Consider the following 142,745-nt stretch of genomic DNA (forward strand, 5'->3'; position numbering starts at 1 on the left):
TCTAGCAGATATGAATGATAATGACAAAACAAAGTTAGGGGCTAAATTGGAGCTTTTTAAACAGAATGTCATGATGACAGCATTGGAAAGATCGAGTACTATATCCAGAGAAGAAAGGGCCAAAGAAAGGTCCCTTCGCGTGAATCTACAACGTCTAATCGATACGGAAAGCAAAAACCCCAGTTTGTTCATAGACGACATCCGAGCCCTTAAGGGCAAGGGCAAGCTTGAACTACTTGACGCTGACCGATATCGCGGTGCCCTTGTCAGAGCTAGAGCCGAACGGCTGATAAGGCGGGAAGGTCCGACAAAAAGAGCGTTAGGCACAGAAAAGTGGCATGCTCGAAGGAATCAGACAGACGAAATTGAATACCAAGGGACCATTACCAATGAAAAGAAGGAAACCGAGCAAGCTTTCTTCGAGCATTGTCGTCAGCAGTTCGTGCGGTGTTCAGTAGATATCTAGAGTTTCAAGAGCATTTATTTGCCTTTATTACCACAGCTGGACGACTGGACGAAAAGACGACACGTGTGCTAGAGACCCCCATTACGGTGGATGAAGTGATATGCGCAATAGGGAACTTGAACCCCGGCAAATCGACTGGGCCAGATGGACTGAGCGCCGCATTTTATAAAGCTTTTCAGGATTTTCTCTCGCCGGTACTGGAAAAAGTGTACAATGAAGCATATGAGCTAAATGTGCTGCCGCCATCATTTGCATCTTCTCATACAGTGCTAATTCCCAAAACGGAGGACCGAGGTCAATTGCGCAGTAATACCTGTTACCGGCCGATTAGTTTAACCTATGTCGACTATAAACTTTTATTGAAAATACTGGCTAAAAGACTGCAAACAATTATTAAAGATATTGTTGGAGAGCACAAAACATGCGGTATTAAAGACAGGTCCATTTTTACGAACATTCACATCGCGAGGGCCATTCTTGAATGTTGCTGTGCTGATTGACTTGAAGTAGCAGTGCTCCAAATAGATCTCGAAAAGGCTTTTGATAGTGTGCCCCATTACTTGCTTTTGTGTATATTAGATTATGTCAAGGTCGGATGCGTCATCAGCGAAGGAGTGGCTATGGCTTACAGTGTTTGTACAACTATAGGCTGATTGTGAACAAATCTGTTTAAAACAGTATTGAAGTTCAACGCTCAGTTCGCCAAGGTTGCCCCCTTTTCACCTCTTCTCTTTTGCATCTATCTAGAACCTTTATGTTTAAGCATTATCAAGCACGAGAAAATGCGGGGTTTCAAGCTGCATCAAGCAGAAGTGAAGTTTTTGGCTTATGCCGATGATGTAGCGGTGTTTTGTGTAGATTACGAAAGCATTGTAGAAAATGTAAAAACTAAAAGATTTTTGCTCTGTAAGCGGCAGTGCTTTTAACTGGAGTAATTTTTTCTGGGTTTCTGGCACGGTGACTGGCCAGCGACCCCAGGCATTTTCGCTAACATGAAATTTGTTACCAACCCTGTCAGCTACCTTGGTGCCCCTCTTGAATCGTATCGGGACAGTGATCCATACTGGAAAAACCAAGTCGGTAAATTGAAAGATAGAATGGACAAATGGAATGGAAAGCAGTGGTCGATGTTTGCTAAGGTCCAGATTTGTAATTTGTTTTTAGTAACAAAAGTTTGGTATGTGCCTCAAGTATTATATTGTGCAAGAGCAAATATACAAAAGATGCATCATATCTTTGCCGTTTTTGTGTGGAGGTCTCCGTGAGAACGGACGAGTCGGACAAATCTCTTCCGACGGGTGAACGACGGCAGGCTTGGTCTGGCACATTTGTTTTTGCGCCAGTTAGTCAACCATTTCATGTTCTTGAGGAATGTGAAAAATCCATTTCTTCGTACTGTCTGTCAGTTATGTCTGGGGTAAGCTCTCCCGGAATTGTAGTTTCTTCTAACGCATGCCAGGAGGTGTCCACGGGTATCTAAGGGAAGTGGTCTTGGCGTACAGGTTCTTGATGGTGCGTTTTTCTTTAGACTATATGTGGAATGTAAACAGAAAACAAAAACTGTACAAAGACTTGTGCGAAGTGGTGCTTCCAGAACCGTTGTACAGATCTGTGTACTCGTCCACACTGGGCAAAAATTTTCTCAAAAGGGTGAAGAGGATGATGCGGCCGGCAGGGGTGAAAACGTTCTTTCTTAAGTTGCACACTGGAACATTAGAGGTAAAGAAGTTGAAGCATCAGAAAGGGCTTTTTCTACCCTGGGGTGTCCAATGCATAATATGCAGGAAAGAGGAAACGATTGAATACGTGTTTCTCGAATGCTGGGATGCCGTACTTTTCTGGAACGTGCTCCAGAGGACGTTTAAAAAAGAACGACCCCAGAGCCCACATGGTAATGATCCACCGTTGGATCTTTTGTTGCTACTGGCCCTCTCCAGCATATGGAAAAACAGAATGGCTGTAGAGCACGCTGACGTCGGTGCACGTTCAGCGAAACAGCTCTTTAGAGAGAGCATACGGGCATATGTGGACGAACAGAAAGCTTTAAAACTAGGGCCAGAATGGCTGGTTAGTTTTGAAGGGTTGTCACATATGAGAGATATTTAATCCGACAACTTCAGCTAAGAAAGGCTGAATCGTTTATTCAATGCTTGATCTTTTATAGTGCATGATCTTTTATAGTGCAGTGCATAGCTCAGTGGTAGAGCATTCGACTGCAGATCGAGAGGTCCCCCGTTCAAGCCCGTGTGCCCCCTTCGCCCGAATACTTTTTTTCTGCTGGCGTGTTTTATGATGCATATCGGAGCGTTTGGCGCGGTTGCTCTCTGTCTCGGGGGTATAGCACAGTGGTAGAACATTCGACTGCAGCTCGAGAGGTGCCCGGTTCAAACCCGGGTGCCCCCTTCCCCCGATTACTCTTTTATTTCTGCTGGCATGTTTTATGTTGCATATAGGAGCGTTTGTCGCGTTTGCAGTCTGTCTCGGTGGTATAGCTCAATAGTTGAGCAGTTCGGAGGCTACTAAGCGCCTCCTTGCAGTCAAGGAACTTGAAGTGAAATCGCGGCGCTGTCTCATTGTCGACCCGGAAGACCAACAGGTGAGACTAATTAACGTTGCATTGAATGATGCGCTGCGTGGCGGACGAGGATGTCAAGACTGCCTTCGCCGCTTACGGGAAGCTGACCGAGGTCTCCCGCGAGAGCTGGCGCGTTCAAGGAGTACAAGAAAAGGGGTCGACGACAAGGTCAGTGTTGTTGAAGTTAAAAATGGGAGTGAAAGTTGAGGATTTGCCGCACCAGATACGCGTTGCGGGAGAGCTGGTCCTCGTCGTGGTTCCTGGAAGGCCAATGCAGTGTCTTCGCTGCCGAGGCACGGGCCACGTCCGCAGGGAGTGCAAGGTCCCGCGGTATTCTCTTTGCAGACGGTTCGCTCATAGTGATGCCGAGTGCGTGCGAACCTACGCTGCGGCAACTGCACCAGTAGTGAGGGAAGAGCCGGTGTATTTGCGGATGGATGCAGCAGAGGCTGAAGACGCTGCTATGAGTACAGTTAGTGATGAAGCGAAAGCAGAGAAGGAATTTTAAGCGGTGCCTGCAAGGCAAGACGCTAAGGTGACGGACAGCGAGACGGTACCTGTGACAGCTAGGATGATGCCAGAGAATGCTGTGAAGCCGTCCAAGGAAGGCGGAAGCCCACCTGGAGACAAATCTCCCGAACTAAAGGACAGCAGTGGTGTCATGCGAAAGGACGACAGTGTAACCAGTGCTTGCGGTCCGGCAAAACGCACTCCTGCTGAGACCGGCAACGAGGGAGACAACGCGACCGTTAGTAACGCCGAGGAACCGCCCGCTAAAGCACTGCAGGGGCGACTACCGTCCTTCAAGCCGCGGCCTAATGCCGCGACGGAAAGGAGGCTCGCCGACAAGCCCCCAAGTGCAGCAGCGAGACATTGGGCCCTACAATGACCCAGGCGCAAATGGTGGCGTCTAGCGGATCGCTAGGCGCGAAAGGTAAGCACCATGCTTCCGGTCACTTCCTACCTACTTAAAATGAATCCGGAGCCAGCCCTCAAATTTGCCACGAATAATGTGAGGGGCTTAGGTGGGAAGAAAAAGCAGAGCCAGTTGTTTCGCATGCTAACGGAGAAAGACATCGACCTTCTTGCTATTCAAGAAACCAAGGTCGAAGGTGAGGAGGAGACCGGAGGTATGGTGCAACGTTTCACGCCACGGTATTATGCTGTTGTCATTCATGCGATTGGCACATCAGCTGGGTGCGTTCTCTTGGTTAAAACGTTGCCTGGACTCGATATACAGTGGTATTGTTCTTGTCAGTCGGGTCGGTTTGTAATTTGCCATTATAGTTTCTGCAATATTCAGTGGCGCGCAATATGTATTTATCCGCCGAACTCGGTAGATGATAAGAGGCCCTTTTTTAACAGCCTGCAGCAATATCTTAATTCTGATAAGCAGATAGTGCTCATGGGAAACCTTAAGTGTGTTTTGAGTGTCCGTGACAAGACCAGCAGTAGAGCATTCAGAGATACAGGTACGGATGTGTTGTCTCGTCTAATAGACCAATATGCCCTGGAAGACGTGGCTGAGTGTTTGGAGGGTGAACGAGGTCTTCAGTACACGCACTTTCATTGTACGAGTAACGCCCGCCTCGATCGAATCTATATGGCGTTGGAGTTGCTACCAAAATGTCAAAAATATAGTGTTATGCTTGTGTCGTTCTCTGATCATTGCGTTGTTGAATGTGCTTTAGGGGCAAGGAAGCAAAGTAAAAGCTTTTCGTGGGACTTGTGGAAATTAAATACAAACTTGCTAAGCGACGAAACCTTCAGCGAGGGTGTAGTACGAATTATTAACAACATAAAGAGCGAAGGCCGGAACAGTGAAATTGGGCTGCAGTGGGATCTGGCTCAGCAAGAAAATAAAATGAAGGGTATTGAACGGTCCACTTGTTTGCGACGCCAGGAAAGAGTACAAGAAAGACAGCGGAGGGATGTGCTAGAAAAATTAACTGCGCAATAATGCACAATGCCTGGCACATGCATCGAAAACGTCCTTAAAACAAAGCAAAAGTTGGAGCTTATTGAAGAAAAGCGATATCGAGGCGCGCTTGTGTGGGCGAGAGCGGAAAGACTGAGTACAGGGGACGCACCCACTAAGCGGGCGCTAGGTTTCGAAAAAGCGCGCGCTCGACGCAATCAGATCAAAGAGATAGCATGGGCTGGTACTGTAGCAACAGACAACGATAACATCCAGCCAGTCTTTTTCGAACACTATCAGGCACTCTTTGCCCATCATGTGGTGGACTTGAATGGATTTTAAGACATTGCAAGCTATGCCACGGCTAAATGACGAGCGGAAAGAAAGAGGGGGCGATTACCCAAACAGAAGTGGAACTGTCTATCGAAAACTTAAACAATGGGAAATCCCCAGGCCCAGATGGCTTAAGCGCTGCATTTTACAAAATATTTAAGAGAGAAATAAATCCTATGCTGACGTCTTTATTTAATGAAGCCTACGACCGTAAGGCGTTGCCTCCATCTTACGGGTTGTCCCACACTGTACTAATCCCTAAAACGGACGATGTACAAAAACTCAAACAGGTTACGGCATATAGGCCCATATCACTGACCGACGTCGATTACAAATTTTTTATGAAAGTGCTAGCTGCAAGGCTTCAGATGGTAAATAAATTGTTGGACCTCACCAAACCTGTGGGATTAAGGGGCGGTCAATAGCCTCTAAAATTCACAAGGCAAGGTGTGTGTTGGAGTGCTGTGACGCCATTGGTGCTTGTGTGGCTGTTCAGTTAGACTTCGAGAAAGCCTTTGACAGTGTGGCGCATGACATTTTATTTTGTATTCTTCATCATTTTAATGTTGGTGAAGTGATCCCTGAGGGCGTGGCTTTGGCGTACAGGAATTGTACAACGAGGTTAATAGTTCATAAATCGTTGGGTGCCCCCATCAACGTACAACGTTCTGTGCGCCAGGGTTGCCCCCTCAGTCCGCTCCTCTTTTGCATTTACATAGAAACCCTGTGTATGCACATAATACGGAATGATGCTGTTAGAGGGTTTAAGTTACATGCGGTGGAGGTAAAGGTTCTCGCATTTGCTGACGACGTGGCGGTGTTTGGTGATAGTCAGGACAGCATACGTAGGGCTGTTGAGGGGGTAAAACAATTCAGTAAGACAACGGACAGTAGAGTAAATTGGGCAAAGTGTGCGGGGTTCTGGCATGGAGAGTGGCCACCGACGCCAGACATTTTCGCAAATGTCACCTGGTACACGACCCGGTGAAATACCTGGGGGTCTCATTAGAATGGCACCGAGACAGTGAACCGTATTGGATACAGCAAACGCAAAAAATCAGGGCAAAGGCGGAAAAATGGAAAGGGTCACACCTATCCATATTTGCGCGAGCCACCGTGTGCAATTTGTCTTTCATTAGTAAACTTTGGTACGTGATGCAAGTGCTGCATTGCTCTCGCCTTAATGTTCAAAACTTACATCGTAGTTTTGCCGTTTTTGTGTGGGCCTCTAATTGGGAGAGGTGTACGCGTACCAATTTGTTCAGGAGAGTCAAGGATGGGGGACTGGGACTGGGGCATTTATTTGTAAAGCAGCTGGTCAGTAGATTTTTGTTTTATCGGGACGTGCAAGATCCTTTTTTTGCGCACAGTGTGCCACGCAAAGCTTGGGCGGACTCTGCCAGATTTTGTGATTGCTACTGAATTCATTGCCGGTCCCACTTTCGGTTTCTTTAAGGAGATAGTCTCCAGCGTTAAATTCTTAAACGCCCGGTTTTCAAAAGAATATTTGAGTGCAGTGACCAGAAAGACATTATATAAGACTGTGTGTGATGTTGTTTCCCCTATTCCCTTGTACAGAGCTTTGTACTGTGGAGGCCCGGGTGGCAACGTATTGAAAAGGGTAAAGCAAATGAAGCTGTCACCGGGTATCAAGAACTTCTTCTTTGAACTACATACCGGGATTTTACGAGTGAAAACCTTTCTGAAGGCAAAACAGATGTTTCTGCCATGGGTTCACAGTGTCTTATATGCAAGCAACCGGAAACAATCGACCATGTATTTCTGCACTGCTGGGAAGGGGTCTATTTTTGGGATGCGCTACAGAGGACGATCAAAAAAGAACTTCCGTTAGACTGATATGGAATAAGGTTCTTGCTAACAGAAAATGAGAATGATTTCGCGTTTGACGTAGTCATGCTGGTGGGCCTCCACAGTATTTGGCGCTCTCGTATGGCTATGTATCATGGTGATCCGGACGCACGCCCAGCGCGAATATATTTTCGGGAAAATATGCATAATTATGTAGAAATACAAAAGTTGTAGGTCTGTGTTCCTGAGTGGCTACCAAGGCTAGAAGCCTTGGTGACACTTAGAGAATTTTAACGTGACAAAGTCAGACCCGCTAGCGTGGGTTCGGCTGCATTTGTAAAAGTGATGTACCGTCTTTGCCAAAAGTAACCAGGCTGCTCCGAAGGCTAGCGGAGCAAGCGCGCGGCCGTGTGGCGGCGTTGCGCTCGCTGTGGCTTATCGGTGCTCGTCAGCTCTGAGAGTACAACAGCTGACGTAACTTCCCACCCTCAATCTCGCCCATTGGGTGATAAAAACTAGGCGCGTATGATATGCGGGCTGCGGTTTCAAGCGTGCGAAGCCTGGTTGTGCCCAGCGAGGGCGCTCAATATATAGCGACGGGGCTATTCACTCTTCTCGACAACTGCCCTGAAGCCGATATATAAGTCGCGTTTCTCGCTATATAGTTATACGTGCTTGTGTTCTGTAATCCGCTGCTGAAACGCACCAGCACAATTGCGATTTCCTGCGTGTTTGATGCGCCTGTACAACAAAAAATAATAACGCACCTCGAAATTTCAATATGCTTTCTGCGAGGTGCCTTGCGTACTGCCACTTTAGGACCGTAACTCCGGTACAAAGATATGGGAAAGCTTGTGAACCCTCTAAAAGCCGTCTTATCTCTGTTTTAGGCTCGCAAAATTCTGTTAGCCCCTTGGGGAGGCGGTGTATAACTAAGTGCAATGATTGATTTTTACAAACTCTTGCATTCGCTTTTAGGTAAGTTTCGGTTTAAGTAATGAACTATAATGAAACCTTACTCACGCTTATCCATTAGATGCACATGATTACTTTTTCGTCCGCGAAACCCTCATTTCAGGGCAACACTGACTGGCCAACCTAGCACATATTCGTTCTATAAACGAACAACAAAATCTCAGCGTATCTACTATCATCTACTGTTCTGTTTTCCGCAGTTGCCGAGGGGAGCGAATAGCCCCGTCGCTATACTGAGCGCCGTCGCTGGACACAACCAGGCTTCGCACGCGTGAAACCGCAGCCCGCGCATCATACGCGCTATAGTTTTTATCATCCAACGGGTGAGGGTGCGAAGTTACGTCATCTGTTGTACCCTCGGAGCTGACAAGCACCGATAAGCCCCAGCGAGCGCAACGCCGCCACACGGCCGCGCGCTTGCTCCGGCAGCCTTCGGAGCAGCCTGGTTACGTTTGGCAAAGACGGTACATAGCCTTCATGTTTTATTTTACTGTGTCGAAGACCGGCGATAAAGAAAAAAAAAAGGTTGTATAGCTCAGTGGTAGAGCATTCGACTGCAGATCAAGAGGTCCCCGTTTTAAACCCGGGTGCCCTCTTCGCCCGATTACTCTTTTATTTCTGCTGGTGTGTTTTATGATGCATATAGGAGCGTTTGGCGAGGTTGCTCCCTGTCTCGGGGGTATATCTCAAGGATTCTGCCTCCGGCCACGCCAGTGAACGGACGCAGGATGCAGGGCTCCTCAGGAGCGGCTTCAGCGGCCATGTCAGGCCGCGGTAACAGGTGTTTTGCACCGGAAAATGAGTACGAGGTGATCCTGCCCAGCCTGCCAACGGGTCGTATTGTTTTTAATACTGTTTTTCTTCACGCCGACGTCCGTGCCCGACCATATCGTGTCGAAGATTTTCGCGACGCATTGGCCGATCTTAAGCTGCTCCCCGATGTAACCGCCTTGGGGGCGTATCGGATGAGCCACGTTTGGGCTGTGACCTTTGACAATGCGGAAGCTGTCAAGAAGATCCTCAGCGTTGGTGAACTGAAAGTGAAGGAGGGTCGTTGTTTGATTATTGACCCTGCAAACTAAGACGTCAGAATGAAGCTGCACTGGTTGTTTCCAGGTGTGCCTGACGAAGATGTGCGAAAGGCTTTTTCCTCGTATGGGAAAGTGACTGACATTAAGGCCGAGCATTGGCGTGTCTATGGAATGACCGACAAAGGTCCGACAACGCGCCTGGTGTCCCTGACATTGAAGCCAGGTGTCAATGTAGAAGACTTGCCGCATCAAGTTAGCGTCGCTGGTGAACTGGCTCTCGTCGTGGTACAAGGCAGGGCTCCCCTCTGCTGGCGCTGCCGTGGCAAGGGCCACATCCGACGCGAATGCCGGGTACCGAAGTGTGGGGCGTGCCACCGTTTTGGGCATGCGGAGAGCCAGTGTACGCGGACATTCGCCAGCGTCACCGGCAACGCTTCAGCCGAAGAAACATCCGAGCTGCTAATGGATGAGGTTGACGCAGAAGATGCAGCGAGAGAAAAGGGTGACAGCAGCATGGTGAAGCTAGTGTCTCGCCCAAAGTGTGATGAAGAGCTGAGCGGGAAGTTTGAGCCTGCTGATATCCCTCAGGAAAGTGCACCCAAAGAGAAGGCGAACAAGGCGGAAGACGCCAACAACCCTTTTGACGAAGCATCGAAGGGTGACGAAATCCGCCAGGAGGAGGCTATGGTCGTTGTAGCCGCCAGCAGCAGCCAGGCTGGAAAGCGACCGCGAGAAAAGAAAGCTGACGACGAGCAGACTCCGGAAGAAAGTGCCGATGAACCACCGACGAAAGCTCCTGGTGTTAGACGTGCGTCTTTCAAGCCGCGGCCGAACATTCCACCCGACCCGCGGCAGGCGGCCAAGCCACCGCCCCCGTAGTGCTTGCTACCTGGGAAATCTTGGAGGCTCCGTTTTTAAGCGGAGCGACAACGAACTGCTGGCAGACATCATTTTCAAGTTGCCCAGTCAACGCACCTGTAAACTGCTGTGAGTTGTGTGGAGTTTTTTGTAACTAGCCTTACTGTTTACAAAGGTAAACAATATGCGTGATCTTTTTCTCAATGAAAATGAATGCATTACAAAAAGTAGCGTTACGTATATCAACGTTGAACGTGAGAGGTCTAGCTTCAAAGCGCCGGCAATACCAATTTAGTCGTCATCTTCTTGAAAACGATATCGATATCGCAGCTATACAAGAAACCAAAGTTGAATCTCAAGAGCAAAGTGAGCGCATGTTGCAGCCTCTTCGATCGCGTTATAATATATGCGTGAGTCATGCAGTAGGTACATCTGGGGATGTTTTACTTTTAATTCGAAATTCTATTAACATTGAAGAAGAGTGTTTAAAGACAGACGCAAATGGTCGTCCGATATTATGTGATTTTTTGTGTTGCCAGATGAAATGGAGAATAATCTGTGTGTATGCCCCTAACAAGCCGCAAGAGCGTCGAGGTTTCTTTGAGGAACTTGTTCCTCATGTTAATTCTGTGGTCAACAAAGAAATCAGCGATCGTATCGAAATTCTATCTTCTGTGAGGCAAGGCTGCCCCTTGTCGCCCTTGCTGTTTGCTATATACCTTGAACCCATTTGCTTGAAAGTGCCTTACAATGAAAACATAAGAGGTTTCCGGCTAATGACATCCGAAGTGAAAGTGCTTGCATATGCTAATGATATTGCTATCATTTGTGAAAATAAAGAAAGTGTCAAGGAGGCTCTTGATGATGCCACTTCATACTGTCGATGCACTGGCAGTGTTATAAACTGGAACAAGTGCTTAGGTTTCTGGCATGGCATATAGGAAAGCACTCCGGCCTTATTTCACAATGTTCAATGGGAAGATATGCCTACAAAGTACCTTGGCGTGCCACTTCAGCACTACAGGGACACGACGCAGTATTTGCAAGCTGAAATCGAGCAAGTACGCTCGAAAACAACAAAATGGGGTGGCAGAGACTTTTCTATTTTTGCTCGCTAAACAGTGTGCAATATTTTCCTTGTCGCAAAAATATGGTATGTGCTCCAGGCGCTGTTCATGACTAGAATGTGTGTTCAGACGCTGCACAGAGTGTTAGCTGTGTTTGTGTGGGGTTCAACGTGCGAACGCACGAGCCACACGAACTTGTTTCGCTCAGTGTGCAGTGGGGGTTTGAGCCCTGTACATTTGTTGTTAAGGCAAATTGTGTCGAGGTTTACCTTTTTGCGAGACCAAAGGGATTGCTTTCTTCGTACTATGATCCACGTTCGGCTCAAAATATTCTACCCGAATTCGTGGTTTCTTCCTATCTGACACATGAAAGTAGTGTTCAGGGATATCTGCGCGAGGTCGTTGGAGCATTTCAGATATTGAAAGTACGATTTTCTATGCAATACCTGAGTAATATGAAACGGAGGAAGTTGTATGCGAACCTTATCGATATCATGTTACCAGTGCCCATTTACCGATCACTCTACGATGAGGGCCAGGGTGGTGACGTCCTTAAGGGGGCGAAAAAGATGGCCGTGCGGCCTTCGGTAAAAACTTTCTTTTTTCGCTTACATTGTGGCACACTGCCAGTTAAACCCTGGTTAGTGGAATAAAAGCTTTTTGTCCTGTGGACCACGGACTGCTTTGAAATCAGAAATCAGTGAAATCAGAAATACAGTGCATAAAACGCGTAAGCCAGGCTTCGGCAAACACGGATTAAAATTCTCTCAGCGACCCCAAAACATCAAGCAAGGTAATCCATTCTGGTGGATCAGGGAGTGCTCGGTAACACTCTCTTAGTGAAACGACACTTTCAACAAAATGCTCGCGAACAGGACGCACGACAAGATCAGCATGTTCAAATTGCATCCTCGTTTTCCATATTGAGTGCAGGCCCAGAAGCATAATCAAATCATATAGTATATCCTGTGATTTTTCTATCGACAAGAACCTTATTCAATATGGATCGAGTGGTAATTGTTTCTTAAGCGTGGCTGTAAAACATCCCAGTTAAATATTGGGTCCCAGCAGTCAAGAAAAACATGCTCTATTGTTTCAGGTTTTTTGCATAAAGAACAATTGGTAGTCCAAGGTACGAAGGTGCCTTTGCTATGAAGCCATGTCTTAACGGGTAGCGTGTTAGTGGGCAATTTAAAGAAAAACGTTTTGACTGAAGATATTACCGGCATTCTTTTAACTCTTTTAAGGACGTCTTGTCCGGGGCCTCCACGATATGGCAAACGGTACAATTTCTGCGGAAGCATGATGTCAGTGAGGTCTCTATAGAGTTTCTTCTTGCTGACATGTCAAAGTCGGCAATAAAGGAAAAAAAAAAGGGTATAGCTCAGTGGTAGAGCATTCGACAGCAGATCGAGAGGTCCCCGGTTCAAGCCCGGGTGCCCCCTTCGCCCGATTGCACTTTTGTTTTCTGCTCGCGTGTTCTATGATGCATATAGGAGCGTTTGGAGTGGTGGCGGTCTGTCTCGGGGGTATAGCTTGTTCTTCACTGCGACATCAATGGAAGGCCTTACAGGATAGAAGATTTCTGCCAACCGATGAAAGATGCCGGTGTCATCGAACAGGTAGGGGGTATCGGCGCATACCATGTGTCTCATATCTGGTTAGTCAACTTTCGAACAGAAGAGGCAAAGAAAAAGTTACTTGGCTTAGGGCACATCCTTGTTAAAGGAAAAACGTGCGTGCTTTTTGACCCCGAAAGGCAAGAAGTAAAACTTAAAGTGCACTGGTGCGCGTTCAACGTCAGCAACGATAAGTTGAAACGCACCTTTGCTGTATACGGCGAAGTGAAAGAACTGTCTGGCGACAAATGGAAGACCGGCGGTTTTCAAAACGCTGACTCGACCACCCGAGTTGTTCGGCTGATACTTCGTGAAGGTGAGAGCCTGGATCGCATAACACATCAGATGCGTATCGGGAACGCCACCGTTTTAGTCGTCGTCCCAGGGCGGCCGCCGATATGCCTGCGCTGCCACAAGACTGGCCACATCCGGCGTGACTGCAGTGTTCCCAAATGCAATTAGTGTCATGCTTTTGGGCACGAAGAGGCGGAATGCATGAGATCGTATGCGCGAGCTGCTGGAAAAGGAGCGTTCGGCGATAACAGTGATCTGCACATGGATGAGGATGAAGCGGAAAAGGCAGCCTCGAACGCAGCGGTTGATAAACAAACGGACGCAGTGCAGAGCAATGGAGAGGGATGCGCTGAAGATACTCCTGCATCAAAGCTTAGTCCACCAGAGTCGGATACCACGAGCAGTACTACCGGTTCGCCGCAAGTTGCCCTGAGCTCTACTGGCAAAGGCAGTATGACAGCTATGGACTTTGATTTGGCGACGGCTAAACGGCGTCATCATGAAGTGACTAGAGAGAGCCAGGAGCAGCGACTGCGGCGTCTCGAACGTCAGTGGTGCGTCGCCGATGTGAAGAAGCAGCGCCTCACGAGAGGGACACGATCGTCGTCGCTTTCTCGCGGCGACAACCCGGAATCTTAAATAATGGCGGGACGGCACTACATGGCGCGGCGCTGTGCGCGCAAAGGTAAGCGCCATACTGGCGTCTTGGTCTTGCTAAGCGATGGCGTCGTTTGAAAGGAGCATTCTAGTAGTAACGCTCAATACCAGGGGTCTGTCCCCCAGAAGGAGGCAAAACCAACTGTTGCGACTAGTTACAGAGCAGGAACTAGATATCGTAGCGGTGCAGGAGACCAAAATTGAGAGTCAAGACCAGACCGACAGTATGGTGCGCCCTTTCAGCAGTCGATATGATGTTTGCGTGTGTCATGCGGTAGGGACTTCGGTAGGTTGTACGCTTTTGATTCGCCAATCGTTGGGTGCGGTTGTGGAAAGCGTTGTGACCACTGATGGCGGTCGTTGGATTATCTGTGACATCACATTAGCTGGTTGGAAGTGGCGCATTATCTGTATTTACGTGCACACTAATTCAGATGAGAGGCGAAAACGTTTTGAGAATATCGGCTATTACTGTGACACAGAACGTATGGTCGTTTTAATTGGTGATTTCAACTTCGTATGCGCGGCCCGAGACAAGACTAGTACTACGCCTTTCCGAGATGCGAGTACTGCCTGTCTGAGTGACATAATTGAGCAATGCCATCTTGATGATGTGGGCGATTGCATCAGAAACGCTACTGGAGCGCTTTTCACTCATTTCCAGGGAAGAAGCCACGCACGCTTGGATAGGGCATACGTATCTCTCGAACTAATGCCATATATACTGCTGTGAATACCACGTACAGCCAGTGCCGTTTAGTGACCACTGTCTTGTTGTCTTTGGGATCGGAAAAAGAAATGGAAAACGAAACAAATTTGTATGGGAAAATTGGAAACTTAATGAGAGGCTTCTGAAAGACGATAGTTTTGTGGGACAAGTAGTGTAAGCTTTAAATGAGATGCAAATCGCCAGCAATGAATCTCAAGGGCAAAAATGGGAAAGATTTAAACAAGAAATAAAGATGAATGCGATTGAACGATCGTGTAGTATAAAACAGAAAGAAAAGGTAAAAAAAAAAGGCGCTTAGAAACGACCTCACGTTTCTACTGACGCATGAGTGCAAGCAGCCGGGCTCGTGCATGGAAGAAATCCGCTCCGTCAAGCAGAAATTGGAGGCAATAGATATGAAGAGGTATCAAGGTGCGATGGTGGGGGCGAAGGCAGAGCGCCTGTTAGCGGGCGAAATGCCCACTAAACGTGCTCTTGGATTAGAAAAGCAGCACGCCAGCAAGAATCACATATCAAAAATAGAATGGAAAGGTGTACTCTATTCAGATAAATCGAATATAGAGCGGGCCTTTTATGAATACTGCACAGGACATTTTAGTCACACAGAAGGTAAAGTCGAACAGTTCAAGTCTAGTTTGCTTTCGCTTATGCCTAGACTGGATGACGAAACAAAAAAAAAAGTTCAGAGCTGCCAATCTCCGAAGGAGAAGTAAATAAAGCAATAGAAGACTTCAACCCTGGAAAATCTCCAGGACCAGATGGGCTTGCAGCCGCCCTTTAAAAAAGAATTCAAAGATGATTTCGCCCCAGTTTTGACTACATTATTTAATGAGGTCTATGACAAAGATATGCTTCCCCCGTCTTTTCTAACAGCCCATACAATTTTAATACCAAAAAACGTTGACGAAGCCAAGCTTCAACAAGTTATCGCTTAAAGACCAATATCCCTTACGAACGCAGATTATAAGATCTTCATGAAAATTCTTGCTAAAAGGATTCAAACTGTAATGGAAGAATTAGTAGGACCGCATCAGACCTGCGGCATTAAAGGCCGAACCATATATGCTAATATCCACAAGGCACGGTCTGTGCTGGAGTGTTGCGACGCCTTGCATGAGAGTGTTGCCATGCTCCAGCTTTACCTAGAGAAAGCTTTCGACAAGGTGCCGCATGTCTTGTTATCAATTTTAGAACATGCAAATGTGGGCTCAGTTATTTGCAAAGGAGTCGCAATGGCGTACAGTGAGTGCACGACGCGCCTGATAGTAAATAAGAAGGTGGGTGAGGGCATCAAAGTGCAACGCTCTGTGCGTCAAGGCTGCCCCCTGTCGCCATTGCTTTGCTGCTTGTATATTGAACCATTTTAACGCGGTAGCGTTAAGGAGCTCGTGTCGCAGAAAAGCCGGTGTCGTCGGCGTCCAGTGAGCGACAAATCCCGGCATGCACTTCATAAATAAACATGCACTTCATAAATAAAAAGCAAGTTCCAAGATGGGCTTGGTGGGAATCGAACCAGGGTCTCCAGAGTGTGAGACAGAGACGCTACCACTCAGAAGTGGAGCACGCTATCGACAGTTTAAATGCCGGTAAATCGCCGGGACCGGATGGGTTCAGCGCAGGTTTTTACAAAGAATTTAAGTACGAAATCACACCTATTTTGAACGCAATTTATAACGATCCCTACACATCAAATGCCCTGCCTCCGTCATATGGGTCATCCCACACCGTACTCATTCCTAAAACTGATGAAATAGACAAATTACGCCTGGTAACATCTTACAGACCCATAGCACTTACAAACGTTGAATATAAAATTTTTATGAAGGTTTTGGCCCGAAGGTTGCAAACGGTTATTAAGGATATAGTAGGACCACACCAAACGTGTGGGATAAAAGGGAAGTCAATAGTGACCAACATTCAAAAGGCGCGAAGTGTCCTTGAGTGTTGTGATGACTGGGATGGTCGGGTCGCCATGCTTCAGATCGACCTCGAAAAAGCATTCGACTGCGTCGATCACGAAATTTTGTTTTCCCTTTTAGAACATGTGAATGTTGGTTCAGTTATATGTAAGGGTGTGGCCCTGGCGTACCGTAACTGCACGACGAGAGTGATTATTAATAAGAGTCTGGGAGCCCCCATTCGACTGCAGCGTTCGGTGCGACAGGGCTGTCCCCTCAGTCCTCTTTTGTTTTGCATTTATATTGAAACATTGTGCATGAAACTTATGAATAATGTCAACATTAGTGCGTTTAGGTTACAAGCAGCCGAAGTGAAGCTGCTCGCGTATGCAGACGACATCGTTATTTTTACGGTTGACCAGGAGAGTATCACCGAGGCTGTCAAATGTATCCGTGAGTTCTCTCAAGTTACCGGTAGCGGGGTGAACTGGGCCAAGTGCCTTGGGCTCTGGCATGGACAGTGGCCGTCGAAACCAGATCGCTTTGCCAATGTTACGTGGACAGACATACCGACCAAGTACTTGGGCGTCGAGCTGGGTGCCTACCGCGAAAGCGAGCATTATTGGAAAGGGCAAATGACCGAACTACGGGAGAGAGCCGAGAAGTGGAAAGGCGCAAACATGTCGATTTTTGCCAGAGCTACTGTATGCAATCTTTTTTTTATCAGCAAACTTTGGTACGCAATGCAAGTTTTGAGTTGTTCGCGCGTAAACGTACAGAAGTTACACAGGATTTTCGCCCTTTTTGTTTGGGCAGGTAAATGGGAACGCTGCAGCAGGACGAATTTGTTCCGTCGGGTAAAAGACGGCGGTTTGGGTCTCGGCCATCTGTTTTTACGGCAGGTGGTCAACCGGTTTTTGTTTTTTCGGGATGCTTCGGACCCTTTCTTACGCACCATCTGCCAAGTTAGGCTACGGCGCCTACTGCCGGAGTTTGTTGTCTCCACCGAAGAAGCTACGGGTAGGATTTTTGGTTATTACAGGGAGGTCGTCGCTAGTGTAAGACTTCTTTCAGTGCGTTTTTCTAATGAATATTTGTCCACTGTAAAACGAAAAAAGCTGTATCGCGATTTATGTGACATTGTTTTGCCACAACCCTTGTACAGAACCTTATACAGTGGAGGTCCGGGCAGAGATGTCTTGAAGAGAGTAAAGAAAATGCAGGTGTCGCCAGGAGCTAAGACATTTTTCTTTAAATTACACACCGGAACATTATCAGTAAAGAAGTTTTTGGAGGAAAGGGATTTTTTTTTACCGTGGGGGGCGCACTGTTTAATCTGCAAGCAGCCGGAAACAATAGACCATGTTTTTTTGCATTGTTGGGAAGGGGTTTATTTCTGGGATGTTTTGCAACGTACGATAAAGAAAGAATTTCCACTAGACTCCCACGGCATCCGGTATTTAAGCATTGATAATGAAGATGGCGTTCCGTATGATTTAATCATGCTCATGGGCCTCCACTCTATATGGCGCTCCAGAATGGCGGGTTATCACTGCGACAGGGATGCTCGACCCGCTAGAATATACTTTCGGGAAAGTGTGAATTGGTTTATTGCCATACAAAAAGTGGCTGCTGAACCTCCCGAATGGCTCTCAAGGGTAGAGCCTTTGCTGTCGTTGCGGGAGTTTTAATGTACTGAGACGAAGCCAGCCTGACATTGGCTGATGATGACCTTCCAATATGTACTTTGTTTTGTGTTATTCGTGTTGTGTTCTTGTGAAATGGTATGATCCAAAGCCAGGAAATAAAGAAAAAAAACTCAGCCACGAGTTCGATGCTTGAAAGCGGTACAAAAGCGCTTCTAGTGAATGCGGTGTTGCCTTAGAAACATGCCGTAGAACATTATACTGCAGTGTATATCGGTAATTATGAGCATGTTACTTACAGAAGTCGCAGTTACACGAGTAGCGAAGTACGTTTCCGCTACATTTCTTCTGCGCTCTGCGCACATGCAGAGCCATCTTGCGGCAAACACAGAAGAACCCCTCCTCGCAATGTGCGGCGCTGCCCCCCGACACGTGGCGCGCCACTCACCCCTGACGTTTCACCGTGCACCCTCACAGGTTGTAGAATCAAGCGTCTTTCCTTTCTTTAGATCACTATCTTCGCTCACCCGCTTCTCCCCTTCGGGCCGCGCGGGTACCGGTGCGAGGATGCCCCAATACCCTTGCGTTTAGTAAGTTTTCTCGACGAGGTGCAATAACGCTATCGAGTTCCAGTCTTGAAGGCGAAGCTTAAGCGTCCTCCAAATTTTTTTGTCTGAGCATCATAGAGAGCAGCAGTATCCGAGGGTTTCGTTTGCATGCAGCAGAGGTCCGCATACTTGCGTATGCCGATGACATTGCCGTCTTCTGTACAGACTACGAAAACATTCGCAGTGTTGTCAAATTGGTGAAGGACTTTTGTTCTTTTAGTGGTAGTGCGGTGAACTGGAATAAGTGTCTGGGTTTCTGGCATGGAGAGTGGCACACAACCCCTGCGAATTTCGTGAACATGCCTTGGGTAACAACCCCAGTGAAGTATTTAGGAGCGCCACTGGAAAACTACCGATACAGTGAGTCATATTGGAACCAGCAGGTTTTAGAAGTACGTGAGAAGGCCGGACAACTCAGGACAACCTTAGACTGCAATCAAGCAAAGGATCATGCAGGGTTTCGGAAACGGTACTCTACAATCGATCATATCCATACCATCAATCAGGTGATAGAAAAATGCTCGGAATATAACCAGCCCTTATACATAGCATTCATTGATTACGAAAAAACATTTGACTCAGTTGAAACCTCGGCTGTGATGCAGGCATTGCGAAATCAGGGGGTAGACGAGCCGTATGTGAAAGTGCTGGAAGATATATATAGTGGCTGCACAGCAACCATAGTTCTGCATAAAGAAAGTAACAAAATTTCCATAAAGAAAGGTGTTAGGCAAGGAGACACAATCTCCCCAGTACTATTCACAGCTTGTTTAGAGGAAGTATTCAGAGACTTGGAATGGGAGCAGTTAGGGATAAGGGTAGATGGAGAATACCTCAGTAATCTGCGATTTGCTGATGACATTGCCTTGCTAAGCAACTCGGGGGATGAAATGCAAATAATGATTGATGACCTAGACAGAAAAAGTAGAAAGGTAGGCTTGAAAATCAATATGCAGAAGACTAAGGTAATGTTCAACAGCCTCGGGAAGGAACAGCTGTTTACATTAGGTAGCGAAATACTGGAAATAGTAGGCAAATATGTCTACTTTTGACAGGTAGTAACCGCAGATCCGGACCATGAAAAGGAAATAACAAGAAGAATAAGATTGGGATGGAGCGCATTTGGCAAGCACTCGCAGATTATGACTAGTAGCTTACCGGTATCGCTCAAGAGGAAAGTGTACAACAGTTGCATCTTGCCTGTACTCACCTATGTGCTGAAACGTGGAGGCTAACCAAAAGAGTTCTACTTAAGTTGAGGACAACCCAGAGGGCTATGGAACGAAAAATGGTAGGGGTAACATTAAGAGATAGAAAGCGTGCAGAAAGGGTCAGAGAAATAACTCAAGTTACCGACATTCTAGTGGAAATTAAGAAGACGAAATGGACATGGGCAGGACATGTAGTGCGAAGAGAGGATAACCGATGGTCGCTGAGGGTAACAAACTGGATTCCAAGGGAAGGGAAGCGTAGCAGGGGGCGGCAGAAAGTTAGGTGGGCGGATGAGATTAAGAAGTTCGCAGGGGACAAGTGGATGCAGCTAGCACAGAGCCGGGTTAAGTGGAGAAATATGGGAGAGGCCTTCGCCCTGCAGTGGTTATAATCAGGCTGCTGCTGCTGCTGCTGCTGCTGATGATGATGAGAAGGCCGACAGACTAAAAGGATTCGGTTGGTCTATGTTTGCACGTGCTACGATTTGTAATTTATTTCTTGTTGCCAAGATATGGTACGTGTTAAAAGTACTGCATTGTTCTCGTGCGAATGTGCAGAGATTTCACCATGTGTTCGCCATGTTTGTGTGGGGAAGTACTTGGGAGCGTACCCGCCGAACCAGCTTGTTTCATCGCGTCCGCTCGGGAGGAGTTGGTTTGGCGCATTTGTATTTGCGCCAAGTGGTTAACCGTTTTATGTTCTTTCGTGATACAAAGGACCCATTTTTACGAACTGTGTGTCAGATTAGATTGAACAGAGTGCTACCAAATTTTGTTGCAAGTTCGGCGAGCATGCAAGGGAGGATTTTCGGAATCCTTAAAGAAGTGTACATGCCATGCCGTGTATTGCAAGCCCGTTTTTCGTTTGAATATTTATCAACTGTGACCAGAAAGAAACTTTATAAGGACTTGTGCGATGTCTTTCTCCCGATCGCATTGTACAGATCGTTGTACTGTGCAGGTCCATGGAAGTCAGTCCTTAAACGAGTAAAAAATATGGCTGTACCAGGGGGAACAAAAACTTTCTTTTTCAAACTCCATAGCAATACACTAGAAGTTAAGACTTATTAGGAAATTAAAGGTTTTTTTGTACCTTGGGGAAATCACTGCTTCATAGGCCGCAAACCGGAAACTATCGAACACGTTTTCTTAAACTGTTGGGAAGCCTTTTTCTTCTGGGACATTCTACAACGAACAATTAAAAAAGACCTACCCATGGATGCTTTCGGAATTCGAGTTTTACCTATTGAAGATGGGCTACCGCTGGACATGATCATGTTATTGGGCCTGCACAGTATCTGGCGATCCAGAATGGCTTTCAGGCATGCAGACGTTGATGCGACGAAAATACGGCCGTATTTTCTCTAAACTGTTGCGAGTGTTATTGAAGTTTTTAAGACACAAGACGAAGTGGCTGTGTGGCTTCCGTGAATGGAAGTGTTGCTGCAAATGACTGATTTGTAATGGATCACGCAGCCCAAATCGCGTGGTTTTAACCCATGTATTGTACTTGTCGCGTAATATTCACCTCTCTCTGTGTGTGTATGTTTGTGATGTTCTATATGTGTAAAATCTGATAATGAATTTGGCAATAAAGAAAAAAAAAAGGGGGTATAGTTCAGTGGTAGAGCATTCGACTGCAGATCGAGAGGTCCCCGATTCAAACCCGGGTGCCCCCTTCGCCCGATTGCACTTTTTTCTGCCCGCGTGTTTTATGACGCATATAGGAGCGTTTGGAGTGGTTGAGATCTGTCTCGGGGGTATGGCTCAGTGGTAGAGCATTCGACTGCAGATCGAGAGGTCCCCGGTTCAAACCCGGGTGCCCCCTTCGCCCGATTGCACTTTTTTTCTGCTCGCGTGTTTTATGATGCATATAGGAGGAGCGCTTGGAGTGGTTGCGGTCTCTCTCCTTCTTCTGTTTTCTCCTGTCAACTGCTTGTAACCTGTTTCTTGTAGCAAAAATTTATTATGTTCTGCAAGTCACGTGTGCTTCGAGAGGGAGCATATATGCTGCACTCGAACACTCTACAAGTCAAAACCTGGCTTCCGAAAAAGGAATCTATGTCCCTTGGACGACAAACTGCCAGCTTTGCAAGAAGCCAGAGACAATAGAACACATATTCTTAGACTGCTGGGATGCAGTATTTCATTGGGACGTGCTACAAAGAACAATTAAAAAAGAGCTGCCACTAAACCCTTATGGCATCCGGTTTTACCGGTGGAGAACGAAGACGTACCCTATGATTTAATAATGCTTCTAGGCCTCCACAGCTTGTGCAAAACACGAATGCAAGTAAGGCATGAAGATATTAACATTCGCAGTGTACGTGAAAATTTTGTTGAAAATGCTGTTTATCTACCGGAATGTATCTGCGCGCTCCCTAACCCACCACAGTGGGCAGAAGATCTGGATGACCTGGTAAAATTGAAGAAATTTTAACCTCACACGCGTTAGCTCAAGGACAGCTGAAGTGTTTTATTCAGTGTGACCATTTGTTGTTCATGTATACTTCGGAAATAAATAAAAACAAAGCTACATAGGGTGTTCGCAGTATTTATATGGAGGTCGACATGGGAGCGCACAAGCCGCACGAACCTTTTCGTACAGTAAAAGGGGGCGGACTGGGTTTAGCTCACTTGTTCTTGAAACAAGTGGTTTCGGGGTTTCTGTTCGTGCGAGACCAAGAGGATGCTTTTTTAAGGAGTGTGATTCAAACTCGATTGTGTGATCATGTGCCATCTTTTGTTGTGTCTTCAACTCGAGTTAAGGGATCAAGTGTGCGCGGATTTCTTCGAGAGGTTATTGGGTCCTTTCAATTTCTCCAAGCACGAGTTCCAGTAAAATACCTGGGTGACGTAACCCGAAGGCAATTGTACAAGGATGTTGTTGATGTATGCATGCCACAGCCAGTGTATCGCTTGATGTATTCAAAAGGTAAAGGAAAAGATGTATTGAAGAGAGTAAAGCGGATGCCAGTTCGACCTTCGGTAAGAAGCTTCTTTTTTCAAGTACACACTGCACTTCTACCAGTGAAACCGTGGCTCGAGCAGAAACGTATTTTTGTTCCGTGGACAGTAAACCGTTTCCATTGTAGAAGACCAGAGACAATTGATCATATTTTTCTTGAGTGTTCTGATGGCATCCGCTTTCTCCCTACATCAAACGATGAAGGGTGCCGCATGATATGATAATGGTACTATGCATGCCCGGCATATTGGCACTCGGATGGCGGTACATCACGCAGATTGCAACCCCAGTCCCACCAGAGAGTACTTTATGGAAAGTGTACTGTACATTCGTGAAGTATGTAAATCGAGCACAGACCCACCAGAATGGTTGCCGGTGTTAGATGACCTTGTTAACTTGAAGCGTTTTTAAACACATGTGCTAGCCAAAGGTTGGCAAGCGCTTTTAATTACGATTGTGTGTATATGTAAACATGTATTGTATTGGCCGCAGATCAGGCAATAAAGAAAAAAAAAAGTATAGCTCAGTGGTCGAGCATTGGACTGCAGATCGAGAGGTCCCCGATTCAATCCCGGGTGCCCCCTTCGCCCGATTGCACTTTTTTCTGCTCGCGTGTTTTATGATGCATATAGGAGCGCTTGGAGTGGTTGCGGTCTGTCTCGGGGGTATAGCTCAGCGGATTCTGCTTCCGGCCACGCCAGTGAACGGACGCAGGATGCAGGGCTCCTCAGGAGCGGCTTCAGCGGCCATGTCAGGCCGCGGTAACAGGACTGCTAAACAGGAAACTACTTACCAGGTTGTTTTGCCTGCACTGCCAACAGGTCGGTTTGTTTCGAATACCGTTTTTTTGCACGCCGATATCAGGGCCGCCCGTACCGGGTGGAAGATTTCCGGGATGCTTTAGCACAACACTCGCTAATCCCCGATGTTATCGCAATGGGGGCGTATCGGATGAGCCACGTCTGGGCCGTCACTCTCAAGGATAGAGAAGTGGTGACTAAGATTGTTAGTGTAGGGGAGCTTACTGTGAAGAACGGCCGCTGCTTTGTGATTGATCCGACGAACCAGGACGTGCGACTCAAACTTCACTGGCTGCTGCACAACGTGCCAGACGAGGATGTTCGTGCTGCCTTTGCGCCGTACGGAAAGGTGTCGGAAGTTACCCGGGAGCGCTGGCGTGTTAAAGGTACGTTTGAAAAGGGCTCTACTACTAGGCTCGTCACGCTGAAGCTGAAAGCTGGCATGAAGCTGGATGACCTGCCGCATCAGTTGAATGTTAGCGGTGAGCTGGCGCTCGTCATTGTGCCAGGCAGACCCCCGTTGTGCCTACGCTGCCGGAGTACGGGCCACATCCGCAAAGAGTGCCCTGTTCCTCGCTGCGGAACCTGTCGACGATTCGGGCATGAAGACAGCCAGTGTGCTCGTACCTACGCTAGCATCGCCGGACCTGGGACCAGCAAAGACTCTTCCGAGTTAATTATGGACGAGGCGGATGCAGAGGAGGCCTCTGACATTAGAGGTCAGTCAACAAAACAGGACGCGCCTTCCATGACGGTTTTAACAAAGAATAAGGTGAATGTCTCAAGAGAAAAGAAAAGAATGGAACTAGGCATGTCTTGAACGTTCCATCCCAGGACCATGAAAACGCGTCAAAGGAAGCTTCTGAAGACGTAATGAAGTTTTCTGACGCTGAGGAGGATCTCAGTACTGAGCCTCCCTGTACTGATGCCATGGAAGTTGGGCCGGAGACAGCAGCCCTAATTGCCGCGAAACGTCCGCACGAGGAAAGCGTCGAGGAGACTCAGCTGCCAGGCGGTGTTCGTGGTGAGCCGCCGCCGAAATCTGCGGGCATCCGGAGAGCAACTTTGAGACCGAAGCCGAACTTCTCGGCTGAAACGCGGCAGGCGGGGAAACCGCCTCCGTAGTTTTGTGGTGTCCTGAACGTTTTGTGGGTCGGCTGCCTACCGACCAGCGTCAGGAACCTTCTGCAACCAAGCGGTGCTTGTTTTAGAAAAAAAAACGAAAGACGGTGCTTGGACTTCGTTTGAATGCAGCCCGACGTTCTGCTGGGAGGACATTACATACACACATACGCCGCTGTTCTTCAGAAGCGGAGGCCACGCTACCATGAAGGTAGGCACCATGCTGGTACGAGCATCTCTTTCTAATACATGACTCTTAAGCTTAATTCGCCGTTACACGTAGCTACTTTGAATGTCAGAGGACTGGGAGCGAGAAGGCGACAATGCCAGCTCAGTCGCCTCCTTTTGGATAATGATATAGATATAGCAACTCTGCAAGAGTCAAAGATTGAGAGCCAATATAGCACTGACCCTATGGTGGCTTCTGTTTAAGCAAACTTTTATGTGTGTGTATGCCATTCTGTTGGTCTATCGGGTGGATGCCTTTTATTTATACGTAACACACTGGGAGTAAGCGTAGAGTCCGTTTTTGCCTGTCCAAGCGGTCGGCTTTTGGTTACCGATTTTACCTACTCTAATTTATGCTCGCGTGTTGTGTGTGTGCATGCTCCCAATTCAGGATGTGAGCGTGAATTGTTTTTTGAGTCTATTGAGTTGTGGTTGATGGTCGACAAAATATTGCTTGTACTTGGTGACTACAACTATGTGTGCGCAGCTGTGGACCGAGCGGCCAAGTGTAAACCTCGAAGAGACAGAAGCTCCGAGCTGTTGAATGCACTTGTGCATGAGTATAGCCTTGAGGATGTTGGTAGTGTGTTCTCCACTGGAAACCAGCCAGAGTTCACGCACTTTCAGCGAGATAGCCATGCTAGATTGGACAGGGTGTATGCCTCGGTAGATCTTGTCTCCCTAAGTACTGCATATGAGGTCAAACCTCTGTCTTTCAGCGATCATTTTCTCGTGAGTGCAGTGTTCGGTAGGGCAGGAAAGATATCGCGCTTTAACTGGTACTTATGGAAACTGAATGCCAAACTTCTTGCCGATGAAGAGTTCCTTACTGAAGTTAAGACCGAGTTTGAAAATCGTCTTGCTATGCGACCAGTAAGTTTTGCAGCGGAATGGGACAGCTTCAAAGAGTGGGTCAAATTGAAAGCCACAGAAAAGAGTAATAAGGTGCGGTACAAAGAGAAAGAAAAAGAAAAAGAACTGAATGAACAACTTGATTTTTTTTAGCATGGAGAGTACTGTGCCAGGGAATTTCGCCAGTAAAATACGAGAGCTTAAAAGTGAGCTGGAAACAATCCACAGCGAAAGATACACAGCGGCTGTCATACGTTCAAGGGCTGAAAAACTTTGGGCTGGAGAAGTGCCGACAAAACGAGCCCTAGCAGACGAGAAAAGATACGCCTGCCAGAAAGAAATTAGGAGTATAAGGTATGGCGGCCATATCACAGAAGATGCTAAAGATATTCAGCATGCGGTAGCAGAGCACTTCGAAGAACTGCTTAGCGCTAAGCTTGAGACTGTAGGCGGCTTTCAAACAGACTTTCTAAGACTGATGCCTGCACTGGATGACGAAAGTAAAGCGCGCCTAGAAACACCGATAACGTTACAGGAGATAGAATCTGCAATAGATGACCTGACACCTGGGAAAGCCCCTGGGCCCGATGGTCTAAGCGCTGTCTTCTGTAAAACGTTTCAGCACTATGCGGCTCAGTTTATGCTCGATGTAATCACTGAAGCTTATGAACGTAATACTGTTCCATTGTCTTTTTCTACATCTCACATTCTGCTAATACCCAAGGCAGATGATCCGGAGAAACGACTGTTGGTGGGGTCATATCGACCGATTAGCCTCATCAATGTTGACTACAAGGTGTACATGAAGGTTTTAGCAAAAAGACTGCAAAGCGTAATAAAAAAACTGGTTGGGTCTCTTCAAACGTGCGGCATCAAGGGTCGATCCATTGCCACGAATATACATGTCGCAAGAACCGTACTAGAATGTCTTGATGCACTCGGGGGTCAGATAGCCATGATGCAATTAGATTTGGCGAAAGCCTTTGACCGTGTTTCTCACGAAATTCTTTTTTCCATTTTGGAGCATTCTAACCTTGGTGAAGTCATAGTGGAGGGTGTTAAAATGACTTATGCAAACTGCACGACCCGTATTATAGTGAATGGTGAACTGACTGACAGCATTGCAGTACGGTCATCAGTAAGGCAGGGCTGCCCGCTCACACCCCTGCTTTTTGCACTGTATTTAGAGCCACTTTGCTTGGCTATCATCGATAGCGATCGCATTTTAGGATTCAAGCTGCAATCAGCACACGTGAAAATGCTAGCATACGCTGATGACATTGCAGTCTTTTGTGCAGCGAGAAAGAGCATCTGTGAAGTCACGGGTGTCGTTCAAACATTTTGTGATCAAACCGGATGTCAGATCAATTGGGAGAAAAGCTCTGGGTTTTGGCACGGGGATTGGGACGTGGCACCTGATTTCTTTTGTAAGCTGCGATGGTCTGCTCTCCCAACGCCTTATCTAGGAGTGCCTTTAGATTGTTATCGAGATCCCAACGTTCGGTGGATGGAAGAAACATCCAGAGCGAAAGAAAAAGCGGATGCGTGGCAAGGAAGGCAACTCTCAATGTTTTAGCGCGCTTCTATTTGCAATGTTTTTCTTATTTCGAGGCTGTGGTACCTCATAAATGTGATGTGTGTCTCACTAACCTCAATTCAGAAAATGCACCGCGCTTTTTGATTTTTTTGGGGGGCATCCACATGGGAAAAAACCGCCCGGACGAATTTGTTTATTTCTGTTAAAAGGGCGGGCTCGGCCTTGTACATTTGTTCTTGCGTCAGGTGGTTTCGCGATTTATATTCATGCGTGATCAAAAAGATACCGGTCTAAGAACTGTGATGCAAGTGCGATTGCAGAGGCTACTCCCTGAATGGATTGTGTCATGTGACTGGCTACTTGCGCGAGGTTGTTTTTTGTGCAAGTTGCTGGAAGTGCGGTTTTCTTTTGATTACCTTTAGAATGTTCCCCCAAAAGTACTGTATAAAGACCTCATTGACATGATGCTGCCGGTGCCTTTTTACCGGACATTAGACTGTGGAGGCCCAGGGCAGGATGTTTTGAAAAGAGTTAAGAAGATGCCCGTGAGGCCATCTGCTAAAACGTTCCTCTTTAAACTTCACTCTAATACGCTCCGTGTTAAAACCTGGCTGAATGATAAAGGTATCTTCGTCCCATGGACAACAAATTGCCTGTAGTGCAAAAAACCGGAAACAATTGAACTCGTTTTCTTACAGTGTTGGGATGCTGTCTTTCTACGGGATGTCCTCCAAAGGACAATTGAAAAGGAACTTCCATTAACTCCTTACGCTATATGATTCCTACCAGTGCAGAACGATGATGCACCTTATGATTTATTTATGCTTCTTGGCATCCATAGTTTGTGAAAAACACGAATGCAGGTGCGTCATGCAGATATGGACACACGATCTGCGCGTGAAAACTTCATTGAAAGTGCGGTGTATATACGCGAAACGTTCAGGATGCAGCAGGATCCACCACAATGGCATTGCCTGTTTGATGATCTGGTGCACTTGAAAAGACTTTAGCCACGTACGCGTTAGCTCGAGTGCAGTTGACGTGTTTTATCATGTGTATTTTTGTTTTGTGTTTTACGGCAATAAAGAAAAAAAAAGAAACGTATAGCTCAGTGCGCGTGTCCTGTGTCTTCTTCTCTTGTATGTGTCTTCCCGTGCGCTTTATCTTCAGTCAAGTTACAATGCACCATCTAGCCCAAGTTTTGTTATAGCTCAGTGGTAGAGCATTCGACTGCAGATCGAGAGGTCCCCGATTCAAACCCGGGTGCCCCCTTCGTCCGATTGCAGTTTTGTTTTTTGCTCGCGTGTTTTATGATACATATAGGAGCGCTTGGAGTAGTTGCGGCCTGTCTCGGGGGTATAGCTCAGTGGGTCCACTTCCGGCCACCGAGCGTGACGGACGTGCTATCATGTGCTCCGCCGGAGCGGTGTTAGCGGCTCAGCCAAGCCGCGGAAACAGGATTGATGTTCATGATAACGAGGAATACGAAGTGATGCTGCCCCACCTACCTACGAGTTGTATCGTTTTGAACACAGTATTTTTGCACGGCGACGTTCGGGCGCGGCCGTATAGGGTCGAGGACTACAGGGATGCCCTTGCCCGTTTGGATTTGCTCTCTGAGGTTGTAGCCCTGGGAGCATTCCAAATGAATCACGTATGGGCGGTTACGTTTAGGAGTTTAGAGGCCACACAGAAAGTGCTCGCGGCGGAAAGCATTACCGTCAAGGAACGTCGGTGCATCGTTATCGACCCCAACAAGCAGGAAGTCTGAGTCAAGGTGCACTGGGTTCTCCAGAATATGACTGACGAAGATGTGCGGGTGGCCTTCCGACCATATGGTGAAGTGACGGAAACGTCGAAAGAGAGGTGGCGTGTTCAAGGCGTCACCGAAAAGGGGTCCACAACTAGAACGTTGAGCCTAAAACTGAAAACAGGTGTCACAGCAGAAGACATTCCCCACCAAATTCGTATCGCAGGTGAGCCAGCTCTTTTAGTAGTCACAGGGAGGCCCCCCCTTTGCCTGCGATGTCAAGGGAAAGGCCACATTCGTCGCGACTGTCGAGTGCCTAGGTGCTCGCTTTGTCGGAGATTTGGGCATGATGAGAGCCAGTGTGTTCCTACGTACGCCAGCATGACGGACCCGGCTAGGAACAGTGAGCTGGCGGAACATGTCATGGATGAGGTGGAGGCTGAGGAAGCGTCAAAGGAAGCAGGGGTTTTGCCATCTGCTGAGGCAAAAGACCTGCAACCTTCAAGCGGTGAGCACACAGTGGCGACGACGGCCTCGCAGCATGAACTGCCTCAACTCGAACAGGAGCAGAAGAAAAATCAGGAGAAGACGCCTACTGTCGAAATGGAGGATACCTCAAGGAACGAACCAAGCACCCTACAAAATGTCAAAGATGCAACTATGGAAGACACCGCTGTTTCGGCCACAAAACGCTCTCATCTTCAAGCGGTACAAGGCGACCAGCTAAGTGACGGTGCAGCAGTGGAGGAGCCACCCACCAAAGCGACACCGACGAGGCGAGCGCCATTTAAACCAAGGCCAACTATTCCGCCTGATAGAAGAACAGCAGAAGCGACGCCAAAATAGCGCGGCTTCTGTGGTAACTTTGTCCTTTTCGGATGCCGGAGCAACGTGCGCGACACACTTGACTACGCATGGAGGACGATCCAGAAGAAGCGCATCGATCCTCGAGTAAAGGCTGGCACAGCGTGGACACAAGTGTTAATCCGCTGAGCACGGAAACCGCTGCCGCGACATGGTGCCCTGAGGTGAGCACTGCACGATTTGTGTGTTCCTCCAGAGATAAGGGAATATTATTTCATATGCCATTGCGCATAGCGACGTTGAATGTCAGGGGGCTGGCAGCGATCAAGCGTCAGTGTCAAGTCAGCCGAATTTTCCTAGAAAACGATTTGAACATTATCGCTTTGCAAGAAACCAAAATAGAGAGTGAGGAACATACAGATCGAATGGTTGCCAATTTTCGGTCGCGATACAATGTGTGTATATGTCATGCTGTTGGAAGGTCGGGAATTTTGAGAAACAGTCTGGGCATTGTGGAGGAAAATGTCGTAGCATCCGAAGAAGGCCGGTTACTGGTTGTTGACTTTGTACTGTCTGGTAGTGCTTGGCGTGTTATATGTGTGTACGCACCTAACAATCAGACTGAGCGTGTTGCTTTTTTTTAGAAGGTTGAAGTGTTCCTAAACTGCGCGAAAAGTGTTATTCTTATGGGTGACTTCAACTGTGTCTGCTTAACAGAAGATCGAGTACTCAAGTCCCCGATTCGCGATCAGAGCGCTCGGTTGCTGAACTCACTAATTCAAGGCTATAACATGGAAGATCTTGGCAGTGTACTGTCCCAAGGCTCACATCCCGGTTTTACGCATTTCCAACGCGGCAGTAATGCGAGACTAGACAGAGTGTGCGCCAGCTTGCAACTTGTCACAGCATGTGAAAAATACGATCTAAAGCACCTCTCGTTCAGCGATCATAGTCTTGCGATGGTTAGGTTTGGTAACAAGCCCAAAAAGTCACGGTTTAGTTGGGACCTCTGGAAGCCTAACGTAAAACTTCTAGAGGATGAAGAATTCATTGAGCGAATTAAAGAAGAGATAGCTAAAATGCCCTCGACTAGCTCATGGAGCTACGCAGCAAAGTGGGAGACATTTAAGAACGACGTCAAGGTGATCGCGATAGAACGAGGAACAATAGTTCATCAAAGATGTCGAAAAATGGAGAGAGAATTGAAGTGCAATTTGGATTTCATGATGTGTGTGGAAACAGCAGCGCCTGGCATGTACCGTGGTTTTCAAAAATACACGGCCCACGGCTTCAGTCCGCGGAGCGGCTGCCGGGCCGCACCGCGGCGCTGCTATCTCTACCCGGCGCTCTGTACGAGGGTGCCCTATGTGACGACAGCTTTATCCCTTCCTCTCGTGCTGTATAGTAACACGCCTTCTGAATTCTATGTGCGGCGTTCGTCCGTTTCGCCTTTCTTCCTCCATGGTTTCGCCGCTGCCGCTCGCTACGAAAGAGAGCGTCTGGACTCTGTATATTCGCATCACCGGACTCGGCGCGCGTTTGCAAATACTGGCGCCCTGCAACCTTCTTCCAACATACGTTCATCGCCGTACGTGCATAGAGAGGAGAAAAACGAGTGTCGTGCCCATGGAGGAAGGAAAGGTCATGTCTCTCTCTCACCGCGCTGCTATCGGACCTATGTCCACGGAGCGTTGAGATGCCGCGCTCTGCAGTGGCGGGACCTTGCTACTCAGTCCGCTTCCCTTGTGCAATTGTGGCGAAACTCAGTATGACTTTTTTTAGAAAAGTCTGCTCTCCTCAATGCAAACTCTTCGAAAGAAGAAATACCAAGTTTAATGGGAACAAGTGTTCTACCATTGGTCATTTTGTCTAGTATATAGTTGCACTTGACAAATCGGAGACCTTAAACGTCTACTGTGAATTATGTCAGTGGGAATAAATTTGAACATTATGCTACATTTAATGATATATCACTGGATAGATTGTCAAGCATGATAACACTGTACTAATTATGGGTATTAATGAGTTGTCACTCATTTGTAATTTGCGACTAAATATTTCGCTATACCTTCAAGTCATAAATTTTTGGATAGCGATGCAGAGTATAATTGCGCTAGACTAGCTAATTGTACTTTTCAAGTAATCATCGCTCTTTTGTTAATTGCAACTAAGTATGAAACATGCTACACCATGAAGTCATGCATGGTTGGAAAACTTGTATTAAGTATTATAGCAAATAATGATTGGTAGGCGCTAAATATTATCGCTAATTTGTTAATTGCGATTAAAAATATATGTTGCACTACTACCTCAAATTACGTATCATTAATTAGTTTGTATCGAGTATTATTGCACAGAACTGATAATGGGTGTTACTTAATTATCGCTAAATTGTTCATTGCAATTAAACATTGAGTGCCATGCTAAATGATCAAGTTATATATCTTTGAATAGATTATGTTGTGTGTAATTGTACCCCACTATCAAGAAAGATCAGTATGGATTACAGTATCTTACTCTGAAATTAGGCTAAATCTGGTGTATTGTGGCGAACTGCGTCTATGGCGATAACAAATTATCGATAATTAATTAACCCATATTATTAGCTCTGTGCAATAATACTCGACATAAGCTATCCAATGATACGTAACAATTGAGGTTGTAGTGTAATATATATATATATATATATATTGTGAGCCTTCCGCGGATCTTCTTTCATTTGTACATACCATAATCTTCTTCTTTCTTTTGTACATACCATCGTCATCGTCCCGCGGCGCCGGCTCCAGCACGCGCCTGGGTTCTCCATCAGATTAAAAACGCTGACACGGCGTACCTTGCCTTGCCGTCACGACTTGGCGTCTCGACCTGGCCTTCTTTCACACGTGGTGGAGGTGAAATTTGATCCCCTTACTGCCTTGTGCCCTGCCTTTCGCTGGAGCTACGTTCCGGTCGCCGTTTGGCAACAACCACCATCGTTATGTCAACCGAGAGCAGTCCCGACCCGGCCGGACCCTCTACCTCGGCTACACCGCCGCCTCCCACTGTGCCCACACGACAACGCGACCCGCCGCTGTTCGCCGGTCGTCGCGACGAGGACGTGGATGACTGGCTTGACACTTATGAACGCTGCAGTGCCTACAATCGGTGGGATGACGCTTTAAAATTCCTCAACGTTTCCTTCTACCTGATTGAGGTCGCCAGGAATTGGTTTATCAACTGCGAGCCCCACACAACTAACTGGCCCACCTTCAAACAGCAATTCCGCCAATACTTCGCCGACCCCGCAGTTCGGACTGAGATCGCGAGGAACAAGCTCGCTTCCCGTCGTCAAGGTCCCGATGAGTCGTATGCCTCTTACATAGAGGCCATACTTGCACTTTGCCGGCGTATTAGCCCCACCATGTCTGAACCTGAACGCGTGCACCATGTCATGAAAGGAATCAATTCTGTGGCTTATAACACCCTACTTGCCCAGAATCCATCAAGTGTTGATTCCATTATCACGACCTGTCAACGACTCGAACAGCTGCAGTCCTCCCGATTGCAGCCCGACTTCTCTACTGGCCCCCCCTCTACTCACTTTGATCTACGAACCCTAATTCGAGCGATAATCCGCGAAGAGCTCCAAGCCTTGAGCCCTTTCTGCCGGCACGGGTGTGATCACTCTTCTTCTAATGACGCCAGCCTCCGCACCATCATTAAAGAAGAATTGGCAACTATCACCCACCCTGTCGCACCTGACCCTCCTGCTGCACCTCGTACAGCGCCGACTTATGCTCACGTTGCTGCATCCCCTCCTCCTTTTGTCCCCCCCCCCCCCCCCACAACAAGCACCGCCCTACAACCACATCAACGCCGTGACGACGGCTCAGCCGACGCCGCCCTATTACGCACCTTGGCGCCCCTCTCGCCCAGTGTGCTACTACTGTGGAATCAGAGGACATATTTCCCGCTTCTGTCGTCGACGCATTCAGAACGAGCGGCGTGGTTACGACGCCTTCGAAAGTGACGTACCCGCATATTATCAGCGACGATCTGTTCACAGCCCACCTCGTCGATCCTCTCCACCACCGGTATCCTCGTCTGAACCAAGTGGCGCCCATGTTTCCCGACGCCGGTCCCTTTCCCCATACCGCCGCTCTGTTTCTCCACTTCGACCAACAACAACTGTTCCTGTCCGTCATTTGGAAAACTAAGCGATGCAATTTCCGGAGGTGAAACTGCACTCTGCGAACTTACCAAAAGTCCTCCTCATCTCCCGTACAATATGATTTCCGTTTTAGCTGAAGGATTACCGGTCGAAGCTTTGATTGACACAGGGGCTGCAATTTCTGTTATTCGCGCTGATTTATGCCACCGTATGCGGAAAGTAACGACACCATATGATGGACCTGAACTTCGTGGAGCAAATGACGTCCCTCTACATCCTTCAGCAAAGTGTACAGTTCGAATTGTTATAGACGGCGTCCGCCACCATGTGCAGTTTGCTGTGCTTTCACCGTGTGCGCATCAGATGATTTTTGGTTGGGATTTTTTGTCGACCGCGTCAGCGTTAATTTCTTGTGGCGACCGTGTCATTCATATGACACAGTGATTTTTCATCTGACATGTCTGAAGGACGTCATTCCCTCATTGCCGCAGTTGACACTGTATTGCCTCCACAGTGCGAAAAGCTTGTTACCGTTGTTTCGGAACACATCACTGACGGGGATGTACTTATCGCACCATCTCATCGTCATCTTGCACGTGGAATCGCCTTCCCATCAAGTCTTGTACGATTCCGCAGCGGCTCAGCGATAGTAGCTGCCACGAACACATCCCGTGAATCCATCGTCCTGACTGAAGGAACTTCCCTGCCATGCATAGTGGATGCTCACCCTAAGTCCATTATGGTGCTCACCGCCCCGCTACCTCAGCAACGTGATTCATCGCACGTCTCTCTTCCGATGCTGTCGAAGACAATCAGTCCGGACCTCACGCCGCACCAACGCAAAGAATTGCTGAAATTGCTTCAAGCCCATCAAGCCATTTTTGATGCCACTTCCCCTCCACTGGGACGGACTAGTGTTGCACACCACCGCATCATTACTGAAGGTAACTCGATCGTACGCCGACGACCTTATCGGGTTTCTCTCTCGGAACGAAACGTAATCGAAGAAAATGTGAATGACATGCTCCGTCGCGATATTATTCGTCCATCAACAAGCTCATGGTCTTCCCCAGTAGTATTAGTTAAAAAAAAGGACGGATCGGTACGATTTTGTGTTGATTATCGCGCACTAAGCAAAATTACCCGTAAAGATGTCTACCCGATGCCGCGAATAGATGACGCCCTTGACTCTCTCCAAGGCGCCGAATATTTCTCGACCTTTGATCTCCGCTCAGGTTATTGGCAAATACCAATGCATGAGGGCGACAAAGAGAAAACCGCTTTCGCAACTCCCGATGGACTTTACGAGTTTAATGTTATGCCCTTTGGCCTGTGTAACGCACCAGCGACATTTGAAAGAATGATTGATACGGTACTTCGTGGCCTAAAATGGAGAACCTGTTTATGTTACTTGGACGACATTGTTATCTTTTCGGCAACTTTTAACGACCATCTCACGCGCCTGGATGAAGTCCTGACGTGTCTTTCTTCAGCGGGCCTTCAGCTCAACACCAATAAGTGCCACTTTGCACAAATGGAAATTAAAATATTGGGACATCTGGTTAGCAGTGACGGCATTCGTCCAGACCCAGATAAAATCAGCGCGGTCTTGAACTTTCCTCGTCCGCAACGGACTGCAGATTTGCGCAGTTTCCTCGGCCTGGCGTCATATTTCCGGCGTTTCATAAGGCATTTTGCAACTATTGCTGCGCCACTTCATGAACTACTTAAAGCGCGCAGCTCTTTCGTGTGGACTGAACAGTGCAACACTGCTTTTACCGACCTAAAGCTCGCCCTCACATCAGATCCCGTTCTTGGCCACTTCAGCGACAGCGCTCCTACCATCCTGCACACTGATGCCAGTGGTCACGGTCTTGGCGCTGTCCTTCTGCAGCGCGATGCAACTTCGCGTGAGAAAGTCATTGCCTTCGCCAGTCGGACCTTGACTCCAGCTGAGAAAAACTACACCATTACCGAGCAGGAATGTCTTGCCGTCGTCTGGGCTGTTCAAAAGTTTCGCCCCTACCTCTATGGTCGGCACTTCACAGTTGTGACCGATCACCATGCTCTTTGCTGGTTGTCTTCACTGAAAAATTTAACAGGCCGACTTGGCCGCTGGATTCTACGCCTGCAAGAATATAATTTCGACGTCGTTTATAAATTGGGTCGCCAACACCAAGACGCCGACGCTCTTTCTCGCTGCCCACTTACGGAATCAGCCTGCTGTTTTTCTTCGCAACGAATTTCCACCTCTGACCTCAGCCGAACATCTCTTCCCTCGACGCATATCACAAGTTTCTTTTGACGATTCTGAGCACAAACACGCACTCCGCTCGCAGCAATTAGCTGATGCCTACTGTCGGCCCATCATCGACCGCCTTAACGGCGCTTCGAACCCGCCCAATGCTAGGCTTCGCCGACAGCTTCGCAATTTCAAACTCGAAGATGGCATACTACGCCGCTACGTGTATTGCCCTGATGGAACTCGTTGGCTCCCTGTCGTGCCGCGTGCGCTTCGCCCACGTCTACTGGCGGCTTTCCACGATGACGCTACTGCAGGTCACCTTGGTTTTGACAAAACATATGACCGCGTGAAAAGACGATTCTTTTGGCCGGGCCTATCTTCTACCGTAGCTAAATACGTCGCTTCCTGCCATCTGTGCCAACGCCGCAAGCGGCCGACTTCTTCGCCTGCTGGCCTCCTACAGCCTCTTCCATGTTCCGCCACGCCATTCGACGTAGTCGGCATCGACTTATATGGTCCCCTACCTCTCTCCGATGGGGGTAACCATTGGATTATAACAGCCGTTGACCACCTTACACGCTACGCTGAAACAGCCCCTGTACCGACTGGTTCTGCCGAAGAGGTAGCTAATTTTTTTTTTGCGATCAATTGTCCTGCGTCATGGCGCTCCTCGGGTGCTTCTAAGTGACCGCGGGACGGCCTTCTTATCGAGTCGTTGCCGAAGTTCTTCATGCGTCAACCACTCTTCATAAGACAACCTCAAGCTACCATCCCCAGACTAACGGTCTTACTGAGCGATTTCATCGCACTCTATCCGATATGATATCCATGTACATCACACCGGATCACCGAAATTGGGACACTATTCTACCATTCGTCACATTCGCCTACAATACAGCACTACAGCGGACTACCGGTTACTCTCCGTTTTTCCTTGTTTTTGGCCGTCCTCCCACTACAATGCTCGACACTTTCTTCTTCTCTACGCCCGACTTCTCCTCATCAGTACCAGCCCAGTTCTTATCCCGTGTGGCCAGATGCCGTCATCTTGCCCGTCTCAACACAGAAGCGCGCCAGGAAGACCGCAAGAGTCGCTACGATTCTACGCATCGTGCAGTCTCTTTTCGTCCCGGTGACGAAGTCCTGCTTTACACACCACTGCCCGCCCCGGGCCTTAGTGATAAATTTCAGCGTCGCTATCTTGGTCCCTACAAGATCATAAACCAAACTTCCCCCGTGAACTACCAAGTCACACCTGTTGATCCCCCAGCCGATCGACGCCACCGTGGAACTGAAATTGTTCATGTCTCCCGCTTGAAGCCGTTTGTGCGCCGCGGTGCATCGGTTGGTTAAGAGCGGCCAGGCTGGCCGCTTCCGACCCCCCGGGATGATTGTGTGAGCCTTCCGCGGATCTTCTTTCATTTGTACATACCATAATCTTCTTCTTTCTTTTGTACATACCATCGTCATCGTCCCGCGGCGCCGGCTCCAGCACGCGCCTGGGTTCTCCATCAGATTAAAAACGCTGACACGGCGTACCTTGCCTTGCCGTCACGACTTTGGCGTCTCGACCTGGCCTTCTTTCACAATATATATATATATATATATATATATATATATATATTGTTACGGGGTAGTTAAGCTTGTAGCAGAGGGCGGACACCGAAGACAAGGCTTTCCAACGGACGTTCTCTGTAGACACCAGCCGACGCTGTTGAACGTCGTCTTCTCTCCAAAACTCACGAGAGTCTTCTTCTTCTTTCCTTATGCGTATGCGTTCTTCTTTCCTTATGCGTTGCACCGCCTAATGTGACGCTACCCCGGCGGCTGAAAAGCACCGTCCCGGTGCGTACTAGCGTCCAAACCAGGGTCCATGTAGTAATATATATATATATATATTTATTTATTTATTCGCAATTAACAAATTAGTAATAATTAATTACGTCTTCCATTATTTACCTGATATAATACTTTATAGAAGTTTTCCAACCATACATATTGCATATTTAGTTACAATTAAAAAGAGGGCGATAATTATTTGAAAAGTACTATTAGCTAGTCCAGCGCAATTACTATCCAACAATTTATGACATTTATTTGTGTCATCTGGAGGCCCCAAATGCAATAATTGCGGGGTGAAGGCAGACCTGCACCACATGGTGTGGACCTACCCACACAATCATCCAGATGACCCGAACATCTTAAGAACATCCAGTGTCCAGACGCCCTCTTTCGTAGCGAGCGGCAGCGGCGAAACAAACGGATAAACGCCGCACGTATAGTGTTCAGAAGGCGTGTTACTTGACAGCGCGAGAGGGAGGGAGATAGCTATCGTCACATAGGGCACCCTCGTACCGAGCGCCGGGCAAAGATAGCAGCGCCGTGGTGCGGTCCGGCAGCCGCTTCGCGTACCGAAGCCATGGGCCGTGTATTTTTGAAAACCACTGTACATAAACAAAATCCGAGAATTAAAGAACCAGCTAGAAGCTCGGGAGACAGACAAGTACAGAGCGGCAGTGATAAGAGCGCGGGCCGAAAAGTTGTGGGCAGGTGAAGCACCGAACAAGCGTGCGTTGTGCGATGAAAGGCGGTATGCAACGTAGAAAGAAATCCGGCAGATTCGGTACCACAATGAGATTACCAGCGACAAGAATGAAATTGAGCAGGCCTTTGTGGAATACTATACAGAACTGGTAGGGAACAAAAGAATGAGGTGCGAACTCCATGATGAATTTTTATCGCTAGTGCCCAGATTAGATGAGCACACTGTTGCTCGCCTAGAACAACCTATCAGCATTGGTGAAGTTGAAAGCGCAATTGACGAGCTAGTCCTTGGGAAGACGGCAGGGCCCGACGGCCTCGGGGCCGCTTTTTTATAAGACTATTCGAGACGAAATTAGCCCAGCTTTACATGCGGTGATCACGGAAGCGTACAAAGAAAAACAAATGCCGTTGTCTTTTCGTACTGGTCACGTAGTGCTAATCCCCAAAACGGATGACCAAAGGAAATTGCAGTCTGTAGGGTCTTATCGCCAGATTACGCTGACCAATACCGACTACAAGATATTCATGAAGGTTCTGGCCAAGCGCCTGCAAAGTGTGATCATGCAACTCGTTGGACCGCACCAAACGTGCGGAGTAAAAGGGCGCAGTATATGCACAAATGTTCATGTTGCGCGTAGTATTCGGGAATGTTGTGATGACTTTGCTGGTCGAGTAGCAATGATCCAACTGTACCTGGCAAAGGCATTCGATCAGGTATCGCATGAAGTTCTGTACAGCGTGCTTGTACATGCAAATGCAGGATGCGTTATTCTTGATGGTCTAAAAGTGGTTTATGACAATTGCACCTTTCGAATCATTGTTAACAAAAGCTTAAGCGAAACTGTCCCCGTGCGGTCTTCAGTAAGACAAGGTTGCCCACTCTCTCCTTTACTTTTCGCTCTGTACCTGGAACCATTTTGTCTTAAACTGATCAACTCCGAACTAATTAACGGTTTTCGTATTTAGTCGTCCCAGCTGAAAGTTCTTGCCTATGCGGATGATATTGCGGTGTTTTGTAGCGACCGAAAAAGTGTTCAAGAAGCAATTTTCGTTGCCAAAAAATTTTGTGAACAGACAGGCGCTGAGATTAACTGGGACAAAAGTGTCGGCTTCTGGCACGGAAATTGGGGAAATTGCGCCGAGGTCTTTTGCGAACCTCCAGTGGACAACCGTTTCATCGAAGTACTTGGGAGTGCCACTGCAATATTATAAGAGGAGCGCCGATTACTGGAATGACGTGATGCTCGAAGGGAAGGAGAAGACAGGGGCATTTCAAGGTAGAGAATTATCCATGTTTGCGAGGGCATCCGTATGCAATATTTTTCTAATCTCCAAATTGTGGTATGTTTTGCAGTTTCTTTCTATGTCACGCGTATATGTGCAAAAAATGCACAGAGTGTTTGCTGTACTCATTTGGGCGTCCAACTGGGAAAGGACAAAACGAACCAATTTATTTCGATCAGTTCGAGATGGTGGTGTCGGTCTCTCACATTTGTTTGTTCGGCAACTCGTCTCCCGTTTTGTTTTTGAGGGATCAAAGTGAGCCCTTCTTACGCTCAATGATGCAAGTGCGCCCTTCCAGATCTTATTGTGTCTACTGCAGGGAGGCCAATATGCGGGTTGAAGGGATATTTAAAGGAGATTGTTGACTCTGCCTATATACTGAAGGTTAGATTCTCGACAGAATATCTAAGTCTGGTGAACAAGAAAAAATTGTATAGTGACTTAATAGATGTCATGATGCCAGTTCCCTTGTGCCGAATGATAAACAATGGAGGCCGAGGGCAAGATGTTTTACAAAGAGTTAAAAAGATGCCGATCAAAGCAAGTACGAAGTCGTTCTTTATTTCTACGACAGATTGTCAGCCGATTTCTTTTTGTTCGCGATGTAAGAGATCCATTTTTGCGTACTGTGTGCCAATTAAGGCTCGGAAATGCACTGCCGGACTTTGGTGTCTCGACCGAAAGTGTATCGGGACGCATTTTTGGTTATTTTAGAGAAGTTGTCGCTAGTGCGCGATTCCTGTCTGTTCGATTTTCTTATGAATATTTATCTTGTGTTAGCAGGAGGAAGCTGTATAAGGATTTGTGTGACGTAGTCACACAAATGTACAGGGCCTTATACAGTGGAGGACCAGGACGCGACGTACTTAAGCGGGTGAAGGCGATGCAGGTGCCGTCAAATGCAAAAACTTTTTTCTTTAAGTTACACACGGAAACACTGCCAGTAAAGAAGTTCTTGGAAGGGAAGAATTTATTTTTACCTTGGGGTTCGCATTGCTTAATTTGTAAACAGCCAGAAACTATAGACCGCGTTTTCCTACATAGTTGGGAAGGGATATTTTAAAAAGGACTTTAAAAAAGGAATTTCCATTAGTCTCGCATGGTATTAGGTACTTGCCAGCAGTAGAGAATGAGAATGGGGTGCCATTTGACCTTATTATGCTAATGGCCCTCCACTGTATTTGGCGCTCGAGAATGGCAGGATACCGTTGCTATCCTGACGCACGGAGAGCACGGATCTATTTTCGGGAAGGCATGAATAGATATATTGAAATTCAGAAACTTACTCCTGAAGCTTCCGGGTGGCTCGGAAGATTGGAGCCATTAGTGACCCTAAGAGAATTTTAGCATGACGACGCCACAACCCACCTGGCTGTACCCTGTAAGTGGTTTTGTGTATTGAGCCGAAGTCAGGCAATAAAGAAAAAAAAAAAAGGGGGTATAGCTCAGGGATAGAGCATTCGACTGCAGATCGAGAGGTCCCCGGTTAAAACCCGGGTGCCCCCTTCGCCCGATAGCACTTTTGTTTTCTGCTCGCCTGTTTTATGATGCATATAGGAGCGTTTGGCGTGGTTGAGGTCTGTCTCGGGAGTATATAGCTCAGTGGTCCCTTACAAAAATGAGTTTTGAAACTCTATTGTTGGACTATTGACCGCCTTTTGAATTTATTGAATTTCGATAGACATTCAACCCCAGCTGAATGCAATCTTTACAGGGCCAACAGAATTTTCATTGTGTTCTACCCAATAGACTTTTTGTGCAATTTTTTCTATGTGCTTTTTGTTGTCAGTTTGCAACGTTCACGAACAATTAGCGTGTACTGTTCATGCTGACCCATGTTTTTAAGTAGTTTTAGGCACAAATGATAAGAGCATGATGTAACAATTTCGTTATGAATTTTTGGTCTCACTTGTAATCAACTATTGGCCACATTCTGCAAAGGGAAATATAAGAGCAGCATGCAGTTGCGCGCTCGTTCATGTTATATAAAAGTACATATTAACGGTGCACACTTGGCTCAAGCTTCGCAACACAGTGAAAATATGCCCTAAAAACTTCATGATGGCAAAGCCTCCACTAATAATGCAAATACATCGTTGAATGTCAATCAGAATCCGTAATGGATCAGCTTCTGTATGTCGCAGAAGGTAACTTTAGTGGTAGGACATATTTTATATTTATCATAAAACAAGTTCAGTGAGTCATCATACTAACAAACAGGATCCTAGATTGAACCTACCATGTAGGGCAGGACAGAGCTTTTTTAAACCAGTTCCAAAGTTCACTATATATATGCTTCAGGGTCTGACATTCTGCCCAAGCATAGGTATTTTTGCCCGTAGCTTTTTGCCGCAAAATGAGGTGCAGTCTGTATTGGAATCCTCCACCGCTGTATGTCTTTGGAGAATTTTACTGTTATTTTTTCTTTTCCTTCCTTTCTTAGTGGACACCATGCTAAAATGAAGTCGCTTTAAACATTGAGGGGTTCTAATAATCACGGATTGATCCCACGCATACTATAGAGTTAACACGCATAGCAAAAACATTCGCGTATGAAAAAAAAAGAAAAAAAAACAAGATTGCATGCGTCTTCTAACGGCGACTCTTCTTTTCAAAGAAGCATTCGGCCGCCGCCTTGCCCCTGTCCGCATCCCACTTCCCCCGTGCCCCGCGAAAGGCGCCAGCATGTCCGGAGAGGTCGAGGGTCGCTTCCTGTCGGCTGGGGGGAAAAAAGGGGGAGGGAGGAGGGGTTGCTCCCGCTTGGTCTCCGCTCTCTGCCTTCACCGTGGTTTGTTTTCACGGAGATGACCTTGGCTTCAGCAGTCGCGCAGCGGGGGTGGCGGCTTTTCACCGAAGCTGTTCTTCTGCGCCCCGTTTTCTTTGCACGCAGACGCGGGTACGCTGAGTGCGGCGATGTGCCAGTTCAGTTGGCGTTTTCCCCGCCACCGTGGTCGCATCTTGCACTGTGAACGAAGCACCGTATGTAGGTTTTTCGCTGGTGATTATCACGAAGATCGTTTTGTTCAAAGTGGAGCGCGAACGTACGAATTTAAGTCTTCGGAGGACTACGCTCTTGGGCGGCAGCTTCTGCGCAAGGAGGACGTGTTTAAGAAGTTCAACAGTCCCAGGCGTTTTGGATTCTAGGCGAAAAGCCGGCGCGGGCGGAGGGAGCGTCTGCACTTTGGTGAGTGTTTTACTTTTTCCTATTCGTGTTTGTGCCAGTCTTGTACTGTGTGTGCTACAAGGTGAAGCCCGCATGTAAATATTTCTAGCAGACAAACCAGCCTCGTCGGAAAAAAAAGGAGGGGGAGAGAGAGAGAGAGAACGAGGCTTGTCTCTACGCGGACGCTGGGGCCGATGGAACGCCAGCTGGAATGGCGACATTTTCTTTCTTTTTTTTAACCGGTGACCGTTTTTGACGGATTGTTCGGCACAGTGCTGTACTCTTTCGATACGCTACTCGCGCTGAGACGGACACATTATCGAGATCATAATATGCCTCTGTCACACATTGTGGATTATTGAATCTGTGCAGCTCCGCCATTTTTGCAGTGTTTGTTTTTGTTTCCACTCATTTTAGTGCCTATAGTTGGTAATTTTGCTTCAAGTTTTCTGGGTAGTAATGCTTGTGACCTGCGCTTTGCTATTTATATTCACAATGGGATCTTTGACGGCAGCATATATTGTTTATTAGGGAGAAATGAACGATGTGGTAGTGCTGCCGAGCTGTGGAGGCGGCGGTCGATGCCGTCTAAGCAGTGAAAGACAGTGACAACTCATTTTAGACAAGAAATTTCTTGAGCTATGACGTGGAGCAGCGCACAAATGCCTTTGCTCTATTTTTAGGTTAGTATATACCGCAACTTAATTATGATTTATATTGTTTATTTCAGCATCACATGCGAGGAGTTCCCGGACGTATCAGCGTTTTACGCAAAGAACAGCCTGGCGTCATACCTTGCACATGAATTGAAATAAAGCAAATAAACAACCCAGCTCATGTTATGGGTTCACCAAAGATGCATATTTTTTCTTTCTCATTAACGCGCATTTTTTATTCTGTGTTCCCTTTCCGCTGCGGATTAACAGAAAATGCTGCGGGATCAACGGTTAGCCAGGAGCAGGCACGAGGTGGTTTACATTAATGCAAAAGTAGCACAGCACACATCCTTGCTGCGGTCAGTCAACACATTCTATGTTCTGCTCGACCAATCAACAATTTAGTCAGTTTAGTGTAGGTTAATGAGTGAGTAAGTATAATGGGGCTTAAAAGATCAAGATCTGTTTTGTTCTTTTATGCCTCACTATGCTTATCATTAACCAGCACTGATCAGACAGGATTGTTGATTGGTCGGGCAGAACATAGAATGTGGTGACTTATCGCAGCTAGGAGATGTACTGTACTACTTTTGCATTAATGAAAATCACCCCGTGTCTGCTCCTGGCAAACCGATGGTCGTGTACTATTTTCTGTTGTTCAGGAGTGGAAAGGTAGCAGAAAATCAAAAAGCGTCACTTGCAGAGTTTCTGAAGCATTTGAGCCTGAAATCAACAGAATTTCAGTTGCGCGAATTCCAAAAGCGCTCTTAAGAAACACATGGGCCACTATTTCATAAGCGCTCAACAAGAGGTCAACACTGCATCATCCAAAATGTTGTTGATTATCGACAGACTTTCAACAGCGTGTATTGACACAACGCTTTCGAATTTCTATAGAAACCCTACATGCATTTTTGTAAGGGGTAGAGCATTCGACTGCAGATAGAGAGGTCCCCGGTTCAAACCCGGATGCCCCCTTCGCCCGATTGCACTTTTGTTTTCTGCTCGCGTGTTTTATGATGCATATAGGAGCGTTTGGCGTGGTTGAGGTCTGTCTCGGGAGTATATAGCTCAGTGGTAGAGCATTCGACTGCAGATAGAGAGGTCCCCGGTTCAAACCCGGGTGCCCCCTTCGCCTGATTGCACTTTTGGCTTCTGCTCGCGTGTTTTATGATGCATATAGGAGCGTTTGGCGTGGTTGAGGTCTGTCTCGGGGGTATAGCTCAGTGGTAGAGCATTCGACTGCAGATCGAGAGGTCCCCGGTTCAAACCCGGGTGCCCCCTTCGCCCGATTGCACTTCTGTTTTCTGCTCGCGTGTTTTATGATGCATATAAGAGCGTTTGGCGTGGTTGAGGTCTGTCTCGGGGGTATAGCTCAGTGGTAGAGCATTCGACTGCAGATCGAGAGGTCCCCGGTTCAAACCCGGGTGCCCCCTTCGCCCGATTGCACTTTGTTTTCTGCTCGCGTGTTTTATGATGCATATACGAGCGTTTGGCGTGGTTGAAGTCTGTCTCGGGGGTATAGCTCAGACCATTCTACTTCCAGCCACCGTAGTGAACGGTCGCAGAATCATGTGCTCCAGCGGAGCGGCGATAGCGGCCCTTTCCAGCCGCGGAAACAGGCTCGACGACATGGATGACAGCGAGTTTCAGATTATTCTGCCAACTTTGCCCACCGGACGCGTTGTTTTTAACACGCTTTTTTTGCACGGCGATGTGCGAGTCAGGCCATACAGGGTCCAGGATTTCCGCGACGCCCTTGCCAACGCTGGTGCGCTCCCCGACGTTGTGGCGTTGGGGGCGTATCAGATCAACCATGTTTGGGCGGTCACGTTAAGCAGCACAGAAGCAACGAAGAAATTTGCGGCTTTCAAGGAACTCGAGGTTAAGGGACGCCGTTGCCTCATTATCGATCCCGAAGACCAACAGGTGAAGCTGCGACTTCACTGGATGTTGCATGGTGTGGCAGACGACGACATCCGGACGGCTTTTGCTGCTTTTGGGAACGTGACCGAGGTGACCCGGGAGAGGTGGAGAGTTCAAGGCGTCAAGGAGAAGGGGTCCACCACGAGGACTGTGCTGCTGCAATTGAAACCCGGCATTAAGGTCGACGACTTACCTCACCAGCTGCGAGTTGCCGGAGAGCTAGCCCTTGTCGTGGTGCCTGGGCGAGCGATGCAGTGCCTGCGCTGCCGCGGTACCGGTCACGTTCGACGAGAATGTAAGGTACCGCGTTGTCCAAAGTGTAGACGCTACGGACATGACGAGGCTGCCTGTGTGCTTACGTACGCTTCGGCCGCGGGACATGGAACTACAGAACGGTCGGCGGAGCTCACCATGGACGTAGTCGAGGCGGAGGAGGCGGCGAAAGGTGCCGGAGAAGTGCGAACGCAGACACGGGAGACAGATTCGTCGGTGGACTCGGCAGAAAACAGCAATGCTGCGAGAGATGTGGGGAGAGCGGACTCTACACCTGAGCTCCCTAGCAATGAGGAAGGCACGTCACTTGAGCCGGCAAACGGTATGGAACAGGATAATGGGGAGGAGCACTCGGACAGCAGCGGTGTTCGTAAGCCAGGCGTCCCAGCCCCAGCCAAGCGATCCCACACACAGTCCGAACCCGAAGGTAACCAGGCGTCAGCCCCCAGCGTCGACGAGCCACCAGCAAAAACGGGGCAATCCCGGCGGTCCACGCTACGTCTGCGGCCAAACATTTCATCAGAGAGACGGGCAGCGGATAAAGTGCCCCCGCTGCCGGGTCAGCCGCTCGCACCGGACGGGGATGGATCCAAAGGCGGCGTCTAGCAACGCGCTAGACGGGAAAGGTAAGCACAATGCTTTCGGTCTCTTCACCCTTGATGAAAATGGCGCCTGAAACCACCTTAAGAGTAGCCACGTTAAATGTCAGGGGATTGGCAGGCAAAAAGAAGCAGAGCCCGGTGCACCGGCTCTTAACTGACCACGATATTGACGTGCTTGCCGTGCAAGAAACTAAGGTTGATGGGGAGGAAGAGACCGGGAGCATGGTGCGACGTTTCACGGCTAGATTTTACGCCATTGTTAGCCACGCAGTTGGGACATCAGCCGGGTGTGTATTGTTCGTCAAAACGCTGCCTGGTCTGGTTGTAAAGGGCTACTCCTCATGCTCTTCTGGACGGTGTGTAGTGGCTGATTGTGTATACGGCGGTGTTGAGTGGCGCATTATTTGTGTGTACGCTCCTAACTGTGTGGAGGAAAGAACAGTGTTTTTCGAGAATGTTATGCAGCAGTTAAGTACGGAAAGGCAGGTAGTATTGCTGGGCGATTTTAACTGTGTACTGAATGCTCGAGACAAAACCAGCACACGCGGATTCAGAGACAAGAGCACTGAAATGTTATGCCAGTTAATAAGCGAATGGAACATGGAGGATGTGGCTGATTGCTTGGAAGGACCGCGTGCCGTTCAGTATACGCACTTTCAAGGTTCTAGCCACGCGCGTCTGGACAGAATTTACGCGTCGCTGGATTTGATTCATTCATGCAATGAATACCGAGTTGTGCATATGACATTCACGGATCACTGTTTGGTGCAATGCTTATTCGGCACCAAAAACGAAGCAATGCATTTAGCTGGGAGTTATGGAAATTGAACAATAAATTGCTTAAGGATGATGCCTTTAGACGCGTGGTATTGAAGGAATTGAATAAAGTGAGGCCAGGGACTTTGCTCGAAATCTGGAAACAGTGGGAGTTGTGCAAGGAACAGATTAAAATTAAAGCCATTGACAGATCCAGTTGCCTGCTGTACGAGAAGAAAATTACAGAAACCCAGCTGAAGGCTTTGCTCGCAAAACTACACGAACAGGAATGTAAGGCACCCGGCAGATGGATAGAGGATATTCGAAAAATAAAAGAACAGATTAACCTGATCGAAGAAGACAGATACCGAGGAGCGTTAGTCCGTGCAAGAGCGGAAAATTGGGCCATGGGCGAGACGCCATCGAAAAGGGCACTCGGAATTGAAAAGGCTCATGCCGAGAAAAACCGCATTGATAAGATCGAATGGGGTGGCGTGGTATCGTCGGAAGACCATCATATCAGGCATGGTTTCTTCCAGTATTATCAGGAACTGTTCAGCAAAAATGTGGTCGACATGAAAGCTTTCAAACAAAAGTTTCTTGCAGCTATGCCGCGACTAGACGAGGATAAGAAGGAAAGATTGGAGATGCCAATCACAGAAATCGAGGTAGAAAAAGCGATCGATGGTTGAAATATGGGAAAGTCGCCTGGGCCAGACGGCCTAAGTGCGGCTTTTTATAAAGAATTTAAGAACGAAGTAGTTCCAATATTGACAGCGCTCTTCCATGAAGCCTATGCAATAAATAGATTGCCGCAATCTTTCGGATTATATCATACTATTATTATTCCCAAGACAAATGACGAGTAAAAGCTGAAGCAAGTCACAACATATAGGCCAATTGCTTTGACAAACGTAGATTACAAAATATTGATGAAAGTGTTAGCTAGAAGATTGCAGTCAGTGATTACAAATATTGTTGGTCCTCACCAAACGTGTGGTATAAAGGGGAGGGCAATTATGTCAAATATACACACGGCAAGATCGGTGCTCGAGTGTAGTGAACTAATGGATAAATCTGTAGCCATCCTCCAACTGGACCTCGAAAAGGCTTTCGACTGTGTAGCCCACGAAATATTGCTGTGTATTCTGGATCACGTGAACCTAGGTTCAGTAATCAGAGAGGGCGTGGCCATGGCGTACCGGGGATGCACTACTAGATTAATCATTAACAAGAGTCTGGGGGCCCCCATTCAGGTGCAACGCTCGGTACGCCAGGGCTGCCCCCTCAGCCCACTTTTGTTTGCCATCTACATAGAGACACTATGTGTGAACATTATCCAAAACGAGGCAGTTAAAGGTTTTAAGTTGACGGCAGCTGAAGTCAAGTTGCTCGCATACGCGGATGACCTAGCGGTCTGTGCTGTGGATCAGCATAGTATACGCGAGGCAGTGCTGTGTGTCGACAGTTTCAGGAAGGCAACCGGAAGCAAAGTGAACTGGTCAAAGTGTCAGGGATTTTGGCATGGCAATTGGCCATCGACCCCAGAGCTTTTTGCAAATGTGCCCTGGGTAACAACCACCACAAAATACTTAGGAGTTCCATTAAACAGCTACAGGGACAGTGATGCATACTGGAAAGGACAACTGAACGAAATACAGAAAAAATCAGATAGATGGAAGGGGGCATATTTATCAATTTTTGCAAGAGCGACGGTGTGCAATGTGTTCTTTTTAAGCAAACTCTGGTATGTCATGCAAGTGTTGCACTGTTCCCGGGTAAATGTACAGAAGATACATCGTATTCTAGCTGTGTTTGTTTGGTCATCGAGCTGGGGACGGTGCAAGCGGACGAACTTGTTTCGAAGTGTGAAAGACGGTGGTCTCGGGCTGGGACATCTATTTCTCCGCCAGCTTGTCAACAGGTTTTTCTTCTTCCGAGATGTTAGTGACCCTTTCTTAAGAACTGTGTGCCAACTAAGATTGAACCGTGCTTTGCCTGATTTTGTTGTGGGTACCAAGAGTTTACCAGGGAGAACCTTCGGTTATTTTAGAGAAGTGGCTGACAGCGTGAAATTTCTTACAGCGCGTTTTTCGACAGAATTCTTAAGTGAAGTGAAGCGGAAAAAGCTATACAGTGATCTGTGTGATGTTGTTCCAGTGCCAGTGTACAGAGCCATGTACAATGGAGACAACGGTGGGGACGTTTTGAAAAGAGTTAAAAGAATGCAAGTGCAGCCAGGAATAAAAACTTTCTTCTTCAAATTACATACAGAAACAATACCAGTTAAAACGTTCTTAGAGGGGAAAGGTTTATTTTTACCATGGGGTACGCATTGCCTAATATGCAAAGTGCCCGAAACAATTGATCATGTATTTATTCACTGTTGGGAGGGGGTGTATCTTTGGAATGTTTTACAAAGAACCATTAAAAAAGAGTTTCCGCTTCATCCGTACGGCATCAGATTTTTGGCCATTCAAAATGAGGATGGTTTCCCGTTGGACCGAGTAATGCTCTGGGGCCTCCATAGTATATGGCGCTCCAGGATGGCGGGTTATTACTGCGACCCAGACGCGCGACCGGCCCGCATGTACTTTAAGGAGAATGTGCACAGATTCGTGCAAGTGGTGAGATCACAATCATGTAACCCCGATTGGCTACCCAGGATGGAAAGTTTGAGCCTGCTCAAAGAATTTTAAACAAGACAAGGCCTGTCAAGCAGCTCTGGCAGGTTGCTGGTGTCAAGATTGAATGTAATTTTTTGTGTGTGTGCAGTGCTTGTAAAAGTATGGCAATAAAAAAAAAAGGGGGGGGGGGGTATAGCTCAGTGGTCGAGCATTCGACTGCAGATCGAGAAGTCCCCGGTTCAAACCCGGGTGCCCCCTTCACCCGATTGCACTTCTGTTTTCTGCTCGCGTGTTTTATGATGCATTTAGGAGCGTTTGGCGTGGTTGAGGTCTGTCTCGGAGGTATAGCTCAGTGGTAGAGCATTCAACTGCAGATCGAGAGGTCCCAGGTTCAAACCCGGGTGCCCCCTTCGCCCGATTGCAGTTTTGTTTTCTGCCCGCGTGTTTTATGATGCATTTAGGAGCGTTTGGCGTGGTTGCGGTTTGTCTCGGGGGTATAGCTCAGTGGTAGAGCATTCGACTGCAGATCGAAAGGTCCCCGGTTCAAACCCGGGTGCCCCTTTCGCCCGATTGCAGTTTTGTTTTCTGCTCGCGTGTTTTATGATGCATTTAGGAGCGTTTGGCGTTGTTGAGGTCTGTCTCGGGGGTTGTTGGTTTTCTCAAGGAGGTCGTGGCGGCCTGTAATTTCTTAAGTGCGCGATTCTCACGCGATTATTTAGCTGTAGTAAAGCGCAAAAAGTTGTACAAGGACCTTGCAGACGTAGTTTTTCCTGTACCACTGTATCACACCATGTACAGTGTCAATCCCGGTAGCGACGTTTTAAAGCCCGTAAAGAGAATGCATGTGGCTCCAGGCGCAAAGTCCTTTTTCTTTAGGCTCCACACCGGAACCTTAGAGGTAAAAACCTGGATGGAGGAAAAGGGACTGTACGTTCCCTGGAATGTGCGTTGTTTTTTATGCAGAAAGCCCGAAACCGTCGAGCACGTCTTCTTGGAGTGTTTGGGTGGCGTGTTCTTTTGGGACATACTGCAAAGAACACTGAAAAAAGACCCCCGAGGAATTCGTTTCCTAGCTGTGGAAAATGATGAAGGCGTCCCTTTCGACGCAGTAATGCTGATGCACTGTATATGGAAAGCCTGCATGGCAGCGCGACACGCCGACATTGATGCAAGGCCAGTACTTCTGCGAATCCGTTGCGGCGTTCGTAGCAACCCACAAGAATGTGTACCCGGTGCCCGAATGGGTATCGAGAATTGAGCCCCTTATGCACATGAAGAGGTTTTAGCCCCTTTACGTCAGTCAAGGTTTGGCTGGAAGTTTTAGCCCATACCGACGCTATGTACATTCTTCTCAAGTGTTCTTTCACTTTAGTTGTGTAGCGATGTATGTCTAAGCAAGCAATAAAAAAAGTATAGCTCATTGGTAGAGCATTCTACTGCAGATCGAGCGGTCCCCGGTTCAAACCCGGGTGCCCCCTTGGCCCGATTGCACTTTTGTTTTCTGCTCGCGTGTTTTATGATGCATTTAGGAGCGTTTGGCGTGGTTGCAGTGTGTCTCGGGGGTATAGCTCAGTTGCCTTGTTGAATCTAAGTATCGTTCGATGTTTTTAAAGAAAATGAGCCTGATAATTATGGGTGACTTCAACTGTGTTTTAAGCGCCCGAGACGAAACCTCTAACCGCCCCTTTAAAGATGCAAGCACCGATTGTTTGTTGCAGATGATTGCAGAGTTTTCATTAGAGGATGTTGCTGAGTGCTTGGAGGTGGCACGCAGCGTGCAATACACCCATTTTCAGAGTTCTAGTCATGCTCGACTTGACCGAATTTATTTATCGTTGGATGTGATACCGAAGTGTAAAAATTATTCTGTTATCCCAATGTCCTTCTCCGATCATTGTCTGGTAAAATGCACTATAGGAGCTAGAAGCCCAAGCAAAAGTTTTGTGTGGGACCTTTGGAAGCTGAATTCCAAACTTTGAGAAGACGATAACTTAATCGAAATTATTGTACAGAAGCTAAATGAAATGAATAAACGACCTAACAGCAGCATTGGGGAGCAATGGGAACTGTGCAAGCAAGAAATTAAAATGAAAGCGATAGAAAGAGCCAGCTGTATTCGCCATAACGAAAAGCGAGAAGAAGCAGGCCTAAGATCAACTTTAAAAAAAGTTAATAGCGCAGGAGAGTAAGGAGCCGAGGGTTTACAAAGAGGACATCAGAAAGACAAAATAGAAAATAGAATTATTAGACGAGGACCGATATCGAGGAGCGCTCGTTCGCGCCAGGGCCGAAAGATGGATCGCCAGCGAGACGCCCACTAAGCGCGCTCTGGGTCTTGAAAAAGCGCAGGCTCATCGAAATGACATAACCGAAGTAGAATGGAACGGAAGCCTCGTGACAGATAAGAACGACATTACACGTGCGTTCTTCGACTATTATCAGGAGCTGTTTGCTTTTCGGGACATGAAGTTGGAGACGTTTAAGCGGGTGTTTCTTTCCTCCTTGCCACGACTGGATGCCACCACAAAAGAAAAGTTAGAGCAGCCGATTTCCGAGGACGAGGTTGAACGCGCCATTGACAATCTGAACCCAGGAAAGTCGCCTGGGCCGGATGGTTTGAGCGCAGCCTTTTATAAAGCATTCAAGCTAGATCTGTCCCCATTGTTAGCTGCAGTATTTAACGAAGGCTATGAACTTGGTGCACTCCCTCCTTCGTTCGCATCCTCACACACAGTGTTAATTCCTAAGTCAAACCAAAGAGAGAAACTAAAATTTGTGACGTCATACAGGCCTATTTCTTTAACAAATGTGGATTACAAAATACTGACGAAAGTTCTGGCAGCCAGGCTACAGACAGTGATAAAACATATCGTTGGCTCCCACCAGACGTGTGGTATAAAGGGCCGATCCATTACAACAAATATTCATAAGACGAGGTGCGTGCTGGAATGTTGTGACGTTGCTTGCGCGAAGGTCGCGCTTCTTCAGCTCGACCTAGAAAAGGCGTTTGACTGTGTTCCGCACGATGCATTGTTTGCAATATTGGATTATATCAATGTCGGTTCTATTATCAGAGAGGGCGTAGCCCTGGCGTACCGAAACTGCACAACGCGATTGATTGATAATAAAGTATTAGGGGAACCCATAAATGTGCGGCGTTCGGTATGTCAGGGTTGTCCCCTCAGCCCTCTTCTATTCGGCATTTATATCGAAACTTTATGCCTGTCTATTATGCAAAATCCATCTGTTCAGGGCTTTCAACTGTACATATCTGAGGTCAAACTTTTGGCGTACGCTGATGATGTGGCAGTGTTTTGTGCGAACAAAGAAAGTATTTGCGCCGCAGTTGAAGTTGTGAAAGATTTTAGTGCGACCACAGGAAGTCCAGTAAACTGGGGAAAGTGTCTTGGCTTCTGGCACGGGGCATGGACATCAACGCCTGACTTTTTTGCCAACGTTACATGGGTTACAATACCTGTGAAGTATTTGGGCGTACCTCTAGAATTCTATGAAGACAGCAAGCCATTTTGGCGCGCCCAAGTTAGGAAATACGGGAGAAGGCTGACAAGTGGAAAGGAGTGCCGCTGTCTATTTTTGCCCGAGCCACTGTGTGTAATCTATTTTTTGTTGCCAAGGTGTGGTACGTCATGCAAGCACTTCATTGTTCTAGGTTGAGTGTTCAAAAGCTACACCGAATCTTTGCTGTGTTTGTATGGGCATCAAGCTGGGAAAGATGTAGTCGGGATAACCTGTTCCGGCCAATTAAAGACGGAGGTCTCGGGCTTGCTCACTTATTTGTGCGCCAGCTTGTAAACAGATTTATTTTCTTTCGCGACGTTACCGACCCCTTTTTGCGCACTGTGTGCCAAGTGAGGCTCGAGCGGGCGTTGCCCAATTTCGTTGTTGCTACGGAAAGCGTGCCAGGGCGTCTTTCTAGTTTTTTCAAAGAGGTTGTCAGCAGTGTTCGAATTCTGTCAGCTCGCTTCTCGACAGAATACTTAAGTTCAGTGAAAAAGAAGAACCTATATAAAGCTGTTTGTGACGACTTCTTCTTTGTTCCTGTGTACAGAGCCTTGTATAGCGGCCGTCTAGGTCAAGACGTACTGAAGCGTGTCAAAAGAATGCCAGTTTCTCCTGCGGTAAAGACGTTTTTCTTTAAGTTACATACAGGAACATTTTCGGTACGAACGTTTTTTGAAAGCAAGGGCTTTTATCTGCCATGGGGTTCACTTTGCTTAATATGTAAACAGCCAGAGACAATAGACCATGTATTTCTGCACTGTTGGGAGGGCGTCTATTTTTGGGATGTGCTGCAACGAACTGTTAAAAAAGAATTACCATTAGACTCATACGGGATTAGATTCCTGCCAACTAAAAATAATGATGGGATTCCACTTGATACGGTTATGCTAATAGGCCTGCACAGTCTATGGCGGTCCAGAATGGCGGGTTTTCACTGTGACCCTGAAACCCGCCCTGCAAGGCTCTACTTTCGCGAGAGTATACACGCACTGGTTGAAATGCACAAATTGAAGACCACTGTGCCAGACTGGATTTCAAGAGTCGAACCACTATGCGAGCTGAAGGAATTTTAACTAGACAAAGGCAACTCGTATGAGCCTGTCAACTTCTGTATTAAGTGTCATGCTTATGGTAACCGCTCTGCTGTGAGCATTCTGTTTGTAGCGCGTTTTTGTTGGTTTTGTTTTGTGTTGGCGATGACCGGCAATAAAGAAAAAAAAAAAGGGGGGGGGGGGGGGTATAGCTCAGTGGTAGAGCATTCGACTGCAGATTGAGAGGTCCCCGGTTCAAACCCGGGTGCCCCCTTGGCCCGATTGCACTTTTGTTTTCTGCTCGCGTGTTTTATGATCCATATAGGAGCGTTTGGCGTGGCTGAGGTCTGTCTCGGAGGCATAGCTCAGTGGTAGAGCATTCGACTGCAGATCGAGAGGTCCCCGGTTCAAACCCGGGTGCCCCCTTCTCCCGATTGCACTTTTGTTTTCTGCTCGCGTGTTTTATGATCCATATAGGAGCGTTTGGCGTGGCTGAGGTCTGTCTCGGGGGCATAGCTCAGTGGTAGAGCATTCGACTGCAGATCGAGAGGTCCCCGGTTCAAACCCGGGTGCCCCCTTCTCCCGATTGCACTTTTGTTTTCTGCTCGCGTGTTTTATGATCCATATAGGAGCGTTTGGCGTGGCTGAGGTCTGTCTCGGGGGCATAGCTCAGTGGTAGAGCATTCGACTGCAGATCGAGAGGTCCACGGTTCAAACTCGGGTGCCCCCTTGGCCCGATTGATCTTTTGTTTTCTGCTCGCGTGTTTTATGATGCATTTAGGAGCGTATGGCGTGGTTGCAGTCTTTCTCGGGGGTATTGCTCAATATATTATAAAAGATATTGTTGGACCTCATCAAACATGTGGAATAAAGACCAGAAGCATATTTAATAATATTCATGTAGCGCGTAGTGTGTTCGAGTGCTGCGATTCTCTAAACAGGAGAATGGCCATGGTTCAAGTTGCATTTGATCGTGTCTCATGAAATATTGTACTGTTTGTTGGAACATATTGGTGTTGGTGCCGTTGTATTGAAAGGAGTTAAAATGGCTTATGCATGTTGTTCTACACGCCTTATGATTAACAAAGTGTTATCTGAAAGAATTGATGTAAGAGCATCTGTGCGGCAGGGATGTCCACTGTCTCCTCTCCTCTTTGCTATATATTTGGCACCATTGTGTAGAATGGTAACTGCTAACGAATACATCCGTGGTTTAAAGCTGGAAGTATGTGAAGTGAAAATATTGGCATACGCTGATGATGTGGCGCTTTTTTGTGAAGACCGCGAAAGCGTTTCGGAAGCTTTGAAAGTAACACAAAGGTATTGCAGGCAGACTGGCAGTGCTGTTAATTTAAAGAAAAGTCTCGGAGTCTGGCACGGGGAATGGGAAGAGGACCCGGAACTTTTCTGTGGAGTAAGATGGGCTACATAGCCCAGAGTTTATTTGGGAGTCCCATTCGACAAATACGGGGAAAATACGAATTACTGGAATGAAAAAGCGGAAGTCCGGGAAAGGACGAAAGGATGGATGGGACGTAACCTCTCTATTTTCGCCCGTGCAACTGTATGCAATACCTTTTTGGTGGCAAGAATAATGTATTTACTTCAAGTATTGTATTGTGCTCGAATCAATATACAAAGGTTCCATCGTGTATTTGCGGTCTTCATTTGGTCGTCCAACTGGGAACGAATTAGCAGAGATAATCTCTTTCGGTGAGTTAAAGACGGAGGATTGTCTCTAATGCATCTATATGTGCGGCAGATGGTTTTAAGGTTTTGTTTCCTACGTGAACAAAAAGATGCATTCCTAAGAACCTTCATGCAAATCATGCTATCCAGTGCAATTCCAGAGTTTATAGTCTCTTCATGCTCTGCTCGGGGATACACTGTGTCACGCTTCCTGCGAGAAGTGGAGTGGTCGTTCAGGTTTTTGCGCGTGCGGTACTCTGTAGAGTATTTAGCGACGGTACCACCTAAGCGGCTGCACAAGGATCTTATTTCACAATTGTTCCCAGCTCCATTGTACAGAACCTTATACTGTAAATGCCCAGGGAAAGACGTGCTCAAGCGAGTTAAAAACATGACTGTTGCACCGGGCGTAAAAACATTCTTTTTTAAATTGCATACAGGAACCCTCCCAGTCAAAACATGGATGGAAGAAAAGGGCCTTTTTGTACCTTAGGGCTCAAACTGTCTACTATGTAGGAAACCTGAAACAGTTGAGCACGTGTTCGTGGATTGTTGGGATGCGGTATTTTACTGGGATGTGTTACAAAGGACACTTAAAAAAGACCTGCCATTGACGCCACCTGGAATTCGGTACTTGGCAACTGTTAATGATGATTTTCAGTATAACCTCATCACGCTATTGGGCCTGCACAGTATTTGGAGGAGTAGGATGGCTTATAGACACTGTGATGTCGATGCATGATCTGTATGTGATTATTTTGTTGAACAAGTGTATAAACTAAAAGAAATTTTGACGCAGCAAGACGCTGCGGGGGAGGTCTTGAGTCTGATGGGCGAACTTGTGGTAATGAAAGTCCATTAGACACGGTTGTCAGCCAAGGGGCATGGCAACCACGATCTTTTACTGATGTATTTGTACCAATTCATGCAATAAAGAAAAAGGGATCGGGGGTATAGCTCAGGAGGATTCCACTTCCGGCCACCACTGTGAACGGACGTGTTGTCATGTGCTCCTTCGGAGCGGTGTTAGCGGCTCAGCCGAGCCGCGGAAACAGGTTTACTGCTGAAGATAACGACACAGGCTACGAAGTTATGCCCCACCTCCCAACAGGTCGTATTGTTCTTAATACCGTATTTTTGCACGGCGACGTTCGAGCGCGGCCGTATAGGGTCGAGGACTACAGGGATGCCCTGGCCCGTTTGGAATTTCTTCCCGAGGTTGTGGCCTTGGGAGCATTTCAAATGAATCATGTGTGGGCAGTCACGTTTAAGAACACGGAAGCCGTTAAGAAAGTGCTTGCTGTCGGGAGCATGACGGTGAAGGAGCACCGTTGTCTTGTGATTGACCCCAACAAGCAAGAGGTTCGCGTTAAAGTGCACTGGGTCCTTCACAACGTGACTGATGAAGAAGTGCGTGTGGCCTTCCTTCCGTACGGTGAGGTAACCGAGTTGTCGAAGGAGCGCTGGCGTGTGCACGGCGTCACAGAAAAAGGGTCAACGACCCGCGTACTAAGCCTGAAGCTCAAATCCAAAGTGACAGTTGACATACCTCACCAACTGCGAATAGCCGGTGAACCTGCACTTTTGGTTGTAGCTGGGAGGCCCCCGCTCTGCCTCCGCTGCCAAGGGAAAGGCCACATTCGCCGCGACTGTCGGGTACCTCGGTGCTCGCGTTCTCGCCGGTTTGGTCACGACGAAAGCGAGTGTGTACCTACGTACGCCAGCAAGACCGGGCCTGGAAGGAACATTGATATGACTGAGCACGTCATGGACGAGGTGGAGGCTGAGGAAGCATCAAGGGCAGCTGGAGGAAAGCAGCAACCGTCGAGAAGAGCACGCAGCCTTCAAGTGTTGGGCCTAGCGGCACAAGTCCGGCCGAGGCACCTCCAGTACCGCAACACGTCTCCGAGGAAAAGACGAGCCAAGAAAAGCAGCCGCCTACTCTCAGAGCCCCTGCTAGAACACTTGACGAACCTCACGTCGAACACCCCCATAATGATGTCTCATTGGAAGAAGCTGTTGTCACAACCACAAAACGCGCTTACCTCGTAACTGTGAAAGATGACCGACAAACTGATGGAGCACCCGCGGAGGAGCCGCCCACCAAGGCGGTAATGACGCGACGGTCGCGCTACAGGCCAAGACCAAATATTCCACCAGACATACGACCTGCGGTAGAGGCGCCTGAATAGCGCTTCTACAGCTGTAATGCGCTGCCGTCGGTTTCCGGATCAGCGTGCCATGGTGGAGACGACATACCATGGAAGGGAACTGTGAGCTTGACCGTCAAACTTTGGCCACGGACTGTGAAAGTGCGTGTGATCGTTGCGAGGCGGTGCGCTTTGTGGAGCTCCAACACCCGGAACCCCCTTCAGCGCCACGGTTCTCTGAGGTGAGCACTGCGCGAGCAGTGGGTGCCTTTAAAAATGAACAAAAGATTCAACTGCCACTACGCGTAGCCACGCTGAACGTGCGTGGACTGGCGGCGAGGAAGCGCCAGTGTCAGGTCAACCGCCTCTTTTTAGAAAATGAATTGGATATAATCGCATTACAAGAAACTAAGATTGAGAGCGAGGAACACACAGATCGCATGGTTGAAATTTTTCGGTCCCGATACAATGTCTGCGTACGTCACGCGGTTGAAAAGTCCGGAGGTTGCGCGTTATTTTTGAGAAATAATCTTGGAATTGGGAATGAAACCATTGTCACATCCGAAGAGGGTCGGTTACTGTTTGTCGATTTCACCCTTTCTGGATGCTTTTGGAGAGTGATTTGTGTGTATGCCCCTAACAATTACAAGTAACGTGTTAGTTTTTTTGAAAAGGTCAAAGTGTTTTTGAACTGCGAGAGAAACGTCGTTTTGATGGGGGATTTTAAGTGTGTTTGCATGCCAGAGGATCGAGTGCCGATCACCCCTGTGCGTGATCAGAGTGCGCAGTATCTCGATGCAATAATTCAAGAACACGACATGGAAGATCTGGGCTGGGTGTTGCTTCTAGGCTCGCAGCCATGTTTCACGCACTTCCAATGCGGTAGCAATGCAAGACTAGATAGAGTATACGCAAGCATAGCATTTGTGACAATGTGTTCCAACCATGAAGTGAAACATGTTTCTTTCAGCGATCACAGCCTTGTTATTGTAAGCTTTGGGAATAAACATAGTAGGACTCGTTTCAACTGGAAACTTTGGAAATTTAATGTTAAATTGCTGGAGGATGAAACCTTCGTTAAACAAATTATAGACTTAACCAAAATGCCTTGCGTCAAATCAGCAAATTGCGCAGATATGTGGGAAAATTTTAAGAACACAGTCAAGATGAAAGCGATAGAACGAGGAACTATCCTTCATCAAAGCGAGAAGAAACGAATGAAAGAATTGGAGTGCAAATTAGACTTTTTGACAAGTATGGAAACAGTAGTGCCCGGTTTGTACATAAAAGAAATCCGAGAAGTCAAAAGCCAGCTAGAAGCACTGGAGGCAGATAAATACCGAGCTGCTGTGATAAGGCCGCGCGCCGAAAAGTTGTGGGCTTGTGAAGTGCCGAATAAGCGTGCATTGTGTGATGAAAGAAGATATGCAGCCCAAAATGAAATTCAACAGATCCGCTACCGCAACAGAATAACGACCGACCGCGAAGAAATCGAGCGAGCGTTTGTTGAGCATTACAAAGGACTGATAGGGAATGACAGAAGCGCAAAGGGCAGTCTGTGGGACGAATCTTTCCACCTCATGCCTCGATTAGACGAAGAGAAACGTGCGCGCTTAGAACAGCCTATTAGCTTAGAGGAAGTTCAGAAGGCTATTGAGGACCTGCCACTTGGGAAAACACCAGGACCTGATGGGTTAGGCGCTGCTTTCTATAAAACATTCAGAGAAGAAGTCAGCCCGCTGCTATACGATATGATTGCAGAAGCATGCAATGTAAAACAAAGGGCACCTTCCTTTTCTACTGTCCACATTGTGCTTATCCCCAAAACATGTGACCGAGAAAAAATGCTGTCTGTGGGGGCTTATCGCCCGATAACCCTCACAAATGTCGACTATGAGATCTATATGAAGATTCTTGGCAAACGTTTACAGAGTGTCATCACGGACCTAGTTGGACCGCACCAAACGTGCGGAGTGAAAGGGCGTACCATCTGCACAAATGTGCACATCGCTCGAAGTATACTTGAGTGCTGTGATGTGTTCGGTGGCCGAGTTGCAATGGTACAGCTAGACCTGTCGAAGGCGTTTGATCGCGTGGCGCACGATGTCCTGTACTCAGTTTTGGAACATGTAAATGTGGGTAGCATAATACAAGACGGGCTTAAAATGGTTTACAGCAGCTGTACAGTTCAAATAATTGTCAATAAGAACCTGTGTGAACCCATCCCTCTGCGGTCCTCCGTACGGCAGGGATGCCCGCTTTCCCCATTGCTTTTTGCACTTTACCTTGAGCCCTTCTGTTTAAGTCTTATTAACAACGACCGAATAAATAAATGGCTTCAGGTTTTAGTCATCTGATGTTAAAATTCTTGCGTATGCGGACGACATTGTTGTATTCTGCAGTGACCGCGAGAGTGTACAAGAAAGTGTTGACGTCGCCAATCGGTTTTGCCAGCAAACTGGGGCTGAGATCAATTGGGAAAAGAGTGTGGGCTTTTGGCACGGAAGCTGGGGAATTACACCACCGTTGTTCGCGAATCTGCAGTGGACAAACATGCCGTCGAACTACTTGGGTGTGCCTCTCGAGCACTATAACAAGAGCGCAGATTACTGGAACGAGGCGACGTCAAAAGTGAGCGAGAAAGCAAGGGCATGGCAAGGACGAGACTTGTCGATTTTTGCGAGAGCAACAGTATGCAACATTTTTTTAATTGTCAAAGTGTGGTATGTTTTGCAGTTTCTGTCTATGTCGCGTGTAAATGTGCAAAAACTGCATAGGGTATTTGGTGTGTTTATCTGGAATTCAAGTTGGGAGAGGGTCAGAAGAACCAATTTGTTTCGAACAGTTCAAGATGGTGGTCTGGGTCTCGCGCATTTGTTTGTTCGCCAGGTTGTGTCCCGTTTTATGTTTATGAGGGATCAGAAAGACCCCTTCCTGCGCTCAATGGTGCAGGTGCGTCTGAGCAGGGCTCTTCCTGATTTTATAGTGTCCACTGTGAGATCATCAACTTGTGGCGCTAGAAGTTATTTGAAAGAAGTTGTTGACTCGGTGCAATTTCTCAGGGTTCGGTTTTCACAAGAGTATCTCAGCACTGTAAAGAGGAAAAAACTGTACAAAGATCTTATAGATCTAATCATGCCAGTGCCTCTGTATCGTATAATAAACTCTGGAGGCCTAGGACAAGATGTTCTTAAAAGAATTAAAAGGATGCCAGTTAAAGCAAGTACAAAAACATTCTTTTTCAAACTGCACACAGGTACCTTGCCGGTTAAGACATGGCTATCTGACAAAGGCATTTTTGTACCATGGACAACTAACTGCTTGCTGTGCAAAAAGCCAGAAACCGTTGAACATGTGTTCATCGAATGCTGGGACGCGATCTTCTATCGGGATGTCCTGCAACGTACACTAAAAAAGGAACTACCAACACCGATCGGAATCCGCTATTTACCAACAGACACAGATGACACAGGTGTCCCTTACGACATGATTATGCTCCTCGGCCTCCATAGTTTATTGAAAACTCGAATGGCGGTACGCAATGCAGATGTAAACGTCCGAACTACAAAGGAAAACTTTGTGGAAAGTGTATGTTATATACGCGATGTGTACCGAGCGCAGAAAGACCCACCCGCGTGGATGAGTGTGCTTGATGATTTAGTTCAAATCAAGTCATTTTAACTTGTGACCGGCTGAAGCAGCCGGGGTGCTTTTAACAATGTATCGTGCGTGTCTCAATAAAAAGGTATTAAAAAATCGGGGGTATAGCTCAGTGGTAGAGCATTCGACTGCAGATCGAGAGGTCTCCGGTTCAAACCCAGGTGCCCCCTTCACCCAATTACTCTTTTATTTCTGCTGGCGTGCTTTATGATGCATATAGGAGCGTTTTGCGCGGTTGCAGTCAGTCTCGAGGGTATAGCTCAGTGGTAGAGCATTCGACTGCAGATCGAGAGGTCCCGGATCAAAGCCGGTTGCCCCCTTGGCCCGATTGGACTTTTGTTTTCTGCTCGCGTGTTTTATGATGCATTTAGGAGCGTTTGGCGTGGTTGCAGTCTGTCTCGGGGAGTTTTCTTAGACTGTTGGGAAGTTTTCTTCTGGGACATTCTACAACGAACAATTAAAAAAGACCTACCCGTGGATGCTTTCGGAATTCGATTTTTACCTATTGAAGATGATGATGGGCTACCACTGGACATGATCATACTATTGGGCTTGCACAGTATCTGGCGATACAGAATGGCTTTCAGGCATGCAGACGTTGATGCGAGGAAAATACAGCTGTATTTTCTCGAAGCCGTTGCGAGTGTTATTGAAGTTCTCAAGACACAAGACGAAGTGCCTGAGTGGCTTCCGAGAATGGGAGTGTTGCTGCAAATGACTGATTTGTAATGGATCACGCAGCCCAAATCGCGTGGTTTTAACCCATGTAGTGTATTTGTCGCATAATATTCACTCTCTGTGGGTTTGTATGTTTGTGATGTTCTATATTGTCACGTACAAGGTGATTGAGGATATCAAGAATAGCAAAGGGTTAGCTCCGACACAACAGTAGCGAGCAGCACTGACGCAAACCCGCAAGCGACGTCGTCCTTTTTAACTTCGTCCTCCTTCATTCAGTCATACGCCACGTGGCAACGCTAGGTGGCATTAGCCCCCCTTCCGAAAAAAAAATGGAAAAAAAAGTGAAGACGGCCGGTAAGAACGGTGTGCAAAGTAAGAGGGTGGTCACAGGAGGTGGCCGTGCGTTATCGTTGGTAGTACGGCTTCAGCCGCACAATGTGCACAATATCCAGGCTGGGCTTTCGACGTTTTGATAGTGCGGCGCCGTCTGGAATAACTTCATAACTGAGGTCACTCACACGACGCAACACTTTGTACTGCCCGAAGTAGCGGGAAAGGAGTTTCTCTGACAAGCCTGGACGGCGAACTGGTGTCCACACCCAGACCTGGTCCCCAGGTTTGTAGTGAACCTGGCGGGGCCGGAGGTTGTAGCGGTGCGCGTCAGAGGTCTGCTACCGCTCGATGTGCACACGGGCGAGCTGGTGGGCTTCCTCAGCGCGAATGGCATACTGCTGGGCATCTGGGGGAAGCTGGTCATCATCTGGGCACGGGAGCATGGAATCGAGCATGCTCTGAACTTCACGCCCGTACACAAGTCGAAATGGTGTGAAACGCGTTGTTTCTTGTTGACGCTGTATTATACGCAAATGTGACGTACGGCAGCACCTCGTCCCAGGTCTTGTGCTGCACATCGATGTACATTGACAACATGTCCGCAATCGTCTTATTTAACCTTTCGGTAAGGCCATTGCTCTGCGGGTGTTACGCTGTGGTCTTGCGATGGGTCGTGTAACTCAACTCAAATATGTGGTCGATGAGCTGCAAAGTGAAAGCTGCCCTCTGTCGGCAATGACATACGAAGGGGCGCCATGCCGCAAGACTATGTTATGCATAAAAAACTCGGCTACTTCGGAAGCTGTAGCATGAGGGATTGCCTTTGTCTCAGCGTATCGGGTCAGGTAGTCAGTAGCGACTACTATCCATTTGTTTCCCGCCTGCGACAAAGGGAAAGGGCCAAGAAGATCCATGCCGATTTGGTCAAATGGAATACGTGGTGCTCTAACGGACTTGAGAAATCCGGCAGGCTTCGGGGGCGGTGTTTTACGGCGCTGGCATTCGCGACAGCTTCTTACATAGCGTTTCACAGTTGCGGAGAGTCCTGGCCAGTAATACATGTTGCGGACTCGAGCAAGCGTCCGTGAGTAGCCCAAATGACTAGACGTCGGTTCGTCGTGGCAAGCAAGGTGAATATCCGCACGGAGCTCGCATGGTACTACCAGAAGGTAATCTCTTTCTTGGCCTTGGGAGTTTCTTTTATACAAGACGCCTTGCTGCATACAGAATGAACCAATGTGCCGAGATAGGCGTCGAGGGAGCGTCGTATCACGCCCTTCCAGATAATCGATGAATGGAAGGATGTCTGGATCAGCTCTTTGTCGATCCCTGAGCTCAGATGCACTGAGAGCTCCTAGAAAGCCGTTGTCGTCATCGGCTGCAGCATCGTCAGTGACAACGGGGGCTCGTGACAGCGTGTCAGCGTCTTCGTGTTTGCGGCCTGACTTATAAACAATAGTTATGTCAAATTCCTGAAGCCGTAAACTCCAGCGTGCAAGTCATCCCGATGGGTCTCGCAGATTTGCCAACCAGCAAATATGTGTAAAATTTGATAATAAATTAGGCAATAAAAAAGGGGGGTATAGCTCAATGGGATTCCACTTCCGGCTTCGCTAGCGAGCGGACGTGTTTTCATGGGCTCCCAAGGAGCGGTGTCAGCGGCCCAGCAGGGCCGCGGTAGCAGGTTCTTGTCCTCTGACAGTGAGTACCACGTTGTTTTTCCCAGTCTGCCCACAGGTCGGTTCGTTTTAAATGCCGTATTTTTGCACGCTGACATAACTGCCCGGCCATATAGGGTTGAGGACTTTAGAGACGCCCTCGCTCAGCTTTCGGTGCTCCCCGAAGTTATCGCTTTGGGGGTGTATCGAATGAGACATGTCTGGGCCGTTACACTCAAGGATGCCGAAGCAGTCAAGAAGGTGGTCAGCATTGGCGAACTACAAGTGAAGAAGAAGCGATGCCTCGTCATTGACCCGGCTAACAGGGATATACGCATGAAGATGCACTGGCTCCTGCACAGTGTACCAGACGAGGACGTGTGTCTCGCCTTCGCTCCTTTCAGCAAGGTCAGTGACATCTCGCGGGAGCGGTGGCGAGTTCAAGGAGTGACAGACAAAGGCTCTACGACAAGAAATGTGACCTTGAAGCTGAACGTCGGTGTGAAGGTTGACGATCTACCTCATCAACAGAGCGTGTCCGATGAGCTAGCTCTTGTTGTGCCGGGCAGGCTTCACTCTGCCTTCGCTGCCGAGCCACAGGTCATATTCGCCATGAGTGCCGTATCCCGCGGTGCGGTGTCAGTCGTCGCTTCGGCCACGACGAGAGCCAATGTTCGCGGACCTATGCCAGCGTAACCGGACCCGTGGGCAGTGAGGATGTATCTGACCTGGTCATAGACGAGGCAGACGTTGAGGAAGCATCAGCTGCAGCAAGTGCGCGAGCCACTGTGGCGACGTCGAATAAACCTATACCGCAAGCGGGGGACAACACTGTACAAGAAGCCGTGGTTGAAGAACCGCAACAAGTGCCTTCACGAGACGTCGCGGAGACGCCGAAGGGCACGGACGAGAAGCCTGCAGACACTGTCGTGGCCGTCAGCCATGCAAGCAGACGCCGACAGCATGGACACTGCGTTCGGAGCGGCTAACTTCCCAGCCGGGAAACGGCCGAATGATGATACCGACAGCAAGCAATTGCATCAGGAAGGAACAGGTGGAGACGAACCACCAGCGAAAACGCCACGACCAGGGATGCGGAGATCATCCTTCAAGCCTCGACCGAGCATTCCCGTCGATGCTCGGCAGGCGGGTAAACCGCCTCCGTAAATTTGTGCTGTCAGGGTCGTAAAAGGGTTGGGGGGGATATTGACGAAAACAATGGCTAAGATACTGTGTAAATTATAGTATTTGAACGGATGCAGGATAAAGGCAGCGATGGCGTAGCGGTAGAACATCCGCCTCGCATGCAAGAGGACCGGGGTTCAAATCCCGGTGCCGCGCAATTCTCCACCGGATGAAAAAGAAAAAAAATCTGTGTGTCGATGGAATTGCATAAACAGGTTTGGGGTGCGACCTGATGCCGGTGAACACCTCCGGCAACGCACTCCCTCACCAGAACAGGAGTTGGCCACCCTGGTGCAGTAATTGGCCGCAACCTCCTATGATAAGCTCCATAAAACCCCGGCCCTCAGTCACCAGCGGCTGTGGAACAACTGACCACGGCGGCGGTCAGACCTGTGACGCAGCAGGGGGTGCTAAGAAAGCCTGGCTCCGCTGGACAGGCCGCCATTGGAAACTGACCCTGGCAACGTTTAATGCTAGAACCCTAGCTAGTGAAGCTAGTTTAGCAGTGCTGTTAGAGGAACTAGAGGGCATGAAATGGGATGTCATAGGGCTTAGTGAGGTTAGGAGGCCGAATGAGGCATGTACTGTACTGAAGGATGGGCATGTACTGTGTTATCGAGGTTTACCAGAGAGGCGACAACTAGGAGTAGGTTTCCTTGTCAATAAGTATATAGCGGGTAATATAGATGAATTCTATAGTATTAATGAGAGGGTTGCAGGCATCGTAATTAGGCTTAATAAGCGGTATAAACTGAAGGTTGTACAGGCCTATGCACCTACAAGTAGTTATGATGACCAGGCAGTTGAAAGCTTCTATGAAGATGTAGAATCGGCAATGCCAAAAGTAAAGACGCAGTATACTGTACTAATGGGCGACTTCAATGCCAAGGTAGGGAGAAAACAGGCAGGAGACAAGGCAGTAGGTGATTATGGCATTGGTTCTAGGAATAGCAGGGGGGAGTTACTAGTTGAGTTTGCAGAGCGCAGTAACTTACGAATCATGAATACCTTCTTCAGCAAACGGAAGAACCGGAAATGGACATGGAAAAGTCCTAACGGAGAGACTAAAAATGAAATCGACTTCATAATGTGTTCAACCCCCGCCCTTTTGCAGGATGTAGAGGTAATCGGGAAAGTGCGATGCAGTGACCACAGGATGGTGAGGTCCCGAATTAGCCTAAATCTGAAGAAGGAACGCAACAGATTAGTAAGAAAGAAACCCATCAACGAATTAGCGGTGAGGGGGAGGGCAGAAGAGTTCAGGATCTCGCTACAGAATAGGTATTCAGCTCTAACTGAGGTTGGCGACATTACCCTAAGGCAAGGAACAATAATTTCAGATATATCATTACTGAGTGCGCGGTAGAAGTAGGCGGTAGGATAGTTAGAGAGGATACCGGTAAGCTGTCTAAGGAGACGAAAGATTTGATTAAGAAACGCCAGAGTATGAAAGCTTCCAATCCAACAGACCAGATCGAATTGGCCGAGATATCAAAGCTAATCAATAAGCGCAAGGTGGCCGATATAAGGAAGTATAACATGGAGAAAATTGAGCATGCTGTAAAGAGCGGGGGAAGCCTTACAGCGGTAAAGAAGAAATTGGGCATAGGCAAAAACCAGATGTATGCGATAAGGGACAAGGCGGGCAACGTCATCACTAATATGGACAAGATAGTCAAAGTAGCCGAGGAGTTCTATACAGATCTCTACAGCAGCCAAAGTAGTCAGGACCGTAATGAGATTGGCGGTAGGGAAAAACAGTTAGACGTTCCACCAGTGACGAAAGACGAGGTCAAGAAAGCATTAGAAACTATGAAAAGGGGGAAATCAGCTGGAGAGGATCAGATAACTACAGATTTGCTAAAAGACGGGGGGGATATCGTGCTAGAGAAACTGGTTACCCTGTATACGCAGTGCCTGATGTCATCGACGGTACCGGAACCATGGAAGAATGCAAACATTATCCTCATTCACAAGAAAGGGGACTCTAAGGACCTTAAAAATTACAGACCAATCAGCTTACTGTCTGTTACGTATAAGGTATTTACTAAGGTAATCGCTAATAGAATCAGGACAACCTTAGACTGCAATCAATCAAAGGATCAAGCAGGGTTTCGGAAACGGTACTCTACTATCGATCATATCCATACCATCAACCAGGTGATAGAAAAATGCTCGGAATATAACCAGCCCTTATACATAGCATTCATTGATTACGAAAAAGCATTTGACTCAGTTGAAACCTCCGCGGTGATGCAGGCATTGCGAAATCAGGGGGTAGACGAGCCGTACGTGAAAGTGCTGGAAGATATATATAGTGGCTGCCCAGCAACCATAGTTCTGCATAAAGAAAGTAACAAAATTCCCATAAAGAAAGGTGTTAGGCAAGGAGACACAATCTCCCCAGTACTATTCACAGCTTGTTTAGAGTAAATATTCAGAGACTTGGAATGGGAGCAGTTAGGGATAAGGGTAGATGGAGAATACCTCAGTAATCTGCGATTTGTTGATGACATTGCCTTGCTAAGCAACTCGGGGGATGAACTGCAAATAATGATTGATGACCTAGACAGAAAAAGTAGACAGGTAGGGTTGAAAATCAATATGCAGAAGACTTAGGTAATGTTCAACAGCCTCGGGAAGGAACAGCAGTTTACATTAGGTAGCGAAATACTGGAAGTAGTAGGCGAATATGTCTACTTAGGACAGGTAGTAACCGCAGATCCGGACCATGAAAAGGAAATAACAAGAAGAATAAGATTGGGATGGAGCGCATTTGGCAAGCACTCGCAGATTATGACTAGCAGCTTACCGGTATCGCTCAAGAGGAAAGTATACAACAGTTGCATCTTGCCTGTGCTCACCTATGGGGCTGAAACGTGGAGGCTAACCAAGAGAGTTCTACTTAAGTTGAGGACAACCCAGAGGGCTATGGAACGAAAAATGGTAGGGGTAACATTAAGAGATAGAAAGCGTGCAGAGTGGGTCAGAGAAGTATCTCAAGTTACCGACATTCTAGTGGAAATTAAGGAGAAGAAATGGACATGGGCAGGACATGTAGTGCGAAGAGAGGATAACCGATGGTCGCTGAGGGTAACAAACTGGATTCCAAGGGAAGGAAAGCGTAGCAGGGGGCGGCAGAAAGTTAGGTGGGCGGATGAGATTAAGAAGTTCGCAGGGGTCAAGTGGATGCAGCTAGCACAGAACCGGGTTAAGTGGAGAAATATGGGAGAGGCCTTCGCCCTGCAGTGGGTATAATCAGGCTGATGATGATGATGATGATGATGATGATGATGATGATGATGATGATGATGATGATGATGATGATGATGATGATGGTGATGATGATGATGATGATGATGATGATAAAGGCGCTTACATTCCTTTTAAATCGAAGACAGAATTTCGGTTGGGAAGCCTGCGGTTCTCATGGTATCGCAAAGGTATCAAAAGAGAAACATGTTTTATTGTGATGGGCACCATTCGTTCGTGTAGCCATGGCAAGCATTCTTGAAACAGCGTTACGGGTAGCCACTCTAAACGTAAGAGGGCTTTGTGCAAGGAGACGGCAGTGCCAACTTAGTCGCGTTCTTCTTGACAATGACCTACATGTAGTTGCCGTCCAGGAGACAAAAATTGAAAACGAAGAAGCGACTGATCGAATGGTGTCCAATTTCCGTATGCAGTTTCATGTACGTGTATGTCATGCATATTGTGGATCAGGTGGTTGTGCCCTATTCATACGCAATAACATTGGGATTTGTGTGGAATGAGTGCTTTCTTGTCAAAGTGGGCGCCTTTTAGTCGTTGATCTCACCTATTCTTGTCTATCTTTCCGTGTCATTTGTGCCTATGCACCTAATGTTGAAACAGAGCGTCGATACTTCTCTGAGCGTTTTTATGCTTACATACACTGTGACAGAGTAATAGTACTGTTGGGAGACTTCAACTGCGTGTGCTCAGCATGGGATCGCGCTAAGCGTGCACGTGTCCGAGAAAAAAGTGGCGAAGTGCTAAATGCAGTGGTATGAATGCAATCTCGAAGACATAGGAAGCGTGCTGAACGGCGAAAATCGTCCGCAGTACATTCATTTCCAACGTGAAAGTCACGCGAGACTAGACAGAATATATGCATCACATGAGTTGGTGTCCTTACGTACTGCCTACGAAGTCAAGCCCGTTCAGTTTAGTGATCACTGCTTGGTGATGGCAACGTTTGGAAAAAGACACAGGAATATTCGATTTAACTGGGACCTATGGAAATTAAATGTCAGGCTGTTGGAGGATGAAGTCTTCGTTAACGCAGTAACGGAAGAATTCGAAAAGTTACTTGAAATGCAGCTCCCTGTTTTGCAGTCGAATGGGAGTCATTTAAACAGCGAGTTAAAATGAAAGCCATCGAAAGAAGCAGCCTCATAGCATATCAGCAAAGAGAGAACGAAACAAAATTTCAGCAAGAACTAGAGTTATTGATAAGCATGGAAAACATTCAGCCTGGTAATTACAGGAAAAAAATAAGGGAAGTTAAAAGCCAGTTGGAAGGCGTGGATGCAAAAAAATACAAAATGGCGATTTTACGCGCTAGATCAGAGAGGCTCTGGGCAGGAGAAACGCCAACTAAGCGAGCGCTATCTGACGAAAAAAGATATGCATGTCAGAAAGAAATACGCCAGTTAGCAACCGGGAACGCAATCCCATCGGATAACACCGTTATCAAGAAAGTGGTTGCCGATCATTTTAAAGACCAGTTTAGTTGCTCACGCGAGGCAAAAGACGGATTCCAGGAATTCCTTTCACTTATGCCACGTCTGGACGAAACAGTCAAGAAGCAACTGGAGCAGCCAATTACTGAGGGCGAAACAGAATGTGCAATCTATGCCCTCGCCCTAGGTAAAGCACCCGGGCCTGACGGTCTAGGAGCGGCTTTTTGCAAAGTTTTCAGAACGAAGGCAGCCCGCATGTTGCATAAGGTTCTGGATGAAGCTTACGGAATAAAAAGAGTGCCCTTGTCTTTTACAACTTCGCACATTGTGCTCATACCAAAGAGTGATGATGCGGATAAAAGTTTGTTGATAAGGTCCTATCGTCCGATCACTCTTACCAACGTAGATTACAAGATTTTTATGTTATGAAAGCTCAGGCCAAACGGTTGCAGTCAGTGATAAGAACTTTAGTTGAACCGCACCAGACTTGTGACATAAAAGGCAGAAGTATAGCAACTAATGTCCATGTTGCTCCAAGTATTCTTGAGTGTTGCGATAGGAGGGGGGGGGGGGGGGGGCATTTGGTGACCGCGTGGCTATGATGCAGCTCGACCTGGCGAAGGCGTTCGACCGTGTCTCGCACGAGGTTCTGCTATGGGTTTTGGAGCATTCGAACGTTGGTACTGTTATAACCGAGGGAGTAAGAATGGCCTACACGAAGTGCTCAACGCGAGTCATAGTTAACAGAGAACTCACTGGCAGCCTGCCGGTTTTGTCGTCAGTGAGGCAAGGATGTCCGCTGTCACCCTTGCTGTTTGCTGTTTACCTCGATCCACTCTGTTTGGCCATTGCAAATAGCCAACTTATAACAGGTTATACACTGCAGGCGGCCCATGTTAAAATCTTGGCTTACGCCGATGATATCGCCATTTTTTGCTCAGACAGAGACAGTATTCAGCACGCCACAACTGTTGAACAACAATTTTGTGAGTGCACCGGGCCCCAGATAGACTGGGAAAAGAGTCATGGTTTTTGGCATGGTGACTGGGGAGCCACGTCGGACAATTTTTGTCGACTTAATTGGTCATCTGTTCCAAAACGGTATCTTGGTGTACCGCTTGGTTTCTATCGTGACCCCGAGCCATATTGGGCTAACCAAGCGTTGTTTGCAAAAGAAAAGGCTGACACGTGGCAAGGAAGGCAATTGTCGATGTTTTCCCGAGCCACAGTCTGCAATCTCTTCCTTGTGTCTAAGATCTGGTATGTAATGAATGTGTTGGGTGCATGGGGATCAGTGTACAAAAAATTCGCCGTGTTTTGGATGTGTTCATTTGGGCTTCGACATGGGAGAGAACAAGTCGAACCAATCTTTTCCTTCCTGCCAAGAAGGGAGGACTAGGGCTTGTGCATTTATTTCTGCGCCAGGTTGTATCGCGCTTTATTTATCTACGCGACCAAAACAATCCATTTCTCCGGACAGCGATTCAAGTCAGGCTCAGCAGACGCCTTCCAGGGTTCGCGGTGTCATCATGTAAAAATATGTGCGGTGCCGTGACTGGATATCTGCGTGAAGTTATGCTTGTTTATAGGCTGTTAAATGAGCGTTTCTCTCATGAGTTTCTGTGCAATGTCACCAAGAAGAAACTCTATAGAGACCTCACTGACATCATGCTTCCGCAGCCATTGTACCGTTTGCCATACCGCGGAGGCCCCGGACAAGACGTCCTTAAAAGAGTTAAAAGTATGCCGGTAATATCTTCAGTCAAAACATTTTTCTTTAAACTGCACACTAACACGGTACCCGTTAAGACATGGCTTCATAGCAAAGGCATTTTCATACCCTGGGCTACTAATTGTTTGTTATGCAAAAAACCTGAAACAATAGAGCATGTTCTTCTTGATTGCTGGGACCCAATATTTCACTGGGATGTTTTGCAGCACACGCTTAAGAAACAGTTACCACTCGATCCATATGGAATAAGGTTCTTGCAGATAGAAACTTCACAGGATATACCATATGATTTGATTATGCTTCTGGGCCGGCACTCAATATGGAAAACGAGGATGCAATTTGAACATGCTGATCTTGTCGTGCGTCCTGTTCGCGAGCATTTTGTTGAAAGTGTCGTTTCACTAAGAGAGTGTTACCGGGCACTGCCTGATCCGCAAGAATGGATTACCTTGCTGGATGTTTCGGTGTCGCTGAGACAATTTTAATCCGTGTTTGCCTAAGTATGGCTTACGCGATTTATGCACTGTCTCTCGAATACATAGCGCAAAAAAGACGGGGACAACACAGATGTAGACAGGACAGGCGCTACGTCTTCAAGAAACTGCTACCAACTAGCCCAAACCAAACATCTGTTTATGCACTGTATTCTTGATTTTACTTTCAAATGTCGAGGTCGGCAATAACCAAAAAAAAAAAGGGGGGTATAGCTCAGTGGTAGAGCATTCGACTGCAGATCGAGAGGTCCCCGGTTCAAACCCTGGTGCCCCCTTGGCCCGATTGCACTTATGTTTTCTGCTTGCGTGTTTTATGATGCATATAGGAGCGTTTGGCGTGGCTGCAGTCTGTGTCGGGGGTATAGATCAGTGGTAGAGCATTCTACTGCAGATCGAGAGGTCCCCGGTTCAAACCCTGGTGCCCCCTTGACCCGATTGCACTTATGTTTTCTGCTCGCGTGTTTTATGATGCATATAGAAGCGTTTGGCTTGGATGCAGTCTGTGTCGGGGGTATAGCTCAGTAGCATTCGACTGCAGATCTAGAGATTCCCGGTTCAAACCCTGGTGCCCCCTTGGTGAGCTGGTGGTGAAAAAGTGGAGGTGTCTTGTCATCGACACAGCTAACCAGGATGTACGCATGAAAGTACACTGGCTCTTACACAGTGTTCCGGACGAAGACGTGAAGCTCGCATTTTACAAGGTCACCGACGTCGCCTGCGAGCGGTGGCGCGTGCAGGGCATGGTGGACAAAGAAAAGGGTCGACTACACAGCATGTGACCCTGAATTTGAAGCCTGGAGTTAAGCTCGACGACATCCCCCACCAGGTGAGCATCGCCGGTGAGCTGGCCCTTGTGGTCGTGCCAGGGAGAGCTCCGCTCTGCCTACGCTGCCGCGGCACCGGCCACATTCGCCGGGAGTGCCGTATACCAAGGTGTGGTGCCTGTCGACGGTTCGGTCACGAGGAGGGCCAGTGCGAGCGGACCTACGCTAAAGTGACCGGGCCCATGAACGCTCAGGACGCATCCGTCTTGTTCATAGACGAGGCGGATATGGAAGAGACATCTTCCGCTACGACTGAGACAGCTGCGGGTGAGAGGAAGACTGTCCTGGGGGTGCCACAGCAGGAGAAAACCGTGGTTGAGGCGGATGTCACCACACGTGAACCAGCGCCTCACCAGGACGTCGGGCCCAAGTCGGAGGGCGAGGCGAAATCTTCAGTCGATACTAAGGCTCCTTGCATTCCTCCAGATTCTGAGGGCATAGACATTCTTCCCGGTGCGGCTACCTTGGTGGCCGGAAAGCGCCCCCACGACGCCGTTGACAGCGGGACGCTTCAACAGGACCACAACGGAGGAGACGAACCACCGCCCAAAACACCAGGTTTGAGGCGGTCTACCCTGAAGCCGCGGCCGAACATTTCGTTCGATGCAAGGCAGGCGGGAAAACCGCCTAAATAAATAAGTGAAATTGGTTCACAGGAAGGGAAAGGCGCAGTAACTGTCACACTTGCTCTGTGGACACCCGAACCGCGCCGTAAGGGAAGGGAGGAAGGTGGGAATGAAAGTGGAAAGAGAGAAAGAGGAGCCGTAGTGGAGGGCTACGGAGTAATTTCGACAACCTGGGGATCTTTAACGTGCGCTGACATCGCACAGCACACGACGCCTCTTCGTTTCGCCTCCATCGAAACGCATCCGCCGAGGTCGCCTTCATAGTTTCTTTTGCAAAGTGTCATTTTGGGCAATGGGTATTGGGGTGTGGCGCAAGGGCAAACACCGTTTTATAAGGCGTTTTTTTTTTCTTTTCGATATGGCGATCACAATAAGTGAAGCACTGCGTGTAGCAACTATTAACGTGAGAGGCCTTGGAGGAAGGCGACAGTGTCAGCTTAGTCGCCTTCTTCTAGATAACGATCTACATGCAGTCGCCGTGCAAGAGTCGAAAATTGAGAGTCAAGTTGCTACAGACCGAATGGTGTCCACTTTCCGTACGCATTTTGATGCATGTGTGTGTCATTCTGTAGGTGCCTCTGGTGGTTGTGTACTTTTTCTTCGCAATAATCTTGGTATTATGGTACAGTCGACTTTCTCGTGTCAAAGCGGCCGTCTCCTTGTTGATTTTTTTGCACTGCGGCCTTGATTTCCGAGTTTTTTGTGTGAATGCACCAAACGCAGAGACTGAGCAAAAATTATTTTTTGAAGGATTGGAGTCATACTTAAACAGTGATGGGGTGTTAATCCTACTGGGTGATTTCAATTGCGTTTGCCAAGCTTCAGATCGCGCCAAAAAGTGATTTGTACGTGATAAAAGTGATGATGTTTTGAATGAAATCGTCCATGGCCATGATTTAGAAGATATTGGAAGTTTATTTACTAATGGAACTTATACGCAGTATACCCATTTTCAGGGCAACAGCCATGCTCGATTAGACAGATTGTATGTCGCAGCTGAACTTGTACCACTTTGCACCTTGTACGAAGTTAGACCTGTGGCTTTCAGGGATCATGCCTTAGTGATTGCAACCTTTGAAAGAAAATACAAAACGAAAAATGGGTTTAATTGGCATTTATGGAAACTTAATAAGTTGTTGGAGGATGAGAGCTTTTTTAACGAAACAGATCAATAATTAAATATATTACTAAAAGCGAAACCGTTGAGCTTCGCTGCAAAATGGGAGGAATTTAAGCAAGGGGTAAAAATGAGAGCGATTGAAAAAAGCACGAAATTAAGATACGCAGAGAAGCAAAAAGAAGCAGAGCTTCGTAAACAGCTCAAATTTCTGACGTGTATAGAAAACGCCCAACCAGGCGCTTGCTTTAATGAGATCAGGGGTGTCAAAGCCCAGCTTGAAAAAATGGACATGGATAAGTATAGTGCGGCAGTTATTCGGGCGCGGACGGAACAGGTGTGGGCGGGGAAACACCAACAAAGCGTGCGTTATCAGACGAAAAACGATACGCGTGCCGAAAGGATATACGAGAAATAAGAACTAGCACAGGTTTTTTGGCGGACAGTAGTGTAGTCAAGAACGCAATCTGTGATCATTTCGCAGATATGCTGGGTCAGTCGCGAAAAACTGAACGGTGCTTCTATAGTGAATTGCTTCCACTTATGCCGAAACTTGAGGAAGAAGTTAAAACACGGCTTGAGCGGCCGATTTCCGTGAAAGAAATTGAGGATGCAATAGATGCCCTGCCAGCAGGTAAAGCCCCTGGACCTGACGGAATGGGTGCAGCTTTCTACAAATAGCCCAGACTCTGCTGAAGGTTGTTGACGAAAGCTATGAGAAAAAACGTGTTCCGCTGTCTTTTACAACATCCCACATATTGTTTATTCCTAAAACCGATGACCCTGATAAGCGGCTGTTGGTGGGGTCTTATCGTCCGATAAGCCTCATCAACGTCGACTATAAAATTTTCATGAAGATGCTATCGAAAAGATTGCAGGGTGTTATAACAACGCTCGTAGGCACGCATCAAACATGCGGTATAAAAGGGCGAAGTATCGCCACTAACATACACGTGGCACGATCCATACTAGAATGCTGTGACTCATTTGATGACCGAGTGGCGATGATACAACTAGACCTGGCGAAAGCCTTTGACCGCGTTTCTCACAATGTTCTGTTTGCCGTATTAGATCATGCAAATGTCGGCCGAATAATAATAGAGGGCGTTAGAATGGCATACGAAAACTGTACCACACGGATTGTTGTGAATGGAGAACTCACTGAAAGCCTCCAAGTGCGATCTTCTGTGGGGCAGGGTTGTCCACTGCTGCCATTGCTATTCGCAGCCTACCTTGAACCGCTTTGCTTGGCCATCCGGAATAATGAATGCATAACGGGCTTCACGCTACAGTCAGTGCATGTGAAAATCCTGGCTTATGCCGACGACATCGCTGTCTTTTGTGCAAATAGAGAGAGTATTTGTGAGGTGACGAATGTAGTACAGAAATTTTGCAGCTCCACAGGTGCCCAGATAAACTGGGAAAAGAGCTGCGGTTTCTGGCACGGTATAGCTGGGAGGTCACACCCGAACACTATTCTCGGATGCGCTGGTCAACCACTCCAGCATTGTATCTAAGAGTGCTCCTTGATTTTTACCGGGACCCAGACCCGTACTGGCATGCCCAAGCATCGAGGGCCAAGGAAAAAAGTGACGCGTGGCAAGTAAGGCAGTTATCCATGTTCTCGCGTGCCACTATATGTAATCTGTTCCTTACTGCTAAAGTGTGGTACGTGATGAATGTGCTGAGTGCTTCGAGGAAAAACATACAAAAACTTCACCGTGTTTTTGCCGTTTTCATTTGGGCGTCGACCTGGGAAAGGACGAGCCGAACAAATTTGTTTCTCTCCGTACAAAAAGGAGGGCTTGGTCTGGCGCATTTATTTTTGCGGCCAGTTGTCTCGCGTTTCATGTACCTTCGTGACCAAAATGATATCTTCCTCAGAACAGTAATCTAAGTTCGGCTTGGTCGACTCCTTCCTAATTTTCTTGTGAGTTCGTGTCTCAATGTAGGTAGTACAGTAATAGGGTACTTGCGAGAAGTGGTGCTCGCGTACAGATTCCTGCATGTGCGCTTTGTACCGTTTTCGCACCGTTTGTCGCACTGTCCAGGCCCAGGAGATGACGTACTCAAGAGAGTTAAGAAGGTGCCAATATCACCACCAGTCAAATAATGTTTCTTTAAACTCCACACTAGCACATTATCAGTCAAAACTGGATGCACGCTAAAGGCCTTTTCGTCAATTGGTCAACAAACTGTTTCTTGTGTAACAGACCTGGAGACGATAGAACACGTGTTTTTGGACTGTTGGGATGCCATTTTTTTCTGGGATGTGGTTCAGAGAACTTTGAAAAAGAGCTACCTCTAGATGCATATGGCATACGATTTTTACCTTTTCCTAATACAGAGGAGTTTCTCTTTGCCACAATAATGCTCCTGGGCCTCCACTGCTTGTGGAAAACCAGATTGCACTTTAACAATGCAGATATACAAGTCAATCCTGTACGAGAACATTTCATACACAGTGTTGTGCGGTTCAGGGAAGTGCATATGACACTCCTCGAGCAGCCGCAATGGATTCATGTGCTTGACAGTGTGGTAAAACTGCAAACGTTTTAACCAGCCGTGTCAAACGACAGTGTGCTGGCATGTTTTATTGTTCATCGTCTTGTTTTGAATGTCCAAGTCGGCAATAAAGAAAGAAAAAAAAAAAGGGGGGGGGGGAGGTATAGCTCAGTGGTAGAGCATTCGACTGCACATCGAGAGGTCCCCGGTTCAAACCCGGGTGCCCCCCTTCGCCCGATTGCACTTTCGTTTTCTGCTTGCGTGTTTTATGATGCATTTAGGAGCGTTGGCGTGGTTGCAGTCTGTCTCGGGGGTATAGCTCAGTGGTAGAGCATTCGACTGCAGATCGAGAGGTCCCCGGTTCAAACCCGGGTGCCCCCTTCGCCCGATTGCATTTTTGTTTTCTGCTCGCGTGTTTTATGATGCATTTAGGAGCGTTTGGCGTGGTTGCAGTCTGTCTCGGGGGTATACCCTTACAAAAATGAGTTTTGAAACTCTATTGTTGGACTATTGACCGCCTTTTGAATTTATTGAATTTCGATAGACATTCAACCCCAGCTGAGTGCAATCTTTACAGGGCCCACAGAATTTTCATTGTGTTCTACCCAATAGACTTTTTGTGCTATTTTTTCTATGTGCTTTTTGTTGTCAGTTTTCAACGTTCACGAACAATTAGCGTGTACTTTTCAAGCTGATCCATGTTTTTAAGTAGTTTTAGGCACAAATGATAAGAACATGATGTGACAATTTCGTTATGAATTTTTGGTCTCACTTGTAATCAACTATTGGCCACATTCTGCAAAGGGAAATATAAGAGCAGCATGCAGTTGCGTGCTCGTTCATGTTATATAAAAGTACATATTAACGGTGCACACTTAGCTCAAGCTTCGCAACACAGTGAAAATATGCCCTAAAAACTTCATGATGGCAAAGCCTCCACTAATAATGCAAATACATCGTTGAATGTCAGTCAGAATCCGTAATGAATCAGCTTCTGTATGTCGCAGAAGGTAACTTTAGTGGTAGGACATATTTTATATTTATCATAAAACAAGTTCAGTGAGTCATCATACTAACAAACAGGATCCTAGATTGAACCTACCATGTAGGGCAGGACAGAGCTTTTTTAAACCAGTTGCAAAGTTCACTATATATATGCTTCAGGGTCTGACATTCTGCCCAAGCCTAGGTATTTTTGCCCGTAGCTTTTGCCGCAAAATGAGGTGCAGTCTGTATTGGAATCCTGTATGTCTTTGGAGAATTTAACTGTTATTTTTTTCTTTTCCTTCCTTTCTTAAAGTGGACACCATGCTAAAATGAAGTCACTTTAAACATTGAGGGGTTCTAATAATGACGGATTGATCCCACGCATACTATAGAGTTAACACGCATAGCAAAAACATTCGCGTATGAAATAAAAAGAAAAAAAATAGGATTACACGGGTCTTCTATCCGCGACTCGTCTTTTCAAAGAAGCATTCGGCCACTGCCTTGCTACTGTCCACACCCATCTTTCCCCCGTGCCGCGAACGGCGCCAGCATGTCCGGAGGGTCGAGAGTTACTTCCTGTCGGCTGGGGGGAAAAAGGGGGAGGGGGGGAGGGGTTGCTCCCTCTGGGTCTCTGCTCTCTGCCTTCTCCGTGGTTTGTCTTCACGGAGATGACCTTGGCTGCAGCATAGCTCGCGCAGCGGGGGCGGCGGCTCCCCCTTTTCACCGAAGCTGTTCTTCTGCGCCCCGTTTTCTTTGCACGCAGACGCGGGTACGCTGAGTGCGGCGATGTGCCAGTTCAGTTGGCGTTTTCCCGCCACCGTGGTCGCATCTTGCACTGTGAGCGAAGCACCGTATATAGGTTTTTCGCTGGTGATTATCACGAAGATCGTTTTGTTCAAATTTGAGCGCGAACGTACGCATTTAAGTCTTCGGAGGAATCCGCTCTTGGGTGGCAGCTTCTGCGCAAGGAGGACGTGTTTAAGAAGTTCAACAGTCGCAGGCGTTTTGGATTCTGGGCGAAAAGCCGGCACGGGCGGAGGGAGCGTCTGCACTTTGGTGAGAGTTTTACTTTTTCCTATTCGTGTTTGTGCTAGTCTTGTACAGTGTGTGCTACAAGGGGAAGCGAGCATGTAAATATTTCTAGCAGGCAAGCCAGCCTCGTCGGAAAAAAAGGAGGGAGAGAGAGAGAACGAGGCTTGTCTCTAACGCGGACGCTGGGGCCGATGGAACGCCAGTTGGGATGGCGACATTTTCTTTCTTTTACAAGGTGACCGTTTTTGACGGATTGTTCGGCACAGTGCTGTACTCTTTCGATACGCTACTCGCGCTGAGACGGACACATTATCGAGATCATAATATGCCTCTGTCACACATTGTGGATTATTGAATCTGTGCAGCTCCACCATTTTTGCAGTGTTTTTTCCACTCATTTTGGTGCCTATAGTTGGTAATTCTGCTTCAAGTTTTCTGGGTAGTAATGCTTGTGACTTGCACTTTGCTATTTATATTCACAATAGGATCTTTGACGGCAGCATATATTGTTTATCAGGGAGAAATGAACGATGTGGTAGTGCTGCCGAGCTGTGGAAGCGGCGGTCGATGCCGTCTAAGCAGTGAAAGACAGTGACAACTCATTTTAGACAAGAAATTTCTTGAGCTATGACGTGGAGCAGCGCACAAATGCCTTTCCTCTATTTTTAAGTTAGTATATACCGCAACTTAATTATGATTTATATTGTTTATTTCAGCATCACATGCGAGGAGTTCCCGGACGTATCAGCGTTTTACGCAAAGAATAGCCTGGCGTCATACCTTGCATATGAATTGAAATAAAGCAAATAAAGAGCCCAGCTCATGTTATGGGTTCACCAAAGATGCATATTTTTTCTTTCTCATTAACGCGCATTTTTTATTCTGTGTTCCCTTTCCGCTGCGGATTAACAGAAAATGCTGCGTGATCAACGGTTAGCCAGGAGCAGGCACGAGGTGGTTTACATTAATGTAAAAGTAGAACAGCACATATCCTTGCTGCGGTCAGTCAACACATTCTATGTTCTGCTCGATCAATCAACAATTTAGTCAGTTTAGTGTAGGTTAATGAGTGAGTAAGTATAATGGGGCTTAAAAGATCAAGATCTGTTTTGTTCTTTTATGCCTCACTATGCTTATCATTAACCAGCACTGATCAGACAGGATTGTTGATTGGTCGGGCAGAACATAGAATGTGGTGACTTATCGCAGCTAGGAGATGTACTGTACTACTTTTGCATTAATGAAAATCACCCCGTGTCTGCTCCTGGCAAACCGATGGTCGTGTACTATTTTCTGTTGTTCAGGAGTGGAAAGGTAGCAGAAAATCAAAAAGCGTCACTTGCAGAGTTTCTGAAGCATTTGAGCCTGAAATCAACAGAATTTCAGTTGCGCGAATTCCAAAAGCGCTCTTAAGAAACACATGGGCCACTATTTCATAAGCGCTCAACAAGAGGTCAACACTGCATCATCCAAGATGTTGCCGATTATCAACAGACTTTCAACAGCGTGTATTGACACAACGCTTTCGAATTTCTATAGAAACCCTACATGCATTTTTGTAAGGGTAGCTCAGTGGTAGAGCATTCGACTGCAGATCGAGAGGTCCCCGGTTCAAACCCGGGTGCCCCCTTCGCCCGATTGCACTTTTGTTTTCTGCTCGCGTGTTTTATGATGCATTTAGGAGCGTTTGGCGTGGTTGCAGTCTGTCTCGGGGGTATTGCTCAGTCATTCTACTTCCGGCCACCGGCGTGCACGGACGAAGAATCATGAGCTCCGGCGGAGCGGCGATTGCGGCCCAGGCTGGCCGCGGTAACAGGCTTTATGGAAACGATGACAAGGAATACCAGATCATTTCGCCGCATCTGCCCACCGGACGTGTTGTTTTCAACACAGTTTCTTTGCACGGCGACGTACGAGTGCGACCCTTTAGGGTTGAAGATTTCCGGCACGCCCTGGCCAAGACTGGTACGCTTCCAGACGTGGTGGCCTTGGGGGCTTACCAAATAAACCATGTCTGGGCGATGACTTGGAACCCTTAACGTGAGATTGGAACCCTTAACGTGAGAGGTCTAGCAGCGAAAAGGAAGCAGAGCAAAGTCCTGCGCCATTTAAATGAAAATGACATCGATATACTTGGAGGTCAAGAGACAAAAGTCGAGGGTGAACAAGAGACCGAGACCATGGTGCAACGTTTCACGTCGCTGTTTTACGCAGCTGTCAGTCATGCAGTCGGTACTTCTGCCGGATGCGTCCTGTTTGTGAAGAAGTTGCCGGGTCTTGTAGTGCAGTCGCATGCTTCTTTTCCGTCGGGTCGGGGTGTGGTTCTCGATTTTAGTTTTTGCTCGGCTGAGTGGCGTGCTGTTTGTATATATGAACCTACGGTAGTTGATGAGAGGGCTGCTTTGTTTGATTTTGTTGAGTATTTAAACACGGATAAGCAACTTGTCTTTCTGGGAGATTTCAATTGTGTACTGAGCTCCGGTGACAAAACTAGCCATCGTACATTTAGGGATCGTAGCACAGAGGTACTTTCGCACTTGATTGACGAGTTAGCACTGCAAGACGTTGCAGAGCGTCTCACGAGCAAGCACGGGTTCAGTATACGCATTTTCAGGGTGCTAGCCACGCCCGCCTTGACAGAATTTATGTGTCCGCAGAACTGGCTCCAAAATGCCAGGATTATTATATTTTGGCGGTAACGTACTCAGATCACTGCATGGCTCAGTGTACAATTGGAACAAGAAAGGGAGGTAGCGGTTTTAATTGGGAATTGTGGAAGTTAAATAATAAACTGCTGAATGACGAGCAATTCACCAGACTAGTAGAAGAAGAAATTGGTAAGATTTGTCAGGAGGACACCCACGAACTGGGTCAAGAATGGGAACTGTGTAAGCAACAAATTAAAATCAAAGCTATAGAAAAGGCCAGCTGCATACGGTTTCAAGAAAAACAAAATGAAATGCATTTAAGATCTTTGCTAGATAAATTGTTAGCCCTGAAGTGTAACACGTCAGGGTTATACATGGACGACGTTAGAAAAATAAAACAAAGACTTCAACTGAATGACGAAGAACGTTATCGCGGAGCACTGGTGCGTGCGAGAGCGGAAAAATTGGCCATGGATGAGACGCCGACAGAAAGATCGTTGGGAATAGGAAAAGCAAATGCAAGGCGAAATCACGTGGCAGAGGTAGATTGGGCAGGACGTACAGAAACCGATAACAAAGGAGTCGCGAAAGCTTTCCGGGAGTATTACGAAGAGCTATTTTCATCAGGTTTATTTGGACCGTTTTAAAGAATCCTTTCTTGACGCGATGCCAAAAATTGATGACGAACAAAAAGAAAGACTGGAGCGGCCAATAAGCGAAAAAGAAGTGCAGCAGGCAATAGAAAATTTAAACCCAGTGAAATCACCCGGGCCTGATGGCCTGAGTGCGGCTTTTTATAAAGCGTTCAAGGAACAGCTATCACCTTTGTTGTGTGCCTATTTTAATGAAGCGTATGAACTGAAGGCACTGCCTGCGTCTTTCGGATCGTCGCACACAGTACTTATTCCGAAAACTGACCAACCAGATAAGCTTTTAGGCAGTTGTCTTACAGGCCCATTGCTCTGACAAACGTTGATTACAAGATTTATATGAAGGTTGCTTGCTGGCAGACTACAAACGGTTATATGCGAACTAGTGGGCCCTCACCAAACGTGCGGTATCAAAGGGCGATATGCATCTTTCAGAACATCCACAAAGCGAGAAGTGTGCTCGAATGCGGCGATGCAACTTACGCATGTGTTGCGTTACTGCAGTTGGACTTGGAGAAAGCTTTTGATATTAGACTATGTTAATGTCGGCTCTGTTATTCGAGAGGGAGTGGCCTTGGCGTACCGTAACTGCACTACGAGATTAATTGTCAATAGGTCATTGGGGGGCCCCCATCAACGTACGACGTACGGTGCGCCAAGGTTGCCCCCTCAGCCCTCTTTTGTTCGGCATTTATATTGAAACATTGTGTTTAAGCATTCTACAAAACAATGACATTGATGGTGTTCGACTGCAGGAGTCAGAAGTCAAATTACTGGCTTACGCAGACGACGTTGCGGTTTTTTGTGCAAATAAGGAGAGTATAAAGAGGACAGTGGATGTGGTGAAACATTTTAGCAAAGTCACAGGGAGTCAAGTTAACTGGGGTAAGTGCTTGGGATTTTGGAACGGAGAATGGCAGCTGACCCCCAACACTTTCGCTAATGTGTCGTGGGTTACAACGCCTGCAAAGTACTTGGGTGTGCCCTTGGAATTTTACAAGGAAAGCGAGCCATACTGGCTAGAGCAGGTCAAAGAAGCCCGTGAAAAAGCGGAGAAACGGAAAAGCGCTCAATTATCAATATTTGCAAGAGCCGCAGTTTGCAACCTGTTTTTAATTAGTAAGTTATGGTATGCAATGCAAGTGTTGCATTGCTCCTGTGTAAATGTGCGAAAATTGCATCGAGTTTTTGCGGTGTTTGTTTGGGCCTCGAGTTGGGAGAGGTGCAGCCGGACAAATTTGTTCCGGCAGGTGAAGCATGGGGACCTTGGTCTGGGTCATTTGTTTGTGTGACAGATTGTCAACCGGTTTATGTTCTTTAGGAATGCCAGCGATCCATTCCTGCGCACAGTGTGTCAACAAAGACTCGGTCGAGCGTTGCCTGATTTCGTAGTTTATACTCAAAGTATGCCGGGTTCTCTTTTTGGATTCTTTAAGGAAATTGTTGTAAGTGTAAAATTCCTAAGCGCACGTTTTTCGAAAGAGTATTTAAGTAATGTTAACAGGAGAACATTATACAAGGATGTTTGTGAAGTGGTGTTTCCGGTGCCGTTGCACAGAGCTGTATACTATGGAGGCACAGGAAGTAATGTATTAAAACGCGTAAAGAAAATGCAAGTTGCTACGGGAGCTAAAACGTCTTTCTTTAGGCTACATACCGGTACTTTGTACTTTGTGTGTAAAATCATTTATGGAGGAAAAGGGTATGTTCCTACCATGGGGGGCCCAATATGTCTCATCTGCAAACAGCCAGAGACAATAGATCACGTGTTTTTGCATTGCTGGGAGGGGGTATATTTGTGGGATGTACTGCAAAGGACAATAAAAAAGCAGTTGCCACTTGATGCCCATGGTTATAGGTATTTGACATTGGATAACCATGATGATATGCCGTTAGACCAGGTTATGTTAATGTGCCTCCACAGTATGTGGCGCGCACGAATGGCTGGTTATCACTGCGATCCAGATGCACGGCCAGCCCGCATGTAATTCCGCGAAAGCGTGCCGCGATGGCTCGACGTGCTTAAATTGCAACCATGTGCTCCTGAGTGGCTGTCAAAGCTGGAACCTTTGACGGTGCTCAAGGAATTTTAACATGGCAATGCCTGTCCCTCAGTGGGTGTTAGGCAACGCGAACTAGCTTGGTATATATATATATATATATATATATATATATATATATATATATATATATATATATATATATATATATATATATATATATATATATATATATATATATATATATTATTCCTTTGTTCCTGTTGTTTTGAGTTCCAGTGCGGTGTATTTGTGTCTTCGTCAGGCAATAAAGAAAAAAAAAAAGGTATAGCTCAGTGGTAGAGCATTCGACTGCAGATCGAGAGGTCCCCGGTTCAAACCCTGGTGCCCCCTTGGCCCGATTGCACTTATGTTTTCTGCTCGCGTGTTTTATAATGCATGTAGGAGCGTTTGGCGTGGCTGCAGTCCGTGTCGAGGGTATAGCTCAGTGGTAGAGCATTCGATTGCAGATCGAGAGGTCCCCGGTTTAAACCCGGGTGCCCCCTTCGCGCGATTACACTTTTTTCTGCTCCCGTATTTTATGATGCATATAGGAGCGTTTGACGCGGTTGCAGTGTGTCTCGGGTATATAGCTCAGTTTCTACTTCCGGCCACCGGCGAGTGTTGACGTGAATAATGTGCTCCAGCGGAGCTGCGATTGCGGCCTTGCAGGGCGCGGAAACAGGCAAGATGGAAAGAATGATACCAACTATCAGATTATTTATTTGCCGCAGCTGGCCACCGGGCTTGTAGTGGTAAATACCGTTTTTCTGCATAGTGGTGCAGTACGTGTTAGGCCCTTTCGGTTCGAAGACTTCCGGGATGCCCTAACTTGCCAAAGCGGGTACGCTCCCCAACATCGTGGCGCTGGAGGCGTATCAGGTCACCCACGTCTGGGTGGTGACGCTGAGCAGTTCGGAGGCTACTAAGCGCCTCCGTGCACTTAAGGAGCTTGAAGTGAAATCTCGGCGCTGTCTCGTTGTCGACCCGGAAGACCAACAGGTGCGACTAAGGTTGCATTGGATGATGCACGGCGTGGCGGACGAGGATGTCAAGACTGCCTTAGCCGCTTACAGAAAGCTGACCGAGGTCTCCCGCGAGAGCTGGCGCGTTCAAGGAGTACAAGAAAAGGGGTCGACGACAAGGTCAGTGTTGTTGAAGTTAAAGACGGGAGTGAAAGTTGAGGATTTGCCGCACCAGATACGTGTTGCTGGAGAGCTGGCCCTAGTCGTGGTTCCTGGAAGGCTAATGCAGGGTCTTCGCTGCCCAGGTACGGGCCATGTCAGCAGGGAGTGCAAGGTCCCGCGGTATTCTGTTTGCAGACGGTTCGGTCACAGTGATGCCGAGTGCGTGCGAACCTACGCTGCGGCAACTGCACCAGTAGTGAGGGAAGAGCCGGTGGATTTGCAGATGGATGCAACCGAGGCTGAAGACGCTGCTATGTGTACAGGTGGTGATGAAGAGACGGCAGAGAAGAAAGTTTCAGTGGTGCCTCCTAGGCAACGCACAGCGAGACGATACCTGTGACAGTTGGGCCGATGCCAGGGAATATTGTCAAGCGGTCTAAGGAATGCGGAAGCCCACCTGTAGACACGTCTCCCGAACCAAAGGACAGCAGTGGTGCCATGCGAAAGGACGGCACTATAACCAGTCCTTGCGGTCCGGCAAAACACACCCATGCAGAGACCAGCAACGAGGGAGACAAGCCGATCGTTGGTAACGCCGAGGAACCGCCAGCAAAAGCACCGCATGGGCGACGACCATCCTTCATGCCGAGGCCTAATGTCGCGGCGGAAAGGAGGTTCGCCGACAAGCCCCCACCACAGCAGCGAGACGTTGGGCCCTACAATGACCCAGGCGCAAATGGTGGCGTCTAGCGGATCGCTAGGCGCAAAAGGTAATCACCATGCTTCCGGTCACTTCCTACCTGGTTAAAATGGATCCGGAGCCAGCCCTAAAATATGCCACGATTAATATGAGGGGCTTGGGTGGGAAGAAAAAGCAGAGCCAGTTGTTCCGCATGTTAACGGAGAAAGACATCGGCCTTCTTGCTATTCAAGAAACCAAAGTCGAAGGTGAGGAGGAGGCCGGAGGTATGGTGCAACGTTTCACGCCGCGGTATAATGCTGTTGTGAGTCATGCGATTGGCAAATCAGCTGGGTGCGTTCTCTTGGTTAAAAATTTTCCTGGACTCTATATACAGTGGTATTGTTCTTGTCGGTCGGGTCGCTCTGAAATTTTCGATTTTAGTTTCGGCAATATTCAGTGGCGCACATTATATATTTATGCGCCAAACTCGGTAGATAATAGGACAGCCTTTTTCTAACAGCCTGTAGCAATATCTTAATTCTGATAAGCAGATAGTGCTCATGGGAGACTTTAACTGTGTTTTAAGTGCCCGTGACAAGAACAGCGCAGTAGAGCATTCAGAGATAAAGTACGTATGTGTTGTCTTGTCTAATAGACCAATATGACCTGGAAGACGTGGCTGAGTGTTTGGAGGGTGAACGAGGTGTTCGGTACACGCACTTTCATTGTACGAGTAACGCCCGCCTCGATCGAATCTATATGGCGTTGGAGTTTCTACCAAAATGTCAAAAATATAGTGTTACGCCTGTGTCGTTCTCTGATCATTGCGTTGTTGAATGTGCTTTAGGGGCAAGGAAGCAAAGTAAAAGCTTTTCGTGGGACTTATGGAAATTAAATTCAAACTTGCTATGCTACGAAACCTTCACCGAGGGTGTAGTACGAATTAACGAAATAAAGAGCGAATGCCGGAACAGTGAAATTGGGCTGCAGTGGGAACTGGCTAACCAAGAAATTAAAATGAAGGCTGTCGAGCGGTCCACTTGTTTGCGGCGCCAGGAAAGAGTACAAGAAAGACAGCTAAGGGATGTGCTAGAAAAATTAACTGCGCAAGAATGCACAATGCCTGGCACATGCATCGAAGACGTCCGTAAAACAAAGCAAAAGTTGGAGCTTATCGAAGAAAAGCGATATCGAGGCGCTCTTGTGCGGGCGAGAGCGGAAGGACTGAGTACAGGGGACGCACCCACCAAGCGGGCGCTATAGGTTTCGAAAAAGGGCACGCTCGACGCAGCCAGATCAAAGGGATAGAATGGGCTGGTACGGTAGCAACAGATAACGATAACATCCAGCATGCCTTTTTCGAACACTATCAGGCACTCTTTGCCCGTCATGTGGCGGACTTGAATGGATTTAAAGACGAGTTTTTGCAAGCTATGCCACGGCTAAATGACGAGCTGAAAGAAAGCTCAGAGAAGGCGATTACTCAAACGGAAGTGGAACAGGCTATCGAAAACTTGGTGGGAAATCCCCGGGCCCAGATGGCTTAAGCGCTGCATTTTACAAAAGGTTTAAGAGAGAAATAACTCCAATGCTGACGTCTTTATTTAATAAAGCCTACACGACCGTAAGGCGTTGCCTCCATCTTACGGGTGTCGCACACAGTTCTCATCCCTAAAACGGACGATGTACAAAACCTCAAACAGGTTACAGCATATAGGCCCATATCACTGACCAGCGTCGATAACAAAATTTTTGTGAAAGTGCTGGCTGCAAGGCTTCACATGGTAATTAAAGAAATTGTTGGACCTCACCAAACCTGTGGGATTAAGGGGCGGTCAATAGCCTCTAACATTCACAAGGCAGGGTGTGTGTTGGAGTGCTCTGACGCGATTGGTGCTTGTGTGGCTGTTCTGAAGTTAGACATAAAGAAAGCCTTTGACTGTGTGGAGCATGACATTTTATTTTATATTCTTCGTCATGGTTAATGTTGGTCAAGTGATCACGGAGGGCGTGGCTTTGGTGTACAGGTATTGTACAACGAGGCTAATCGTTAATAAATCGTTGGGAGGGCCCCATTAACGTGCAACGTTCTGTGCGCCATGATTGCCTCCTCATTCCTCTCCTCTTTTGCATTTACATAGAAACCCTGTGCATGCACATATTACCGAATGATGCTGTTAAAAGGTTTTAGTTACATGCGGTGGAGGTAAAGGTTCTCGCATACGCTGACGACGTGGCGGTGTTTGGTGTTTGTCAGCACAGCATACGTAATGCTGTCGAGGGGGTAAAAAACTCCGTAGGGCAACGTACAGTAGAGTTAATTGCGAAAAGTGTGTGGGGTTCTGGCATGGAGAGTGGCCGGCGACGCCAGAGATTTTCGCAAATATCAGCTGGTACACGACCCCGGTGAAATACCTGGGGGTTCTGTTAGAATGTTACCGAGACAGTAAACCGTATTGTACACATCAAACGCAAGAAATCAGGGCAAAAGCTGAAAAATTGAAAGGGTCACACCTATCCATACTTGCGCGAGCCACCGTGTGCAATTTGTTTGTCATTAGTAAAGTTTGGTACGTGATGCAAGTCCTGCATTGCTCTCATCTTAAAGTTTTTGCATTTGACGGCACCTGCATCGCCTTCACCCGCTTAAGTACGTCGCGTCCTGGTCCTCCACTGTATAAGGCCCTGTACATTGGTATGGGAAGAACTACGTCACACAAATCCTTATACAGCTTCTTCCTGCTAACACAAGATAAATATTCATAAGAAAATCGAACAGACAGGAATCGCACACTAGCGACAACTTCTCTAAAATAACCAAAAATGCGTCCCGATACACTTTCTGTCGAGACAACAAAGTCCGGCAGTGCATTTCCGAGCCTTAATTGGCACACAGTACGCAAAAATGGATCTTTTACATCGCGAACAAAAAGAAATCTGCTGACAATCTGTCGTAGAAATAAATGCCCCAAACCCAGTCCACCGTCCTTCACCCGCCTAAACAAATTGGTCCGGCTACATCGTTCCCATTCTGCTGCCCACACAAAAATGGCAAATATCCGGTGCAGTCTCTGTACGTTCATCCTTGCACAATGCAACAGTAGCAAGGTTGAAAGTTGGGCGATTTGAATCTGGTTCATTTTAAAGGTAGCGCGAAAAACGAGGACCAAGAGTGGAAGGACACAGCACAAGCGCTTTTTCACAACTAAACTTTTTATTGAAAAACACGGAATAAATACCCATCTCGCGAAACTAAAACACAAAAAAGGTGATAGCATCAAGTACAGGAAAAGTGTAGGGCATGATACAGCTGGTGGGGGTGCTTACTGACAGGCAGAAACTATAGACCACGTTTTCCTACATTGTTGGGAAGGGGTATACTTTTGGGATATTTTACAAAGGACTTTAAAAAAGGAATTTCCATTAGACTCGCATGGTATTAGGTACTTGCCAGTAGAGAATGAGGGTGGGGTGCCATTTGACCTTATTATGCTCATGGCCCTCCACTGTATTTGGCGCTCGAGAATGGCAGGATACCATTGCGATCCTTAGGCACGGCCAGCACGGATCTATTTTCGGGAAGGCATGAATAGATATATTGAAATTCAGAAACTTGCTCCTGAAGCTCCCGAGTGGCTCGGAAGATAGGAGGCATTAGTGACCCTAAGATAATTTTAGCATGACGACGCCACAACCCACCTGGCTGATTGTTGTATTAATGAATGCTCATTGTGCCCTGCAAGTTGTTTCGCGTGTTGTGCCGAAGTCAGGCAATAAAGAAAAAAAAAATAAAAAGGGGTATAGCTCAGTGGTAGAGCACTCGACTGCAGATCGAGAGGTGCCCGGTTCAAAGCCGGGTGCCCCCTTCTCCCGATTACCTTTTTTTTTCTGCTGGCGATATTTATTATGCTTATAGAAGCCTTTTACGCCATTGCATTCTCTGGCGGGGGTATAGCTATATGGTGCTCGAACTTCTAGTGGTATCCATTTGTTATGACAATTACATAAACCCTTTGTGGTGTGTTTTTCGCAGTAAATGGCAGAAGACTATACACAAGCGTCCTGAGGAAGCACCTGCGAATATATTAATTTATGGTACAGTCTTTCTTTATAGGAAAATATTGCATGCATAAAGGAACTCCTGGTTGAAAGACGTCTTCTTCAGAATCTCTGCTTATAAAAATTCGGCAGTTTTTAGTCTCGTATTTTTGCATCGTCGAAATGATAAACTCTTGATCTTAAGTGTTACAGCGATAACAAGGCGAGATGCTTCACAAACCGTACTGTTTATATTACTTCAGGAACTACGCAGTTCAGTCGTGTTCATAAAGGTATGCCAGGATTCCATGCGGACGAAATTGCTTGTGGGGGAGTATAAGCTCATTGATAATTTAAAGCTCTTGGTTTTGTGTTCGTGAGTCACGTTCCTTGAGATTTGTACGACTTTGCGTGAGTACGCTGGGACATTTTGAAGGTAGCGCGAAAAACGAGGAACAAGAGTGGAAGGACACAACACAAGCGCTTTGTTGTGTCCTTCCACTCTTGTTCCTCGTTTTTCGCGCTACCTTCAAAATGAACCAGACAGATTCAACTCGCCCAACTTTCAACCTTACTACGCTGGGAGTTGAAGGTGCGGCACCTGGTGAGGGCTGTATAAGGAGCCTTGATTCGGCCAACTATCCCAGCACATGTCAGGCAGCCATTGTAAACTAACCATGGCTGCTGGTATATCTTCAACGTTGGAAAGCATTAATCAGTCGTGGTAAAGTTATAACAACGAGAGACAGTTTTCTGAGCGCTGCGCCGCGGTGACGGAGCGATGACGGAGCTCGACTGCTGTACCCAAAGGTGCGGGGTCAAATGCCGGCAGTGGCGACCACATTTCGATGGACGCGAAAAGCAAGGCACCCGCGTACTCTTCGATGTTAGTGCACGTTAAGGAACCCAAGGTGGTCGAAATTTATGGAGCCCTCCACTGCAGCATTTCTCATAGCCTCAATCAGATTGGGACTTTGAACTCGATAGATCGAACCAACTCAAACCAGCTTTCTAAGCATTCCCACGAGATATCTTCAGGAAACGCAACAGCGTTTCCGGCGAGTTCCTCGTCTCCACCCTGGAAGCAGTTTCGCCACAAGTGTCGGGGCCCCAAGTTTTCCTCTGATCGTGTGTCAAGCATAATTGAAAAAGATGAAAGTTGAGCGATGGATATGTCAGTGAATATGCTACTGAGCGCGCAATCACTCGAAGACTGCTTGCCTAAGTTTTATAGTAAACGGCCTTCGGATCCACCGCCAAATGAAACCAAAAGCATATTATTTACTGTTCTCTGGCGCTCCTATGAATATGCTCGTAATACTCCCTTGAAAGGGGTAATTAAATCAGAAGATTGAAATTAACTTTTTTAATTTCGCTTTAGACTCATCGCGAATTATTGAGTTGTAGAAGGGGTTCCAAAGCAACCGATCCAGTTTTTCGTTTTTATCAAAACATACAACATTGTGCATGATTATGATTTTTTTTTTTGCAGTATGTGAAGAAAGCCGGTATAATATATATATATATATATATATATATATATATATATATATATATATATATATATATATACTGCACAGCTGCGACTGCGCAGCTGCGACTTACGCCGCCCTATTTATAGGCCTTCAGAGACGCTGTCACGTGACCAGCAGCTATTTTAAACCATTTTCCGAGATCTACAATTTTTGCATTGCCGCTTTTTCTCTCAAGCCAATGAGTACAAAATAGCTAATTAGTCTTTATTAATTTTTTTACTTTAATGGACGAAAAAAATACTGCAGATTAGCATAGGAAACTCTGAACAATTCTTGATTAATTTGACTACGCTATCACTCACCATATTTTTTAAAACCTTGGTTACATTTATCTGGGGCACCCGGAATATATTGTTACAGACGAAGAAGAAGCGAGTAGTGGCGTGGGCAGGAGCGCTCACGCTAGGCCCCGCCGCGATTCAATAAATCATCTCCTCTTTGTTCTTTGTGGTCATCGGCTTGGCGCCGCGTAACAATATAGACTGGTTTCAGTGAACTTTCAAAAATTCCTAAAAAAAAGGAAATTAGAAATAGAAAAAAAAAAAGTTTTCAGAAACATACTTTGTGCTGCAGCGGACAAAACTTACTATAAAAAATACTATAATAATGTAGCTAATTACCTAAAATATACGCATTAACTTTTTAAATAACACTGTTGGGTGGTTAGTACCAATTAGGAGTTCGAAGCCACTGACAAGACAATGTTTTATCAGTTTCTAAACCGAAGAAAAATTCAGTCTCTAAAGCTCTGCAGCGCGAGGAAATCTGGCGTTTTTTTCCCGCACGAAACCGAAAATCGGCGCACGAGGAGCGCCGGAAGTCTAGTGCGAACGCAATGTCCGCTGGTGACGTGTTGTAATGATTGTGGCGCCCAATTCGAAACGTCTGGGCCGAGGTGCGCCGAGGCTAGGGAGCCTCGGCGCACCTCGGCGCTCAGCTCACACCGCGACCGACGTTATCTTTTGCTTCGTCACTCGGCGCAAGGAAGAGGATAGTCTACGCGACCGTCGATGTTGAGAATCCTGAGAGGCGCTGCCTGCAGTTTTCTTTCTTCTTCTGTTTCCGCCACTTCTGATCCGGCTACCGGACAGGCGAGATGTGAGGCGTCACCGTCACTTCTTTTATTCACTGTGCGTAGTTGCTGTTCTATAATCGGTGCGTGTTAGGAACCGCATCAGACAAATTTTGTCCGCGTAGCAAGGAGGGCTAACGCGACAGTGGGTACATGCCATTAGGCAGTTGTTCTTGCAGTCTGCAGTTACAATTTAAGCGTTGACATTTCTGTTTGAGGCGCTTGTTTTGGAGGTGCGCGTGCGACACAGCCATTGCAGTGCCAGTGTTGCAAATTACTTGAATGTACAGAAGTGTCGCCTCGGATTAAAACTTTTTCAACACCGCAGCAGCGTGTCAATTGTGGGAATGGCCGCGCCAGCGCAACTCCAGTACTCCGTTGCCGAGAAAGTGGACATTGTGCTCACTTATGTCACCGCGCAAATGGACGCGGAGCTGCCCAACATCCTGGTCGTCCTGTGCCGACGAGTCCCACATTCACATAAATATTTAATCGATTTAGGACCACTGGATCAGTCTATATTGAAAGAAGGAAAAGACAAGCCAGTGCATGCGACGATTTTGACATTGATGTCCTCGCTTACATCTCTGTCAGGCCGGAAGCAAGTGTCAGGGAAATCACAAGCGCATGTGGAGCGAGCCCGGCTTCAATTTGGAGGTCACTTTCAAGACACAGCTACCACCCATATCATGTGAGTCTTCACCAGGAACTGACACCAAAGGACTTTCAAAAACAGCTTGATTTTTGCAACTGGTGCCTGATTCAGTGCGACGAAGACCCGAGATTTCTCCACAGAGTGCTTTGGACTGACGAGGCCCAATTTTGCCGGGATTCGAATGCCAATTTGCACAACGCCCATTATTGGTGCGATCAGAACCCACATTGGCCACGTCAGCACAAGCACCAGGCAAGATGGTCAGCAAATGTTTGGTGTGGCATTTATGGCGGCCGTATAGTCGGTCCTTACTTCATCGACGGAAATCTTACTGGAAAGAAGTACACAAAGAAATGTGGTTCCAGCATGACGGAGCCCCGCTGCATGTTTATCCATCTTCTCGGCAATACATGGGCAGCTTCTTTCCCAACCAGTGGATTGGGCGTGGTAGAACCACCGCCTGGCCTCCTAGGTCGCCCGATTTATCACCCTTGGATTTCTTCCTGTGGGGATATGTAACAAACCAAGTTTTCAAGACGAAACCAGCCAACCTCGAAGACCTGAAGCAACGTATAAAAATATCACTTGGAAATATTCCCAGAGAGATGCTTTTATCTGCTGTGAACGCCATGAAAGACAGCATTCTTCTGTGCATCGCAATGGACAGCAAGCAATTTGCGCACATCATGTGAAGATTGGTTGTTGTCCCAAGTGATAGTGCTTTAGTGGAGTGCTCACATGTGGCTGCAACCAACTAAAGCAAAACCATATTCAAATTTTGTTAATTCATGTTCGTTGTATGACTTGAAAGTGCTTAATATCCGAGGTATACATCGAGCAGACACGTCTCATGATTTGTAAAAAGTAGTCAATGATTATGAAACGTTTATAAACGTTTCATAATCATTGACTACTTTTTACAAATCATGAGACGTGTCTGCTCGTGCACACGACAACTGTATCGAGGCGGCAGGTACGAAACAACGTCGTGCTGCAATGCAAAAAGTTTTCATCTATGAAGGCGTTCTCGTAGACGTTAGGTGTCAAGGCTACAAAGGATGAAAGAAATGAACGCTTGATAGAAATTACACAATGCATGCCAAGATACCGGCACCGCTAAAGAGAACTCTGTAAGCTGTCGCAGAAGCATGGCCTTTTTTCCTTTCACGAAGCTAGAGTAATTAGAGAAAAAAAAAACTGCTTCCCGAGGTGACTGCACAGCACAGACAGGGCAAAAGCCCAGTGCCGATTTGCGTTCTCAAAATCGACGTTCGCGAAGTTGGCCATGTCTATTCTTTTTCATGCGCCGAGCGACGAAGCTAAAGATAGCACCGGCCGCTGTGTAATCGTAGCGTCGAGGCCCCCTAGCCGGGGAAAATAGAGCAGACATTTCAAATTCGGCGCCGCATTCATTTCGACACGTCACCAGCGGACGTTGCAGACGTTGCGCTAGAACCAAGTTTCCTGCGCGCCTTTTGCGCTGAGTTTCGGTTTTGTGCGGAAAAAGGCGCCGGTTTTCCTCGCGCTGCAGAGATTTAGAGGACGACTTTTCGTTTCAAAAACTGATATAACATCGTCTTGTCCATGGCTTCGAACTCCCCATTGGTACTAAATCCTCAATTGTGTTAAGTAAAAACTTTGTGGCTTCTAGTCAATTAGCTACATTATTATAACATTTCTTTTGGTAAATTTTGTCCGCCGCAGCAGATAGTATGCTCCTGAAAACATTTTTTTCTATTCCTAATTTCCTATTTTTAGAAATTTTGGAAAGTGTTCGCTGAAACACCCGGTATATCCTGAAGGCAAAATGGTACGCAGCGCGCAAGCAAATTAAAAATAAAGAACTGGCATATCGCTTTTTTTTGTGTGTTTTTATTTTTTTTTTTTTTTTAGAAGTTAACACCGATGTTCAAAAGGTTGTGGAGTCTTGCTAAAGAGAATGACAAATAAAACTCCTGTCAGTTGGTCCTGTCCACTAAATGACTTTTAATTCTTCACATGAACGCAATAAGTCTAAGAAAAAAACTAATACAGTTGGAAAACTACCTATCCGAGCTTAGTTATTAATTTCATTCCCTAGCCTTCTCAGAAACCTGGCTCACAAACATAGCTTATGTCCACCATTTAACAGGATACAAACGCAACTCTGTTCACCGCGCACATAAGCTTGATGGAGGCGTACCTGGCTATATCCGGGATTGCTATTCCTATGAATGTGTAAGGGATTTTACATGCATATATGATGATTTTGAGTCCGCATTTCTGTGCAAAAACGTTGTCATTATTGCTCTATAAAGTAGTCGGGACGGCCCAGTGCGTCCTGGCTACCTTTTTAACACGATATCGTTAAGGGCAGCGTGTCGGTGGAAAGCCGATGTCGGCGTTATGGTTGTTTTAACTTGAAAATCGGAGGAAAGTAAGGAAACAATAAACGTTTTGCGGAAATCCGTGGAGTCGAACACGGTTCCTTCGTTATAGACATCAGTCTATACGAAACAACTCGTAAACAGAAAGCGCATACGTTTGTTCATTTCGTTGCTTGAAAATGTTGATTCGGAAGATGTCTATACAGAGCCAAATCTCTCCCGCTCCTATTTACATATTTATTTCTTATATAGAAGTCGTTTACGACGCAGCGTTTCCACAGATCCATATCGTTAGACATAAAAAGGCGAGAAAGCCTTTGAATACAACTGAGCTCTAGAAACGCATTAAACACAATTGGTTTTCAACAAGTTTTTCAAAACAAGAGACGTTAAAAAAATACACGAATTCAAGAAACTTCGAAACCGATTGAGCGGAGGCTTGAAGAAAGCAAAGTCCAAATACCACCAACGCCGATTTGTCAAATATTTACATTACCCTCAGAAACCTTAGCAAACATTCTGCGAGTTACAGGAAGGAACGCGGCAGCTATACCACTTGAGTGACGGTACCCGTTACTAAAAGAAAGCTTTAGCAAACATATTTAACAATCACTTCGCGGAGTCAAGAGCAGGAAACATTTCATCGTCTACATGTCCGACTAATAATTTAGGACAGTATTTCAGTGTGCATATTTCTGATACAATTTGTCTTTCTCCTACCTCCCGTGTCGAAGTCAATTCTATTTTGTGTTTTCTTAACAACAGATCAGCTTCCGGCTATTATGGAATAAAAGCTGCGCCGGTAATAGTAGCTTCACGCATCTTATCTCGGCCATTGACAAGTATATAACCGCATGCTTGAATGCGGTATCTTTCTCGACAAGATGAAAATAGCTCGTGCTGCATTAATTCATGAAGCTGGAACATATACTGACCTAAATAACCATTGGACAATTTTGGTCCTTCCTCCTTTTTCCAAAGTAGCGGCGCGAGTTCTGTACAAGCGTCTAAATGATTTCCTTCTATCAAAGCATGTAACTTCTGAGCAACGACACGTTTTTCAGAAGGGTGAATCAACTGAAATGGCGCTATTGCAAACTAAAGGCGAAATTATAAAAAAAAAAACGAGAAGGGTTCAAAGCTGCTGAATCGAATGTGGAGTGAAAACATTAGCTGCGGGTGACTGAGTGGACTTCTTCTTTTTCTTCTTCTTCTTCTTCTTCTTCTTCTTCTTCTTCTTCTTCTTCTTCTTCTTCTTCTTCTTCTTCTTCTTCTTCTTCTTCTTCTTCTTCTTATTATTATTATTATTATTATTATTATTATTATTATTATTATTATTATTATTATTATTATTATTATTATTATTATTATTATTATTATTATTATTATTATTATTATTATTCTCCTCCTTCTTCTTCTTCTCGTAGTTACGCCTTTTCACGGTGTAGCTGCGGCCACCCGCGGTCTCGCTTTGGCTGTTGTAGTGTTGCTTTCGCAACAAAAGCATCGAAAACATGCTGTTTACAGTCGAAATTTTCTTAGACTTTCGCAAAGCGTTCAACTCTATTAAACGGCACAAGTTGATTAAGAACAAGGCACAAGTTGATTAGGTGTATGACACTAGACCTTATTCATTATTACATCAGCTCTAGATTGCAGTTTTGTGTAGTGCATGGCTTACAGTCCTTATTTATTCAGTAAAACCCGCAGCTCCAATAAGGCATTATTGTGGAGGATACAGGTCGTTATAGAACAAATCCGCCATGGTTCGTCTCACTACTTTTACTTGGCAGTGCATTCCAGCATTCCATTCTTTGATGGTTCGTACAAAAAATAATAATGGAAAATATTTGCCCTCGCGCTATAAAGTTATACTTCGTGACTATAATCAATTCGTGAAGATGCATAATGCACGGATGGGGGGGGGGGGGGGGGGCGCCTATATGCTGCCAAGAAGCTGATACGCAGCTTATAAAATATGGTGCACCACAAGGATAAGTATTAGGTCGCTTGTTGCTCATATTATACATTAACGACACAGTTAACATTCCAATGACGCAACAGATCGTATTTTATGCCAATGATACTAATATGTTTTTATCTCTGGCGCTAACGTTCAAGAAATCGAAACAAGGTCATATACCTGGTTGGAAGAACTTTACACTTGGCTCTCTTTGAACCGGCTTCAAATAAATGCAATGAAACAAAATTCATTCTATTCAGCTCCAAAAACAAGCCAATTGACCATTATATTGAAGCGTGTGTTAGAGGTATAAGAAGGGAGACCGCAATCGGAAAAAGTAGGGGACGTTAATGTGTCCTGGTGTCCTCTTTCCCTGGTTCAGCTCTCTCGGTGCCGTCTTTCAGCGGCTGCAGTAGTTTTTCAGTGTAACAACTGTTACAAATCTGGTGGATTCGTACTGGGTACGTTTCCCGACCGGTGTACCGGTGTACACCTACGAGACAAAAAACACGGATCGCACACCGGTGCATCAGCGCCCAAGCCGCCACCTCTGCAGTCAGTCACCTGAATTCGGGCCTTTGCCCGACGAGGACGACGCAGCCTCGACCGACGGTCCCACTGGAAATGGCCACAGATACTAGGTCCTGTTACGACCAAGCATCCGCATTTGCGCGCTCTATTGTTCGCCTGTGGGCATGGAAAAGTTTTGTGAATATGTGGTGATGGTCCATTGGCTCTAAGTGAGCCTGTTTCCAGGAATCCTGTTTTGTAAGCATGTTTTGCTTTGTGGACAACCTGCAAATGCCAAATTGGCCCTGTCAAGAGAACGTCTGGAAAAACACAAAGAAACGTCCCCCTGCGGGAAATAGCAGGAAGTGCTTTCTTTTGTTCACCCTTCCAGTCGAGAAGTGCTATCCTCCAGTGATGAATGCCTCCTATCCAAAGGAGACGACAGAGTGACATGTCCGCTGACGTGCAGGACAAGAGAAGAGCATGACTCATACGGCCATTAAGTGATTTCCCGGGAATGCAGGAAAGATTTGCAATTGTCGAAAAGGGACCATGTTGGGAGCCCTATGCGGCGCCACGTGCACTCGGGTTTCTGAGAAGTAAAACCCCCAGAACCAGCCTGTGGTTTCTTTGCTGAAGAATAGAAATGTACCTCCTCTCCTCGCCGTTCCCAAGCTTTTCCCGCCAACAAGTGATCACGCCCAACGAATGAATGCCGGACCAGTCAGTGCTTCAGACCATCAGTGCAGTGATGTGTTCGATTGGATGCCGATACCTGAGGGGCGTGCCCTGGATTTGGTTGGTCAGCATCTTCAGAGAGGGGCTGGACATAGGGGGTTTTTAAGGACGCTGCAGAGCACGAAATGTAGCTCTGGGCCCTGGGTAAACGGCTCATCCAGTCGCTTCTCGCTATGAACTCTTAACGCTTGTCATTTTGCTGATGTACCCTTCTTCTTCATGTAAATATTCTTGTAAATACGTTTTCTCAAAGTGCCAGTAAACCTGCTTGTACATATTTTACCAACTTCGAAGATTCAGTCCTTCTTCAACCCGGAGTCTCTGCACGCTACCAAGTGAAGGCCGGGTCGCCATAGCCCCAGCGTCACGACAACTGGTGGCAGCGGTGGGATCTGAATCTACAAGCCCCAACACTGGTGCCCAGCGTTGGGATCTGAATCTACAAGCCACAACATCTGGTGATTGGAGGTGGATCTGAAGCTACAAGCCACAACACCTTGTGATCGGAGGTGGCATCTCAAGCAACAAGCAGGAGCAACAATCGGCCAACAAGAGGGCAGCTCGGAACATCGATCGCATGTGTGGGTGAGTGCTTGGCTTTTCTTCTGATGTGGACCAGGTTCTAGAACAGGGTTAGATTTTAGAACTGGTAAAGAGAGTGTGGAAACGCCTTTAGGTTTGGTAGTTTGCACTGTTGTTTTGGAAGTAGCCGACACTCGGAGCGATCATGGACCTACAAAAGCTGCAGAAACCGGAACTGTTGCAATTGTGTGAGGAATTGGGAATTGATACAAGTGGTTTGGCACGAAAACCTTTGATTATAAAGGCAATCACAGATTTGGGAGCCGATGATGAGGAGCTCAGTGAAGCATGGAACCTCATCGGTCAAAAAAAGGAACAGCTCAGACAGCAGAAGGAGCGGGAAAAAGAGCAGAAAGAGCGGGAAAAAGAGGAAAAGAGGCGTGAGCGTGAACTTGAGAGGGAAAAAGAGGAAAGGGAGCGCGAACGTGAGTGGGAAAAAGAGGAAAAGAAGCGTGAAAGAGAAGCAAAAAAGCTGGACCAAGAAATTGAGCTCCGGAAATTAGAACTAGAGTTGAGCAAGAGGTCGGGCAATTGTCCCCAGCTAGCGGTACCTCTTCTCAACAAGGAGGCAGATTTCAAGATGTCAAAGTACATGCAGCCATATGTGATATCAGGGGATATCGGTCTGTATCTGGCTAACTTTGAGCGAACCTGCGAAAAACTGTCCTTCCAGCGAGACACTTGGTCTCAGAGATTATTGACGGTTCTGCCCTGCGAGGCAGCGGAGGTTGTCGCGCGGCTAAGCAAGGAGGACGCGGACAACTACGAGAAGGTCAAAGCTTGCCTTCTGAGAAAGTATAGGCTTAGCGCCGAGGCGTTCAGACAACGTTTTCGGAAAGCTACTAAGTCCAGGGACGAGAGTTACCCTGAATTCCTGTACAATTTAAGAGTTAATTTGGGCGAGTGGCTAAAGAGCACAGATTCCTACAGTGATAGGGACGCTGTAGTCGAGCAAATTCTTTTGGAGCAGTTTTATAACTGCCTCCCAGAAAAAGAAAGAAATTGGTTACAGGACCGAGGCGAAATTAAGTCGGCAACTGAAGCTGCCGAACTTATTGAGGAGTATGCTTCGCGCCGACAATTCAGCAACCCAGCAGTGGATAGGCCCCGCAATCCCAAGTTCAGTATGAAAAACCGTCAGGAAAGGCACTTTGCTAGAGTTGGAAACGAAGAAATGAAGGTTTCTTCAGGCAAATTCCCTAGAAAGGACGGCAGTGAGAAAAGTGGGGAAGTGACCAACGTGCAGAACACAAAGAATAAGCTTGAGGCTAGGAAGCCGCTCACATGCTTTAGGTGTAATGAGCAGGGTCACATTGCCGTCAACTGCCGGAAAGAAAAGATTGCTTTCTCGTATGTCAGGGACTGCGATGAAAATATGCAGCTTTTAGAACCCTACCTGCATGACCTAGTAGTCAACGGGAAGCCTTGCAAGGTACTGCGCGATTCGGCCGCAACGATGGATGTTGTCCATCCGGCGTATGTATCGCCTTCCGACTATACAGGACAGTGTGCATGGATCCGACAGGTAGTTGAGGAACAGAGTGTGTGCTTGCCGATCGCGAACGTGGTCATCGAGGGCCCTTTCGGCGAATTAACAACCGAGGCTGCCGTTTCAGGAAAGCTTCCTAAGTGCTATCCGTATTTGTTCTCCAACAAATCGGACATGCTGCTGCGAAAGAGGGGCATCCTTTTCGGAGACAGAGTTGTGCAAGCCTTAACACGTTCAAAGGCGCGAGAACTAGCTACACTGCTCATTCCAGAAAAATCCACAGCGGAGGAAACGGCAGTTAAAACAATGGTAAATGCGGAAGATAGCAGGTCAGAAAACTTTGAGAGCGAGGCATCTCAGATAAGTCAACTTGAAAGTGAGCTTGATGAGACGCGGAATGAGGACGTTCTTGAGAGTAACCTCTTGCCGCCAGTGTCTAGTAATCTCACGAGACTTTTAAGTGGAACCCGAGAGGACTTAGCTATAGAGCAAGCCAATGATCCCAATATACAGGAGATAAGGGAGCGCCACCGCGCCACTAAGACAGCAAACAATATTTCTTTCGAGATGAGAAAGGGAGTGCTGTATCGCTTATTCAAGGATAAGCGCGGAGTAGAGCGGGACCAATTAGTCGTTCCCCAAAAGTACCGCGGAGACTTACTGCGACTTTCCCATGGCAGCTCGTGGTCATGTCACCTTGGAATAAAGAAAACAAAGCAGAGGCTGTTGCAAGAATACTATTGGCCTGGATGTTTTAAGGACACGGAAAATTTTGTACGGTCATGCGACACGTGCCAGCGGGTTGGAAAGGCGCAAGATAAGTGGAAAGCTCCGATGGTGTTAGTACCAATCATTACCGAGCCGTTTCACCGGTTAGTAATAGATATAGTTGGGCCACTTCCTGTGACCGAGTCAGGGTACCGTTATATCCTCACTATGTTATGCCCAGCCACAAAGTTTCCAGAGGCTGTTCCGCTGCGCGAGGTGACGTCCGAGAGTGTAGTGGATTCGCTGCTGTCAGTGTTTGCACGAGTTGGATTCCCTTCCGAGGTACAAAGTGATCAGGGTAGCGTTTTCACGAGTGTCCTCACCACCTCATTTCTCGAGCGATGCGGCATTAAGGTAGTGCATAGCTCGATCCATCATCCGCAGAGCAACAGCGTAGAAAGATGGCACTCTGTTCTCAAACGAGTCCTGAGGGGACTGTGCTATGAAAACAAGCGCGAATGGGATACCTGCCTGCCTGCAGCGCTTTTCGCTTTGCGGTCAGTGCCGCACGAATCCACTGGATTTAGCCCAGCCGAGTTGGTGTACGGAAGGTCACTGCGCTCACCTTTGCGAATGGTGCGCCAAGCCTGGGAGGGGCGCGGAGAAGACCCAACAGTAGTAGAATTCATTCTGAACCTCTTGAATCGCTTACATAACACTAAGGAACTCGTTGAGGCCAGCATGAAGTCAGCCCAGGCTCGTTCCAAGGTGTACTATGATAAGTCAGCCCGTCAAAGGACGTTTTGTATCGGGGACCAGGTGATGTTGCTGAGAAGTTCAAGGCAGAATAAGCTCGAAGTACAGTGGGAAGGACCGGCTGAAGTCGTTGCAAAGCTTTCTAACACTAACTACGCAGTGAAAATTCCCGGTAGGCGTAAAGAAGTGCGCATTTATCATTGCAATCTTATGAAGCCTTATGTGCAGAGGGAAGCCGTGGTAAATCTAACGTTAAACCTTCCCGAGGAGATGGGGGACAACTTGATTTGCCTCAGCGGAAAAGGAAGCAACGCTCAGGAGCTTCTCAAAAAGACGGAGCAGAGAGGAGAACTAAAGAAATCCCAGCTGTCCGATCTGGGCGAGATAATAACAGAGTTTGAGGCCTGCTTCGTGGACAGGCCAGGCAGAACTGATTTGACTGAGCACGATATTGAGCTGACTTCAGACGTGCCAGTGCGATCAAGGTGCTACCGATTTTCTCCAAGGCAAAGAGAAATTCTGGATAGGGAAGTAACTCGCATGCTGGAATTGGGAGTAATAAAACCCTCGGAAAGCGATTATGCTTCGCCTATGATCTTAGTAGAAGCTCCAGGTAAAGACCCTAGGCCTGTGGTAGACTACCGAAAGCTAAATTCTCTCACCAGGGATCAAGTGTATCCTATTCCGAATATTGAGGAGAGAGTAGAACAGGTCAGTAGAGCGGCATATGTGACTACGCTGGACCTTACTCGAGGATACTGGCAAGTACCGCTCACTGAACGCGCCAGCAGATACGCGGCTTTCGTCACTCCGACGGGCAGCTACCAGCCAACAATGATGAGTTTCGGGCTCAAAAATGCTCCATTTTGTTTTTCCCGACTCATGGATAGGGTTTTAAAGGGGTGTGAAACATTCGCGGTGCCTTATTTAGACGACATTGCGGTTTTTTCCGACTCATGGGCGGACCATATGGTACATCTAAGAGCTGTACTGAGCCTTTTGCGTCAAGCTGGACTAACCGTAAAGGCCGAGAAATGTTGCCTGGCAAGGGCGACCGTGGACTACTTGGGTCACAATGTAGGTCAAGGTTTCAGGAAACCCAGCGAGATTAAGATTTCTGCGGTAGCAGACTACCCGCGGCCGAGCACGAAGACGGAAATTCGAGCATTCCTGGGTCTGACTGGGTACTACAATCACTACATCCCTAACTATTCAGCTTTGGCTAGCCCTCTGACCGACGCTCTCCGCAAGACAGAACCGACAAATGTAGTCTGGGACGAACAAAAGGAAGCCTCCTTCGTAAACCTGAAGGCTGTGCTGATTAGCCGTCCGGTATTGCGAGCTCCAGACTATGGCCGAGAATTCACGGTCCAGTGTGATGCCAGTGATCGAGGGTTAGGTGCTGTTCTCTGCCAGAGAGATGACGACGGTAATGAGCACCCCGTGCTCTACTTGAGCAGAAAACTGAGTTCTAGAGAGAGGGCTTATTGCGCGTCAGAGAAGGAATGCGCTTGCATTGTATGGGCCATTCAAAAATTGCAGTGCTATCTTGGAGGGGCCAAATTCACCGTAGAGACGGACCATTGTCCCCTGGCTTGGCTGCAAACTGCGACATCGAAGAACAGTCGCCTTCTTAGGTGGAGCTTGATTTTACAGCAGTACAATTTTGAAATAAGATACAAAAAGGGGAAGTTAAATGGGAATGCGGACGCGCTTAGCCGCTCTTTCTAAGCGGTCCGAGATGTTCCTCACCATGTATCCAAATTGATAATCAGGTTTTTTTTTTTTTTTCGTGCGCTTGAATATAGATGACTATGTAAAGCAGCACGTTTGGTTTTCGAGGCATACGTGGGTCCTGAACGTCTTGAGAGTGGGCTTTTCTCGAACAACAATGGCAGTTTTCTTTTGACCTGGTCTCTTCAGACGGGAGCCGAGTGCTTGCTTCGACATGTGGTTGAGTTTCAGATAGCTCAAGCAATTTGGCCTACAACAATCAAGACAACGCGACATGCAACAGCGAGCTTCAAGCGTTCACGTGCAGGCCATTAAGTCGTCTCTTCATGCAGCAGCTGCGGCTGCTGCCCTCCGAGTCTCTTCTGGCGGGGGAGGAGGCTGTTACGACCAAGCATCCGCATTTGCGCGCTCTATTGTTCGCCTGTGGGCATGGAAAAGTTTTGTGAATATGTGGTGATGGTCCATTGGCTCTAAGTGAGCCTGTTTCCAGGAATCCTGTTTTGTAAGCATGTTTTGCTTTGTGGACAACCTGCAAATGCCAAATTGGCCCTGTCAAGAGAACGTCTGGAAAAACACAAAGAAACGTCCCCCTGCGGGAAATAGCAGGAAGTGCTTTCTTTTGTTCACCCTTCCAGTCGAGAAGTGCTATCCTCCAGTGATGAATGCCTCCTATCCAAAGGAGACGACAGAGTGACATGTCCGCTGACGTGCAGGACAAGAGAAGAGCATGACTCATACGGCCATTAAGTGATTTCCCGGGAATGCAGGAAAGATTTGCAATTGTCGAAAAGGGACCATGTTGGGAGCCCTATGCGGCGCCACGTGCACTCGGGTTTCTGAGAAGTAAAACCCCCAGAACCAGCCTGTGGTTTCTTTGCTGAAGAATAGAAATGTACCTCCTCTCCTCGCCGTTCCCAAGCTTTTCCCGCCAACAAGTGATCACGCCCAACGAATGAATGCCGGACCAGTCAGTGCTTCAGACCATCAGTGCAGTGATGTGTTCGATTGGATGCCGATACCTGAGGGGCGTGCCCTGGATTTGGTTGGTCAGCATCTTCAGAGAGGGGCTGGACATAGGGGGTTTTTAAGGACGCTGCAGAGCACGAAATGTAGCTCTGGGCCCTGGGTAAACGGCTCATCCAGTCGCTTCTCGCTATGAACTCTTAACGCTTGTCATTTTGCTGATGTACCCTTCTTCTTCATGTAAATATTCTTGTAAATACGTTTTCTCAAAGTGCCAGTAAACCTGCTTGTACATATTTTACCAACTTCGAAGATTCAGTCCTTCTTCAACCCGGAGTCTCTGCACGCTACCAAGTGAAGGCCGGGTCGCCATAGCCCCAGCGTCACGACAGTCCCTGACGCACATCCTCTACCACACGCCGCGAACACCGCCATCTTTCCACGGCGACGTGTACGAACATGCGAAAGAATGGCTGGACACCTTTTTAATGTCCCGGTTATAGGGCTTTTTTCGGGGTGGAGAGCGGGAATTACACACAAAATAGGGCCAGTAACAGATTTAATCAGAGCTGGATGCCCCCGCTCACCTGACGGACGGTCTTGAGGCTGCGTCTGGACGCCACTGAGGTGATCCAGTGCTTGAGGTGGGAGATTATGGCCGTAGCTGCCGGCAGCGCTGGTGATGACGGTTTACACGGCGAGCTCAATATACGCGCCGCCAGGACTAGCGAGCCGTCTTCGTATTTTCAGGCTGTCGTCCCTCGGGAGACGAGGCTGGATCGACTTGCTCTAGCGCGTCTCTCGTTCCTCTTTGCCCCGCCGTCCTTCAGCGGCTTAGCTTGTCACCTCGGATCCTTTCTTACCGTTCTTCGAACCCTCGCCATCCTCGCAACAGCGTCCGTGTAGCCATCTACGTAGTCCCCGCACTCCAGCGTGTCGTTCAGCGACCCTTCTTCGCATCCGGTTTTCGCACAAAAGGCGATACGAGCAGGCAAAATTGTGGAGAGGTCAGCTCTCGGATCCCCGTGCAACCCGGATCCCAAGTTCCGGCACAGGTAATGAGCCATCACACCTTCGAGCGGGTTGACCGCTACAAAGGCTGGAACGACGACCGTAAGCTCTATAACGTGTGCTCAATAACGTGTAATCCTGGAACATAAGGCCGCTATGACTCGAGATCGTCGTCTCCTTTGCGTTACCGTTCCCCAAGTCCTCGCCCAGACGCCCGCTATCCTTAGTGACGTTCTCCCAGTCCACGTCGGAAAAACTAATTCCAGCAGTCTCTGGAGGCAAGGCCGCTGCTGTCGGGAAAATTGAAGATCCCCCGCCACTGATACGCCGATACGCTGATTTCTCACATGGGCAGGATAGCGACAACATCCGACGTGCTACCTCTGACTTGTGCGTGACAATTGACGGAACTGACGTGGGGATGAGCCACGCCCTCACCCAGGAATTGAGCTAGTTTTGACGCCATGGTTGGGCCCTATCATTCACATGGCTGGAGGTCACCTCATTAGACCGGCCGGAAGGTGCTTAGCCCGAATTTGTACCCGCGGTTTCGTCTTCGTCAGTGAATTCATCGTTTTCTGGGAGTGTTCGAGGAATTTGACCCTGGGCCTCAACTTTCTACAGGCGAACGGAGCTGTCATCGACCTACACGAGGCGCGAATTACATTTTCGACGAAGCAAGTCGGGGCTCACAGTGACACAGAATATCCAGGAGTCAACGCTCTGCGTATTGTCGAAGACAACGTAGCTGCCACCATGGTCCAGTGTGCTGGTGTTAGGAACGACTAGTTTCACGACTACACGGTATTGCGGACAGTCACCATTCGCTGATGCTCGAAAATGGAGTGGCTATCGCACGTTTTATTGTCGAACTGAATAACGACTGTGCGACTGTTTTCCTGACGAATTTCACCAATTAAATTCAGCACATCGCCAAGGGAACGGCTGTCGCCTTCCTCCACGACGTGGATTGGTTGCCGAATCTGTGCCTCATGGAGATGAATCTTCGCGACGATGCCGCGCCAGGAGGTTAAAATCAACCCGGGCTTGTCATCTCATCAGAAGAACCTTCTGTCATCTCTGCTAGCTGAGTTTAAAGATTGCTTCGCAACGAGCTCCATGGTCGGACGTACGCCGGTAGCCAAGCATCGCATCGTCACCGATTCGGGAACGCCACCAGTTTGCCAGCGTCCATACCGGGTTTCGCCTAAAGAGCGGGATGCTATTAGAACGCAAGTGGACGAAATGCTTGTAGACGATGTTATAAAGCAGTCAACAAGTCCGTGGGCGTCGCCGGTAGTCCTGATGAAAAAGAAAGACAACACGTTGCGGTTCTGTGTTGATTACAGGAAACTGAATAATGTTACCAAAAAGGATGTGTACCCACTCCCCAGGATCGATGACGCGCTCGACCGACTCCGCGACGCCAGGTTCTTCTCTTCCTTAGATCTAAAAAGCGGATATTGACAGATCGAGGTGGACGAGTGAGACCGCGAGAAAACGGCCTTCGTGACACCTGATGGTCTATAAGAAATTAAGGTCCCCCGTTTGGGCTTTGCTCCACTCCGGCAACGTTTCAAAGCATGATGGACACTTTTAGCTGGTCTGAAGTGGCAGTCGTGCCTTGTGTACCTGGATGACGTGGAAATTTTTTCGTCTAGCTTCGACAAACACTTACAATATAACTCTTCACTACGCTTCAACAGTATTAGAACAATTTGAATGCCATTCATTCCTAGGTGTGGTTTTTCAATCAAACTTAACCGGGTCTGATGACATATATGCGATCAGACCCGATTAAGTTTGAATATAATGGTCTGCTTTGATACTGCTTTGATAACTACAATGTACGTATCAAAGCAGTCCGATTTATTGGCATGATTTACAGACTTCGGTATATTCTAGAAACCCATCCGCTTCAAGGAACAGCTGTATTTTTCACTTGTTCACTCATATTTTAATTACTGTTTATTTGTCTGGTCACTTGTGGCCGAATTGACATGGAGAGGTTGTTAAGCGTTTAGATGTAGAGAGGCTCGATTACTTGCATCCCCTGAACCCGTATCAACATAAGAGACCGAACGAGCTGAACGGGTGGCGCCGCCTCTCGGCGCATCGCTCAATCGCCGGAATGCGCCGGCCGGGGCCGGCGCATTGCCAGCGCATTGGAGCGTACTGTTTGTCGTTGGTTTGTGTGGAAATTGGAAATCCTAAGGTTTAGATGACGTTCTGCGTGAATATATCCTTAAGAGAACAGAACAGAAAGTTGGGCTAGCTGTGTGAATATGTCCAGTGAAGTGAAGACTGGCCAAACAAGGCTGGCGAAACGTGGTGCGTTGTTGGCTCCACTGGCAGCTACGCAAACTCGTCGGACGTTTTTAAGTCGATTCATTTCTACGGGTTTCCGCAGAAGCATGAGGGGCGGGTGACCTAAGCGTGGTTCTTTGAAAGGCAAAGGCACGAATCTACGTATTTGGTTACTGTGTGGTCATGGAAAGTGCCGAATTTTTAAAATTCCGGTTGCTACCGGATGCTCTGTGCCTTCTGTTCCCCAGGAATGACGGCACGAGAGTCTCGGAGTCGAAGCCGCACTCCTTCATCTGTAGTCACTTTATTGACAATTGGAAATCGAAGTAACCCAACAGCGTAAGTTACGACGCCAGCATTTCCCCGCCTGTGTACAAGAAAACCACAGCACGGAAAAAGAAAAGGCAGCTACACCATCAAGATCGCTGCGTTGCGATCTTCAGTGATGCGCAGAGACAATGTTTGTGCAGGTACTTTCGCTGACATAGTCAAAGATAATTTACTTTTTTCTCTTAACAGAATAAGCAGATAGGAGACATGAACAATTCCTATTACCATGAACTTGTCATTTTTCCTCTTTTCGTTTGTCAACCAATGAAAATGCGCTGAGAGCACTGCGTTGATACTCTTCGAATTTGTTAACATTAGTTTGCGGCATGTCCATTTCGCCTAATAAAATCACTCATTTCACAGCTCAATCAATACTGCATGGTCACAAAATCTGCTATCGGCTTCATATAAAAGTCGAACAAGAAAAAATATATAATTTTATTTGTGGAAACGAGCATAAACGTAGCATTTTTTTTTTTAATTTCGAAGGCCATGTAGCAGTTTTTTTTTTTTTTCGCATTCACGTTGCACCTGACACGGCTTTACGTATTTTCTCAGCAGCGTCCATTTCCTGGCCCGCCTAAATACATGTTTCTCATCGGCGTTTTAGTGAACGTGAGATTTCCTGATTGTGGCGTAGTATGACAAGACCGTTTTACCTCTCTCAGAAATTGCTTCTATGGCCAATGTAAACAGATTTAGCAGCAGTCCGGCAAGCTGCAGTGACAAAGTTGTAAAAGGAATGGCTTTCAGTTATCCGGATTCTTTTACGTGCAAATAGAAAACTACATACATGGTCGTACCCCTCACACTCATCAGATATCGAGGTCAGCTAGGTATTGGCCCCGCAAGTTCGTGGTACGCTGAGAAAGTAGGCCACCTAAGCGAACGAGCCATCAGAGAGATTCATTTAACAATGGAACGCTCTCTTAGTTGTCGGTGGCTTATCTTACAACACATCACACTGTTTTTTTTTTTTTTTTCGATTGTATTTACCAGTTTGACAGTATTGGACTATTGCCTTCAGATGTTCAAGGCAGGTGCGGTCAATCGCATTGAACCTCCTGCGCTGAGAGAACGCTAGCAGGAAATTTAATTTTTTTTTCTTTTCACAACCTCCGCAGCATGTCGGGAGAAAGGCATGTATAGTATAATATTTTCTAAGTCAGTTATATGTAGCAACTCTGACCTGTTCAACAAGAGCATTGTCGTATATGTAAAAATGATGCTGAGGTGGCATTACTCATTTGGCTTATATTATGATTAACTTTGATAGTCTCAAGGCCGGGTTCAGTGAGCTATTGTAGCGTAATTGTGCAGGAAGTCCTGGAAGTATATGTGTTTGCTATTCCAGCCATAAATAGGATCCTACTTTTGTCTTGCTTGTTTATTTTTCTCCTTTTACAGCTCTCGTTGCAAGGTTGAAACTGGAATGTCATTTGCTATTAATCTACTCTGAATCCCTTGAGCCTAGCTATTACCAAAAAAGACAGGTGCAGCATCTTTTTCATTTTACATGAACGCTGACCATTACAACTACCACTAGTACGGCGCCACGGCTACACGGGTCGGCGTTATTTGATTTTCAGGCAGGTTTCGACTAGACCTAATGTAAGATGGACGCGCAGTACAGGCGCAATTCTCGTCTTCGAAGTCGCCTTAACAAGTGCCTAACGAAGGTGTTTCTAGCGCATAGTGAAATCACGCGCGCGGCATTTTCGAGCATATAACAGAAATACCATGCGCCGGGCGGTTTAAAAAAAAAAAAAAACACGCACGCCCTGCCGAGAACGGCCCTTTTCTTTTTCAAGATTCCCCGGTCAAAAAATACTCCTTGCGATTACTCAAACCAGCTCAAAGCTCTCAAAGCCACACCGCAAAACGACGGGTAAGGACAGGCTCAAAAACGCCTCGCAGAACGAAAACGACTGCGCCGCTCAGCTGCCTCGGCATTCCGCTGTTTCGGCACTCCACCGCGGGCGGCGCTGTTCCACCGAGGCGACGGTGGCGCCATACAACGGGCGCCCTGTCCCTTCCTACACTCAAGCTATGGTTTTTAGTCTTCACAAAAATAGAAAACTGCAATAATTTTCATAAAGATTACCCTAGCAAAGATACTACTCATCTTTCGTGGCACACGTCAATTCAAATAAAACTTCCTCGTACCAAGTATAGAACGAAAACAGTGGATTATCAAATTATGTTGATCTGTAATGCCCACCCTCAACTCATTGATATCGCGCAGGAAACTAGAACAGCTCGTAAATTCAAAAATGAATGTTCGACCTTTATGTCGCTGTATGCTTTATGTCGCTGTATGTACCGCAGATACGGACCATGAAAAAGAAATAACAAGAAGAATAAGATTGGGATGGAGCGCATTAGGCAAGCACTCGCATATTATGACTAGCAGCTTACCGGTATCGCTCAAGAGGAGAGTATACAACAGTTGCATCTTACCTGTACTCACCTATGGGACTGAAACGTGGAGGCTAACCAAGAGGGTTCTAGTTAATTTGAGGACAACCCAGAGGGCTATGGAACGAAAAATGGTAGGGGTAACATTAAGAGATAGGAAGCGTGCAGAGTGGGTCAGAGAAATAACTCAAGTTACCGACATTCTAGTGGAAATTAAGAAGAATAAATGGGCATGGGCAGGACATGTAGTGCGAAGAGAGGATAACCGATGGTCGCTAAGGGTAACAAACTGGATTTCAAGAGAAGGAAAGCGCAGCAGGGGGCGGCAGAAAGTTAGGTGGGTAGATGAGGTTAAGAAGTTCGCGGGGGTCAAGTGGATGCAGCTAGCACAGAACCGGGTTAAGTGGAGAAATATGGGAGAGGCCTTCGCCCTGCAGTGGGTATAGTCAGTCTGATGATGATGATGCTTGATGTGTACTACGCACCTTTTTTATTGATTTTCTTTCTCAATACTATACATACTTTATACTATACTTTCTCAATAATATATATATATATATATATATATATATATATATATATACCTCCAAATTACACAGTTCAAATGTAACGCTACGCACATTGTTCTCGTTTATGTTTATTCAAATGCTGACGTCACCATTGTCCCTGCACCTTTGTTGCCCTCTGAGGTCAGAGCCCTGTCAGGAGGACATGCTCTCTCCTTTTGTCCTGCCTCGAGGGCAAGCATTCTGTATTGCCTTCATTTTGAAATAAAAAAAAATAAAAACTTAACTATCTTTTCCGAACATAAGCGTCACAAATGTTGAACAATTAGTCTTAGATAATTAACCACTCAAGCACCTAAAACTTGTAGCTTACGTCATTTTTCATGTCACACAGTCTGTAGTAGGTGACGAGGAGAAAAATAATCCCATAACAGGCCTGAAATATTTTCATGCGTGTTGTCAAAGCATTGCGCAGCACTATCCAAGTTGGGCCCAACGAAACTCCAGATGCCAAAACTTCTTTACAAAGCACAACAGTAGCAGTTTCTCAATCAAATTTGGAAATCGATTTAAATTTCTTACAGTCAATCGATACCGACGTTCGAGCTGGTTGGTACCTCTTTAAGAAACCCAAAAGACGGCTGACGCAGAAACAACAGACAACACAAGCACTGACTCGGAATCGAGCGTTTATTCTCAATACGTAAAATATGAGCAGAATTCGTAAAGAGGTGTTTGCCAAAAAAAAAATAAGAAACACTAAAAAGGAGAAAAAATAAGATGCGTTTGGGGACCCGGCGGCTATAATTCATGCAGTACAACTGATGGGTCACTCACATACATGAGCTTGTTCCTACAGATATGATAGGCCCCGGACACCTTCCTAGTCAAGTGAGCAGGATGCCGATGCAAAGTTGAGGTTTGATCATAAAAAAGCTCCCACCCGAGGCTTGTGAGGAAATTCAGTGCTTTGAAAAATTTCAAGGACTTTATTCCCAAAGATAGGTAGGGTTTTTGCAAGCGTACGTTTGTCTGAATGCACGTCCAGCTGCAAGAGAGTGGAGTTTCGTAAACCACTTCCTTTTTATATTATTTCACACATTGATTTACATATGGTTCCCGTAATGAGCCCTTTCCCTCACCTTCCCATCATATGAAACCCAAGATTATTAGAGCGCGTGTCGGATATACCCCAGATTCGGCAAACTTTTTTCGTTTTCAGGACCGCAAATGTCACATTAGTACCGTGCCTACTATAAACGCGTTTTAGTTGCGAGACAAGCGACAAACATGCATAAGAACGCCTACCTGTTTTTTTTTTTTCTTCCTCTAGGCTAGAATCGCATGGCTGGCAGGCAACCTGTTAAAATCATTAACTTTTTTAAGCGCCTTGTTTCAGGCGCGAAAAAAGCAGTCTTCTGGAAAACCAGCCAGCCTTAATTAATCCGTTGATTTCTTCGCAGAAATTGTCGTTCATTTAATCAACCCATGGAATGCACAAAAAGGATCCCAAGCAAGCCACGACAATACTGCATTTCACAATTTATGCATGTCTCGACTGAAAACTTACGGCGGCTTGACAGTCCTCGGGAAATATATCCTATCCGGCACACGTGAACCCCCTTGAAACGAAGTTTAATGTCTAAAAACTTCAAGTAGTAATTAGCGAGGGTTTTGCAGGTAAATGGGGATCCAAATAAATTTTTTGAGGGCATCGACAACGCGTCTAGTAAAATCGCGGCTTTCTATGAATATCGTGTAATCATCAATGTACCACAAAATATTTTTTTTTTTTATAAAGTGCCCACTGCACTGAAGTTCTTGTCAAAGCACCTATTAATCCTAGAGAGGAAAATTTCGTTAAGGACAGGAGCTAATTTTTAACCAAATCATACGCAAGCCCCCTTCAACCCCCCCCCCCCCCCTCCTTTTTTTAGTACTCGATCACGCTATTCCAATCAACAAAGGTTGATGAAAGATAACTCTAAATATGAAAGCTTACCAACGTGCCATACGCATTAACTAACCATTATCATTATAACTATTAACTAACATATATTGTCATTTAGACGATCACTAAGAAATTTCATCAGACTGCCATATAGTGAATATTTATTTATTTATTTTTTTTTTTTTTTTTTGCGTCAATACTACAATCACAGACTTTTCCAGGACTCTGGTGTCAAAGGAAATCCACAATGCAAACTGTCGTGTAGGTTGATCCAAAAGTAGCTCTAGTCCTTGGTGGCATTCTCCTTTCTAGGGTTGATAGTGCACTTATAGGATCACTGATCTGGTATTCGTATGAAAACTTGAAGAAAATGGAGTTGGGCTCACGTTCATTTTCGAAAACCCTACCCATTAGTGTTTGCGGTTCCTAGACTATAAACTTTTTTCAAGCAGGACCACGTATGCTAGATATATTTCCCAAGGTTTGTAAAGACTAAATAAAGTTTTCAGTCCTGACATTCCAAAATTGTGAAATATGGCACTGCTTTCGCTTGCCTGGGAATATCTTTGCCAAGTTGACGTGTTGACTTAAAGAGTGACAGTTCGTGCGAGAAAGTCAGCAGATTCAGGACGCATATTTTGCCAGGCGACATCTCGTTTCGCGTCTGAAACAAGGTGCTTAAGAAAGTTAAGGACTCTATCCCCCGCGGCTCTAGAAGAATCAACAAAGAAAACGCACTTTGTTGCCAAAGATAGGAACAGCGAAAGAACTTAAGCAAAGTAAAGTGACAAGTATTTAGAAAGAGAGATTACATACGGCAGCCTTAAATTTAAAGTCAGTGTTGTCGACTAGTTGCCTAGGAAGGTGGTTCCAACTATCAGAGGTGCTGAGAACAAATGAAACAAATAAATAAAAACAATGATTAGTGTGACATAAAGGAGCACATACTTTGTGGGGATGATTTCAGAGGTCTGAGATATATGTAGTCAGCAGCCGGCTCTTAATGCCGGAGTAGATCGTTATGGTATACCTTACGAAACAGGCATAGGCGAGAAATTATTCTGCAGTGGAAAAGCAGTGGCAGTGATAAGGAGGTGGATTTCAAGGAAGTAACACGGGATTTACGGCGATTCAGTTCAGTTCAGTTCACTTTATTTTTTCCTTTCAAGTGAAAGTGGAAGACGAGGCAAAAGGCGTGTAACCTGACAAGGCCTCGTCTCCCATGTGCAGCTCGCAACAGGCAACACGTTCAGATGCATACAAAGGGAATTGTCCTGATTAACAGTGCAGCAAATGAAAAAGAAAAATGGATATATAAGATACATATCAACACACAATGCAATTTACAGTATAACACCACTTTGCGGTGAAACAAACACATAAGAGAATATGTGACAGCACAAAAATGAGAAGAAAAATGCAATAAAAATATGGATCTGTGTTTTACAGGAAATAACATGGCGACATAGACTGTAAGTGAAAAAAAAAAAAAAACATCATGAAGAAAAACGAAATCTTATCATTTGGATTCGGCTGGGTGCACCTATATTCAATAAATATATTCTGTGGTCTTTGGTAAGCATACCACCGAAGCGCTGAGTTACATTTTGGCGATGGAAACAGACCTTTAATCAGATCGAGCGTCTGTTAGTTATCATTTTCCTCAAAGGAAGATACGAATCTGTCAGGGAAACAATTTTATGCTTATAAAGATTCAAGTTAGTCGCAATTGAGTGGTCATGAAATGATTGTAGCTATATTCATCGATAAAAGTAGCGAGTTCACAATTGCTAGCTTCAAAATGTGGCCTCTTTCAGTCAAGGATATATATTTGTGCTCGTTTTTGTTTTCCTCCTTTCCTCTTTTTTTTTTTTATGTCGTGCCGCGGCTTTCAGTAGGAAATAAAGCATTCCGTGGTCGCTTAAGCCTGGAGGATACGATATATATGGGGGGGACAAGGTCGGATAAAGTAGCAAGATCAAACTCGAACAAGTTGGATGAAGAAGATATTATACGGGTAAGCTGAGCTGCGAAAGATTAAAATCTGCACATATGCGCAAAAAACCATCACACTCAGTAGAAAAGGGGTAAGCATAATAACGCACACTAGGTCATAAAAGACTTAAGAATTTGAAGTCATCGATAAAAAAAAAAATAGGAACGTTGGCCAAACTAACGGTAATCGCGTGCGCTGCATCATCAAGCTTTTCAACAAAAGAGGCACTGTATTTAGCCTGTCGTCGCAAGATCGCTCGTCTTTCCTTATATCACAAATTTTATCATACCTTTGATCGTGAAACTACTCCTATCACACGTGGTCACCGCATTTCTCGTAATTCTCACCCTAACGCGTCTATCCAATGAAAGCCCGCACCGATACATATTATCAGTCTTTCTTCTTGAAAACAGCTCGACACTGGAATGACCTTCCATCCAGAATGGCAACTATCACCAACTTCAGCCAATACAAAACCGCCATCGAAGATATTTTGCATTCATATTAAATTTCACAGCCCACCCCTCATGTAATGTCCCCGGACCTTTGAGGAATAAATAAATAAATAAATAAATAAATAAATAAATAAATAAATAAATAAATAAATAAATAAATAAATAAATAAATAAATAAATAAATAAATAAATTGTGAAGAGGAAGTAGTGCACGAGAAGCATTCCAGGCAGTGGCATCGTGCTTTTCTACCTTACCGGCATAGCCAATCTATGGTTTCGGAACCATGAAGCGGACATTCCATCATGGTCCGTGTTCAAAGCCAGCTTCTCGGAAATTTTCGGCCGTCCTGCTGTGAGGAAACTCCGCGCTGAACAGCGCTTGCGTGCGCGGTCTCAGCAGGTTGGTGAGAATTTCACGAGTTATATCGACGACGTCGTCGACTTGTGCAAGCGCGTGAACGCTCAGAGGCCGACAAAATCAAGCACATTCTGCAAGGCATAGATGACGACGCCTTTCAAATGCTGACTGCGCGAGATATCCGCACCGTTGCTGAAGTGGTCACACTGTGTCAAAGTTATGATGAACTGCGTAAACAAAGGGCCATAACTCGCGCGAACACCATGCACTCTGAGTCGCTTGCTGGCCTGACAGATGCAGCTGAACATTCTGCGCTCCTGCCACAAATCAAGAGCTTCATTCAGGAAGAAGTTGCTGGACAGCTCTCCCTTATGTCCTGCCACGAAGGGCCTTCCGCACACCTCGCTCCCAGTTTGCGCCAGATCATTCAAGAACAGGTAGCTGAATCCCTTCCTCTAGCCTCTCAATCCATGCCTGTCGCAGCCCCGTTGACATATGCGGCTGTTGCTGCCCGACCACCACCTACGTATGCTCCGCCGCAACCTGCCTACGTTCAGCCGCCTCCTAGTCCTGCTCGAGAACCTGCGCAGTTTTCTCGACCGGCTCCAAGACCACGCAATCCCTGGCGCACGACAGATAACCGGCCAATTTGTTACACTTGCGGGCTGGCTGGACATATTTCTCTTTATTGCCGAAACCGTCTCCCAGTGTCGGCACCACCTACTCATGGCCCTGGGTACTGGTCTTCGACGCCTCAGTATTCCGCGCCGACTGAGCCTCCAGCCAGCCGCCATTTCTCCCCAGACCGTTCAGCCATGTCCGACCGCCGTTCACCGTCGCCGCGACGCCGGTCTATCTCTCCGATGCGACATCGACAGAACGCTTCACTTGAGGAAAACTAGAGGCCGCAGTTCCTGAGGCGAGAACTGCGACCCCGTCGAACTTCCCAAGTCTTCATCTGTCGCCGGCAAATCTTATTGAAGTTTTCATCGAGGGTGTTGCTTTCATGGCTCTAATTGACACTGGTGCTGCGATTTCGGTTATGGACGCAAAACTATGTAGCTCTTTAAAGAAAGTGAAGACACAAATTGCGGGACTTTCGTTGCGAAGGGCCAGCGCTCAGCATATCAAGCCTTTAGCAGCGTGCACTGCTCGAGTAGTTATCCAGAACTGCCTTTATACGATTGAGTTCGTCGTGCTGCCGAGTTGCTCACACGCTGTAATTTTAGGCTGGGATTTCCTATCGCGTCACGCTGCTATTATCGATTGTGCTCCAGCTGAAGTGGGGTTCTCGACTTTGCCCGATGCCTTACCAGACGCCGATCCACTAAATTCCTGTGCTAAAGCCCTCGTCGCCGAAGATATCGACCTTCCTCCCTGCTCTTCTGTGGTTGTTCGTATCGTTTGTGCCTCTGTTAGCGATGAGACCGTTCTCTTCACACCAGCCCATACTTTCCTGCGCCGCAAGTGTCTTCCATTGCCCTAAGCTGTGCTCGCTATTTCCGCTGGCCTTTCCATGTTATGAGTCTCCAACCCATTTAACTCCCCTACTGCTTTGCGCCATGGTGAATGCCTCGGCAGTATCCAGCTAATCGCATCTCTTCTGATCTCTGAGGAACCTGACGATGCGCCGCACTCTGCCGTGACTGCGCTCAGCCCCCCTTCACCTGCACCCGCTTCCCCCTCTACAGACTTGTCCCTCCGTTCCATCGACACCGATCTTCCTCCAGCTCACTCAGCTTTTGAACCTACTACATCAATTTCGCTCCTCCTTCGACTCTCATCAAAGTTCTTTAGGTCAAACTTCTGCAGTCACTCATCGCATCGACATCGGCACCCACGCACCACTGCGACAACGCCCCTATCGTGTGTCTGCAACCCAACGCCAGGCTATTGAAGAGCAAGTCGACCTGATGATTAAGAATGGCGTGATTCAGCCCTCAAGCAGCCCTTGGGCGTCACCTGTCGTCCTCGTAAAAAAGAAAGATGGTTCTATCCGCTTCTGTGTCGATTATCGCCGCCTTAATAAGATTACACGAAAGGACGTCTACCCTCTCCCACGCATCGACGATGCTCTCGATTGTTTGCAAGGCGCCGAGCTCTTTTCTTTCCTAGACTTACGTTCCGGGTACTGGCAAGTTCCCCTGGAAGCGGCTGATCGCCCCAAAACTGCCTTTGTAACTTCCGTCGGCTTGTACGAATTTTCATTTATGCCCTTTGACCTTTGCAATGCTCCGGCAACATTTGAGCTGATGATGGACACCATTTTGCGTGGCCTAAAGTGGAAGACGTTGCCTCTGCTACCTCGACGACATTGTCGTCTTTTCTCCTGACTTTGACACACACCTCTATCGTCTGAAGCACGTTTTGACCTGCCTATCTGATGCCGGACTGCAGCTGAATTTGAAAAAATGTCGTTTTGCCGCCCGCCAGCTCACCATTCTCGGCCACGTTGTCTCCAAAGAAGGTGTATCTCCAGATCCTGCCAACCTTCGTGCCGTAGCAGCCTTTCCCAAACCGACTTCCATCAAAAATCTACGTAGCTTCTTCGGGCTGTGCTCTTACTTTCGCCACTTTATTAGAAATTTTGCTTCGATTGCTGCTCCCTTGACAGACCTTCTGTCCGGCAGTTCCGGCCTTTCGTCGTGGTCGCCAAAGTGCGCCGATGCCTTCAATGCTTTACGCCGCATCCTCACGGTACCGCCTGTCCTACGTCACATCGACCCCACAGCGCCTACTGAAGTCCACACGGACGCCAGTGGTATTGGTCTCGGCGCTGTGCGCGCTCAGCGCAAATCAGGTTATACTGAATACGTGGTCGCCTATGCTAGCCGTACACTCACGAAGGCTGAATCCAATAACTCTGTCACTGGAAAAGAATGCTTAGCGATATTTGGGCTCTTACTGAATTCCGCCCTTACCTCTATGGTCGCCCTTTTGACGTAGTGACGGACCACCATGCGCTTTGCTGGCTTTCCTCACTGAAAGATCCGTCCGGCAGACTAGCAAGATGGGCTCTTCGCCTTCAGGAATATGATGTCCGCGTTATTTACCGCTCCGGCCGCAAGCATCACGACGCCGACGCACTTTCCCGCTGCCCCCTTGCAGCTGAGTTTGCGAGCCTTTCCTCTTCCGACGATTCCTCGCCATCGCTTCACATCAATGACATGCCGTCAGCGCAACGGCAAGATCCTTGGATAAATTCTCTCCTCAATTTTATCTCCAATCCTACAGCTGCTTCTCCATCACGTGCTCTCCGCTGCCATGCTTCAAACTTTGCAATTCGTGATAACCTCCTCTACCGCCGCAACTACTGCGTAGATGGCCGCAAGCGGTTGCTAGTTATTCCCCGGCAGCTACGCTCACAAATCTGTGACTATTTCCACGCTGACCCAAAATCCGGTCACGCGGGCGTCTTTAAGACATACACTCGTCTCCGGCTGCGTTACTACTGGCGGGGCATGTACACCTTCGTACTCAAGTACGTTCGCTCATGCCTCACCTGTCAACGCCGCAAGCCATCTCCTCAACGTTCTGCTGAAGAGTTGCTGCCGTTACCCAGCCCCCCACGCCCTTTCGACCACGTCGGTATTGATTTGTACGGGCCGCTTCCCTACACTGCAGCCGGCAACCGCTGGGCTATCGTAGCCGTTGATCATCTGACGAGGTATGCAGAAACCGCCGCACTTCCATCTGCCACAGAGTCAGAAGTAGCTTCTTTCATTTTGCAGCGATTTGTTCTTCGCCACGGCGCACCTCGACAGCTGCTCAGCGACAGAGGACGCGCTTTCTTGAGTGACGTTGTGAAAGCCTTGCTCACCAAGTGCAACATTATTCATAGAACCACCTCCGCCTATCATTCCTAGACTAATGGCCTCACTGAGCGTTTCAATCGTACCCTTGGCGACATACTCTCTATGTACGTCTCCTCCAAACACTCAAATTGGGACCTCGTCCTTCCGTATGTCACCTACGCTTACAATACCGCAACGCAGTCTACTACTGGCTTCTCTCCTTTTTTTCTCCTCTACGGCCGTCACCCAATCGACACCATGCTCCCATATCAGCCAGACATATTAGAGTATACTCCTGCGTCTCAAGCAGCCCAGCATGCGGAAGTCTGTCGACAAATTGCCCGCGCATTCACGGCTAACACCTACTACCGCCATAAATCCAACCATGACAACCAACACTCGACACCGGACTTCTCGTCTGGCGCACTTGTGTGGCTGTGGACACCTTCCAATGCTCCTGGACTGTCTTCAAAATTTCTTGCTAAATACTATGGCCCATGCCGAGTTCTGGAGCGCACCTCCCCGGTTAATTATGTGGTGGAACCTCTTACGCCGTCTCATGATCTATGCCGGCGCGGACGAGAGATTCTTCACGTCCAGCGCCTCAAGCCCTTTTATGACCCTGCCGTCTTGCTCACGCCGTAAGTCGCCAGGATGTCTCCTCTTCGTCCCAGGGGTAATTGTGAAGAGGAAGAAGTGCACGAGAAACATTCCAGGCAGTGGCATCATGATCGCTGCGCGTGATGCACCTGACGGTGTTCGCTGTCGCTGTGTTCGCCGCTGACCTGCCCAGTACTGCTGATCGAGTCCTGCTGATCTGCTCAATAAACCCCCATATTACAAAATAAATAAATAAATAAACCTCAAGGTCAAGGTATGGCGTAGTTGTGATCTTGAACTCTCGCGCTGTGCAGCAAGCATCGTCGTTCTCTGCGAAATACGCCATACACATACACCATCTCTCTGAAGATAGAGACCGCAGCCGTGTCAGACAGGCTGCCGAGACAATCGAACAGTGAGAAGCCAGACTATATAGCCCGCTGCCGAGAAGCTTACCAAGCGTGGAGCGAGCCGAGATAGAAACGGCAGTAGTGACTGCGGCTGCCGCTGCTGCCGATGGTTCAGTTCAGTTCAGTTCAGGCGTTCAGTCGTGTCCGACTCTTCGTGACCCTATGGACCATGTCACGCCACGCTTTCCGGTCTCTCACTATCTTCTTAACATCACATAGCTTCATCTTCAATGCCTCGAGAATGCCATCTAACCATCGCGTTCGCTGCCTACCCCTTCTCCGGCGACCCTCAACCTTTCCCAACATCAAATCTTTCTCCGGCGACTCCTCTCTTCTCATCAGATGACCAAAGTAGCTGAGCTTTAACTTTAGAATTTGACCCTCCAATGAGCAGTCAGGGTTTATGGTCGACAATATCGACTGATTTGATCTTCTGGCAGTCCAAGGAGCTCTTAAGAGTCTTCGCCAGCACCACAATTCAAACGCGTCAATTCTTCGGCGGTCAGCCTTTTTCACAGTCCAACTCTCGCATCCATACATCACAACTGGAAAGACCATAGCACGGGTTATACGGATCTTGGTTGGCAGACTAATGTCTCTGCTCTTTACTAGGCGGTCAAGGCTAACCATTGCTCTCTTTCCCAGAAGCAGGCGTCTCCTAATTTCATGGCTGCAGTCTCCTTCCGAGGTAATCTTGGCGCCCAAGAACAGAAAATCTGTCACAGCTTCCACTTCTTGTCCATTGATGCTCCAAGACTTGATAGGGCAAGACGCCATGATCTTCGTCTTTTTAATGTTCAGTTTAAGACCAAACTTCTCACTCTCTTCTTGTACGCGCATCAGAAGTCTCTTGAGTTCCACTTCACTTTCTGCCATTAAAGTGGTATCATCCGCATATCTAAGGTTGTTGATACGTTTTCCAGCAATCTTCACTCCAGCTGAAGACTCGTCCAGACCGGCCTTCCTCATGATGCACTCTGCATATAGGTTAAATAGACAGGGCGACAGTATGCAGCCTTGCCTCACCCCTTTCTCAATCGGAAACCAATCAGTAAGACATGGTTAGCGCTCGTGAAACTTTACTCAATGGACCTTCTTGTTGAGTTACTTGGTTGCAGTGCATTCTTTATATTTAAAGGCGCGAAAACCACAGGACAAACTCTGCTTTTACCAAGAAGGCTCATGTCAAAATAGCATGGCTCCAAGAGTGCTCGTCCTATGATTGCGAGCCATGTTTTTCTGACGTGAGCATTCTTGGTAAAAGGAGAGACACGACGACTAGGAAACTGATCGAAGCATTCTATATCAAAAAGGAAGTTAGCTCGTGCATATGTGATGCATAAATTGCTCTGTACACGTTGGAAAATAACCTCCTTGAGCGTGTGTTATCACGTTAAAATTGATAAGACAGATAGGGAAATGATTGAAGCATTCTATATCAAATAGGAAGTAAGCTCGTGCATAACTGATGCATCAATCGCTGTGTACACAGCCGAAAAAAAAGTTCCTTCAGTGTGTGTTATCACGTTAAATTTCATTTTAGGCGACGTGTTTCGCATGTGCGATAAAACCTATATACGTATGTATGCTTCATGTGTGCAATAAACTAGCTGGAATTGGCGCTTTGTCCTATTGTCTTCACTGTGTTTGTCCTGTATTCTTGCGCACCTTTATATATTAAGAATTGGTTCAAGGATAGTTGAACCTAAGGATAGTTGAGCCTCTACATTTTCTTTCTGACGAAATGGTGGCAGTCAAACCTGTCAAACCTGCTTACAGTCAAACCTTGAACGGATCTATGCATTTTGTACATGGAGCCGCTAATTTGAAGAACAGTTGGTCGAGATAGTTTGTAATTCACAGACAAATTTGAGAAACAGCGCAATAAGCCAGGGCATAGAAAGAACAAACAATCTATCCCCAGGAACATGCATCCGATCCATTGAGAACTAGAGGACTGAGCTAAAGTCTGCTTAAGAGCGGAAATGGGGAAGGGCACTTTACAGGACTGTTTTCACTAACTGCATCGTCGTTGTCATCCCTACAATATCATCATCGTCACTATAGTTGCTATCATCATTACCGACTAGATACACCGTCATTTCCATCGCTAGTATCATCGTTATAATTATTGCTAACTACATCGTCATATTCATTGCTACTATCACTCTGCGCTACACAAGAATAATTACGATCTGTTTATTTACTGATTTCATCATCCTTAATTACGTAACTATCTGATGCCCTAAGGCAATAAATATAATTCATAAAAAAAAATTTGCTTCCTACGAGTTTAGCGTGGAACTTGGTTTGCGCGCTCGGCTGGAGATCAGAAAAATAGTGGTTCGATTCCCGATGGTTTTTCTTCTTTTTTTTTTTTAAGTGCCAGTGTGAAGGACGTTTCCTGGTCAAAGTTTCTGCTGACACTTTCACTAGACGAATTAGGCAGCCTTAAATATTTTATGCGGCAAGCAAGCTTAAGCCCTTTATCGGCGCTTTCACGATGACAAAGACGTACTCGACGTTGACACTGCAAAATATAATATCTCATCCTATCAGCATAGATCAGCCTTTATCCTGGCGGTAGTCGACCGCTTCAGCATCGTACGGTACTATGTCCTTTACGGCTCTCCATATTAAGTACCCCCAGGCCCACTCAAAAAGCCAAGAGGTGATCTGGCGGTTACTCTATAACATATACTCCAATCCCATAGACATGACGTGCCTCCACATGGCACTGTACTCGTATACGACGTATCTAAATTTTATTCCCACAGAGCAAACCTAAGTCACATATATATGCCTATCTTCAGTGCGTGCCCGGGCGTCATACCACTAATTATGAAGGGGAATGGTTGACCACTGGAAGGAGTTCTGACCCTGACTCTCAAGTCAGGATCATCGGCTGAGAAAAGGAGGGAAATGAAGCTCACGGGCTCCCCTTGTTCCGATGGCGCACAAAAACTGCTCCTCTTGCTTCGACCCCCATGGGGCACAAAAATTATTTAATTAACAACTAAACAGAAAATTGTTTCTCTCTCTCTCTCTCTCTCTCTCTCTCTCTATATATATATATATATATATATATATATATATATATATATATATATATATATATATATATATATATATATTTCTTTTTTTTTTCATAAGAAAGTCCGTATACTGCCCCCTCACCCTGGAACCAATATCTGGGACTGCCACTTCCTGCACCAACTACCATGGCAGAGGAAGCCTCGGGTCAATTCCCCCCTCACCCAACCACCCTTGAAATCAATCTCCATAAAGTTTCAGCGCCACCAACCATACATAGCTTTTTCTTTTTTTTAGAGATGCACTTGGCGCTGCCACTCTGACTGCATTATCTCCAGGATCCCTGAGCATTGATGCAGCAACGGTGCAGAAACTCTAAACAACAATTTTACCTCAGCAAAGAGCAGCGCGACACTGCGAAGGCACACGCGCGACAGACTGCACCAACCAAGAGGGTAACTAGAAGTGAGGGTCAGACGGAAAATTGAGGAGATTTAATTATACTTACACGAGGTTATGACGAGCGAACGCATGCATCGTGGTGGTTCAGTGTTGCTGGGATTCACTTTTATGCACACGGTTCTCATCTGAATGTTCAATCAGTGTCAACAGAAAATGGTTCTACAGAAATCTTATTGATATTTTTGTCTGTTGCTGTGTACAAGTCAGGGCAAAATTTATTGCAACATCTAAAACGCATGCTTCTACAGCATGATGTAACAGCATTGTTGTTTAAATTGCATGTGAAAGTTCTGCCCATGAATACCTTTGTACCATGGGGTGTCAACTCTATTTTATGTACAAAAGCGGAGACTGTTGAGCATGTGTTTATAGCTTGTTGGAATGGGGTTTTCTTTTGAGATGTGTTACACCGAACTTTGCACAATAATTTCCTTTTAAACCCTTATGGAATTAGGTTTCTATCTGTTCAGAACGATGACGGAGTTTTGTGTGATACGAAATGCTATTAGCTTTGCATAGCACGTGCAAACGCCGAATGGCCGTTGAACATGCTGACATCAGATCAGAGCTCTCGGAGTGTATACTGGGGATTCCGTCCGAAACGAAATTTATGTTTTGAAAACTCAGTCATGTGTACCTGACTTTACCCCTGTATTAAGACGAAAGCCTTTAATTCTTCATCGTTGTCGGTTGTCGACAGAAGGTTGTCAGCAGAGGTGTCCCGCTTTCGATAGCGAGAGTTAAAAATAAATTAATAAACCTTGTCTGCACCGGGAATCGAATCTACATCCCTTGAATCCCCAGCCAAGCGCTTTACCAACCGCGTCACGCCCCGGATCGCGGAGCGCTCTTCATAATTCCCCTTGTCTATCGTCTGGATGATAGCGGTATTAAACGAGTGATAGATATTGCGCCTTTCCTTTCCTGTAAACGAATTATGGAACGCCGGTGAACTTTGACGAGTTCAATGAAACGCTGGTTGCGTTCGACAAGGGGCACGCGATGCACCGTCACGAGTCACGACAGGTCATGACGTCACCAGACGATTCATACATATACGAAGCTGACCCCGCCGGGCGTCCGATCCAGGCGTCTGAGCGGCACCTTTCATTGGTCGCTTCCTCGAACGCCGCATCGCACAGCAAGCAGAAGCAGACCCAGATGTCTAGGAGGCGTTAGTACAGCAGGCATCAGCTGCGTTTGAAAGTGATTTACAGGATAGAAAAGGCGCAGTATATGTCACAATTCTGCGCGGATGCATATGCCACGCCGTAAAGGAAGGGAGGAAGGTGGGATCGAAGGAAGAGAGGGAGATAGAAGTGCCGTAGTTAGGGCTACGATTCACCGCGCTATAATGGCTTTCGCCTCATCGCACTTTAGTGGTCCAAAGTGCCCAACTTTGGAGAATGTGAAAAATTAAAGCATTTTATAATGATATATATTGCCTGTAAACTGGCTCACTTATGATGACAATTCTGGCAGTCTGTTGTTTTTTTTTTTGTTTTTTTTTTATATATGTGGGAAATACAGACGGGAAAAGCGTCGGTGGCTCATTGGTTAAGCTTTACAGTAGATGGGTACTGTTGTGAAAAACGCGCAGATAGAAACTCCTAAAAACTGAAAATGCGTAAAAAGCTTATTGAGATTTATGTGACGTTGTTCTACCCGAGCCTATGTACAGGGTCATGCACCGTGTAAGCCAAGGAAGTGATGTATTAAAACAAGAGAAAAAATGCAGGTATGCAGGTACCAGCTGCTGCCAAAAGTTTCTTTTTAAGTTACATACTGAAACTTTTGCCATGAAATAATTTCTGGAAAGAAAAGGACTGTTCCTCCCTCGAGGTTCAGATCGCCTGATTTGCAAGTAGTTGGAGACAATTGATCATGTATTCTTCTTGCCTTGTTGGGAAGATTGTACTTTTGGGACGTCTTGCAAAGAAAAAATAAGAAAGACCTTCTGCTGGACCCGTACGGAATACGATTTCTCTCTGTAGAAAACGACGAGAGAGTGCCTCATGATACAATAATGTTTATTGGCCTCCACAATATTTGGCGTTCGAGAATGGCTGGATACCACTCTGAACCAGATGCAGGGCCAGCCCGAATCTACTTCCGCGAAAGCATGTACTGGTTTGTGGAAAGACAGGAAAGAGCTGATCCAGTTCCTGAATGGCTCTCGCATTTAGAGCCTCTGTTGTCCCTGGGGGAATTTTATTATGACGAAGCCGAAGGTGATTGCGTGATTATAAAATCCCCACATACAAGGAGATAATTGTAAATGTAATTTGGTGTGTGTACTGTGTCGAAGACAGGCAGTAAAAAAGAATAAAAAGCTAATTGGTTAAGACAGTCGGCTACTGAACCCGACCGGTTGGAATCCGCTCCACTCCAATGGTTTCTTTTTCTTTTTTTTTCTTTTTTTTTTTAGTGTAAAGGGACTACACGCGGCCTCGCAGACATTAGACGATTTTGCTCAGCTCTGAGTCTCCGAATTAGAGTTTTCTCACTAAAAATATTTAGCTGTGGTTTAGCTTGCGGTTAAACAAGGAGTTACGCGAGCGAAATCTGCATGGATACGCTTAGGTTCGGCTTGAAAATAAAGACGTGGATTTTGCACATAGTAGTTGACTCTATGGTTTCAGCTTTATTTATGCCGTAGGGGAATCACTTCACATATGAGCACCCCTTGCCTCTCCTCGTTGACCATTCTCATTCGGGTCTAGAAGACTTCTAGTGATATGACATCGTCTGTACGTCGAACTCCAGGGCACACCGCCTTCGAACGAACCTTCTGTCCTAGCAACTCGCTGTTGTCATTCACCTATACCAAAACCTAGTTTTCTGTCTTCTTCTCCTTCTCTCTCTTTTTCTTCTTTTTTTCCTCCTTTTTCTTCTTCTTTTGTAGCGAGAGCTACATTGGCCACAGTCTCGCCATTTCACTGTGCCTGTCCGTGCCTGTCTGGTGCCTGTCCGAAGGGCGAATAAACAAGAGTAAGAAGAAAAAGAAGAACGATAATATGTTGTTACCTGTTCTGCTGCGTGCTTCATCATGTCGTGTTAAAAATATGTAGTTGTGGGAGGCGGTAGAGCAGTCGGCAGAGAAAGACGTGACTTTCGACGCTGGTTTGAATCAGCTAAGTATTGGGGGGCTGGTCCTCTTTTTCTGTTTCTCCTGTGCTTTTGAGTCTTTTACCATGTAGCTAACGCTCGTGGAGAGATTGTAGCTGTCAAGTGATGTCTGCGCAGTCTCCGGGCCAGGGGAGCTCCCCCTGGTCGGCTTTCATTCTACCCCTTATCTACCTCTGGAAGCGCTCCAGCGATCTGGCGTTCGAAGCATTCCTGTAACGCTGGTGCCTAAGGATGGTGGATTCATCAAAATGACCAACTCTGGGACTGTTCGAGCTGCTCTACAGGCAGCCTCTTCCCTGTATGACACCATTACAGAAGTGAGGCAGTTTGAATGTGGCGGGATACATTGACGATCACCAGACCTTGATTGCGTTAAGGATCTCCTTAAATGCAATTCATTTGGATCGCTTCAGGTGAGCAGCTTCATCCCTTCTCATCTTGCATGCACAAAAGCAACGATCCGAGGAGTAGACTCTTTAACTCCAGCTGAGACTCTCGACCTTCTCTCGGCGGCTGGTGTGGTAGCGGTGTATCGTTGCAGCCGGGAGGTTAATAATACGCGTGTACCAGCAGAGTAAGTGATAGCCACATTTGCGGGAACTTCATGCCCGTCAGAGGTAAAAGCATGGCCACTGATCTTTCGTGTGGATCTTCTTGAATCTAAGCCACTGCAGTGTACCAATTGCTGGCGATATGGTCACAGTGCTCGTGTTGTAAGTCCACCGTGCGGTGTTGCAAATGTAGTGATGGTCAACATTCGTCATCATGTTCGCAACAAAACGACAAATGCTGCCTTTACGGTGGAGCCCATGCTGCAAATTCCTTGGATTGTTCATCTCGAAAACAGGAATTTCAAATTCTAGAAGTAATAGACAGAAAACGCTGTTCGCGCCGTGACGCTGTAAAAGAAGTTAAAGAGCGATCACATGGTTATGCAGGTGTGTCAGCCCAACCAGGTGAGTTCTGCGGGAAACCGAGAGACTTTCTTCACGTCTTCCTCACATGCCCTACCTTTTCACATCCTTCATCCCCAACCACAGCGGAGTCATACTCGGAGACTCTCCTGGTCAGCTCCGATGCTACAGAGCAGCGCTGGGTCGTCATCAACGCCCTGAATCGAATAGCCATCCAAGGGCTGTCTTTTGCTCTGTAAGCGCGGCCCTCTAAGGGCTGCTTCGTGCCATGTAAAGGAGTGGGGTTTGCCCCCCTCTACAATTTTTGGCAGTAAACGTTTTCATCAACACCGATCAGGTGTACCTCTGGATGCATCAATCTCAAACGCAATAATGACTGCTGTGGAAGCCTCAATGACTGAAATGGTGGACCGAATAATTGCTACTGTCACAGAATGTTTTACCAACGTTCTGGCAGTTGAGCTAACGCAAGCCCTGCAAGCTAGAAGAGCTACTGTTTTAGCAAACATGCCTTCGGAAAGGTCTCAACTGATTGAAAGCACTACTGTTGCTTCGTCTCACAGGACTACTCCTCCAGATGAGGATGAAGTCATTAATGACACAGAGATGGTGGAATCAGATGTAAGAATTCTAAAACGGTGTGGGTCTCCCATACCCAACCCTTCTCCGCGGTCCCAACCAAAATCAAAGAAACATCAGCATGGATCAAAGCCAAAGGAGAATATTTTAGGGCAGGCAGTTGCGGCTGCCCAAATTTCGCTATTGTAAATTTGGACAACCCTGCAGTGGCCACAGGATTGGAGAAGGTCAGTTTACATCCCCATTCCAAAGAAAGGCAGTGCCAAAGATTGTTCCAACTACCGCACGATCGCGCTTATTTCGCATGCTAGCAAGGTGATGTTGAAAATCCTCCTAGGTAGGCTGCAGCAGTATGTGGATCGGGAGCTTCCGGACGTGCAAGCTGGGTTTCGCAAGGGCAGAGAAACTAGAGACCAAACTGCCAACCTTGGCTGGATCATGGAAAAGGCAAGAGAGTTCCAGAAACCCATCTACTTCTGCTTTATTGATTATGCGAAAGCGTTTGACTGCGTAGATCACAGTAGATTGTGGCAAGCTCTCCAAGAGATGGGAGTTCCAATTCACCTCATCTGTCTCCTCAGGAACCTGTATGAAGGGCAAGAGGCCACAGTAAGAACGGGGCATGGTCTTACTAATTGGTTTCCGATTGAGAAAGGAGTGAGACAAGGCTGCATACCGTCGCCCTGCCTATTTAACCTATATGCAGGGTGCATCATGATGAAGGCCGGTCTGGACGAGTCTTCAGCTGGAGTGAAGATTGCTGGAAAACAAACCAACCTTAGATATACGGATAATACCACTTTAATGGCAGAAAGTGAAGTGGAACTCAAGAGTCTTCTGATGCGCGTACAAGAAGAGAGAGAAGTTTGGGCTTAAACTGAATATTAAATAGACAAAGATCATGGCGTCTTGCCCTATCAAGTCATGGAGAATCAATGGACAAGAAGTGGTAGCTGTGACAGATTTTCTCTTCTTGGGCTGCAAGATTACCTCGGAAGGAGACTGCAGCCATGAAATTAAGAGACGCCTGCTTCTGGGAAAGACAGCCATGGCTAGCCTTGACCGCCGAGTAAGGAGCAGAGAGATTAGTCCGCCAACCAAGATCCGTATAACTCGTGCTATAGTATTTCCAGTTGTGATGTATGGATGCGAGAGTTGGACTGTGAAGAAGGCTGACCGCCGAAGAATTGACGCGTTTGAATTGTGGTGCTGGCGGAGACTCTTGAGAGTTCCTTGGACTGCCAGAAGATCAAATCAGTCGATATTGTCGACCATAAACCCTGACTGCTCATTGGAGGGTCAAATTCTAAAGTTAAAGCTCAGCTACTTCGGTCATCTGATGAAGAGAGGAGTCGCTGGAGAAAGATTTGATGTTGGGAAAGGTTGAGGGTCACCGGAGAGGGTAGGTAGCGAACGCGATGGTTAGTTGGCATCCTCGAGGTGCTGCAGATGAAGTTATGTGATGTTAGGAAGATAGTGAGAGACCAGAAAGCGTGGCGTGATATGGTCCAGGGTCACGAAGAGTCGGACACGACTGAACGACTAAACTGAACTGAACTGAGGGGTACTAAAGGTTATTTAGTGGAGCTGTCGATCAATTCTAACAGCTTCGACAGATTTTGTTTACATTTCTTCTCAGCATAATCCACATATAATTATTTTGCAAGAAACTTAGCTAACAGCCGATAAGCACTTCTATTTACAAAATTATGACTCATTCCGACAAGAACGCCAATCAAAAGGAGGAGGTTTAACAATATGTGTCTCTAAAAAATTCTGTCACAGGGCTAAGATGTTTTTTCCAGCTATCTTTTCTAGATTCTGAGTTATTGGCTCTAGACTTCGAAATTTCAGGGCGCTGTCCGTTTTCCTTAGTGAATGTTTATTTCCATAGCGGTGTACAAGAACCTCTAGATCTGCTATTAGTTAATTGTCGGAACTCAGTTCTGTTGGCTGGTGATTTTAATTCACATCGTGTGTCATGGAGCTACAAGACAGATAGTTGCGGCAAACGTCTTTGGGATTGGGTAACACATAACGTTTCCTGTAGAAATTCGGGTTCGGCCACTTTCATACGAAAACACACTCAATCTATGTTAGATTTAAGTTTTACCTCTTGTGGGGGTTCTTATTAAGCCGTCGAGCCTCTTCTGAGGTCTAGGCCGCAAACACAGAGCCCCCGCGATCACACACCACGGGCAGCCGTTCTCACGGCCGCAAAGTGGTAATGCGAAGTACGACACAACACAGAACAGGACTTTGCCCGGAACCAGATGTTTATTGGGTCTTCCCAAAAAGAACGCTGGTGAAGGTCTTGCTGGAGACCCTATCCTTTTGGATGGGGCCTGACACTTCGAAGGGCAAGATGGCGACAACAAAGAAGTATAGCGGGGAGGTATTTACCTTGCGTCCTTCCGTTGTCGCGGCTCGCTGTCGTCTCTCCTCGGCGGTAGCCGGTCCCCGCCGATCTCGGCGCATCTTGCCCTTTGTCCTTTTTCGGCCAATGAGCGTCGCGTCTGCGACGCCTAGCGGTGTGCTCCTGCGCCCGGCGAGGGAAGAGGGAAACGCGGCGCTATCGAGAAACCCGTTTGGGTTACTCAACCTCGGAAGAGAAGGAATACTTTTGTACCCTTCATCCTCCGCGGCGCGCGGTGCTTCGGAGGGATGCGCGGTTCTCCGCGATCTCTACACTCCTCCTCCCTAAAGACCGAAGGTCGCCTGATTTCAGGCGACGGTAGGCCGGCAATGACTTCCTTGCCGCCTTGTCTTGCATCCAACGCTCCAACGCCGCTGTCCGGGTGGCTAGTTGGGATGGTAGTCCGGTCTTCCGTACACTTCTTCACTGCGCAGGTGTAAGCGCCGCCACGGCGGTTTCGCGACGTCCAGTGCCTGGAGGGTTGGTTGCGCCGTAATCTTTCCGTTCGCTGCTCCACAGCTACTCTGTCTGCCGTGAAGCACGAATTAAGTCCCTTGCCTCGAAGCTCGCGATGATCACATGGCACCGCTCGTCGGTATGCCGACCGCATGGAAATGCTCTCACACAGCTGCGACGACCACGGTCACACCCACACGCGCGCACGCATGCCACTTGCCGGAACCATGGCGGCAATATCCGAAGCGCTTATCTCGAGAAGTGTCCCTCCATAGCGATCTGGGGCTCGAGAGGCAGCACTGCAGCCGGCAGCTGCTGCTCCTACAGCCGTCCAGAACCGTCGCCGGGAGCTGCTTCCTGACGGCTGGGCGGCGGCGACCTGGGTTGTGGCACCGCCGGTCTCGAGGGAGTGCGCACTTCTGTTGTGGCGGCTAGAGCTGCGACCGTCGCTGGCACCCAAGGCTTTGTTGCTGCTGACTATCCGATGCTTGTGATGTCGACTGCGTCAGCGAGTTCGCTGGGAGACGACGCCTGTCTTCGCAGCGCCTTCTGGGAGACCCCTTTCGGATTTCCGACTAGTTTTCCTTTGGCGCTCCTAGCCAATAGTTGCCTGCCATTTTGGCCCGGTCCCTACGGCAGCAGATGGAGAGGGGGAACAGCTTGGTAGCGTCTTCGCCACCGCCCGCTTTTCCTTTCCTCCCCCCCTTTGTTTGGGACGAGGGGACATACCAACAGTACTGCTAGATACGACCCTCCCGTAGCCAGCTCGCTTCCTCACAACCGGTTGCCTACCTGACCACTCGTCTGAGCGGTCGAGGTGTTGTTGTCAGGCCACTCACCCCGTCAAGGTCGTTTTCGCCTAGAGCGGGTATTGTATGGGCGAGCTTTGGGGGTAGGTGGGGGCACTGACCTTTTCCCGCGTCTTCGCGAAATCGGCGCTGCCGCCCTGCCAGCCACTTCCCGTTGGAAGTACTGTTTTAGCTCACCGACGTGGATCGGCTTGCCGAGTCGACCCGTGTTCGGATCTTTCAGCCTGTAGTTCAACTGCGAGAGCTTCTCAGCAACTATGAACGGCCCAATCCATTTAGGCGCAAGGCCAGCTGCGAACCCCGTGCTCGCATCGCTCTGCACATGGCTACGCTTTAGAACGAAGTCTCCCACTTGAAATTCCACGTTCCGATGCGCGCGATCATAGGCAGCCTTCTGGCTAGCCCTTGCTTTAGCGCGATTTTGGCTGGCCTCGCTCACTGCTTTTTGCAAGCGATCACGCATGCGCCGCGCGTAGTCGGCTATTGCCGTTTCGCCTGACGAAGCATCCTGCCTTTTGGTCAAAATGGTGTCAGTTGGCGTATTTAGTTCCCTCCCGAACATCAGGAAGGCAGGCGTGAAACCTGTGGAGCGATTCTCGCTTGTTCGCAGTGCAAAGGTGATCGCGTCGAGGTGCTCATCCCAGTCGTTGTGCGTCCGGGCGTATGCCCCGAGTAGTGGCTTCACATCGCGATTGCGGCGTTCGGTCACATTTGACTGCGGATGATAACACGTCGTTCGCTGCTGCCGTACGCCCATGGCGGCACACGTATCACGAAAAACTTTCGCCGTGAAATACGAGGCGTTGTCAGTGATCAGCCTCTCCGGAAACCCGTAGCGACAGAACAATCCTGAGAGCTTCGTCAGGATCTCCTTCGTAGTGGCGTTTCGCAGCGGATAGAGTTCAGCGATTCCGCTGAAGTGACATGTCACCCCTAACACAAATTTGTGCCCTCTTTTGCTGCGCGGCAGCGGTCCGATCAGATCGCACGCCACAGTTTCCCATGGCTTTGTGCTCACAATCGGTTGGAGCAGGCCAGGCGGTTTTCCACCTCGCGGCTTCCTTTCTTGGCAGACGTGGCAGGTCCGTACGTATTTACATACATCAGCCTTCATTCCTGGCCAGGTAGCGAGCCGACATAGTTTCTTCCATGTCTTTGGTGCGCTTCCGTGACCGTCTGCGTCGTGACAGTGCTGCAAAGCAGCATGCCTCAGTTGGCCGGGGATGACGGCTTTGAAGCACTCGCTTGAGTCTTCTTTGCCAGGCACGTATTTCAGCAAAGCTCCATCAGCGTCCAACAGGAAGCTCTCCAGCTCACTCGCAGCAATACCAGCTGCACTAGAGCTCGCGCCTACCGCGTTCTCCGCGGATTCTGGGCGCTCTTCGACCAGCGGTGTCGATTGGTCCGTCTCTTCACGCAGACTGGCGACCATCTCACGACAATACGAGTCTTCCTGTTGGGCTTTGATAAGCTCTTCCCTGCTGAATGCAATCTCGATCGGAGTTTTCGCTGTCACGAGATGCGCGTGCTCAGGAGGCAGGAATTTCTCCTTTCGGTCCTCCTTTCCCGACGAGCGGGGTAGTTGCCGCGCCTCCTCTCCCGCGGCTGGGGACGGGTCATTCACCGGCGCGCGCGACAGCGCGTCCGCAACCACGTTTGTGGCACCTTTCCGGTAGCGCACCTCGAAATCGAAGCGCTGTAGCGTCAGTGCCCAGCGCGCGAGCCTCCCGCTCTGCTCGCGTAAGCGGGTCAGCCATGTCAAGGCCATGTGATCGGTTTCGACCGTGAACCTTGTACCTTCCACGTACATCTCGAATTTTCGGAGCGCGAAGATGATAGCGAGGCATTCCTTCTCCGTCACTGAGTAGTTGCGCTCCGCCGGCGTCAGCGCGCGGCTTGCGAACGCCACGGGGCGCAGTTTCTCGTCCTCCTTTTGGAGAAGCACTGCGCCCACTCCGAAATCGCAGGCATCTGTCTGGATCAAAAAGGGCCTATTTAGGTCGGGAAGTTTCAGTGACGCAGTATCGGCGATGGCTTGCGAGAGCTGACGAAAACTCGCCTGCTGTTCCTCTCCCCATTCCCACGGGGCTGCCTTCCTTAACAATTTTGTTAGAGGGGTTTGCAGGCGGATGCAGTTGGGAATGAATTGGCGATAGTAGCCCACCATGCCGAGAAAACGGCGCACGGCCTTTACATCATTCGGCACCGGGAATTCCAGGATAGCGCGAAGTTTGTCAGGGTCCGGGGCTACTTTTCCTCGCTGAACGCGGTAGCCGAGCAAACTGACTTCAGCCCTGCACAGCTGTGCTTTAGCGGGGTTCAGCGTGAGACCTGCTGTTCTGAGTTTTCCCAGAACGTCTCGGAGGTGTTCGAGGTGTTCCTCGAATGTGCGGGAGTAGATGACGATGTCGTCCAGGTAGGCGAGAGCGTGATGCCGTTTGGCGTCTCCCAGTACATGGTCGATCAGCCGCTGAAAGGTGCTCGGACTTCCGGACAGACCGAAGGGCATCCTAACGAATTCGTAGAGACCCCTGTGGCAGGTGAACGCCGTTTTACACTCGTCGCCTGGTCGCATCTCTACTTGGAGATAGCCTTTGCTAGCGTCCAGAGTACAAAAATACCGCGCTCCGCCGAGGTTCGAAACAATGTCGTCCACGCTCGGGAAGGGGTATGCATCCTTTTGTGTGACCGCATTCAGTCGCCTGTAGTCCACGCACAGCCGTGAGCTACCGTCCTTTTGGGGACCAGCACCACTGGGAATCCCCAGGGGCTTGAAGAGCGGCGAACAATGCCCGCATCGATCAGTTCTTGCAGCGCCGCGTCAATCGCCTGCCTTTTGGCGGGGCTGACCGGTCTCGGGTTGGATTTCCAAGGCTGCGCGTCTCCTGTCTCGATGCGGTGCTGTACAAGCTTGGTACAGCCGGGGCGGTCCGTGAACATCTCTTCGAAGTTTCCTAACAACGAAAAGACGCGGCCGCGCTCATGGTCTGTCAGGTTGTCGGCGTTTGCCAGCAGACCCCGTAAACGCTCTTCCGCGCCCACGCGCAAGGCATGGGGACGGGCCGCAGCTGCTGTATTCAGCGGCTGAGAGGGAGCGCCGCTTCCTCGGGAGGTTTTCCTCCTTTCCACCTCGGAAGCTGTCCTTTCGGCCGTCGTGGTCGGTGCTGTGACGAACGGCTTGAGTGGCGCGAACGGGCTTTCCCGATAGCCACCATTGCCGATATCAACCACGATTCCCGTACGGGACAAGAAATCTCGGCCGAGAATAACTGGTACCGTGAGTCCAGGCAGATGAATGAAACGCTGTCGCCGGGTGCGCTGATTCCAACGCACGACGAGGCGCACATCACCGCCGGAGCATACTTCTCCGCTCGCCAACTGGAGGGGCAGGCTGCGTTTTCGCACCCGAATGCCTCTCTGTCGAAGGCGGGAAACGACTTCGTCTCCGATTAGAGAAGTGCTAGCACCAGTGTCAAGCAGTGCTCGGAACGTAGTCCCTGCTATAGCATGGTCTATGAACGGAGCCCTGGTAGTGGTCGGTGTTCCGATCCTGAGAAGTGAGGGTGCCACTATTGCAGCTCCGTCGCTCGGATCAGCTTCGGCCGCCGGCGCTGCTACCGGCGGCCTACCTCGTTTCGCTGACTCGCAGGGCAGGCACGAGCCAAGTGACCAACTTGGCCACAAGAGAAGCATGGCCCGGGATTCCGGGCTCTAGGCAGACGAGGGTGCTCTCGCGTACGGCCGTCCGTGAGAGCTTGTTGAGCCGGTGCCACCACCATGCTACGCTGCCCGTCCGCACGCGTCACCAGCGCTCGATCGTTTGACCGTGTTTGGTAATCTCTGTCGGGCGGTCGGCGTGAGGTTGACCACTTTACCTCTCGCACAGCTTCGATGATCCTCGGCCCGTTTGAGTAGGGATCAAGAGCGCGATCCGAGATTTCCGGGAAAGCGCCCTCACCTGAAACACGTGACGTTCGAGCGTTTTCACTCCTTGAACGCGCACTGCCATTCCAGGCGCAGCTGGGCTCCAGACAATCCGATGGGGGTGGCGGGGGCCGGTACGCACGGGCAGCTGAAATTTCGGCTTGCACCCGACGCGCTTCCACGGCAAGCTCATTCAGGTTCCTGCAGCGACTTCCCCGCAGGTAAAGAGCAAAGGTGGGGTGGCTCTGTCGGATTACTCGTTCCACTTGCTCCGTGTTCGAAGCGTTGGGATCGGCGTAATCGTAAAGCTCCTGCATCGCCCTGACGTATTCGACGAGCGACTCGTCGGGAGCTTGGGTTCGGAGTTCCAATTCTCGCCGCATTCGCTGCTGGTAGTCGTGAGGAAGGAATTCCTCCCTAAACATACTGCGGAATTCAGCCATAGTGCTCGCTGTGTGACCTACCAAACGGTGCCACCGAGTGGCTTGGTCAACCAGTGCCACTGGTATCACCCTTCGCAGCATGTGAGTCTCGCTGCAGCCGTTGACTTGGCCGTACTGGTCTAGCGCCAGGAGAAAGCTGTTGGCGCTCATTTGATCGCCGTAGCCGCTGTACGTTGGGATCGGTGTTCCGATCCGCGGGGTGGGTTGCAAGGACTGCAGCGCTTGCTGGAATGCGCTGGCGAGGACTCCTGCGAGGTTTTCGGCGTTTGCCGCTGCCTCGCTCTCGGGTGCCGCGACGAGTGGCGAGATCGTCGGCGGGGTTGGCGCGGCCCCTGTGCTGCCGTTTGGTAGCTGCGAGGGCGGACATGGCGTGCCTGGCGCTTCTCCCCAATCCGTTCGCGCGTAGTGCAGAGGCGCGCCAACTCTTGAGGGTGGCATTTCGCGGCGTCTGCCGGAATCTGCTGCTCCTGCAGCGGCGAATTGTCCCGTCTGTAGAGTCGCGTTGGCGGCGAGCGAGCCGTGGGCCGGGCTTTCCCTGTACCCGGGGCTGAGCTCTGCGAGCCACGTCAGATCAGGCAGATTACTCTGCTGGTCTGGCATTGTGTCCGGCGGGAGCGAGTAGCTCAAGTGCTTCTGCACGAGAGAACCACGTTGGGGCGCCAGTTGTGGGGGTTCTTATTAAGCCGTCGAGCCTCTTCTGAGGTCTAGGCCGCAAACACAGAGCTCCCGCGATCACACACCACGGGCAGCCGTTCTCACGGCCGCAAAGTGGTAATGCGAAGTACGACACAACACAGAACAGGACTTTGCCCGGAACCAGATGTTTATTGGGTCTTCCCAAAAAGAACGCTGGTGAAGGTCTTGCTGGAGACCCTATCCTTTTGGATGGGGCCTGACACTTCGAAGGGCAAGATGGCGACAACAAAGAAGTATAGCGGGGAGGTATTTACCTTGCGTCCTTCCGTTGTCGCGGCTCGCTGTCGTCTCTCCTCGGCGGTAGCCGGTTCCCGCCGATCTCGGCGCATCTTGCCCTTTGTCCTTTTTCGGCCAATGAGCGTCGCGTCTGCGACGCCTAGCGGTGTGCTCCTGCGCCCGGCGAGGGAAGAGGGAAACGCGGCGCTATCGAGAAACCCGTTTGGGTTACTCAACCTCGGAAGAGAAGGAATACTTTTGTCCCCTTCATCCTCCGCGGCGCGCGGTGCTTCGGAGGGATGCGCGGTTCTCCGCGATCGCTACACTCTCCCAGCCTTTTTGTTAATGGTCGACACTTGATTGTGGCACCTCTAGTGACCACATAGCGATTGCTTTTGATGTTAGTTGCCCCGTAACTCCAGCGACTTCTCAGTTGAAGTCATTTATTAACTATGATAATTTTCAGTCAACGTTACGCTCTAATATTGTGTCAGTGACTAACACGGATGAACAAAAATCAAAACGTTTATGTTCGGTGATTGAGGATTGCCGTAAGAAGTCTGAGATCTTGGTACGGAGTTCAAAGGGGAATACTTCAGCTGTTTGGTGGAATTCTGATTGTTCCCGAGATTACAGATGTAGGAAAACGGCATGCATGAAGAAGCTTCTCCACAATCAGGGCCCGAAAAACTGGCGTGATTATAAGTTCATCGCAGCTACTTTTAAACGTACAGTTGCAAAAGCGAAGGATGAGTATGACGTTACGCATTTCGATCTCCTTTCTAAATCTCGCACCCGAACTGAACTTTTCGATTTTTTACGCTTGCGTAAAAAGATTCCACCATCACAAAATCTACATTCTCTTATTTTGACTCTCCATGAAGCAATAGACACAACTGAAACAATTGCCAAAGGACTGGATAAGCGTTTCTTGTCTGCACTTCCTCCATGCTCGATATCTGTAATGTCAATGGATTCAGTTAATTATAATCCTCAAATTACCGTTTCTGAGCTTTCTTCTATAGTGATAAGATTACCAGCCGCTGCTACCGGTCCTGATAACGTAACTTCAAAAATGATGAAGATCCTTTTTGAGGAGTCACCTCACACCTGATGCATACGCAGCAGGGTAGGCAACAAAACACAGGAGAGGCACACAATACACACATACACATGGACAAGGACAATGCTGCACTGACAACGGTTTAAATCTAACAGCAACATCATCTTCCTTCTCCACTTCTGAGGACACATACCACTTCTTCTTTGGCGGTCCTCCCAATGATCTAAAAAATCTTTCTCTTTCTTCGACAGGAGAACAGAAGGCATGCTAACGCAGTCTGTCTTCACCAGCTAAAGCTATCTCCCAAGCTTCCAAAATCTCTCTCGCTAATCTCCTGTGTTTCGTCGCCTACTCTGCTGCGTGGTGCATCATGTCGTCTGACCAACTAGCTCGACTTTCAGCGATAGTATCACCTCACACGTTATTAGAGCTAGTATATTATTCCATCAAACATGCTTGGATACACCCAGAATGGAAACTTGCCAAAGTGGTTCCTTTACTTAAGAACAATGGCAGTGCCTTTTCCATAGATAATATTAGATCAATTTCATTAGTATCAAACATTGTAAAACAAATTGAAGACGTCATACTTATACGTATTTCGGACTTCGTGAACCAAAAAAATACCCTCAGCCCTTGCCAAACTGGTTTCCGTCAAAATTGTTCCATCATGCGCATGCTGACCTCGAGAGCCGAGTTCTTTTAGCGCGGCGCCAAAAAAATGCACGCTGCCTTAATAACGCAAGATATTGCCAAAGCCTATGATAACATTCTATTGCAAAACTTAAAAGCTCTTCAGTTTCCAGATTATTTAGTAGCATGGATATCTGCATTCCTTCTAAACGGAGAGTTTTTCTGTGCATTAAATGGCGTTCATTATGGCAGATACAAACAAGAGAGTTCCGCAAGGAGCAGTCCTCTCACCTGTGCTTTTTAACATATACTACTCAGCTCAATTCCAGCTAATCATAACGTCCGCACTTACGTATATGCAGATTATATCGCGTTTTTTGCGGCTTCATCGGATATTCAATACATTTATCTCCACTTGCAAACGTATAAACTCTATTGAGAATTGGTTGTTTGACTTGCGTCTCACATTAAATGTGAACAAGTGCGCTGTCCTTATTTTCAATATAAGATATCCTGTAAGTCTGTCTTTAATGTATCAGCAACAAATAATACCTCACGTTAGATCATTAAAGTATTTAAGGTTGACTTATGATGATAATATTTCATGGCAGCCCCACATTAACCATATTGCTAAGAAAGGAGCTCGGGCCGTGGGCACGTTGGCACGTTGCTCCAAATGAGTCGTTCCCGGTCTGGAATGCGGAGAGATTTTCTTTTAATGGTTTATGTTATGTATGAGCGTCCAATTTTAGAGTTCGGTTCAGTGTTGTTTTCTGGTTCAGCAGCTAATAAAATTCGCCCGCTTGTTCTCTTGGAGCGAGAAACGCTTCGGCTGTGTCTTGGACTTCCAAAATTTGTCGCCAACAATGTGCACTACTTTGAAGCCCGTATTCCTCCTTTGATATGTAGATTACAAATCCTAGCTGTTCAGACGTACCTAAGGATATATGAATCACAGTTTCACCGATCTATGTCTGTTTTCTGCTACCAACCGACCTCCTTTTTCGGTGTCCATTGGTCTAAATTTCACACCCCAAAAGTAGTTACGGTCAAAAATTTGCTAGAGCCTTAAAATATTTCCCTTCCTAGTTTTCTTCCCATGCAAATCAGCGGGTCTTCTGTTGAAATTGTCTTTGACGACATTATCCAGAATAAGATCAGACTTATCATCCGTTATTCTAAATGGATTATTAGAAGATCATTTAGGAAGCCTTTCTGCTAGCTTAATAATAACAACTGACGCATCTCAGTGTAATAAAAAGGCAGGTGTGAGTATATATTGTCTGCATTTAGACTGTTTTTTTTTTCTGTTCGTCTTCCGGACTTCATCCCAATTTTTGAAGCGGAGTTTCTGGCGGTGGTACTCGCTTTACGGAAACTAGACTCCTCTTTTTCTAAAGTGGCTATAATTTCCGATTCTCTATCATTGTGTTTATCCCTCTCTTCATCAGTGGATTCTGCAATTGTAAAAACCTTTCTCTCCCTGATTCCTCGACATTTGAATCTTGTAATATGGTATGGGTACAAGGCCACAGAAATGTGACTTTAAATGAATATGCTGATAGTTTTGCAAAAGAGTCCCTCAATGGCCCCGTATTATCTATCCTTCCGGCGACAGCGTACATCACCGCAGCGAGGTTTCGGAGAAACGTTATATTAAATAT

At 47.4% G+C, this 142,745-nt stretch overlaps 1 protein-coding gene, 21 non-coding genes and 3 pseudogenes across 22 annotated transcripts; all 25 read left to right on the top strand.

Moving 5' to 3' along the window:
- The first annotated feature begins 2,797 nt into the window (after positions 1–2,797).
- Positions 2,798–2,869, top strand: TRNAC-GCA (transfer RNA cysteine (anticodon GCA)). Its single transcript has one exon. It is a non-coding gene; the product is annotated as a tRNA-Cys (tRNA).
- Positions 2,870–11,526: 8,657 nt separating this feature from the next.
- Positions 11,527–13,584, top strand: LOC146204016 (uncharacterized; annotated as a pseudogene).
- On the top strand, positions 12,406–12,477 carry TRNAC-GCA (transfer RNA cysteine (anticodon GCA)). The gene has a single exon. It is a non-coding gene; the product is annotated as a tRNA-Cys (tRNA).
- A 7,718-nt stretch (positions 13,585–21,302) lies between the features above and the next one.
- Positions 21,303–21,374, top strand: TRNAC-GCA (transfer RNA cysteine (anticodon GCA)). The gene has a single exon. It is a non-coding gene; the product is annotated as a tRNA-Cys (tRNA).
- A 77-nt stretch (positions 21,375–21,451) lies between these two features.
- TRNAC-GCA (transfer RNA cysteine (anticodon GCA)) lies at positions 21,452–21,523 on the top strand. The gene has a single exon. It is a non-coding gene; the product is annotated as a tRNA-Cys (tRNA).
- A 7,087-nt stretch (positions 21,524–28,610) lies between these two features.
- Positions 28,611–29,798, top strand: LOC146204020 (uncharacterized; annotated as a pseudogene).
- An 11,618-nt stretch (positions 29,799–41,416) lies between these two features.
- On the top strand, positions 41,417–41,488 carry TRNAC-GCA (transfer RNA cysteine (anticodon GCA)). Its single transcript has one exon. It is a non-coding gene; the product is annotated as a tRNA-Cys (tRNA).
- Positions 41,489–44,859: 3,371 nt separating this feature from the next.
- On the top strand, positions 44,860–44,933 carry TRNAC-GCA (transfer RNA cysteine (anticodon GCA)). The gene has a single exon. It is a non-coding gene; the product is annotated as a tRNA-Cys (tRNA).
- Positions 44,934–45,013: 80 nt separating this feature from the next.
- On the top strand, positions 45,014–45,085 carry TRNAC-GCA (transfer RNA cysteine (anticodon GCA)). Its single transcript has one exon. It is a non-coding gene; the product is annotated as a tRNA-Cys (tRNA).
- An 80-nt stretch (positions 45,086–45,165) lies between these two features.
- On the top strand, positions 45,166–45,237 carry TRNAC-GCA (transfer RNA cysteine (anticodon GCA)). Its single transcript has one exon. It is a non-coding gene; the product is annotated as a tRNA-Cys (tRNA).
- A 4,934-nt stretch (positions 45,238–50,171) lies between these two features.
- Positions 50,172–50,243, top strand: TRNAC-GCA (transfer RNA cysteine (anticodon GCA)). The gene has a single exon. It is a non-coding gene; the product is annotated as a tRNA-Cys (tRNA).
- An 80-nt stretch (positions 50,244–50,323) lies between these two features.
- Positions 50,324–50,395, top strand: TRNAC-GCA (transfer RNA cysteine (anticodon GCA)). Its single transcript has one exon. It is a non-coding gene; the product is annotated as a tRNA-Cys (tRNA).
- Positions 50,396–50,475: 80 nt separating this feature from the next.
- On the top strand, positions 50,476–50,547 carry TRNAC-GCA (transfer RNA cysteine (anticodon GCA)). Its single transcript has one exon. It is a non-coding gene; the product is annotated as a tRNA-Cys (tRNA).
- A 4,193-nt stretch (positions 50,548–54,740) lies between these two features.
- TRNAC-GCA (transfer RNA cysteine (anticodon GCA)) lies at positions 54,741–54,812 on the top strand. Its single transcript has one exon. It is a non-coding gene; the product is annotated as a tRNA-Cys (tRNA).
- An 80-nt stretch (positions 54,813–54,892) lies between these two features.
- On the top strand, positions 54,893–54,964 carry TRNAC-GCA (transfer RNA cysteine (anticodon GCA)). Its single transcript has one exon. It is a non-coding gene; the product is annotated as a tRNA-Cys (tRNA).
- An 80-nt stretch (positions 54,965–55,044) lies between these two features.
- Positions 55,045–55,116, top strand: TRNAC-GCA (transfer RNA cysteine (anticodon GCA)). The gene has a single exon. It is a non-coding gene; the product is annotated as a tRNA-Cys (tRNA).
- An 80-nt stretch (positions 55,117–55,196) lies between these two features.
- Positions 55,197–55,268, top strand: TRNAC-GCA (transfer RNA cysteine (anticodon GCA)). The gene has a single exon. It is a non-coding gene; the product is annotated as a tRNA-Cys (tRNA).
- A 1,964-nt stretch (positions 55,269–57,232) lies between these two features.
- On the top strand, positions 57,233–58,279 carry LOC146204032 (uncharacterized). The gene has a single exon (XM_084604001.1). It carries the CDS (start codon positions 57,233–57,235, stop codon positions 58,277–58,279), a length of 1,047 nt encoding a protein of 348 aa, XP_084460127.1.
- A 3,856-nt stretch (positions 58,280–62,135) lies between these two features.
- On the top strand, positions 62,136–62,207 carry TRNAC-GCA (transfer RNA cysteine (anticodon GCA)). Its single transcript has one exon. It is a non-coding gene; the product is annotated as a tRNA-Cys (tRNA).
- A 2,478-nt stretch (positions 62,208–64,685) lies between these two features.
- Positions 64,686–65,876, top strand: LOC146204034 (uncharacterized; annotated as a pseudogene).
- Positions 65,877–73,026: 7,150 nt separating this feature from the next.
- TRNAC-GCA (transfer RNA cysteine (anticodon GCA)) lies at positions 73,027–73,098 on the top strand. Its single transcript has one exon. It is a non-coding gene; the product is annotated as a tRNA-Cys (tRNA).
- A 4,954-nt stretch (positions 73,099–78,052) lies between these two features.
- TRNAC-GCA (transfer RNA cysteine (anticodon GCA)) lies at positions 78,053–78,124 on the top strand. Its single transcript has one exon. It is a non-coding gene; the product is annotated as a tRNA-Cys (tRNA).
- Positions 78,125–78,204: 80 nt separating this feature from the next.
- On the top strand, positions 78,205–78,276 carry TRNAC-GCA (transfer RNA cysteine (anticodon GCA)). Its single transcript has one exon. It is a non-coding gene; the product is annotated as a tRNA-Cys (tRNA).
- A 7,412-nt stretch (positions 78,277–85,688) lies between these two features.
- Positions 85,689–85,760, top strand: TRNAC-GCA (transfer RNA cysteine (anticodon GCA)). Its single transcript has one exon. It is a non-coding gene; the product is annotated as a tRNA-Cys (tRNA).
- A 5,097-nt stretch (positions 85,761–90,857) lies between these two features.
- TRNAC-GCA (transfer RNA cysteine (anticodon GCA)) lies at positions 90,858–90,929 on the top strand. Its single transcript has one exon. It is a non-coding gene; the product is annotated as a tRNA-Cys (tRNA).
- Positions 90,930–142,745: the final 51,816 nt, after the last annotated feature.

Source organism: Amblyomma maculatum, chromosome 1, assembly GCF_055883805.1.
Source record: "Amblyomma maculatum isolate TAMU_Amacu chromosome 1, ASM5588380v1, whole genome shotgun sequence".
NCBI classification, from domain to species: Eukaryota; Metazoa; Arthropoda; class Arachnida; order Ixodida; family Ixodidae; genus Amblyomma; species Amblyomma maculatum.

Bases quoted from the DNA above. Each gene is read 5' to 3' on its own strand.
- LOC146204032 (XM_084604001.1), top strand. From the start codon at position 57,233: ATGTGCTCCTTCGGAGCGGTGTTAGCGGCTCAGCCGAGCCGCGGAAAC.